Here is a 144,179-nt window from a genome sequence, read left to right as displayed (position 1 = left end):
CACTTGCTGCGCTTATTGGTGTGGAATAAGCAATTGTTAATGTTATAAATACACGGGTAACGATCCAGACGTAAATTAAAAATAATTATGTCTTCGACTAATTTTATTAACTTTCTTAAATTTTTGTTTAAACGCATGTATTAAAAAATGGTATAATTTTCCCGATGCTGTTCCACGTTACAAATTTAAGGCTTTGTTCAATTTTCCATTTGTAATCACGGAATATTTTGTCTACTGAATGGATAAACCAATTACATAACCTAGCTGAACTCATAATTTGGCGAACGAAGTATACTTTCGCAGAAAAACAAGTTATCGTCTCAATCGAGTGCTTTCTTTCTGTCGAGAACCTACAGAATATCTTGAGGCAGTTAAAGCTAGTGAAAATATCTCATAAATCCTGAAACCATTATATGATAATATAGGTTTGTGGCGCAATAATGATAATTAAGGAATGGAGGCTGTACAAAGAATTTAAAATTTATATTTTTGTGAAACCTCAAGGTAAAAAGTTTACGTCTATTATTGCTATTTTTAATTTATGCCCACTTTTTAAGTTTTAGGTTTTTTGAGAGTTTTTTCAACATGGAAAAACTGATAAGCAGCTGCAGCAAACGCAGCAGGTGACTAATGCAGTAGGGAGAATATTACTGAGGTAGTAAGGAGTAAAAAAGCAATATGACGTGGGAGCAAAATATTTTAGAGCAAAAGACAGATTAAAATAAAACGGGATGGATTAATAAAAACATCGCAGAGGATAGGGAAATACTCCTATCATTCTTTGTACGCAGTGGCGATTATATATTTAATTTATCAGCACATGTTTCGTGCCTATTTGTGAAGAAGCAATTAAACTGTAGCTGAAGGTCAAAGTAGATCCAGGTTCGACTATTGAATCGGATTGCCGCCGTCTTGCCTATATATACGCGACCGCAATTATCCACCAGAAGTGCGTTGGGAATGGCTCCCCAAATACTAAGTCCGGCGGCGTGTGAGATTCGTAAATCAAGGTAGTGGGGCCACTTCCTTTCCTTGCATAGCCAACGATTTCCCAGGAAGAAGTGGTGACCAAACAATCACACAGCTCGGAGAATATTGTAGATGTATTGCATGTAGATGTAGATGTAGAAGTTAAGGTTGCTCAGAGGCGTGACACAGGGAATGTTATTTTTTTAATATAAATATATACTAAAATAATACCAATCATATGTCACCAATGAACAATGGGTGAGAAACCAATCATATTTTTCTAGAGTTGATTCACAATAATGTCGAAAATATTGGCAGTAAAACCTCTCTCTATGCAAATCTTTGAGAGTAGCTCTGGGTTATCCGAGGCCATTGTTTTTATACTTATTATCCTTCCCTGGTTACCTTCAATACTGAAATTGCCTATTCCCACCAGTCATTTAAATGTGGCTTTAAATGGCTCCTAAAGTTGAAGTATCATTGCAGACGATGTCATGACGTGTAGAAACGCTAATAAAAAGATAAAGCGGAAACTAAATACATTATGGCATGACAACTGTTTATCTAGTATCGACCGTCCGATTCTTGGATGAAATTGGCGTCGCCACCGATCGGGATTAGACACACCTTTTTATGTACACCCAGTTTCCCTCAATAACGGAGAAAGTCTGCACATTTTCCATTAATTTCCGCGTGTGGTCGACGAAATAAAAATAATAGGGACGCATTAAAAATAACCTCACGACACTTACGATGTTAATTTTATGAACGCAAATGCGTGTCTGTACATTTGGGTGGATATGCGTACACACGAAACCTAATTTCATGCCAAGGACTTTTCCGCGTTTACGAGCACACTTGGGAGGATACGCTCACTACTACATGTATATACAGCACGGAGCCAAAGAGAGCATTATTTATGTCCACACCCATTTCACAATCACACATGCACACGCAAAGCGTAGGGTATGCCTCCCTCGTATGCAAATTAATGCACAATAATCCCGTTTTTATGACTCCCTTGCGACCACTTCGCCACATTAACCCTATGGTCTTGGGCAGAGAAGTTGTCGTAGAGTGCACTCTCTCAAATAAGTAAGTTTCAACCACGAAAGACGTCTCGTGATAATTTCCATTTCGGAGTGAGTACATTCACTGATACCATGCCATTTTTATAACTCCATACGCCTTACGGCCATCAATGAAATTATGTAAATTTTCATCAAGGGCGACTAGCTGAATGAAATGAGATAATTGCAGTCCCTCGCGTCTTGGCCTAAATGAAGACAGAGCGATTGCAATTCTGCTTGCTTTTTCTGTTTTTAATAGGCGACCAAATCGTCCCTAAGTAGTGTTTATCAGGAAATAATTTTCTCAAAACAATGAGCCAAGTGATCAAAATCTCGAGTGGTCACTATGAACTTCCGTCATCAACTTCTCTGTCAAATAACATATTTCTTAAGGAATATTTGTGAAGTAATTTCAAATTGGCGAAAATGATAAAATAAAAACAGGGAGTATATCACTATCGTTAATCGTGAAGGAACTTCCACCATTAGAATAACAAAAACTAGCAACGTGCGCCTTTTCAATAATAATCTAATTCATTGAGTATCAAGTCTACATTGACTGAGGAGGTTACATTTCTTCGGGAGTATTTTTGTCTTTGTGTTGAGTGAGAGTAAAATTCACACACATTACAGAACGGAAATTAAATCAATAAAACATACTGGCGAAATTATTACATTTGGTTTGCTATATTTCTTTCTCGACTAGGAGAAAGCCCCATTGAACCTATTTAATACTGTCTAACCATTCTTCATAAAGGTTAGCGGTTCATTTGCCCGCAACCATAGCTCTATTGGTACATACCCTCATCGCTTTAGTTAGGAGGCATGGAAACGCTGCTCAAATGCAGTAAGAACGTTTATATGGTTTTGTATAATCGATATTTCTCAATAAAAGGCCCACGTTTACTTTGGGTCGCTAAAAAGTGTTTTTGTGTCATGCTACACGCCGCTTACCATGACATACCTGTATATTACTGATAATCATAATTTTTTTATGAAAAAAAGCATTTATCCAACTGCATGCAATGAGTCTAGAATCACAAGACGCCCAAGCTCAGTTAAATCAAGACTTAGAATTTCTAAGTCTTGATTAAAGTACTATCTAAATCTATCTAAAGTACTATCAGTAAACATTTTAACTGGATACCACCCGAGCTTTTTGTATGGATTATTTCCTCTCTACGAATCACAATCCCGTCTGCTTATGCCCTCGCCCGGACAAAGTGTTATTATTAGGTGAAGCGACTGACTGCTAAGACCACTAGCACCATTAGAGATAGGTTGATAAATTGATGGGGATTAGATACTGAGGGAATAGAGCAAGGGTAGAGAGAGCTCAGACGTCGGAATCAGCCTACTCTTAACTACAGGTTATACAGACTGTATAATGAGCCAAGAGGTCCACAGTTGATCGTCCCATCCAGCGGACGGTGTACTCCACTTGAAGTGGTCTTTACATCACCCCGGTGCACCATTCTTATCCCCGGCCAGTAAGGACAAAGAGAAAAAGTATTAAAATCCGAATTTCCACTAACCATCTACGTACTGCCACCCAGCATCGAGCTATTAGCTACAATTTTATGTAATTATCGGTGTCTGCGGTGTACTTATAGAAAAGCATCCGTCCGAAGCATTAAAGAATAGACCGTAATTGACCACATCAAAGAGAAATTTTTTGATACATCGCTAGAAGGAGCAATTGGTGTTTGAACATCTTAACTTTACCCTCAACTTTTAAATGGCTCCTTTTTTTGTATTTGTTATCTTTTGTCATAGGCTGTACCAATCCTGTGTTGTACGTTCATGTATATTTTTGCTGTGAGATATGTGTTCATTAAAATTTTTTCTGCTCTTATCATCAACTTGCTTTCTATATGGAACTCAAGAGGTTTCAGTTTCTCATGTTCCAAGTTGAAGGGACGCCCAATATAAACCATTATATATTCTAATCTGATTAATTGCTTTATGAAAAATATCTCACTGAGTTTTATCAAAGTAAACAGATATTAATTACCTATCTATCCGCGGTGTTAATTTGCGTTTGGTCAAACATACATCCAAATAGTGATTCACAAGTGAGGGTTAAATATATTTTACGCCAGAAGGTCACGCATCGCGCAAGAGAAACCCACGCAAACAAGTTGTTCACAGGTATGAAAAAGCAATCAGGTGAAAAGCCGCAGGAATGGGGAAAAATTTTCACGGAAGGAAATATATAGTTCCTGAGCATAATCAATGTATTGTATCCTTATTTTACCAAAAATTAAAAAAAACTCGAATTAAGTACTGAAAAGAGTAAGTACTATCACATTATTCTTATATAAGAGAATGCGGCGAGGCAGCTGATGACCAATCCGAAAAAGGACTTGACCGATTGTTTTGTGGAAGTGACGCCGGGATAAGGGGGTGAGTTTCCAAGGGGAGTACAACGAAGGGGACTAAGGTCTCATTATTCTAGGTGGGTTATTTTTCTTAAAATATTGCATGGGTGGATACCTTCTGGACAGACCTCGCGTGTGTTTATGCATGCGAATGTATATATATATATATATATATATATATATATATATATATATATATATATATATATATATATATATATATATAACGAGGAAGCTCGCTTGAATACTTAGATGAAGTGTGTCATATCAAATGAGCACATCCATACATATTTAAGAATTATTGCTGAAGAATATTATTTTTCTTCTCACTTAAAATTAAATTATTGTATTAAATATTTGTAGCTTTTATATTCTAAGTGAGAGGTAAATGTATACTGTGTATAGTAATTTCTCTTCAAGGAGTGTACTCAGCGTGCTTTCTGAGCATGAAAAATCGTTTAACAAAAATCAATGGTTGAAAAAGGCAAAGATTTTCTCATACAATGAGCAAGTTAACGTCTACGTTTTACTCGTCAAAGAGTCATAAAAAGTATAAGTTATCGCATTTTACTTTTATAAAATGTAAATTAAAATTTTATAGCTCTAGTAGATACAACATTTTTCCCTGCTGTCGGCGTCGAAGGTGATTTCCCTCTCCGACACGGTTCGCCCAAGCGCTTAATTGACCACGAATGCCCGCGCTCATACGCACACGCACTTGTGATCGCCCCCTCTCGTGAAATACACCGACTTTCGCGCGTCAAAGCTTGCAGATTTTATCCTCCACGAGATCCACTCCACAGATCATATCACTCCTAGCACAGCCATAAACATGCATCCGCTTGCTGGCAGTGAAAAAAGTAAACGGATTTTTCCGGTCTTGTGCATACGTATTCCATCACCCGCGCAATGCAAATCCACTGAATAGTTTTCCCTGCCCTCTTGCAAAATTGAATTATGGAGCAATAGGATACAAATTGTGTCAAATACGGTCTAATAATTTTTAATTGAAATTACATTCGTTAAAAATATGAGTGAATATTTGAAAAAATATATTTCATGCTAATATAAAGTTTTCCTATGTCCGGAGTTCTCTCTTCTCTGGGTTTTTGGAACATCTGCCGAAACCCGTTATTAAAGTGAAACACTACGGGACAATCACATCCTGAAATGGACGAAACAAGCGGCGGAGGTTTTAAATTTTACCTTAAATATTTTTCTAATTAGCCACAATCTTCTTCTTAGTGAAGTTGTCTTAACTCGATGTGATTCTGGCGTGACTTACAACTTAGAACTTAGTGAACGCAGTACGAAATAAATCACAATACCATATCTAAAAAAGTGGAGACATCAGTAGACAAAGTAATCCGGTGACTTTGACGAAGTTATATAAACGTTTAATGAAATTATATAACAGAAAAAGTGGACAGATTACTCTTAACAAGCTATTTTCAATACTTCGAAGATTTTTAGTGATGATTATAATATTATTTTATATCAGTCCCTTATTGCAAAAATACAAACCAACCAATGATAATGTTTAGAATTCATTTAACTATTGGTTTTGAATATCAATTGGGGATTGAAAAAAACATAATATATGAAATATGGTACCAAACTCTAAGAGCTCCTTTGGGGATAATTTAATATTTGATTTAATCTCTGTATGTTTTTCATTTTTGATCTATTTGCTTATTTGTTTTACAAATATCATCAACGTTACGGGTATTTTGAGCCTGTAAGAATTACATTTATCCTTAGGGTGTCAAGAGATGTCGAAATGCGTGTACCTCCCTTTCACAACAAGGTGCTAGTACCTCCCTTTCCTAGTGATTTATTTTTATAACTTTCCATATTAATATATCATTATCGCTAGTATTCTGATTGGTAGTAGGTTTTTAACGCATATCAAAAACTACATATTGAAATGACATTCTAAAGGATTTCCATGCAGAACATTTTACCTACTTTATTTTTCAAAAAAACTATACTAGTTTCCTCAATTCAATTTAACCATTTCCCTCCCTCTTCCTTTGAAACCTAGCATTTTCTCTTCAATCACTGCTTCCATCATCCCACCATCTTACTATGCCTCCAAATCCATATTTTCTGGCATTTTTGAAATTTACCCAGAATTTTCATTTTCTACCAGTTTATACCGTGAGAATTAGTGTGATTGAATTTGGTTACTTTACTCTTTCAATCGCCTTCAAGCGAACAAATATATCCCAATGATGCCCTGGATTTTTTCTGGATCTTTGTCTTCTTCTGCTACTTTTAATGCATGATTTTTATTATTTTTTATGCATCCCGTATTGAATTCTTTGTTCTTTTGCTGCTTCGACATAGCAGTTAACATTGAACAGTTCGAAATACCCGTCAAATTCCTTTTTCGTGAATGCTCCAAGTCAACCCAAACAAACCCTCTCGTTCACTTTTCCCTTAACCCTTGAGTAATAATAATTGAGTAATATTATCCATTCCAAAAGCCTTCTTCGCCATCATTTTCTAGTAAGCTCCTTCCATCTCTCAGTATGGCATTTCTGAACCAAGTTATCCTCGCTCAAGTCGTTTTCCCTATTTTTATGAGACTAAACTGGTCTACCATAAGGCTTAAGGGGCGGGCTTAAGCGTATTACCTCTTCTTTACCTGAATTTCTTTGGGTTCTACGAATACATTTCCTCCCTTTTCTCTTATTTGGTGTCTCATCTTTTTTTGATATATTTCCAGCAAATTTTTTTCTTATTCCATTCTTGGCCATTCTTTCATCTTCGTGTACGTATAGCGCCCAGACTTTTCTCCGTCTCTAAAATGTCTCCATATCATTGCATTGCTCTTTCCGCCGTAGTGCCAAAGCCCTATTCTTTTTACGCCATGTTTTATTATGTAATTTTATATTCATTCTTCCCCATGTTCCATGTTCATGTTTTCCATTTCCTTCCATTCAATTCTATCTTCGTATTCATCTCTCTCGTTATCCATGGCTTTCTAAATATGTTCGCTCGTAAAGTTTGCAGTTATGACTGAGAAGGTCTAGTTATCTCTTTTTAAGATATCCCTACAAGTTCTCACCTACTCCATTTTATCCTCTCCTAAAATGTAATCAACAATTACTGATATTCAGTCATTGTTATTGAAATTAAAGCTCTTATTTCCTTGACCTCTCATTGCAAGTTTTGTTTATATTTAATCATCATTAAATTACTAGTTTCAAGCTTTTACTTAATTTCAAGCTTTTCAGTAACAGTAATATGTCGAAATAAAGGATTACTAGCCTGTTCTCTAGATTGATACTATCCACTAATACACGGCGGATAGACAGCCCAAAAATATTTTGTTGGAATATCTGTTGCGTTTAAGATTTAAATTGGTTGTAGTTCTTCGATTACTGTGGTATCTTGCGAGCTTACCTAGAACAATAAACCTAACGTCGAGTGAAATTCATGCGTTAACAGGGTAATAAGACGATGCCAGTTCCTTTACCTATGGTGCTTATGGTTTCCCTGGAAAATCTGGTACCTGAAAAACCACACTGCTTGGGTGTACCTGAGGGTGCCCAGAGGCATCATCTGGAATCAAATCCGCACTCTCAGGTCAGTAGTACAGCGCTCTACCCACTGGACTGTCTGAAAGGGATTAAACTGTCCAGAAAGGTATTTATGTTTTGTAATAAAATATAAACCTAGTGAGAAGACAAAGTCTTATTTTATACATTTGAAAGACACATTTTTAAACTATCTTTCTACATAGTCATTATTCAAATGGAAGCATTTATCATAACTATGCATAAGTTTTCTATTCCATCTCTGAAAAAACTGCCGCCTTACATTTCAACCACATTTTAACATCAGCATGCAATGCTGCGTCACTGTCAAAGTGCTATTGTTGCAAGCCACGCCATCGTCACTTAAAAGAGGATCCGTAAATCGACGATTTTCACAGATTTTTTCGTTGATTCTTACCATCTGTTCAGCTGTCACAAGGCTAGGCCTACCACTGCGGTTCTCGTCATGAACATTGTTGCGACAGTTTTTAAACAGAATGCACCACTGCCTCAATCCGTCTTCACTCATTATCCCGTCTCCGTACATGTCACAAAGTTGCCTATGAATTTCAATTGGCTTGCGGTTTTTTGCCAGTAAAAACCTAATCATAGATTCCGCTTTATAACTCGTAGGATTTTCTGTTGCAGCGCACATATTAACAGTTCGCTGTGAGCTGAATAGAAGAACCAGTCTGCGCACGACCACAGTAGGATACGTAATAATTGTAGGGACGTCTAGACACGAAGATGGCGGCTCTAGCCCTACCCACCGCCACGCTAGGTCAAAACGTAAGTTACTTTCTGGAAGGCCTTCGTAATTCATTTCCTGCTAACATTTACATAGGGCGCCATTTTTTACTTAAATTGACGGGATATAAATTCCCCAGAAGTTAACATGAAAATTCACTTTCTCCAAATTACGAATATTTGAAGAAACCCTTTACTTTCCTCTGATCGAAAAACCAAATGGTCCCTGAAAACTCTTGATTTATTTTACTTTTTAGGTATATGTACAAATCTTATCTGTTGATTATTAATCTTTTGCAATCAAAATCCAAGTTAATATTGATTATTTTAACGGAATTAAAAAATACTGGCTTAGTTTACGTCCTACGTAACATTACCACGACTCTGGAGGGCGAACCATTAACGGCGGCTTAGAAAAATCCATTGACGGCGGCTTAGTAAAATCTAAACTTTGTCAACCTATATAAGAAGATAGTAGGATGATAGTTTCTAAGTCAAGTATTTTTCGCAAGTGAGGGTAATATTTGCACGTCTTTGAAGTAAAGTGCAAGTAAGTGGTTAGAGCATTTTCTGTGTCATCATTTAATCTTCCCTTATTCAGGGATTTCATAAGTATTCCAATGCCACTATGTTTTACCCTTTAGCTCGTTTCTGAATATTCTGTTTTATTATTTTATCGTATTTAGAATAGTGATTCAAACTTAAATTTAATAACAAGAACCTGTCAACTGAATCGCTAGATATTCAATCGGAAGGTGAAATAATTCTGCGAACTAATTAATAAAATAATCTGTGTGATTATTTGAATAATGTCTTGTTGAAGATATTAATTCGATAACTGGGGAAATAAATGCAAGCATGAAAATCAGTCAGTAGAAATTTTTATGTTAAATTAATATAATTTGGCAATAAAGCAAACCACGGAAACGATCGATTTTTCTCATGATAGGCGTAATATCTGCCAACGCAAAAATGTGTGCAGCCAAAGTCGAGAAAAGGTGAAGTTATTCAATGACAAATGTTTAAAGAAAAAGTAAATTGACAAGAATTTTTGTCCAAAAACGCAATGGTCAGATAAAAATATCTTAGGTAGAAGATAGGTACTGGACTACAGAGCCAAAGAAAGTAGCCGAATAAGGTGATTGGGGAATTCTGAACCCCAGCGACCATGAAAACGACCGCCTATGACCTTGGTCAGCCGAATGGTACTTATATGGTCTATTGCTGTCCGCAACGTATAGAAATCACAACCTGGGTAAGTTTTCATCGATATGTCAGTGACCTGTACACATTATTACCGTTTAATATATGTGAACAAAAGTTCATTGACCCAGCCTCGAGATAAATTTACTCCTATCCCCGTGACTTCACTACGCCCGTCTCGTTTTGAAAAAAAAAATCGTACCTATGTAGTTAATTTTCGCTCAGTGGCGTCAGAAAAAAAATCGTCGGGAATGCATATCATGAAAGTAGGATCTCAGAGAAGACGCCGAATAGCTAAGATTCAGACATTGGTGGTAAATATCTATACAATGCATCAGCATTCATGTGTAGTCACCGAAAGAGAAGGGCGTGAATTTCGCGAGACCAGCAGAAGGAGGCCGCGCGAGCTAGACGAGCAGTTTGTCTGCAGCATGAGAACGCCGGCCTCTCGCAGCGGTGGTGTGAGAGACGACGGCGTTAGATGAGGGGCGGCGAAAGAAGGTGGGAAGGAGGGGAAGAATTCAGCCAACCGTCCCCTCCCCCTACCCACACATCCACCCCCAAGCAATTGCCTTTCGCATCCGCCCTCCCCCCTTCCGACCTCACGCAGCCCCGTTCTTCAATTTTTTTCCGCTGTCTTTTATTTTTATTCGCCGCCGACTTGTGTGACTCACTCCTGCCCCCCCCCCCCCGCTGCCTCCACACCACTGACAATAAAACAGTGAAAACACCCTCACTTCTCTCTCTCTCTCTCTCTCTCTCTCTCTCTCTTTCTCTCTCTCTGAAAAGACGGGCCACCTAAAGCCTGCCTGTCGTAAACGTCATAACGCGAAGGAAAAAGAACAAAAATAATGAAGACGTAAAGCTGAGTGAGGTGTCCAGCGAAATAGGTGGCATTAACCCCACTTTTCACGAGTCGTAGTGATTTTTGCTCTAGGTTCTCATAACGCTGAGATCTCATCACACCATACAGGCATTGCCATATCGACATTTGAACCGCGTCACAACATCCCCTCGATACGCGTCATCCGGGACTGCCCACTGAGTTCTCTAAGTCACTTAAGGAATCGGCAGTTTTGAGATGCATTGAGAAATGATAAAAATTGGGCTATTTTCTTTAAGTGTTGCCTAAACTTCATCGTATCAACACGCTTAACTATTGAAATAAATGGTTAAGCGTTTTGTCACACTGGTATTTACAGGACCTGTATGACCTAGCTGAAATTTCAAGTGAAGACTTTTACGCAAGAGCTGTGTATTTTCACCCGATTTAAAATATATACAAGATGATTTTTTCTTTATTCTTAATGTCAAATGTTGCAATGATTATATACATGGCTCCAAAATAAAGTCTAAGTATTTATGCTCCCTAGATTATTAAAATTGTAGTCTGAGTGTAAGACGAAAATTCCAAAAACAAAAGAAAAATATAGATTTAAGGGACCAATTGCGGTCAATGTCTTGAAAAATATTTGTGGACTGCATAAACACATTCATCATTATGAAATAACCAGAAAAATAGAAGAGAGAAAATTAAATAATTGTAGAAATACTTAGGTGAAATATGGCTGGTGTATATTCATAAGTTTTGGTACCTTATTAAGATTAAGTACATAATTCATATAGTTCTAATTTTTCTGTTCATATTAGCACGTGAGACGCCGTTATCATGGCAATATAACATTCACTGATGAGCAAAATTTAGCATATTGTCTAGCCACCCAAATATGAAGTGCAAGACACGGGTTTAAAAATATTTTTTCCTTATCTCATCCCGCAATGTCTTGGTCTTATAATTAGACCATCCGGAAATATAAATCTAGGGCCATCTGGCTATACGAATTGCAAATGGCTGGACGCTCAAGTTGTAGTCGTTAAATGGTATAACCAAATTTCCTTTAAAATCCGAGCCGTCAAAGTGGTGAGTATTAGTTGTTCTTGGGAAACTAGGAATGGCACAATTACAACATACAATGAAGTGAAAATTGAGCCATTGGCGGTCATTTGAAGAAATACATAAGTCGTGATTAATTCTCACACGGGAATTCGTAAAGCATTAGTTGCATAGTATGCATAACTCGATAGGTCAAAGGCGGAGATAAAAATGACTCCGGCAGTTATTTAAAATGAAAGGATGGGTGACGATAACGTATGCGTGGCTTCGCTGGAATATAATTCAGATACTGACTGACGTCATTTGCGCTAGGCATCTTCGCCGTTTCACGAGGAATTTCGTTCCATGTGAGTGGGTAGCTCCATTATACAAGTAGAATCTCCATTGAAAAGGAAATCATTCACTTTAATCAAATATGATTAAAATATTGCTGGTTTGGTATTCATTCGTAAGACTAAAATAGGTCACCCGTATGCCTTCCCGTTTCCTTGAAAATTAATTAACGCCCGCTTCATGGAAATGATAATTTTTATGAGAAATGTTTTTTTTATAAAACTCATGAGTATGATCATTAAGGAACAGTTGGTGTATCAAAATCATTTTGACTATTTATTCACCATTTTCGTTGATGGTTACATCTTTAACATATATATTAAAAATAAACGCTATTTAATTCACGGACGAACAAATTAAACGATATCAAAAAGGCACGTGAAAAAAAACGAAAATCAACCACAGATAATTAGCTACATAATCTCTGAATCGACAATACTCCAAAACGGAGGAAATAAATGGACTCATTTATTTTTGGCGTATCGATAAGATCATGAACAAGAATTATTTATACTTTTGAATTTCAAGTGCTGTATCAGATTTGGTAAAATCCAAAGGTCATCTAACAGTACTTCATGGTAAATAAGGCATATTTGTGGGGCAAGTGTGGACAAATACTCAAGGAAGGTGTGGTTTTAATGATCACACCTATTTATTTCCGCAATCCATTTTCTCAATCAATATTCGAGAGTGTTTTACCACTCACAACTCATGCGTTCCTTGAGCCGTTCCTTCCTAACAGACACAGGCAGGAATCGAACGGGAGATTAGCTCCCGATTACGGTTTCTGTGCCTCACAAACAACTAGGGAAACGGTGTTAAGTTGCGTTCTGGATCGGTTGCACCGTTATTAGGTGCTACACGTAAGCAAAGTTTATGGATGTAAGCGAATAGCATTAACAAAGGTTTGTATCATGGTAATCTACCGTTTGAGTTTGTTTTGGGTGAAAATAAGACAAATGAATGATCTACCTTTCTAAGCCTTAATAACACGAAAACAATAAAATTTCTTCGATTTCATAAGTCTGCTGCCTTTCTTCATTTCGTCCAAATGCCGCTTCACTTCCTCTCATTGTCTCGTTTGCCAAACAAACTGCACTCTAACACAATATTCAACATTTTTTCGCAATTAAATTCCCTCTATCCGCATTTACTACCTAATTTGAATTTTTCCCAATTTGCCTAATTTCTCCTTTTCTACCCCTAGGACTTCGTTTGTTTTCTTATCCGTTAATTTTGATTGTCCCATTCTGCCCACCCACGTTTCAAAAGCCTCCAATCTACACCTATCAACTTGTCTCAATGGCCAAGTTTCCACACCGTGGAAAACTACGACCCTTTCAAAATTTTTACTTCTCTTTTCTAAATATCCTTACTCAACGACTCCGCCATCAACCCCTTTATGTAATAGATATAACCGTTTCTTTAGCAGGGATAAATATTCCTCATGGATACATTCTGGACGCATTCTTGGAATGAGTGTCACGTTTAAGCAGTCTTCGACTACAGCCGACTGATTCGCATATGCTGTGATCTCCGCTCGACCCCACCTCCCTTACACGCTCCCTCAAACTCCCGTCCCCCAGTCCAGTCCCTCCTCTCCTTTACCCTCGTCTTACCCCTTCCCATCCCTCATACTCCGCCCTCATAGGCCTTCCCTCCCTCACGCACATCTCCTTCAGGGGGCACCGGAAGTCTTGGGGAGAGGGGTGGGGAGGAAGGAGAATGGCGCTGAGCAATAGGGGAGGGGGAGTTAAGAATTTTTCCCACAAAATAATTTCCGTTTCCGGCCGGGAAATTTTTAATTCGCCACCTTTTCTTTATTTTGATAAATTCTCCACGATGCCAAAGGCAGAATAATTCACCGCCCACGTCACGCCGCCCGAATGAAAAATGCATAGAAATCTCTGACCCGTCGTATCTCATTTTTGGGCTTGTTTTTTTTCCCGCGCACGTTTATTGTATTTCAGTCTACGTCATTTCTTTTCACATTTCCAAGTTCATCCTCGATCAATATAATATCTTTTTTTTCAATCCCCCGACTGTTTTCGCGTTCGTGAGATTGCGGCATAAAGATAAAGGAGGGTAGACGCTGAAAAGGAAGCTTTTTATTACTTCACTCTCTTTTATTCCCTTTGTTCTGTGACTGAGGCATCTGTTAAATTAATCTTTCTTCCTCTAAAAATTAGTGTAACATGATAACCATAATACTGAAAATTATTTAAGTACGGTGACTAAAACAAACAATATGTTTAGGCGTTAAAATAACGTTTGGCAAATTTCCCCTATCGTCTTCAGTTCTACTTTCGAGATTGTGGCCTGTGAAATCTTTTTAACAAGTTATCACGGGTTTCTGGTGTTGTATTTAAATAAATTGTATATATAACTTCGTCATATATAACTCCGGCCATGGTAAGAACATATTACTCTACGACCCAGACGAAAGACAATAAAAATGCGAAATATTATTTAAAAGATATGCTTTCATTAATTCTCAAATCATCCTCATTAGTCATTTTATTTTATTTCTTTTACGGACGCTTTATAGAATGAACTCCTAACTCCACTTAAAGACTGGTGTCGTACAGTGCCCTTCCGCAAGCCAAGCCGTGGAATAGGGAGAAATTGCTTTTATTCCCGTCAACTGTGATTTTGCATAATATTCCGAGGCCTGTCGATTTATAATTCGATGAATTGCTAGCTCAGATAAAGGAAAAAAGGAAAACTAAAATCAAAGCCTAGATTGTTCTCTGATAGAGAGACTCGATTCGATTCTGTGGGTTGAACAACAATCGCTCTACCTAACATCATTAGAAGGGCTAACCTTAAATAATATCGTAATAAGCATACACCAGTTAGCGAGAATTGGCAATTAATCTCGTCAAATGAAGTGACAGAATCTTGCAAAAGTATAAGTAAGTAGAGATACACGCAAGGCCTATCGACGATCTTCTTTCAACTGCATTGCAGATCCAGGGAAATCGTCGAAGCAGGTCTCGTTTTACATCCAAAGTTCAACCCGAAGAATGAGTATGAGAGGGTAAGAGTATCCACTTATTTCTTCAACGTCATTGAATCCAAAATTGGAATAACACCGCGAAAAAAATCATAAACTGAATGATAAGGGTCTATTGTGCAGACATCTGTGGGCTTGAAGTGAAATTTGCTTTCCTGAAAATCGAGTCGTAATTCTCGTTTTCGTCTTGGTCGGCGACCTGTCTCGCATCGCTTCTCCCGTGTCGTCGTAAATGTGATTATGAGGCAATACATGAGGTGCACTTTCTTTTGGCCAACCACCTAATTTCAGACCATTGGAAGCTTAGGACTACTTTTTCTATTATTCTATACGCGACGCAATGAGACAATTACTCCAAATAATAAAATAAACGCGGTCTCCTCAAGTTTACTTGTAGACCACGTGGCTCGGAATCACCCCTTGGAGCTCCGTTTCGCTTGTTCGCCTAGTGTAGGCGTTCACCGAATTCGCATCTGAAACATCCAGCACTTTTCATTGGATCTTCTACATTCATGAAGGTCAATACTGGAAAATATCTGTCCATGGAACAGTTTTCAAAACTCTGTCTCTCTCTTAATTATTACGAAGATCCTGTATTAACACTAATGCGATCCTGCAGTGATTTTTAAAAGTTATAACGAAATAACAGCATTTCATTACCTCTTTAACGTTTTGAAATAAACCTAGAATATATCCCCACAATACTGACTGTGCTGTGTTATTAAAAATCGAATAAAAGTCTTCGAGCTTCTCTCCCGTTTATCCGCCATATTGAAAAGGGCGATGTTCAGCGGCATCACCTCGTAGCCCATTTCAAAGAGGCCGAGGTCATAAGGGAATAGTTTGCTCACATTCGAACAAAATCGACAAAGGTGTACGTACCCTGACGTGACCTAAATCTATGCCCATCAGCACTGCCTGACCTTTAATGGCTTTGACATTTGATATCTTACTTGAAGGGAGAGAACGGAACGTCCATCGGTTGAAACGACTAAATCGACATTATGAAGGTAGGCAGCACGTAAAATGGCCCTTTGAAATTTATTCTCTCGTTTTTGTAATACGATTTTATTTCTTTTCATTACTGTTAATTATATTTTATTTTAGATACTGAATAAAAATTTGTATTGTGTAAAAGTTATGCACAACTGTATTTATTCAGAATTTAGAAATGCACGTGAACTTCCTCTGTGTAAAATACCAATATAATTAAATTAAATTTGACAAGCAATTATCCAAGTATCACGAAAAGGTCATAGTTGATCAAATTCGCAAGTAAGGCGGTCCTGTCATATATAATTATTTTGAGGAAAACTGGGGTAACATGCGTTTGGTAGGGTGGCGAAAATAAAAGCTACCAAAGGAAAAATCAAAAATACACTAGCATTTTTACTGTGATTATACGTAGGAGAAGGACGTTCTTTTCCGAAGAAAACGTGGCGACCCCAGTCTTGAAGGGGGATTGGGGAGACGTGTGGAGGATAGACTTGTGGGTGGGTTCGGGAATGTCCGGTCCTGAATAGCCACATGGTGGGTTAATTTCTTGAGAACCCGGATTGACCACCAAGACAAGTCGAAGAAGAGCCAGAGGGAAGTTGAATCAGAGATCGAGATAAAATCCCTCAATCCCACAAGTATCCTACCGAACATCATCGTGCTAAGGCAACGGATTTTAATTACTGGTTTTGAATGCATTGACGCACGGCCGGCTCCTTAGAGCAAGTACTCTGGTAATGCCTAGCTATATAACCTGTAAAAATTATACTGAATGAAATTGAGGAAGAATTTATTAGAATGAATTTGGAAATTGGTCATATTTACCAAGATTTTTGTAGAGTGATTTAAATTGGTATGGAAAATAAAGTACATGATCGATTTATTTAGGAATGCTATGGGAGGAGCTAAAAAATTGTTTTCAATGGCACCACTATTTTCCGATCACTTAGCAAAACCTCACTGCCGTCTGCATTAAGTTAGTGATCATATTGAACAATAATGTTGAAATTCTGGCGATCATTCTATATTCGTATTGGCTGATGCGAACGTGGAATGATCGCAATAGCCTACGCGAATCATTCTATATTGGATGTATATTCGTTGCTTTAATTTCCCATAGTGAATGCGATCCCATCCAATGCGGAATATAAAATTGGAACGGTGGAGCATTTAAGACTGAAAGAATTGCAATCATTGCTGATAAGCTATGCATGAAATTCTGGACAAATTTAGAATCCATTGGGTGCTGCTGCTTTGTACAGGCTCTAGCAACAACGGCTGGCCATCGGGAAGGAGTGAAGGGACTTCATCACTTGAATATTTAACTTCATAAGTGATTTATGGGATTATGTCCTTTGTCTATTCCGGCTTCACGAGGAATATTTGAATCCGGGGCGATGGTTTTGTTCTTAGATACAAGTGTGGCCATCAAATTGAAACAGCGTGAATATTGGTCTTCGATCCCTATCGACAGGAAAAATAAATAGGGTTGTTTTCACCCAGAACTACCTCCAAAAACAATGGTTGTAAGGTTTTATTTCAGAAAATCTAGCTCATTTATAATACATGACACTAAGAAATGTCGCTGATAAATGCAGAGTGAGTAACACTGTTTTTCCAGTGACGAAGCCAAATAAATTAAAGTATTTCCTTTATCGTGACCAAATATTTTTGTTTTCTATTTCGATGACTAAAGATGAATCAGATAAAATTTTCACGATATGTCAGCATCTTTACTAACCTAAAACGCACACATTTTGTTCCCAGCATCCTTGCTCCCTTGCCCGGGATGCTTTATCTGCATTCTGAGGGGGACAAATGTTCAGCGAAATTCATAAATCTGTTACATTCAAACTAAATCAAGAAGATTTCCTAATTCGAGAAAATTGCCTCAGTCATAATTTTAAACGGCACACACACGCTCATGAAACGCTGTTGCCTGGCGGCGGGCTTCCTGGGAACGGAATGTGTTAGCGGAACCGTAAACTCGAAAGCGGCGCTGCAAACAAAGGTGGGGTTCCATGTACAAAATTCGCCTGCAGACGAAAAAAATAAGAACGCAAAAAAAGTCGGCGGGGAGGGCTAAAAAGCTAAGGGTGGGCGGGCGGCGGTTGAGGAGGATTTCGATAAGACTTCCGTTCGTCTGGCCTCCCTTGCGGGATTTCCGAGAACCACCGGCGGCGAAACGGAAATGACGCTCCTCTTTGGGAATGAATCGGGAGGGCATTTGCTCAGAAAACGAACGAAGAGCGCGGCAAAACGACTTCCTTCCCGAATGCCGTCATCTGAAAGTGAGGCTCAGTCGCCTGTTTAGAAACAGGGACGTGAACAACAGAAACTAGACCCGTAAATTGAAATCGGTCCTTGGTGGTTGTCGGTGAACTGAAACGTACAAAATAAACCCTTCCCGTAAGGGGAAGTATGCTGAGAAAGAGTGAGTGAGAACGACACGCAGGTGAAATTAAATTTTCTCGAAGGATAATTGAAGTTTCTCTGTAGGTTGGATGGCACAATACAGTTTCCAGAGCTATTATATGCTCCAAGGCTCTAGTATGAAGTATAATTGTTTTTCAACATCTTGTCTCACTCTATTCCAAAATTTAACATACGTAAAATTTTAGGTAACACCTTTTCATTGTTATATTTTAAGGTAACCTGAAAGAAAACAAAATTCGAAGACCTTGGGGGTCTCTTTGTTTGTTTCTCCATGTATAGATATAATTACTAACGCCGTCCGTCGGATGGGACATTAAACTGCGGACCCCTTGGCGCCTTTCGTAAAGAGTAGGCTAATGCCGACGCCGGGTTTCTCTCCACCCTTCATCCTTTCCTATCCATCCCCTATGGCGCAAATGACCTCAGCTGTCGGTCGCCTCCCCTCAAAACTACTACTACTACGAATACGAGGGCACGTATTGCGTTTGACTCTAACAATTTTAAAATTTGTCAATTTCGAGATAATATTATCATGATACACAATAGCTTGTTTAAAACCACAAACGAATAACAACTGTTTTCTTGAATCCTTGTTCCCTTCCTATAAGGTTCAGAGTGCTAATAATAATTCTGTATAACTTCTGAGAAACATTTTGGAATTAAATTAAAAATTCAGTGGCATTCAAACAAATCCAAGAGCTTTTTATAACTTTTAATGATAGGATTTCACCGGAAATATGTCATGGAACTGCAGTATATACAATCCAACGGAAAGTTTCCGTTGGTTTTCACCAACGACATTCATTATCGCTAACTTAAAAGTCTCTTCTTTTTCTGAACACGGAGTGAGTGGTCTTTCATCATGGTGCTAGATAAAGATAAGATCTGAGAATAGACCCCAGGGATTTACCGAATGTTCCAAAAACAATTAAAAATCCAATGCAATCCTGACTGAAAATTTATTTTCGATGCTGCAGGGGGAGATCTGGTTCAAAAGTTATTTTTTCTAGGATATCGGAAATGTTAATGCGTTCTATCTCATGACTATTCTGTTCCTCAACTATTCTATTTCAAGGACTGAGAATAAATAGGTAGAATATTTATATTCAGTTACTTTAATTATTATCCTTATTATTGAGAGAAATCCACCAACAAAAGTAGGTTTCCGATGGATCCAGTAGTTCAAATATTGCTTTTCAACCCTGATAAATTAAATTTTATAGGGTGTTTCCCTTCATGAAAAAATTAAATGCTGTTCAATTCGGTAAAAAAAATACTTTTCGCTTCAGTCACGATGAGTAATTTTGTGCTACAATTATATGTACATGTTTCAAATAGATTTATCAAAAACCTATTTCTGAATCTTTCTGAAATGTTTGCAAACTTTATCAATTATGTTCGTGGTGGAATACTTCAATTAAAACATGCCATTAATACTCACGTCCGAAATTTAACCTCTAGATTTTCTAATATCAGTTCATACCCCTTAAAGAAATATAGTACATGTATATCCCGCACCAAATGCACTTCCTGATTTTTCGACCGCCTGCAAATTGGTTCAAGCAATAAATAATAGCATTAGAAACAGAAGTTCAACCCTGCTTTGATAACGCTAGTATAAAGTTCTCATAAAACATGTGGAGTAGCTGGCTTTTCATTTGCAACATGACGGGCAGTGATGGTTTATGATTTTTCAGCCAACATTCTCGATCTATTTAAACTTAATTTATTAAAATTATAAAAATTTAATACTCTTTCATGATAGATAATATCAGTGAAATTAGTATCGCTAATATCGTAATTCTATCTGTCTCTAAGGGTATGCAAATCAATGAAGGCAAACTTACCGTAGCATATCACAAAGTAATTGTGACCGAAGAAATAGAATTTGTAAACCAAATTCGGAGCCAAAATTTCACTAACTTGGAAAGGAAAAATAAAATCCATTATTTGGATTTATAAAAGATTTCATCAAATTTATATTGTTTCGGAAAAACGAGGATAATAGTCGAAGAATTCTAAAAAATGGAGGAGTATTTCGTTTATATTTTTGACGAATTTTGAAAATCTGCTTTCGCAACAATCCGTTCCCTCGGATTCATTTATTATCTAAGGAATGTTGAAAATGATCTTCAAAGATCTTAGGGTTTAGCGAATAGCACCCGTCCTATTTCATCTGTAAATTATTTTCGAAAAACTTTTGTGCAGATCGTGGTGTGCGCTCCATTTTAAAATCATGTCACCGAGGCAACCGATCACAATAAAATGATTGGAAATGGTAAAAAGCAACTGAATGCTTTCAGCAATGTGTCTCTATGGACTCTGGTAGGTATAAAGTCTGTACTAATCACCCAGAAACCATTTAAACAGAAGAAATTAAGTATCACCAAGGGAAAAAAATGAAAAAAGAAAGGGGGTTTGGCTGAGAAAATTCTCCAAGAGCCGTACTCAAAAATATGCCTTTACTCCAGCAGGAAGTAAAGAGGAAATACTTCCGATTCTGAATGACCGACTAATTAAATAAGGGGTAATTACACACAGGAGAAGAATTCAACTTGGATGGTCGACTTTTATGAGCAGAATATCCACGCCAATGGAGTATAAGGAATTCTTTATTTCATGCCCACTCATGTTGGAGATCAGTGTCGATCATGGCCGGGTCGGATATTTGAATGGAATAGCCCCCATGCAAATAACCTCGATTATATCGTCAAAATATTCAAATTCGGATTATGAATCTGTACTTTAGATTCTCTTGAGCTGCGGTAACTATTAATAATATAACTCAATATTGATAATTTTTTCATACTCAAAGCACCTGAGATGGTTTTATTACTGATAGTTTTCACGGAGAGAATATTAACGATAAATTTCTAAGCTTCCAAATCAATTCGATTGGAATTCAATTAGATAAAAAACAGATCGTTTAAGAGTCAACTTCTGTGTATATTTGGGGCTTGACTGATTGAATTACTTGTTATACAAATGGAATAGTAACACTATTTTCATTACTGTATATCTTCATTCACCTCTTGATATATAACACTAATTCTTCTATCACAAGTGCTCTCTGGGGAGGATGGAATTTTAATGCGACCTAAAACTGCTTCTGACACGAGCGGAGGTCACGTAAGAGCCCCAAGAAAAGCAGATAGCCAATTAATGTTTGAATCAAATCTAATAATTGTTGTTCCTTGGAAACCGTATTGTTATATATGAATTTAAATTATTCGTCCTTCAGGTTTTCGGCCAAGTATATGCAACCCGGAAAAAATATTTTCCCGATATTTGTATCTCCCGGATGGATAACTCTATTGAGTACATTGTTTTAAGGTAAAATATGGCATGATTGGAACCAGGAATAATAGTCCACGTAAAGAAACTTATCATGTAATATAACTTTAATGTAATAGACTTGTACACTTGGAATTAGAAAAAAATTCTTGTCAAAGAAGGAATAAACTTATCCTGCATATTTTGTCACGCAACGGCTTTCCAAAGACAGCATCAGATTGGAAAAAAACCTCTAGAAAGACAGAAAAACTGTGACTTACAGTCACATTTTCTGACTGACTGACACATAGACTTTGAGAAATACGAAAAAATGTCTATTAGAAGCTAAAAAGGATCGACATTTCAACTACCGTCACTTAAGGGAAATAAAAGCGTGGCGTCTAACAAGTGGAGAAATATTACATTACAAACATATTCTCGTTTTTTTTACTACGCATATTATTGTGATCAATTTTTTAACGACTAATTTGTGCATCTACTTCGTCACTGGCTTGAACTGTTATCATTATTGCATATTAATATATGCAATAATGATAACAGATAACAGAATCGGCCTCGATGAGGAGAATGACAGAAGTTCTCATTTGTTTGAACGTTCAGTATTATACAAGTATTTCTAACAAGGTTACTTGTACTTGTGACTCCTACTTCTTTACCGAATGAATTTTAATGTCCCATCAAGGGTACCAACTACTTTTGTCGATTCCACTTCATATCCGTCGTTCAGCTTGTCTAGCAACCTAAATTGAAAGCGAGAGGTAAAAAAATACCTTTGGAAGTGCTTTAAAAACACAAGGCTAAGCAAAACTATGGGCTTCCAGCCATGCGTAAATCCCATTATCCCTTTGAGGTAGAGAACTTCCGATGCTTTCCAAACGTTCTCCTCTCTATTTCTGTTTCCAGCATTCCATTTGCCCCGCAGGATCTCCTGCATTCACTTGTCCCGCCTTCTTCGAATTTCTCTCAACAGCCGTTCCTCTTCCCCTAATATGGCTAGGCATTCATCGTTTGTTTTCTTGTCCGTCCATTTTATTTTCTCTATTCTTCTCCACATACGCACCTCGAAAACCTTCAATCTGCGCTTACCCTCTTGTCTCAACAACCAAGTTTCCGATCCATGATAAAATTTTCACTATTCTTTTCTTAACATAATAAGTTATCTGACATCAAATTCCACCTGTTGTAAATGATTCTCTACAAAACGTAATTCTTCTTTATATGCGCCCACTACTCCCTGGCCTCCCTCCTCCAAAACACTTTCTAGAGAGCTGAACTGTTCTATTTCATGTCCCCCCTAACTTAAATGTTTACATTAGTCTTTCTACGTCTAGATAATCCCATTAATTCCATTTTATTTTGTTAAATTCTCAATGCACATCTATCACACTGATTCTGCAATGCGCTAAGTAATGATTGCAACCCTTTGGATGTCTGACTAGCTAACGCTTGATCATCTGCGAATTAAACTGATTTTTAGAGTTCCCCACCCACTTTCACTCCATCCTGCTGCCCTTCCTATGCCGCTCTACCATTTCCTTCGCGCACATATTACCAATATCAGTCGATTGTGGACAGCCCTGTCTTACTGCCCTACCTAGCACTTCCGATGCCGTCTCTTCATTCACTATCCTTACCTTTGCAGCGTAAGACATGTGTCTGCTAAGTCGTCTATCCGTCCAATCTACTCATATCTTATGCAAAATGTTCATAAATTGACTTCAATAATGTTAGAGGACAAATTGCACAACTTTTCCGGCTGCTGAAAGTTTGATGCCCAAGTTTCCACGCCAACTTAAGTGAAGAAATCATTTTATGAAACAAAAAAAAACTCAAAAAAGTCCACAAAACATAATGAACGCATGAAGATCTGAAAAATCTGATAAAGAGATAAGACCCTATTTTTTAGAATTCAAGGCTAATGAGTTTCCAATTTATTTACTTTGTTTTGGAATACATAGAATATTCATAGTCGTAGATGGTGGTGTCAGTTTGGACAATAATAATGCTCGTCCACCGAAAGCGATGGGATGGAAAAACAGGGTCCGCACTTTTCACTCACAATGTATCAAGATGGCACAAAATAGAGCAATACACTTTACTAGTCAGAACTTGACCATATGTTAAATTTTAAAGGTAGTTAAAATAGCCGCCGCGCAAATAGTCACCCCAATGAAAGTAAAAATATGATGCATTAGCAGGAAAATGAATTAATTCACTTGGCCGAAATTTTCATGAAGGATGAGAAAAGGAGACGACGCAGGATTATAATTTTTCAAATTAGATTATCCGATTGGATTCAATTATCCTAAAAGAATAACATTATTTATCGGTGAAAATACTGCAGGGGTACAAATATTCCGAGTGAAACCAGAGCGTCCAAGGATTGAAGTACCGACACGACCTAATTCAGCTTAACGGCAATAATTTATTCGTAAGTTACCAAGTGTATATATGTAGGAACTTTGTGTAAACACTCACATACGTATATGGAAATGAGCTTTTCTCTACATTCATTTAGGTTATGACTGCAAGTGTTTGTCATTTTGCAATTCAGGAAACAAATTTTCATTGAACGTTAGTTAATCCCTTCATTTAACGAGAGTATATCACTGAGTTTCGCTCCTCACCCACATATTTTCCTTTCCCTCAGCTTCTCACCTTCGACACCTCGTTAATTCCATAAAGAGACAGAACCCCCTTCGGCTACCCACCATTTAACATAGCAACTGCTTGATTCTCAATGAAATAGATATCTCGAGTAAATGCAGAGAAGCCAAGTAATTTAAATCACAAGCCATTAGTGTAATGGCTTTTTAAAAGTAAGTGATATGTAATTACAATGAAGGTTCAATTATCATATAAATTGTCAAAGAAAAAATACCTACTATACGGCATTTTGAATATCCTATGCACTTAGGCTTTAAATAATCTTCTCTTTTAATGTCTTGCAAGTCAAAATTATCCTGAGGCATTTGGCATTGGTTTAAGATACTTAGGCCGTGTAAAGGGAACATAGCGTTTAGTCTCTCAAGAGAAGATTGGACTGAAAGGTTTAACTTAATACATTCCATTTCATAATTTAGCAAAATTTTAACTCTAGGATGATTTTTTTGCCTGTTTATTTCAAGCAAATACTTGTACTGAACACTTATTAAGCGAATAATTTCGTTATAATGTAGAAACCCTCCAAACTGATGACCTTATTATGAGTATCATAGATATTATGAAATACAAGTTCCTTCATTTAATTGAGGATTTTCATTGATATGCACTGAGGGCAGTCAAAGTTCAAATGGTAGTTAAAATAAAAAATAAAAACGATGCATTCAGATGTGTGAAAATGAAAAAAATAACGGAGCAGTTGCCCCTCGGAAATAGGTAAATAATCACGCACAGATGGAAATGATGTAGTACGATGTCATATTATTCGATTTATAAAATGTGTAAAGTGGATGGTAGAGAGAGAGAGCGTCAAGTGGGTGGATACCGGCGAGTATTCTTGGCGAAATATTTGATCAAAATTCAAAAACTATCTAAATAAATTTTTCAAATTTTATCGGTTCCTAAAAGGTTTTAAAAATAGCTGGTGTAGTTGTCAAAACGGAAACATGAAGTTCATGCTATTCTCATCTTTTAAATCATCCTTCAATGTATGATTTTCTGGGTGTAAAAGGACGAGATAATCATTAGCAGAAGTCCCTTTCAGATACCACTTCGCCGCTTTTAGAAACTATGAGGAAAGAACAGGCACACAGAAAATAAATGCTAAAATGTGATGTCAGCTATTTAAGGTACCTAACTTTCCATGCTAAAGGTAGGTTTTGGACGGCACCTAGCCACTGTTACGTACTCCATACACGCATCGCATAAAATCCGTCTTGTTTGCCCAAATTATTTCAATCAGTTAACTCGATAAGTAAATAATTATTTAGCTTTGACACTCGTTGCATATGGCTGATTGTAAGTTGTTGCAGCGATTCTTGAATGATGAGCTATCTTACGAGAGTGGTTCCTCGTGGATAATTTTGGTGTTCAATGTTTTTATAGAGTTACGAGTACAGTGAGCGATTTCAGCTGCTAAGTAATTGTCTTTTATTCCGCAATTTTCTATGCTTAATTACCTCATTCCGTTGTTTCCCTTTCTTGATAGTTTGCTCTAGCAACCACTTATGTGCATTGACTTTCTTTTCCGGATTTTTTTCTTTTCTAGGTTCATAAATAAATGTTAAAAAACTTCTAAACTGCAGGTAAAGTTATTTCGCGACTTAGCGTCAAAAATGAATTCGCTTCTGACGACGTTTGCTGCTCTATGTGACAAAAAATTCGTCCGCAAAACAGGCTCGACCTTCGGGTCGCGCTCGGCCTGAACGTGAATGACATTATGGTTGCTTAGAAGTCTCGAGGAAAACTGCGAACTCCCTCTGAACTCCATACAGTTGACTGCTTCACGAATTTTTCAATACTTAAGAGTTAAAAAACATATCTCCAAAGGTGACCTCGTTAATTTAATTTCAGTAATAGTACTTTTAGATATTCGTATAAATGTGCCATAGTAAGATAATTAAATAGTAAAAAAATAACTCTATGGTTTCACGGCGAGAATATTTATTCCCGTATAAAGTGAAGGGAGCAACCTGATTTGAATAAAACCAGCATTGATCTGCAAGTGTTAAAATGGTATAGAAAAAATTCTTATGCCCTGATTAACTGTCTATTTTGTGGTGACAACTAGATAAGGTTCTTAAGTCATTCATGGTTCATTTAAAAACCACAATTCCAACGTTTAATTACTGGGACGTCCGAGATGTAGTATGCCAACTGAATTAAATTTATCGAAGCAAAATTCGAAGTCCATGACGACGCACTTAATGAATGAATGAAATATCGCAAATCAATGAATGCACTCAGAAAATAAATTTTATGAGAAAGATAAGGAGAAACTGAATCAAAATTTCAAAGTTTGTATCATTGTGAAAGTGAAAACATCAGCGTTACGCATAATGAGTGGGGACGCGGTAGTCAGGTAGGTACGTAGAGCGTTGGGCTACTGACCGGAGGATTTCCAGGGATCGGCTAACGTACTGAGTTCCCACCATGAGGGTCTGGGTTCGAATCCCAGTAACGACAGATATTTTTTAGTGGTGTCGGATGAGACGTTAAGCAGGCTAATGCCGACGCTGGGTTTCTGTCCACCCTTCATCCTTTCCGGTCCATCCCTAATGGCGCAAATGATCTGAGCTGTCGGTCGCCTCTCATAAAAACTACTCTTATCCGGAGGATTCCCGAGGGCTTCCTTAGCTCTCTTTTGCTTTGCATTATGGCTTTAATCAAACTGAGCTTGCAACTTAATTAGCGTTGCTGACAATGTGATACAAATAAAAGATATAGGAATAATATTTCTCCGACTTTTTGATGTACCTTAACTTCAAAGAACCCATTTAGATAACAAGGTATACAATTCCAATAGGGGAAATTTTTCTTTCGTTGTTTAAGCGGGTTCTTTGTTAAATTGTCAAAGGTATTTGGTCTTCTCTAAGCGAAAAAAGTAGGCGTGAAAATTTCAACGAATATACGTACTTCAGATGAGTATTCTGAGACTTTACGGGCACCATAAGTTTCTTATTTAGGGTGGTTGTTATTTCTAAACTTTGATTAAGATTTACTTCTCTAATATATCTCATTATATATATTTAAGGAAGACCATCGCCCATGATGGCCTTTAGAAAAGGAAATGCATTTTAAACGTGAAAATGCTGTCATGCAAATAGATATCATACTTAAATAAGCTATGCTAAATGCATAATTTAAGATTATTTAATGAATTATATTAGAATATATTTATGCTTTGAGTGTCATCCGTCGGCGACTACGATTAAAATATTTTAGAGAAATTCTCTTCATATAATAAAGTATCTTAGGTTTTGTCACGTGTACAATGATTTCTAGCTACTTCAAATGAGGAAGTTCATGTAAATTTTTTTATTTTTTACATATTAGAATTATTGTTATTCTATTGTAATATATTGACTACTCTCTAATAAATATGTATGATAATGGATGGTATGCATGTTTCTATATTAGAGGTTGAGCGTTGCTGCGTTACACTTTTGCTTTAAAGATGGGTAAGTTATGAAATTTTGATTGAAATAACTTGAAAATCAAAATATGCATTTGTAAAAGGAGAATTATCCAAAAAGAGTTTTTGAAAATACTGATATTTGTTTTTAATGTTAGTGGGATTTGCTTTTCATTAGTAGGATTATCAGCATTATGGCTTCTTTATTTTCCATTCATAATATGTTGAGGCAAAAAAGTATACACAATGAAAAATGTTAGACTAACAAACTATGAAATCCTAGTACAAGCAAAGAATTTGCTCAATTAATTAAAAATAGAAAAAAAGTTCCATCCATTAATCTAGTCCTTGCATTGTTCAATGAATTCATGAGGGAGAGGTTTTGATAACTATGCAATTGTTCGCGCACTGGTTTTTGACATGGAAGGAACAGGGCAGGGTACACTTCTTCCATGATTTTATGTACATGTATGAAGGTATTCGTTTGCCTAAAAATAATACCATTCGGCTTCCATTAAACAAAACGATCAAATAACCATTGAGCTCGAAAATTCCCCAGAAAAAGGAAACCGCGAAAGCTAACATACTTACAGCATTACTCCGTAAGGAATGAATTGTAGGCGCCGATAAGTGGTCTTAATGTGACACGCGATAAACAGAAAAGACACCATAATACTCCAGACTGAATTATTTTTCCCAGACGAATTTTGGCACCATTATCGCAATATAAATACCTTGATAAATGGATGGCTTCATACACGAGAACCGGTCGGTCAAAAATACATTGGCGTCGAATAAAACACCGTTTGTTTATCTTAGTGGTTAACCGTTGCATAAAAAATGCGTAACTGCTTACCGGAGCGGCAGTGCACTACATACGAGCATTAACTTCTAGTGGAGAGACTTGTGCAACGGTATGATGACTATCAAATTAATCCCTTCAGAAGGGATTTGTTACATGTGATGTGATTAATTTGATACTTGTTTAGAATAGCAAAATTGGGTCCGGAGTATGGTTTTAGTTTAAATAATGGCATACTGATGAAAATTTACAAAACATGATTGGTATTTTGCCGTGGTCATAAACAGAGAATGCTACACTTAGTGCTGGTAGTGCGGAGGATGGTAAAACCTGAGCATTTTGTCTTTCATTACTCATATAGGTCGAACAAAATCCTTAGGGCATATTATGATTGGCCTACGGAGACCATGACTGTTGCATCATGATCATGTTACATGGACAATTAGTATGTAGTTGGTATGACGTGTGTAAAAGATAGAAATGGTAAATGAAATAATGATGACACGAATGGATATCCTGTTTTTATGTGAAATAGAGCCCTAAGGGTGAGATGTTGAAAATGATGGATATGGTTTGGTTCTACAGCTAGGGTTTGATGACAGTGTATCGCACATGGCGATCAGGGGGTACATGCTTGGTTCTAAATTAGAGCGCTAAGATGCTTGTGAGGAATGCGAGCTGGTTTATCCGACTTTTTTGTGCATTTCAATGACATTTGATATTTGAAGGGTTTTGATAATAGCTTGTAATGTACCAGTGGGCGGCAAGACTAAACATTAAGTATGTATTCGGTGGGAAAGAGAGAATTTTTAATACATGTTTTTGTTTTTTAATACATGGTTAAATATAAATATATTAATTGGTATGAATAGCAAAGGGCTGATTCTAAGTGCACCTCTCGGTATTCAATCACAGGTTAAGTGAGCTGGTGAAGGACAAGAGAGGTTCTGAATGAGGAGCAAGCCATCTGCTAGTTTTAAAAGTGGATCTGGGGAGCAGGTTGTTTACAAAGCAGATTAGATTGCATAAAGAATTGAGGGTGGATGGCGGAAAGTCGCCAGACAAAGAGATAAGAATGTAGTATGAATGCATGCTTGAGGACACGTTCTACTCGAATCAGGTGGAATGAGAAAAACATGCGGCAATGTGAGTGACCCTTGAAAATTTTTGAAATAAATTATCGTGGAATGCGCTGACAGTTCATGGTGGGGAGAATAAGGCGGAGAATACACTTTTTTTAAGGTAATCCACCGGTTAAGGTAGGTTTTTGAATGAACACTACTACCAAACAAACATTTTATTACTCCCAACAAAACACAAAATCCATCATCCTACTCTATATCAGGTCCCTCTTCATCTCTGAGTACTTTCTTCCGCCCTTCATCCCGTTCAACATCCCTATCCTGTTCCTTCCCTTTCCTCGTTTGCCTAACATTCTCCCCTCTATTACAGTCTTCAACATCCCAATGCCGGCCAATACCCCCTCAACCATTTTTCCTGCCTCCATAGGATTTCTCCCAGCAGACCCCTCTCTTTGCCCACCATACCAAGTACTCCCTCATTTGTTTTCTCCTCTGTCCATTTCACCTTCTCCATTCTTCTCCAAATCCATTATTTCAAAATCCTCCAGTCTACGTCTATCCTCCTGCTTCAATGACCACGCTTCCGCGCCGTACATAGCTACGCTCCATATCAAAGTTTTTACGAGTCTTTTCTTAACATCCTTACTCAACGTCCCCGTCATCAACTCCCTCCTCCTTGTTAAAGCCTCTTTGCCTAGCGCAATTCTTCTCCTTACGTCCCTACTACTTTGACCCTGTTGGTCCAAAACACTACCGAGATACGTAAAGTGTTCTACCTGCTCTAGTTTTTGCCCTCCTATTTTAATGTCAAGCTTAGCCTTTTTCTTTCTAGAAAATCGCATAACCTTTGTTTTATTAATATTGATTCTCATCCCATACCTGTCGCACTGAATTTCCAATTCACTAAGCAATGCTTGCAGCACCTTGGCTGACTGACAGACTAAAGCTTGGTCATCAGCAAACCTAAATGATTTTACGAATTCCCCGCCCACCTTCATTCCTACCTCCAGTTCTTCCCAAGCCTCTTTAATCATTTCCTCTGCATACAGGTTGAACAGCAACGGTGATAATGGGCAACCCTGCCTTACACCTCTTCCTAACACTGCCCAACCGGACTCCCCGTTCCCCACTCGTACCTGAGCAGTCTGAGACATGTACAGGTTACGGATTAGCCTCCTTTCCCTCCAACCTATTCCTATTTTCTGCAGAATACTCATTAGTTTTCCCAATTCACTCTATCAAACGCTTTTTCGAAATCTACGAAACAGGCAAATACCTCCTGATTGTGTTCTATATTCCTCTCGATTAATAATCTCATTACAGCAATGGCATCACGCGTACCTCTCCCCTTCCTAAACCCAAACTGATCATCCCCTAAGTAATCATTTGCCCTACTCTCCATCCTTTTGTTTATGATCCTAAGAACAACTTTAGCTGCGTGGGATATCAAACTAATTGTCCTGTAGTCCTCACATGACGTGGCCTTTACCTTTTTCGGAATAGGAACTAAAACTGATCTCACGAAGTCTTCCGGCCAGATTCCCTCCTCACAAATACTACGGATCAGCCCATATACCCTCTTCCTCCCACATTTTCCTAAGCATTTTAAAAGTTCCGCGGGAATGTTATCCACCCCAACAGCCTTGTTTAGTTTCATCTCCCTTAATGCCCTTTCTATCTCATTGTCTAGTATGCCTGGACCTAAGCTATCTTCCTCTCCGTCATGTTCCTTTTCAATGTCTAACTTTGTTGGTCTAAGCTCTTTACTATACAGTTCTTCTACATATTCCTTCCATCTCTCTTGGATCTTTCCTGTGTCAACTATTACCTTACCTGCCTTATCTCTAACTGCTATCGTTGATCTCCCTCTCTTACTTCCCGATAAAGATTTAACTTTGCTGTACAGCGCACCAATTTCACCCTTCCTCTGCAGACTTTCCATATCCTCGCACTGCGTCTTCTACCATGCTTCCTTTGCTTTATTTGTTGCCCGCCTCAATTTATTGTTCAATTCTTTGTACTTCATTTTGCCTTAATTCTGTATTGACATTCTTCCATTTTCGCCGCTCATCCATCTTTGTAATCATCTCATCCGTGATCCATGGTTTCCTAGTCCTTTTAGCGTTAACGGTTCCAATAGTGTCTTTTGCGGCTTTAGACAACCCTTTCTTGATACATTCCCATTTTTCTTCGATAGTACTTAGCTTTTTACCATCCTCCATGATTTTCTCTACCGCCTGTTTGTATTCTTTCCTTTTCAAACCATTTAATGCTTCTACATTCCATTTTCTAACTCGCCGTCCCTGCCTTATCTTTTTGAAACGGACGCTACATTTCATAACAACTAAATTGTGGTCTGAGTCCGCATCCGCTGCCGGGAAGCTGTGCGAATTTATCACACTGTTCCTAAACCTGTGTCTAACCAGGATATAATCTAGCTGATACCTTTCTGAGTCACCTGGCATTTTCCATATATACCTGCGTCTTTTGTGGTGTCTAAACCAAGTGTTGGTGATGACTAACCCCTGTCTCCTGCAGAACTCAACTGCTTTCTCCCCGCGGTCATCCCTCATGCCTAATCCGTAGTCCCCGACCTCGTCACCATCTCTTCCTTCGCCTACCGTCGCATTCCAATCCCACATCACTATCAAATGTTTCCCTGCTGGAACACACGCGATTATGTCCTCTAACTGATCGTATATCCTATCGACCTATTCTTCCTTATGGTTGCTTGGTGGCATGCATACCTGAATAATAACCAAGTTCGTCGGTTCTGCTTTTATCTCTACTAGTAGTATTCTATCCGTTACCTGCTCTATGTGGACTACGCTTCTTCCTACCTCTTCATTTAATACTATGGCAACCCCTCGTATATATTATTCTATACTTATCGCTCCAGTAATCCCCGCTATCTTTCCATCTCACCTCGCATAGACCTAAAATATCTATATTTCCCCTGCCCATCTCTCGCTTAACATTCTCCAATTTCCCCGTCCTCATCATTGTCCTAACATTCCACGTTCCTATTCTAACTAATTTGGTCTTCTTGTCCTGCGTCTTCTGTCCTGCTGCTGCCGGTTTTCCCTTATACTTAGAATACACTTATGATAGGGATATTAAGACGTGGTGGAATGAAGAAGAGAAAGATTCTATGAGTTCAAATAAAGAGGCATGTGAGAGGATGGTGGGTCGCGGTAGTCCAAGGGAAGATTCTTGGACTTCCCTTGGACTACCGCGACCCACCATCCTCTCACATGCCTCTTTATTTGAACTCATAGAATCTTTCTCTTGGACTACAGCTTTGGACTGCTGACCGGAGGGGCCCGGGTTCGACTCCCTGGCAAGCCCTTCTGGGCACCCTCAGCTCCCGAGCTGTGTAATTTTTCGGGTACCAGAGCTTCCTGAGAAACTATAGCCAGTACAGGGAAGGGAATTGCCCCCCCCCCTTCCCTTATGTGTGAATTTCTCACGCCATCTGTCTTTGTACTTTGTGAACTTACCAACCAAACCGACCTTCGGGTTGATTATTGTTTCATTAGAGGATGATTACAGCTAAACGCGAGGAACTCCGAAGATAACCCATGATGGATACTTTGAGAAAAAGATTGAATACAAATATTTATTTAAAAAGGAGTATACAAACGGCAAAATCAGAAAAAAATGTAGGCTCATCTAGAAGATAATTAGAAACCTGTTTTGGGAATGAGTAAAAAGAAAATGCAGGGATAGCAGAAAAGAATATGTGCAATGACGAACTTATTCTATTTTCAAGATTTAACGGTGATATAGTTTGAGCCAAATTTCCATTTTAAGTTACAGACTGCCGAGGGACTATTTTGAGGATTATGGAAATTGAGGATTATATCTTAGAATGGAAAAGGACTTATGCGGAAAAATATTACCCCTAACAAATCCTCCGGGCCCGATGAAATACCAGCTCGCATATATACATATGGAACTAGCATCGGAAATCGTGTGTTATCTACAAATCCTATTTAAAAAGTCCCTTGTAGATCATTAAGTTCCGAGTGCCTGGAAAAGGTCAAATACAACACCTGCATTTAAAAATGGAGGCAGGGCACACCTGAGCAATTACAGATTCCCCTAACAACTATATCATGCAAGTTGATGTAACATATAATTGTTAGTTCGATAATGAGACACTTTGATCGTCAAGAGTTATTCATGAAAAACCGGCACGGTTTCCAAAAGTGTAAATCCTGTAAGACACAAAGCTTTCACTTCTTTTGTTTATGAAATCTTTGTTTCTAGAGAGAGCAATGTTCCATTCGACGCAATTTTTATAGATTTTAAGAAATCCTTTGACAAAGTAGCTCATAGTAAACTACTCACAAAGCATATGGCATAGATAAAAATATACTGGGCTGGATTAAAGACTTTTTGAATGATCGGGTACAAGGAGCAGTCATACAAGATATCATAGTCATACTTGTAGCTGGAGTTAACTCCAATGCAGTAGAAATCACTTCAAGTATTCCCCAGGAAAGTGCTATCGGACCTCTTTCATTCCTTCTTTACGTTACTGACATTGACTCCGTAGTCAATAGTAAGTTACGTTTATTTGCTGACGATGCAGTGGTTTACCGTGGTATCTGTGATCCTGAGGACACAACAGCTTTATCAGATGATCGTAATGCTATACAAGGCTGGTGCGACACTTGGCAATTAGAATTGAATTAAAAAGTGCTTAATGATCCATTGGAAAAAGAGGTATTCCCTACCGAATGCCTCAGGGCACACTGAAATAGAATGTGTAGACTTGATTAAACACCTGGGCATTACCCTCAATCACGGCCTCTCCTGGGTGAAACATGAGTGGGGAATATGTGGACAAGGTAATGAAAAATTGTGATTTATTAGAAGGGTACTGGGTAAATGCGATGAAAAGGTCCAAGAGAAATGTTATCTTTCGCTGGTTAGGCCTCATTTTAGATAAGCTGCTAGTCATATGGGATCATCATGAAGTTAGATTGTTTGCCACATTGAATCGCGTGCAGCTTAGAGGAGCTAGATTTGCAAAATGTTATGATAAACTTAGTAGCGAATCCAAAATATTAGAGAACCTAGGCTGGGAATCACTCACTAGGTGAAGGTTAACTTACAGATTAAATATCTTGCATTAATTGGAAGGATGTCTATTTAGCAGTGATACAATGTTTTGTTACCCCCATTGTACCACGGTATGCGAGAACATGTAAATAAAATTAGAAAGACTAAGTATAGGACAAATAGATTTAAGATTTCATTTTTTTCACAAACGAGAAGGGATCAGATTAGCATTGTCCGACTGCGGTAGGGTCATAATCGGGTTAAAATTAGTTTGATGTGTATTAACCCCCTGCCACACACTCCAGCGGTGGTTTGGAGGGTACTAAAATTACTATAACTTTGTATAAGTAATTCCCCTTAGTATCCCTACCAAAATTGTCCATTGAAAGAAGTAGCATTAGTTCATGCATTTAGTTTTCATAATGATAATTAATTGAAGGAATTAAAAGCAATTTATTTGGATCTATACCAATATAATTATGATAACCTTCATTAGACAACTTTTATAAAACAATCCTAGCATTTAGGTTCAATTTAAATGCGAAATTCCAGGGAAATTTTTTAGATCATTATCTCAAAGCTGACTAATGCATGATTTTTTTCTTTCTCTGTCCACTAAACACATTTAACTCTTTTTTAAAAATAGAATAAACGTCTTTATAATCATTTCAGTACAATCAATAAATTAACAATATGTTCATCAAGTGTGTGCTTGGAAACTTCAATGAAATGCAAAATAAAAATTAATACTTTATTGATTCAACTGTAAGTTACAAAACTTCATAAAAAGAAATGTTACTACAATGGCAAGACATACCAAATATTTCCTTGGTACTTACTATCATTGTACACTGTCAGTAAAATAAATTCCATTGCATATTTTTCCGAAGGCACTGCCCCTTTGATAAAGCACCATTAATATAATTTCATAAGGCTTTCTTTCATTAGGAAAATGTTAGATTATAAATGAGTAGGTGCAATTCAATGCAGGAGCTTTACATCGAATGATTTTACTGTCCACAAATGAGAATACTTAACAATTAATAAAATATTTTCACTTAGAAAAGTCAAACATACCAATGACTTTCCATGCCAAAACCTGCAACAATAAGTTTAACTGACCAAACTAAGTCTTTTTTAAAGAACACAGCAGTAGAATTCATTTAAGTGCAGCCCAATTCACCGGCAACTACACCATCAACCCATTAGCAGGGCATAGCTTCTGTGGAATGCTCCTTGTTTAGCTGCCTAATGTCTCCACAACAACTTTAATGGATTTTTTTTGGACTCACTAGTTTTTTATGAAACAGTTTGCATTGATGGAAAATTTGAGCCCATGGAATATTAAACACAAGGGGCTCATCCAATAAACAGAGGTTTAGATTAAATTTATCACAATTTTTAAAATAAATTTATTATAATTTTGTAAACCGCAGCTAATTATAAAAGGCTTGCCCCTTATTGAAGATAAAAATGAATAAATATATATATAAAGCAAATTATATAATCAAATTAAGCTTTAACATAATACAATATATCTATCCATCACACAGAACTGCTTCTGGTAGTAGGTACTGGTATATTGGGCTGTTGCTGTATAAATATGCCAGTAAGCATTATCTTTACAAAAGGGAAACAGGAAAATACATGTACAGATGAACATATAGCATACAAATAATGCAGTCAACCATTACACAGTAGCATAAAACACTTGACCAATCACCAAAAATACAATGAATATGGTTAATTTCAAAAAAAAATTCACAAGACAGAATTTTAAGAGTCAAAAAGCCAAACAGAAGGTGATGGTCTTGCACTTACATGTTTTGTTGAAAATATAATCAGATTCTTTGGTATAAGGTAACAAATAGATGATGGTTGCAACAATAAATTGTAACTGCATATCAAGTACAGACGGCAAGTTATTAATTAATGCCAATGCTCAAATTTTTCTAGGCATATATTAACAGATCTTTTCCATTATGTTGTGTGAGATAGAGGTACATTGAAAAAATGGGTATGTATATACCAATAATTCAACAAGAGAATGACAAGTGTAATTGTCAATATGGCTATGGGAGTAATTTAAAATGCAAAAATATTATTCACATCAATAATATTACTTTATGAATATGAACTCATCTGCAATAAGGCAAAATATATCACAAAACTGTCCCTGCATTATTAGCTCCAAAATATTATGTATGTAGTTTTATATCATCGAAAGAATTATTAACATTTCTATTGATAATAATATACAACAATTACTTTATCCCTTAGTAATGCTGGAATGCTAGTGTTATATGAGTTATAATAATAATTATTATTATTTCAAGAGCAATAAACAATCTATTCCATTTTAACTTTCGTAGACCTATTTTACTGGATTCTTATACGTTCTAATAGCAACCATCAACATTATTTCAATCAATGCAGCCTGTGCATTTTGGCAAAAATTGATGTGCTCAACAACAACAATTCACTTACTCACCACCATAATGGCAGTGTGATGACAGCAAGAACATTTAAGCTCAATCAAAACTTATTATACAACCCATCATGCAGGAGCATGCATCCTTGAGCAATACCTACTATAATTAATTATGCTTAAAATACAGCTGTACAGAATTCACCCATTATGCATAATTCATTGATATCCAACAATGCTATCAATAAAAAATTATCCAGATCTGTCCACAGAGTAATTGATTGGGTTACTAACCTCCATAATTTGGTTTCGATGTGCTGTTTACACATTAACCATTAGTCATGCCTATAAATGTTTCAACATAGTAAAAACTACAACTTCCCTGTAAAACTGAACTTCATTTAAACTCATATTTTCATGAAGGATGGAATTATTTCAGGTCAGTCCCATATATTTGGTGGCACATATGTGTAAATATGGGTAAATGGGCTAGGGTTATAAATAATAATGTAGGCAAATAAACTGTTATTATTACAGTACTTTGGTACACATGTGTCAACTAATACGATTGCAATAATCATTGAACATCACCAACAGCACTGCTCAAATGAATGCATGCCTCTGTGACTTACACGTAAGGTGAGGAGCAAAAATCCTAACATTTTATAGCTTAATGTTAAAGCTCAATTAAGTTATCACATACACCATGTCCAACCAAAGTTTCCCAACAAGTCACCAGCATGTTGTCGAAAATTTAATATTATTTCTGTTTTCTATGAGCATTGATCTGTTGTTAAGAAATTAGAAAGACGGCATTGCCATGAATGACAATTAGGATGGCATATTTGCATTATAACTCAATAAATAAATCTACCAGTTTATCACTGCTGCAGTAAAAGAGAATCTTGAAAACCATTGAGGAAAAAGTCTTCAGTATAATAACTTAAATACCTGATAGCAATTCATGTTCAATCACTCCTCAGGCACAAATTTAAGGAATAATGTGTCACCAACAGACTGAGGAAATATATATATATACACAGCTTGTGTAAAAAATGTTACATTCACATATATGTAGCTATTCAAAAATGAAATGATGAGCTCTGGCTGAAAATGCCAGTTGATTGGAATGCAGCAATGATATGGTGAATCACTCTTTAACTGCCCTCAAAACATCATACATCTAACAAATACGCAGTTAAATGCAACTTAGTTAGAGCTGATGTAGGACATAAAACAGATACACTCTTGCATCAAAAATCATATAAATACTGGAGTAGACAAATCATAAGCATTCACTCGTCATCATCAGTCATTCACATTCATTTCTTACTTGAATCATTTTTTATAACAGCTTTTATACATAAGGTAAATTTCCTTTTTCAAATCAATTATATTATTAAAAATATGACAATTGAAAAATCCACATTTAAAAATAGATTTTTACATTTCTGGTAACATAGGTAGATCCATACCTAAGGCAACTTGCTCAGTAAAAATTTTGGCTTCACGAGCCCAACATAGAATTTTGTGGCTAGAAACAACAGCACATTGCACAATCAGGACATATTTATCTCTCTTTCTAGCCAAAGCATTTCCAGTGAAAATTATTGATGGATATGGATCTTGTTTTTAGACCTTAAAAACTGGTATTATGACATCATTAGACGTGATTTCACAATTAGAACAACAACCATACTGGTAACAGCAAAATTTAGTCTTGAAGTTTCAAAATTTACCAACCATTTTTAAACAATACTTCCACAGATCAAGAGGAAAGTTAAACTGTAGATATGTCTTAACATTTGCGTCTCCAGCTTTTTAGTAACAAGTTATTACACATGATTAAGAGATTAATTTTTCCATTAGAAAATATGAACTTCTACAGGACTTTTGAAGATACAATTCATTTAGTACAAATCACATCTAATTATCAGATGTCATATTTAGATGCTATTTTTATCTTGGTAATACCCATTGAACAACTTTTCAAAACATGAATTTGTTAGTAATCCTGGCACTGCTGCAAATAATTTCTTAAAAAAGCATTCTCAACATACAGTTTCTGGACCAAGATATCCGACTGAACCAGCCTTTCAGCCTGAAAAAAAATATTTATTTGCATTAAAATCATATACAATGCTTCCTAATCCATCATTAACTCAATTAATATGGAACAAGAAAGTTAAAAACATTAATTAACTAGTATCCAAAATGCTTATCTTTTCCACAAGCATTTTTATTCAATTATAATTGTGAAGTACTCAGATCTATGGACTGAGAATGGATGAAGAATTATTATCAATTCTTAAGATACTTTGACTCAATTCTGATTTGTTTAAGCAGCAAAAAAATTTACTTCTATATGAAGCAGCATGTAAGGGTTTAGAAAAATAAAGCATTTATTTTATTCCTACAAGTCAAGATACTATTTGAGCTATGAGTATTCTACTTATATAGAAACTTATAATGCAATGCAATAATTTTTTTAGCAAAAATGTACCATTTCATCAGAATTTATTTGAATTGAATTTGGTTTATATAAATATTCCAAACTTCTAGGAAATGAAGCTTGAAGCAGTTGAGTTTATAAGGAGTAGATATCACATAAAACTGCCATTAGTTGTGACTTAATCCTAAATCAATTAGATGTGGTGTTTCAATGAGAATCATAGTTTCATTTCAAAAACTAAAATTTGAAGAGCATCAAATTATAGGAAAGATTTCACTGTTATATACAAACATTGTTACCTTCATTTAAAACAAATATCAAATCAAATGCCACCACAGTCTCTACATCAAGCACTGGAAAAGTACATTATTTTTTTTTAACGAGCAAAAGCTTAATTTCATTAGCTTGCCAAATAATGTCAGATTGGGATTTTTATTAACTAACAGGGTAGATTAAATGTATGAGCATAGCTACTTTTGGTACCCAATGCATTATACAAATGCTGTATCATTTACGCATTATCATTAAGGGAGCAGATTTTTCCTGTAACTTCTTGCATCTTCATTACTAGAGTTAATATATATATGGAAACAAAAGTATTCCCTCCATTGATGACAACTTATACAATACACTGAAACCAAAAGAAAAAGTGAAAATAAATATTATATTCATTGTATTCATGGACCCTGAGTTTTATGCTTGCCTTGATTTGGGTACTTTTTTTTGATACACATGAATTACTATCACATAATAATCATTTCACTCTTTCATTTAAATACTTGAAATTCCAAATTTCCTTGAATTGGCAAAACAAATAAGAATGATGGTATGTGGTATACTTTCCTAGAGAGCAATGCCTACTTTACCATTAAACATGAATTATTGATAAATCACATGCAATTACAAGGGACATAATCAATTATAATGTATAATCACAGGCTGTACAATTAAATACATTCTAATCAATAGATTACTTCACATGGGGAACCAATATTTAATAACAAACAACATTATTCTAACTTTTGGCTCCCGATGTAGCATTGATAATTCCAAATAACTTCTAAAAACCTTTACACCAAAGATAAATGCTTACAGGAAAACATTAAAGTTTTTGAGATTTTTAAACTCAAACACATAAGATGTGGGACAAAACTTTTCCCGAGATTTCATCACATATAATCTCTGAAAACCTGACCACTTTATCCCATGGATTTTTGAAATATATCATGTTATCTTTAAATTATCCTTAAACTCCTCCGTAAACCCTCCACTTCAAGTTATCTCGGAGGATCAATGGTATTATTTTTAGTTAAACATGATAATGATATCTTAACCAGGGAGGTAACTTAAATGGAAGGAATGATAAAAATCCAAATAGGGGAAAACTTAAGCCTAGAGACATGCATAAATGCACCAAATAAAATATTAGCAACATCTTATCAGGAAGCCTTTTATTGATATAAGTAGCATGCAATTTAAAACATAAAAAATATTTGGATGCATTTACAGTCACGCATTAATCTCTCAAAGCCAACACCTGAATATTAAGAACTCCATTTTACGAGAAATTGTAAATGATTATTTAATTAGACATTCCATTTGCTGCAGGCCCAGGCCATATTGCACACTATCTATAACTCAGATAAATCTAATACCAATATAAATCTAATAACAATTAAGCCCAATCGACAGTGAGATTTAAAACAATGACCTGAATTTAAAGCAAGTAAAGTTGTTAGCCACTGGACTATTGTCATAAAAGTAAAAGAATGTATAAATACGTATAATTTTACATGCATATGAGGAAAAATTTTAAATTTCACAGTGATCATTTTTTTGCTTCTACCGCATATGAGCTCCTTAATAATCATTATTCAATTGCCAAATAAATGTATGCATTGATGAATAGTTTCAATATTATATTGGCTACCCCGATAAACATGCATAAATTTTGATAAAAAAGATACCTAATTGATTTTTGGTGATAGTATAATAAAAATACTGTTATTAGAACTTATATTCAATTAAATTTAAATCTTGGTCGAAATAAATTTAACAGTAGGCATTTACACAAAATATCTGCACCTAATATTTGTGGATACATTTTGCAGCACAATCAATATTAAATGTGGGTAATTGTTCGCATTATATGATTTCATTTGATTTATTTTTGCATGACAGCAGTTCTGCACTTTTGGTCTCTTTGAGCTAACATATAATTATAATACAGTCCCTTTTTTGCCAAATGCCAAAAACATGCATAATAAACAGTAATATTATTACTGTCCTAAAATTATTTATTAATATTAATGTCCTAAAGACAGCTGCTAAGTTTAGGTCTGGGTATTACCTGGCTCTGACATAGCATTGTTTGCTTATGAAGCTTCTCTCTTGTGCTACTAAGAATAGCCTCTAAGTTCTCCACTTCTGCTTTAATACCTTGCAACTCATCTGTAAATGAAACATCTTTGTGAATGTGTGAAAACACTTTAGATTTAAAACATCCCAACAGTGATAGAAGAGACCCTATGCCAAGATAATTCTACATAAAAATATGGAATCGTTGTATTAGCAATTAATAAATTAATACTTGTGGCATTTACAACAACCAACTTTCAGGTATAAAACAGGAGAGGAATAATTGAAAAATTATGATTTATATGGTACTGTAATAACTAAATATCCAAAACTTGTAAAAACATACAATTAAAAATTAATGACAGGTAAAAACTTTCTTTAAAAGGCATTTGAATACAGGCATGCTTACAATTAGATAAATTAGTGGTATTATAGATTATCAATGTATTAGTTTCAGGAGGATATAACAGGATAAAGTTAACCACAATTCTGTCTTCAAACATATAAAAAATGGCTTAAGATTAAGCACAATTTTAACTTTAACAGAGACTTACCACTTTCTTCACTCCCAACTTCATTGACTTTCCTCCTTGTACTTGCATTAGGCACAAAAATTCGATTCCTGCTTCCATCATCCACCTGTAAGGATACATAAGAACATTTCACTTATGTTAAACTTATGATCAGGCATCTTCATGACTTAGGAACTTCTTCTGCATGAAAACATTTCTGTTGAAAGCAATACACACTATGACAAGGTGATATTTTACATGATATACAAGAGTAGACATTTTCATATATTCATTTTTCTGATTTCCATGGCAAACAAGATCATTTTCCTGATTTCTATCAACTTTTCCCTTCGAGGCTGCTAGCCGGTATGGTAATTGGAGTTAATTGTAATTGATAGATTTATTGTTATAAATATCTTTTTACTTATAAGGTCTGTTCAAAAAGTTCCCAAACTTCATTTATTACAAAAAAAAAACTTCAATGACAAATTATTCATTGGGATCTCCTTAAAAGTAGTCACCTCCCCAATGTATACACTTATCCCAACAGTGTTTCCACTTTTTGATACGGTCCTGAAACACTTCTTTCAGAATCCTCATAAGCTACTCCATATAAATTTTTTCTATCTTTAGAATATGGGCAAATCTTTTTCCTTTGAGCAGGGCTTTTAGTTTGACGAACAAGAAAAAGTCACATGGGGCCAGGCCTGGTGAGTAGGGAAGCACAGCCATCTTATTTTTGGCTAAAAATTCACGGGTTCTGAGAAACAAATGAGCCCTTGCATTGTCATGTTGAAAAAACCACTCGACGCTCCTCCAAAGTTCAGGTCATTTTTGCCTGATTCTCTCTCTTAGGCATTTCATAAACTCCAGGTAGTACTCCGTGTTGACTGCCTGGTATTAAGGTAGGCAATCATGATGCACAATTCCCTTTGCATAAAAAAAGCCACCATTACCTTGACATTCCAGCGAACTTGTCGAGCTTTTTGGGGTGGGAGGATGTTTCATCAATCCATTGCGAAGACTGCACTTTTGTTTTGCTGTCACATCCATAAACCCATAACTTATCACCTGATATGATCCTGGACAAGAAGGTTTAATCCTCTTCAGCGCAGTCAAACAGTTCCTGACAGACTTGACCTCGATGTTGTTTGAGGTCCACTATCATCAGGTGATGCATGTAATTGGTGGTGACTTGATACATCCTCAATATTTCAGTTGTACCAATCGAGATGTCACACTCTTCCTCAAGTTCCTTGACTGTCAAATGCTGATTTGCATGAACAATATGGTTCACTTTCTCAATGTATAGGGTCATCTGTCGACGGTCTTCAGGAACACTTGTTGTCTTTCATTGATTGCCGCCCTTTTTCGAACTGGGTAACCACTCACAACACACAGTACGTTTCATAGCATCCTCACCATAAGTCTTGGTAATCAACTCAAAAGGTTCCGCTAAGGATTTGCAGAGTTTCATGAAGAATATCACAGAACAACACTGCTCCTTCAAAGAGCTCATTGCATGGATCTGATTTTCTACTGGCTTACACAAACATTTTATATTACTAAATATGACAATATTAATCCATACTAAAAAGACTTGGTACTTTCCCACAGATTTTGTGAAGCCTGAAACAGTAGAATATGTGACAATATTAAGTTATCTAAGCAAACATATGTCTGCGGGAAAATAGAGATGTGGAGAGGTGTACATAGAGAAGTGTCACCCATATGATGTTTCAAATCAAAAAACAGCTCTCAATGTCAGATCAAAAGTACCATTTGAATCAATTTAAAGCTCCTTACTTCACAAAAACAGTACATGAAAAAAATAAAGAATCAAGCAAGGTGTACATCTATATAATTTTTCCTGAAACAACATCAAATAATTTATCTATGCTCAATTTTTTTACACTAAGCATTCTAATGGTTCAGCTTCACTGTTATAAAGGAGATGCAATTCACCAAACACATTGAATCAACCTAAGGGTTAGGCCAGAATTTGATGAACAATACATAAAAGAGAAGAAGACATGGGAAAAAGCAATAGCCAAGATATGAACCATGATAATCTATTGCAGAATGAAAGAGACACCTCTTTTAGCAAAATGAAAAAAAAGGATATCGTGTACTTGAATCTAAACTCACCATGGATGATGGTCTGCTAAGGGGTCCAAGGTAGATCTTTAGTTCATACTTTTTATGATGGGGGACATATCCATTTCAAGATATCACACCAAAAAGTCGTTGACATGCTGCTTTTCATGGGACCGACTCAAAAACCATGCCTGATCTATCATTGATTATCTAACTGAGAAAATATGCATTGTAGCAACCACTGCCAAAACTAGGGTGTCTTGGTGTGAGGAGAGGGGAGAAATTCTTGGTACTTGGGTTTTCAGTACCCAGATTTCTTCTAAAGGACAAATGCTCAGCCAGAGCCAAAAGAGTGGTTTAAAAGAATATACTTACAGTTAACACTAAGTTATCCATGTGCAGATTATTCATTTTGTGGAATATCTGTGCTATTTGCTTCCTAGCCTTCAAAATTTAAAAAAAATTACAATTGTAAAGATAATTCGATGCTTTGAAACTTCGATATACTTTTTGAAAACACAAGTTTAAAATACATGGTCTGCCCTAAAAGATTTTATTTCACAAAATAAAAAGTTGCCAATAGTATTAAATGTTTTAATTTCAGCATTTTTGTACTATCCTTAATTTCCATAATTTTTTCCCTCACATTCATTAGCCCCAAGGATTCTATATTTGCCTTTAAGGTGAGTATGCAACTTTACTATGCAACAAATAAACGCGACATATTTTCTTCAAATTCATTTTTCCGCAGTCTCCTTTTCACAAATTCCAAGAAACTGCGGGAGGCAAATATTAACTTTTAAAGCAGTCCTCCGCTCAAGTGTGCATTTCAATGCAACAATTTCAGTGTGTAAAAATCATTCTAGAGTTTACGCTTTCATTGGTTTTCAGAACTTTTTCCAAATAATGTAAAACGTACCCTATTCTGTTCAACTGAATTCACTGACCATTATTACATTACACTTTTCCAGATTTTTAAGAATTGCCAAATGTTAGAACCAATCAGCAATGCTCTCACATGGATTGTTTTTTTTATTACCATGGCACCTATGAGATATGAACACATCATAGTAAATATACATGTGTACCACTGAAAAACTTTATGTTACACACATGAATGAGAAATGACTGCCTTATGCTTTAAGTATGGTAAAAGTTAATTGACATACCTAAACAAGTACTTGGAATCAGATTTGATACATTTTAATAAATCTAATATGAACATACTTTTTACAAATGTGCTTTTCTCTTCGTGCCTGCCCCTGGTATCACCATAGATACTCTTGAAAGAGTTTTTTTTGATAATGCTGACATGCATTATGGCCTATGATAAACAAAACTGGTCTCACAACTAAAAGTAACAACATTCTCATTGAAAATTCTAGAATAGTTATGCTTCTGACTTTTAAAAATATAAATTTGCACTTTTTGCAAATTTCTGAAGGAATTGCAAATTCACAAATGTTTCCAATCCTGATTATCCCAACAGAGACTATCCCATTAAATAATATAAATCCCCTTCTCTAACTCACCTATGGAGAATATCCTATTGACAATATAAATCCCTTTCTCTAACTCACCTCTCTCCCAAAAATTGAGGTATCAGAAGAACTTTTTCCATGGCACTGGTGGCGGGGAAAATTTGACAAACTGTGGGCTAAACTAAGGCAACTGGGACTCCCTCCCTTAGACACACCCTGGAAGAATTGGAAAGATAGCTGAATATCAATCACATGCTACCAAACAAATACATGAAAAAAAACAACATATTTATTTCCACTTACTTTGATTCTACTTTTTGAAGAACTCTTAATTGGTCCATCTCCTTTATGATACATTCCATTCTGCTGTTTATGCTCAGGTACAGTGACCTGCACAGCTACATCAAGGCTATCTGCAAATCATTAGATCGAGTATATTTGTAAAACATGATACTACCAGTGATAAATATAAATTATTTAGTTTATTAAGATGAACTCATTCAGCATAACTTTTCAGTATGTTTAAGATTTATTTTTGTGTTGTTTCTGTACAAAAATATTATTTTCATAGCCGTAATCAAAAGTAGGTGCATGTGAAATTATGCATTAGACCTTACAGCCTATTATTTTACGACAATAAATTCTACAATTGCCGGCACCGGTGGCAGCGGGGTAACGTCTTTGTCTGCCAACCCAGAGGTCGTGAGTGTATGCAATTATTCAATGGTTATATTAATGTTCAAAGTCCAATATAAAGGTCTAAGTGCTCTTTTTGCACAAATACAAAATTAATAAATTCATGTGTTAGATTTATTTGCATCCAAAAGCTGAGATTTAAGCAATTTTGAGAAAACTGTAGCCAATTTGATCCATTTACATAAAATTACATCATTAATTCTTTGAAAGTAGAATGCAAATTATTACAGGTAATTAAATATTTTTGGGTATTTTCACATGGAATTAATAAAAATGACATTTCTCTGAATCCACAGTCAATGTCTTCTAGGTTCAGGAGGAGACTTATAGCCTGAAAGCACTGCTGTCAGAGCAGCAATGATGATAAACTGCCATTTTGATTATTTTCACATGGACTTCCCAAAACATAATTATCAAGCTAGTAAAAATACATTTATTCACATGAATCCTCATGAGTTCCTAAAGCATGAATATCCCTTGAATTATTTCTATGTAACTTTTCATAAATTCCAAAGAAACTGCAGTAGATGCCGCAACAGTAACTTTTAACGGAGTCATCCGCTAATGTGAATTTCAATGCAACAATTTCAGAGTGTAAAAATTGTAAAAAACCCGGGATCCCCATCAAGGCAAATGATTTTTACACTCTAAAATTGCTGCACTAATTTTTCATCTTAATTAAATAAAGAATTCACTTTGGGCATGTACACATGAACAACCAGGTTAAAATGTAGGTGGGGAGAACAACACAGGTGAAGTTCAACCCTGATTGCTACCCCCCTCCCTGACCCAGTTCCTTTCATAGGGATGTGATTTTCTTCTAGCACAAATTCTTTGGGCATCTTCACTTAGGCACTTAGCACTTCACTTTAGGGCACTTAGCTGATTGCATAAAACCCCTAAGATTTTGGTGGAAATAATGTTTCCTTTATAGCTTGTTTGGTAGAGCAGCATGGATAAGCTGAAAACCCATGATCAAGGAAACTTTTTTCTGATTGGAATCAACACCTTCCTTCCTTCCCCACTACCTTGCCAACCAATTAGCTCTCCTTCCATGTGTAAAGAATGCCAGTAGATTAATAAGTCAATCATGTTTTATTAATAAATAGAGCAATTAAATTCTTTTTGCCCATCATGAAAATCATTCATTTCAATCATGGTTTTATGAAAATATTAGATTTAGATAAAAATATTTGACCAATATCACTCTTAAAAGAGCATTTTATAAATTTCACTGGTATTCATCTCATGTGCATCATTTTAGCTAGGACTCTAATGATCATGATACCAGCTAACATATAAACATCATTCAGTTATTATATGGGGTGCGGCAACATTACTTCCTTTTTTCAAAGGCAAAACACTTTCAAAAAAGGAAGTTATGTGGCTGTAGCCTGTATATGCATTACCTTTTCTAAGAAATTTCTTCTCCCTGAGCACTTGTTGTTCCATTTCCTTTAAACATTGAGATATTCTCTCCTTTTCCTCCAAATGCTTCATCTGTAATGATTCAGCTATTTTCATTCTAGCACGCAATTCTTCACACTCTTCTTCCAAATCTGTGACCTGTAGCGAACGCAAGTAGACGGGAATAAAATGTATATTTTATAACCATACTTGAAGCTATTATTTTCTAAACATTTTTTATCAGATCATCATAGCATGCTGGTAGCATGATATGTCCAGGAAATATTTTTTTTTCCAATGGTGTGACTTAAAAAGATAAATTTGGTTTTCCATATGCGTATAACTTCTATATTTTCAGTGAAGGCTAATGTTTTTGTCAGGTATTTTTCAGCTTAGGAGCATTGACATCAAGGTCTTTATATGTCTATAAAGCATAGAAATGACATGTCATCTCACAACCTGCATTTAATAATGATTCTATAAAATACATAATTATATCCAAAATACTCAGGAGAGCAGTGCAGCAAATTACAGTAGTCATGTGGTGACAACATTTCAATTCTTAAGACTAAGTATGCTATGAACTATGAAGTTGACTTGGAAGCAGTAACTTGGTGAAATTACATCTCAAAGGGCAAAAGTTAAATTTGTAAAAATTTACAGCATTTATTAACAGCAAACAAGGATTTCAACATTTGAACGCCATTAGAAGATGACACCCATACGTTAACAAATATGTTGCAATGCTCAATAAATGTTGATAAATTCTACTACGTTGGAATATCTTCCTTTCAATATCACGAACTCTAATGAAACTAATGGAATAAGAGCACTATTCATTTCCCAATCATGAATCCTATCTCATTAAAGGCATGCTTATAAGTAAAATTTGTGGAAACATCCATTCAGCTGGAAATTGTCTCAATTCTTTGCTACAGAATGCTAAACATACTCATAAGTAATATTCAATTTACATGGGAACACTATGAATGGGGTCACTTAGTGTAGTAGTAGCTTTACTGTACGATTGACAATACTGTATGCCATTACTTTATGAACACTGTGAACGACAACACACAAACCTGTCTTTCCAGACTAGCCCGTTCTTCAATTGTAGCAAGCCGGGTCCCACACTCATTCTTTTCACTCTGACAGAACAGTTCAGCATATTCACTGATTTTTTGCTCCAGGCTGCTCTGCTTTTCATCCATCAACTTCTGGGATTCCTCATAAAAGTTCCTTTCCTCCTCCAACTTTTGCTGCCAATAATCCTCACATTTTTCGTACTCGACATTCATCAGCTCCAGGCTCCTCTCCAACTCCTTACATTGCTCCACCAATGCCCCCTTCTCCTTCATGTGGCTATCTTCTCTGTCCGTCATCTTCTTACGCAACTCTTCCAGCTCCATTTCCAAGGCCGTCACTCTTTCTCCTCCCACCATCCCAAGGGGTTCTGAGTCGGTTGAAGAGACCGAGGCATCACCCTGGCCACCTATTCCTGCAAAGTTCAACATACGTGATCGGAGGGCAGAATTCTCTGCGGAGCAAGCCTCCTTCTCAGAAAGGATTTTAACAATCTCCAACTTGACGAAGTCAAGCTTTGTCTTGAGGTCCTTGCTGGCATTCACTTTGTACTTTTCACTGCTTGGGGATGGTGCTGCGTCAACAGTATTGGCTTCATCGACCTTCTTCAGTTGATAAGGTGAGAAAACAGAGGCTGCAGAATCCAAGACATTTACCAAACTGGAATCCAAGTGCTTGCTGTCCTCGGAAACTCTGCAATATACAGAAATGAGCTTAATTAGCTTCCTCCAATGGAAAAATTTTAATTGAATCTAATTTGATAAAATTATCACATAAAAAACAATTAATCAACATACCGCCCTTCTGACTCAGCAACTCTCGAGATATGTTTCTCGGCTTCTCTTTCAAATTCTTCCAGGGCTTTGGTCAGCTGCTAAAAAAATTAAAAATGTTCAAATTAGTGAAGCAATAGTTCTCAAATAAATGAATATAATTTGGCTTTGGATTAGTCATTTTGAAATTCTTCTCTAAATCCATAAGGATATAAGTGAAAAGAAGGAAGAACATAGATGTGTGAGTGTCAAATCAAAAATTAGTGCTTTCATTTAGATCGCCTGCCATGTTTTTATAGGCCTCCCTTAAGAATGAATTCCAAATTTGAAAAAGGCAAAAATAATTAAACACATGACTATGCCTAAAGGGAACCTGAATCGTATTGCTCACTTAACATGACAGCAATGGAATAGTGAGTGTGATATAAAGTAATGATAGTGAATTGCTTTAAGATCTTTGAATTTTAGTGTCAAGAAAGAAAAAAAAACTAATTACATTACATAATCAGACTAAATAAATCATTGGCCAAAATAATTCAAAAATAGATTCACTAATGTCACTGTTACCACACTTTTAACATAATTTTAAGCAAGGCAAAGTGGGAGGAAGAAGAGATCTCTCATTGCTTGTTTATTGAAAAATCGATAAAATTCAATTATAACCATTTTATTATGGGATTAATTAAGACAGTACTTGAATATCAATGAGCACATAATGAATTTAACATGTAAGCAATAGCATATACACACTTGAGCTGAGATCAGCAAGTAACGAAAAATAAAACACAGGTGCTTGTAAAAGAAAACACAAACATTTATGCAACAAATAAGCAAACTTAAGAAGAAAATATCTCAGGCAACACTTGAATACTTGAAAGCTAAAAATTGGAATTTTGCATTTATAACATACCTAGTTGCCTATTTGTGAGTTATTTCTGGATATTAAAATTATGAGAGATAGAACAGCTACATACAACTGCAACAACTTATTTTGAAGCATATATCATCAGGATGAGAAAAATAAAAGCTTTGCAGTTGAGTGCAACATAAGGAGCCCCAATAATTAATAAAAATACACGTACATATGAATGAAAAAATAACCCCAAAATTCTTTTTGCATAAAATTTAGTAAATTTCTATTCCAAAATCACTTAATTAAGGAAACATGTGTTGGTTAAAACATTGATTAGGAGATAATTTTTCCTATCTACTAGTAGAGAGACAAACAACCAATTAGAGTAAAAATAACTCATTGCTGTGAATAAATTATCCCCACATGCACGAAAATTTATGGTAGATATCGGAGGCAAGCGAGACATGTCAGGAACAAAATGTGCAACTTCAGATCCGTATCCCACAGAGGAAACAAAATTCACAACATTTGGTTATAATCAATCTCCTCATTTGGGGAATTAAGGCAGGGTGTGACTGAAGACAATTATTCCACTTAAGAGATAACAATGTCAATCAACAACATTTACATTAGCTATTTTCCTTAAACAACTTTTCGCTCCAATTAAAATAGAAAACTTATTTTAAAGTGACTTTTTGCAAAAACTTTCGCCGGCCCCGGTAGCGGCAGGGTAACCTCCTCGTCTGCCAACCCAGAGGTCGTTGGTATGATTCCCACCTAGGTGATTTTTCCTCCACCTAGGGCTTGGGTGTATGTGATTGTCAAATTGTTATAGTGTTCAAAGTCCGATGTAAAAGTTGAAGTGCTGTCATCGGACTAATGCAAAATAAATATATATTCTACAAAAATATTAACTGAATTGACAGTGGCTATAATTTCTTTTCAATAATTATTTGAGAAATACCTGTCTCCGTGAAGCCAAGTTTTTTTCCTTGTGAATTTACAGTTTAAAAGCTCTTTCAATGCTACCATCTTAAATCAATAAAAAATTCAAAGACTCCATGCTTCCTTTCATGCCCAAATCACCAGAGCCACAAAATTTTCTGTCGCTTTGCCCCATCCATTCCTCTAAGGACACAGACTGTATCTCAGAGCATTAATTCTCATTGGATGCATAAATACCACAGTTTCAGATGTAAAACGGTAGAAATAGTTTTTTCATCATCGCAAACTCGAAGGTGGTATCATAGAAAAATAATATACCCCTCAGAAAGTTAACCGAGATCTTACTTTTAGAATTATAAGCAATAAACAAAATTAATCATCTCAAGATTATTTAATTCTGGAGAGATACTCAATGTATTTTTATTAAATGCCAAACCATCAAAAACATTATGATTTATAATATCAAGTTCTCACACTGATATTACTAATAATGCCAAAGAAGCAGCGGAGCGATCCAGACAGAGATGCTTGTCATACAGAGGTGCACATTTTGATGTCTATAAAATACTTATATAATTGAGAACAACAAAGAACGATAATAGCATTTCTTTAGTACTAGAAATATATGTAGTATCTTACAGCTTGGTTTTAAATTTTAAAGATATAAAGCTCTATGTGCAGAGAAGTGTGCAAGGAGTAATAACACTGGCCTACTTGCCACTAATTATTGTCCTTTTTTTCATATCCAACGTAAATTCCAAGTCATATGAGTACTCAAGATTCATCAAAACCAGAACACATTTTTGCAGGATTAATGAATCATAAAATGTATTAAAATCACTAACAAGAAAATAGATTAAACTACTTGAATTTGAAACCAAGGCAAACATTTACAAAATTAATTTAGAGTAGTGCAGAATTAAAATACTACCTCGATCAAAAAGTTCCCGGAATAACCACCGTGTGGCGCTCCCATCGTTCCGATTTGAGTTCTGTTTTTTTTGTTAAATTGGTACATCTGTTGTTGATATTCCCTTTAAATCTTAGTGTCATAACTTGACATTTGCAAAAGTTACGTAGCCAAGAGTACATCTATCTCTGTGTGTGTTGGCGATTTTTTACAATTTCAGAAATGGATTTAAATTTGCAACAACGAACTTGTATTAAATTTTGCGTAAAAAACGGATTTAGTGGCGCACGGACGTTGGAAATGTTGGAAAAGTGTTTCGGCAACGATTCTCTAAAAAAAACGGTCGTTTACCAGTGGCACGAGCGGTTCAGAAGTGGTCGTGAGTCAATCGAAGATGATGAACGCAGTGGCAGACCATCGACATCGAAAGTCGGTGAAAAAATTGATAAAGTAAAAGAAAAGTTGGTCAATAACCGCAAATTAACCATCAGAGAAATAGCGGAGGACTTGAACATTGCCTATGGATCCGCCCAAGACATTGTGGTTAATGATTTGGGTTTCCGTCGTGTAGCAGCAAAGTTGGTGCCAAAAGACCTCAATTTCATGCAAAAGAGAGACCGTGTTGACGTCGCAAAAGACATGATTTGCGAGGCTGAATCCGATCCCACATTCATCAAAAGGATCATTACTGGAGACGAGACGTGGGTTTATGAGTACGACACGCAATCCAGACATCAGGCAAGTGAATGGCGTTCACCAAATGAGCCGAGACCAAAAAAACCACGTCGTTTTCAGTCAAAAAAGAAGGCAATGCTGACGGTTTTCATGGATTACAACGGTGTAGTGCATCATGAATTTTTACCAGACAGTAAACAAAGAGTATTATTTGGGCGTTATGAGACGTTTGCGTGAAGCAATTCGCCGAAAGAGACCAGAAATGTGGGCAGAAAACTCGTGGATTTTGCACCATGATAACGCACAGTCGCACAGTGCTATCATTATTCGTAATTTTTTGACGAAAAATGCAACAAATACCATCCAACAGCCACCGAATTCACCTGATTTGGCTCCCTGTGACTTCTTTCTGTTCAATCGAGTTAAAAAACCATTACGGGGAACGCGTTTTAGCAGCCGAGAGGAAGTAATGGAAAAATCGCAGGAAGCACTGATGGACATACCGAAAACCGAATATAAAAAATGTTTCGAGGATTGGATCAAGCGCTGGCATAAGTGTGTTGCAGTCGATGGGGATTACTTTGAAGGGGACAATATAGATTTAGATGAATAAACTTGTATTTTTAATTTTCTGAATAAATTCCGGGAAATTTTTGATCAAGGTAGTATACTAGACAGGAAAATTTGAGGGCAGACAATATAATTCATTAACTGAGATGTATGAGCCTCAATCAATCACAAGCAAGAAAATGAATCACCTTGACCAAACTCTCACACCTCAGGCCAAGTGAAACCACAGATGTAGAGCATCCCAGGCCTGTTGAAAGTTAGGGCAGAAAGAGTCCTGGACTGCATGACCATCATGCTGGCTACCTTTAATTTGAGGCTCAGTGACTGCAACATTTCTGGATTCCATCATGTTTCAATCTTCATGACATGCTTCATGCAACCGTTGCACTAAATTTCTACCTAAGCCAATTACCACGTAAGGTGTGAATTATTTGATGTGGGTATACAATGGGACTGAGCAGTGCAGGGATGCCAAAATGCAACACTGGGCCATAAGCATGAGTTACATGACCTTTAAATGTCATAATTGTCATTTACAATGAGACTGGGAAGTTGGGGTGATATAAATTGTCAAATTGTCATACACAATACTTACACTGTCAAGACCAGTATTTTTAAATGTACTTTTCTTAAAAGACAGAATAAGAGAAGTACTTCGATCCAAAGAATTACCTCGCCTATTACCATCTTTTTGAAAAAAATGAGAATTCTGAATCATTTCACTATAGGGTTTGAAGTTGTTTAGCTGCTTGTCATGTTTTCATTTAAAACAGTATCCCTAAATTGCTAACTTGAAGCCTGTGACCATGAAATACTACTGCAAACTCCTAAATTTGATGCTCCTAGCTTAGCTTAGTTAAACAGCCTCATTTGAAATTCTTTATTATGCAAAAAAATTATAAATAAAATTACTAAGCTTACACTTGTATTTTAAATAATGGCAATAGTTTGCACTTTCCATAAAAACAAAGAATAGATATCGTGTTAGGTTATTAAAATTTGATAATGTGCAAGAAAAGTATGATACTTCCATCCATACTTCATTTTGGGATCTTTTTGCCAAATCTTTCTTTAGATTAAAAGGCCATTATTATTTACCTGGTGACTGGGTCTGAATAACCTTATTTGGCACTTTATCCCATTAATAAATGAATTTAAGCTAAGTGTAATAGATGTGCAAAATTTTTACCCATTTTTGTACATTTTACATTTGAAAAACTACTAGTTTAGTACGCTAGCAGTAGTTAAAGAGTTTAACTAATTTAAGGGCTTCTTTTAACAATTTCAAAATAATTTAAGTAATTTGCTTTGCTTATATGCTTGATATTGAACGAAAAAGGAATTTTACATTACATTATTACCTGATGCTTCAACTACATTTCTAACCTCTCCACTATTCCCCCATCAAACTAACTAGAACAAGAGTTGCTACTCTTTGGCAGCCAGTTAATATTGATTAGTACCTTATAGGAATACTCAGTTATGCCTTCAGATATGAATATATGGCCTTATAGAGCTCGCTGATTGAGCAAAGTCTGACAGCACAACTATTCAGAAGCCTTGATTGGCTGCATAATTAAAAAAAACAAATGCACTGTATAATGTAAGAAATCAGGGTGCTTATCAACTAAAAAAACAAAATCCCTTATGGAAGTAGCCAGTAACATTATTACAAGCATTGTTTACAATTTTTCCAACACAATAAATTTCATAACAGAGTGCAAATGGTAATTTTTTATCAAGAAATTGTTCGTCATATTTCATACAAAAATTAAAGACACTATTTAATGCAGTAAAGAAAATTAAATTTTCATGAACTATTGTATTTCAACTACTGATATGATACAGTACCAAATTTGTTTCCAGTCAAGCAAATATTTGGAAGAGTTGACAGTTGCACAAATAGTACTATAATTAAATGTTTAATTTGGAAAGAGGAAATGGAACTCAAAAACTCTATTAAAAAAAAGACATGAATGAAAATTTAAGACACGTTGCCAAGATTGATGAAAGTACAAGAGGATGCTTTTGTGGAAAATGTAAACCAGATTATCAATGTTGAGCCCATTGGCAAAGAAATGCAAAAGTGCACAGAACTAAGAAAGTAATCAGTTAAATACCATAGTTTCACGTATTGAGTACAAATAGTGTAACCTTTGAAAAACAATTAGCAAACTAAACTATTGAGAGGAAACTGTCCTCCTGACCTTAGGGATAGTCAGTGGAAAGGGAAAGAAGAGAGAACAATAAGGTGAAGCAAGTTTTAATGACAGGCAGAAAAATTATCTGAGTTGAAAGGAAAAGGGAGAGGGGTACTAATGTGTTCATGACCAAACGATAGCATTAGCAAGCACAGCAACATCAACAGCACAAAAAATGATAAAACAACCATGCCAACAATAATAACTAAGTAAAAAAACCCTGCCATTATCATAAGGAAAAATGCCGAGAAAGACAAAAACAAATTAGTCCAAAATTAATACAACAACATTGTAATTTCCATATTTTTATAACAATGGAAACATCATATTACCTTTTCTTATACTGCAGCATTATCACTGGTCAAATGATTATGATAACCCAAATGATTGAGTGTAAATGATTATGCTACAGTGTAGTGAGACGCATTGTGCCTTATTTGTCATGATGTGTGTAGGATTAGAAAACTGCCATTTTAATTATAAATAACATCCATAATTATAGGGGATCCAAAAAGATAGCAGTTATTAGAGAGACTATCACCAGATAGGGGTATTTTTGCCATCAGGAATAGATAGGTAATTTAATATTATTATAATAGGGGCAGGATTTTCATAGAATGGGTAGCAGGATGGAGGGAAAGAAACCCAGCACCAGTATTAGCCTACCTTTACATAAAACAACAAGGGGTCCAGTTTAATGTATCATCTGACAGACAGCATACTCCACTTGACATGCTCTCTACATAGTCAAAAGAGAATCAGTTTTTGACTAAAAATCCTGTCTCCAACAGTATTTGAACCCAGAACCTTAGGGTTGGAAGCCAGTATGCTAGTCAGCAAACCAACCTGAGCCCTCCCAGAAAGGTAGTATGATAACTCATAGTGCACTTGATTGTTTTATTCATTTGTTCATATTTTATGTTGGGAGAGATAGATTGAAAGCTGATAGATTTTACACTTTTAAAATCCATACTAAGCAACGTTAATAACTTTCCCATGCATTTTCAAGAGCTCGGAATTGGCTTAAGTACATCTTTTGTGAATCATTCCCTTTCCCTGTGTCTGCCACTAGTATCGCCACAGGCAGTGCTACCATTTTTTTGCCATTGCTCAAGTGACAAAAAAGATGTAGACAATGATTCACACATTACAAATGAACAGGTCCTACAACTAAAAGGAATACACTATAAAAAATTCCTAAATAGTTTATCATATTCCAGACTTTTTTCAAAAATTTTCCCTGAAAATTATTACAACTTTCCAAAATATTTTCCTGAATTTTGAAATAAATTTCATAATTCCTCAACTGTATTACACCAAAAAGGATGTTAAATACATCCACGCATGGTAAGGGTACTAATTCCATTCCTGTATCCTCTTTTATGAGTTACATACTGCTCTACTTACTATGACGCTGCCAATCAATATACAGTAAAGCCCCTCAGTTGCACTTATCTAGGGACCCCAGGGAATGTAAGAGAGACACCAGAGGGAATACAGGAGAATTTTCACTTTTACATGACTGACTTCTGGAGTCATTGTCTATAGTATCATCATCATAATGAATAACTTCAACTGGAGTTTCATCATTACAATCAACCTAAAATCCTAATTTAAAAAGGCACACAATATAAACATGAACTTACATAGATGAATGCACATTAGATTGCTTCCAAGCCCATGATACGTAGTATAAAGCATCCAGTACATTCTATTTGATTGTCTTTACATTCCTACCACAACCATGCAGAGATATGATTTCTGTACTATCACTCTTAGATAATCCACCTTAAAGTAGTGAATTAGACCTAAATCTGGCTGGAGCTCACGAGTACAATTTGCGGGAAAAAATTGTAACTGTACATAGGGCAGATGGCCTGGGCACTGATCAATAAACAGCAGAATTTTCCAGCTCTGAGACCCTATTTTAGCATTCAGGGCATGAGACTGATCCTTAAACATTTCTCTGCCCATTCATGCTTGAAATTTGCTGTGTGTCTATCTAGTGGGCAACATTTTTACATTTCTGACCTAGGATACACCTAGGACTCTTTGATTTACCAACCATTAGAGGTTGAAACTTCTTACTTCTATTGGCATTTTTGATTAATAAGACAGCAAGTCTGTGTTTGCTCAGCACCACTCCACGATACTGTTGCCCTCTGAAGCGGATTTTTTTCTGGCAGCGAATAAATAATAATATAGCCAAATAACCTAGTCTTGTCTGTATTTAAAACATCATTTGGGCTCTATCTCCCAAGAAGTTGAATCAATTCTGGCACCTTCCACGAAGTTGTAATCTCAGTAACAAAATGCCTACATTCACTAAACAAGGGGGTATATAACAGTTTGCTTATTTTTAAAACTATCCAACCATTGAATCTAAGTGAAATCTTATATTCCTAATCTTGCGGGAATGTGCTATACCTTTTCTCCACTGGTGATGCCATTAATGTGGCTATTTGACAATATATCACTTAAACACCATTCTTTCAGCAATTCTTCGCACTTGGTATTCTTGACATATTTTCTCTTTTTAGACAAATGCACACTCTGGTTTGCATGCTTCAGAATTGAATAGAGATGTTTCACTATTATATTCAGTGAAGAGACCAGCAATCTTAGATGTTTTACAAGATAAATACAAATTCTATGATGTGAATAAACTTGTTCCAAAATTTTTATTTTTCCCTAAATTGAAAACTTTTTTCACCTAATCTTTCCACTGTCAGGCAGGATAAAATTTACATTCCTGATTAATTGAGGAAAGCTTAAAATATGAGAATCTGAGCTACCTCCTTGTTCGACTAGTGCAAACAGTTGTCCCAACTTCAAAATTTTTTTGAGGACAGTCAAATTATTTTTCATTCAATGTAGTTTGGATGCAATTAAACAAGATTCAATACTTTATACTACAAATCTTATTACTCACATAAATATTTCTTTTACTGCTCGAAAATATCTGTATTGTTTTGTGACCCACAATTTCCTTTTTGCTTTATGCTCACTAGGCATCCAAAGATCTAACGAAGCCTTCCCTTACATAGGCTACTTACAGCTTAAACCAAAGTTTATACTGTGACCCACATGGGGCTCCAATCCCTTGGAGAAATATATGAAGGAATTGCATAGACTCTTAGGGCAAAATGAATTTTTACCAGATTGAAACACTAGCAGATTTGGGTCTGAATATGTTCCCTTAAAATACCATAGGGCTTATGTTAGCACCAGGTGAGCTCTATTCATACAAATTAAAACAAACACTAAGTATTTCATTTAGAAATATTCAAGGATTGCATAAATTCTGAGTCAAAAGTCAGAGTAACATTTAATAGGATACCTATCTCCCTTGATAAAAGAGTCATAAATTTAAACCCATTGATATTTTATGTGAATATGGAGTTTAAAACTTCCTGCTGCATTCTCATGAAATTTTTTATCATTCTGTATCCCCAATGGACTCGATGTTAGTGAGATGTAACATTTTTTTCAAACAAAAAATTGTCCTGATTAAACTATGACTTCTAACCTGATCTATGCAATCTTTCAATTACCTTTCCAAAAACAAAAATACATGTTATGATTGAAAAGTTACGGCATGAGCGTGATACATAAAAACTACATAATAAATAGTAAAATCTGCACACATTGAGCAGGAATTACCTTTGACTGCATTGCCACACATTCCTCATCTTCCTTATCACAGCTGTGTGGATTGATGACTAGGTCAGCCTGGAAAGGATAGTAGGGTGAACAAAAGCTACACATATATCTAAAAAAGAAAGAAAATCGTTTGCGACAGTAATAGCCAAATCGACTAGCTACCACAAGGCAAGCAAGCAAGGAAGCAAGCAACAGAATGAAGAAAAGTATCTCAGCTTGAAAAGAGGGAAGGATAGGGTAACCAATGGAGGACTTACCCAATCAGGAGCTCTTGTGAACCCGTAAAATGACAACAGGCTTGGGTGTGGACGCGAGGGCTCTAAGATCGACTATTGTGCAAAACACGTGTGATATACTTCTCAAGGATAATGGTAGGGGAATATTTGCAATACAATTATCTATGGCCGTCTCAATTTGTGTGATAATTTATTTTATTCATAAGTTCCATAATAATTGTTCCAAAATAAAATAATATAAATATTTACAAAATATTTCACTGTACAAATGTAGGCCATGCATACTGATAATTCATTACGAAATAAAAAAAAGAAGATAAAAATTTTACAATGTGCTGAATATATACAACAAAGTCAATCACTCACACACATGCACACGCTGTGAAACTGGATAAATTAAAACTTCTGAAACTCAAGCCAGTGCTAACTTACCTGCAGCTGTTTTGAATCCAGCTGCAGAGAATGTTCTAGCTCAGGGATTCTGGCTTCTTCAATATTTTGAATATTGTCCTTAGAACTACTCCATGATTCTTCACCATCCACTTTTAAACTAACTCCCACAGGATCCTGAAAGAAAAAAAAATATTAGAACAAAAAACATTGCACAATCCTTACTTTCCTTCTCCACAATGGATATTTTTCATTAGTCTCTTTGGTATAATATCACCTGGAATCCAGCATAAAAAGTCATTCTCAATTTAATGTTAAGTTTTAATCTGAGTATAAGGAAAAATATCACTCATGAAAGTCACTGATTTCATTCAGTGCTAAGATACATTAAAATCAAATGCACTTTACATGGCACTAGGTAAACATAAGTAGTACATGCTAATACAATACTCAGTGTTTCAGAACAAATTCTATAAATTTCTAGTGAGAGTATGGGAACCAAGGAAGAACATTTTAATGTAATCCATGGATACTCATACAGCATTAGGGTGCTACAAGTAATCAATTATATTGACAGGTTAGTTAATTTGCAATGAATGAGGTGTAATTGACTACAACGGAAGAGTTTGTGGCCATAAAAGCCCAATTTCCAGAGTAGGTCTTGGGCATCCACTAATTAAATGTAATGCTGTGGTAATGATGTGCCTTGAAATGGTTCAGCTCAGTCTCCCTGTCATTTGTCTGGTAACACTCCAATGAATTTTTCTCTTTCTTGCTTCCTTGCAGCTGAAAACTTTAATATTCTATGCCACATAGAATTAACCATTAAACATAAATTACTGTCCAAAGGTTTGGTATCATTAAGTTCTTAACAGACCCTATTAAATTATGCACTCATAAAGCAGTCTCCAGGTGCCATGAATTTTGACCTTGTCTTCTAAATCTTTAATTATCCTTGCTGAGTTATTTTGTGCATGAGAATATATTTAATATGTACCATTAAATGCGACCATCCATAGGAGAAGGGGTATTTATATTTTCTGAAGCCAAAATTGAGTTAGCATTTTTTTCATATGATTCTTTCATACTGAGGTAACTAACACACTTTTAATTTTGAAAACTTCAGCAGCAACAGGACTGTGACATTGAGAAACAGGAGCAGAAACAGTAGTTTAAGTTAGGTTAAATATTACTAAATGTCGAGATGATCATAAAATTAGTTAACTTACCTTTTTAGTTCCATGTCTACAGGAAATTTCCTGTATATTCCAGTGGTACTAATACACTACCCCTCTTATAAAATGATATAGATACTGAGAATTTTTTTACGAAACGTGAAAATTCCAGAGAGTGTGCAAAAACTTCTTAAGTTTCTAGCCTATACATTATTACAAAAAGTTTACATCATGGCTTCAGATAATTAATAAAGAAAATTGTACATCACCCAATTAAATTCAATGTTTGGATTCATTGGAAATATCAGTCCCCTACTTTCTATATATTAATGAAAAATAAAAACTTGACTATCAGATGTCCCACTGAAACTGAACCTTTAGGCTACCCAGTTGAGTTTTCACCTCCAACAGTGCCTCAGAGGGCATTGATCTTTTAAAAGCTAAGAGCTTAATCAAACTGAAAGGCCTTAGCTCAAGGAGTCTAATACCAAAAAAGAAAGTTCTGATAATGCCTCAAAACAGGGGAAAAACAAAATGCCTAATTTTGATATTACTTTCAATTTTTTTAGTATCGCGAAGATTTTGTTTAAATAACATAAAGGCCCTTATTAAAATTTACAAGTCGCATACTTCTCAATTAAACTTCTTTGAACTATTTATTTAATGCCAATAAACACACTACTATCTTTCATTTAATTTGGAATTAAAACATTACATTTTTTAATATCTGGTAATATTCTTGAAAAATATTTAAGTATATATCACACAAGCACCATGCCAAAACTATGCATAGATGATTAATTATGACCTCAACAAATCAAATAAAAATTTCCCAATTGATTTTACCACTCAGACAGTATATTTCACCATATCCATAGAAACTTCCTCCAACAAGCCTGGTGAAATGCACTATATGATGTGTAGAAAATGACTTCCGATAGTTATAATGTCTTAAATTCCAACAATGATTTTCATTGGATTGAGAATTTATGATTTACTCTTTAATCAATGAAAATTATACATACCCCAGAAATAGTTTTTGCACAATTTTTGCCTTCTTCTTCAAGATCCAACTCACTTCCAATGTCTTCATAAATAACTGATTTCACTGATGAATCTAGACAAAAAAGTGATGACATTTTGAGTTTGAAATTGGTCAAATGCATATTTCAATTAGAATTGAAACATAGCCAACCTTCCCTGGGTACCCCCATTAGGCTTTGATCTGAGTTATCTTGAACAGCCTCCTCCTCCTTGAGCACAGCTTCCACAAACTGAACATCACCGTCTGCGGCCAACTCCGACTCAAGCCAAGAAAAATTACTTCCCTCACTGTAATAGATCATTTTTGCAAAATTATTTTCAAGATGAAGTATTTACATACTGATTATAAATTCAATACTAGTTATCTGATAATTTTACATATAGAAGTCTATTTAAGTCACAAAGAGATTAGGATAGCACGCAATAACTTAGCAAAAATGCAATTTTCAGTTTAAAAAAAACTAAAAACATAAATAACAGTTTTGGTTTTCAAGGTTTCATAATCAACACTTTTTCCCTGACTTTTATGACCCAATATGATGTATCACAAAACCTTATTCTGAAGAAAAAGGAGCACACATGAGGTAAAATAGCTAAAATAGCTCTCAAATGAAAATAGAGAAATTCAGGATTAAAAATAATACTCATTTGCTAGTCTGACATTTTTGAATTATTCACAAAACCCATTTAATCAATTGAAATGAAATTATAGACTTTGTCCTAGCACACACTTAATTTAGCACACCACCCAGGTTTCAACGTTGAACGTCATCATTGGGTCTGATGATGATGTTCAACCTGATGGTGACGTTAAATGTTGAAACTTGGGTACTGTGCTAAATAAAGTGTGTGGAATTACAAAGCCAATAATGTCATATCATTTCAATACGTTAGGTGAATTCCATCAAGTTATGCTGGAGACCAAATTAAATTTAATCTACTTACTTTTTACTGGATGCTGATGCAGACAGTTTTGACATTGCAGCTTCAAGCTCCATTGTAAGCTCATCATTGCGGTCACGCAAGGATCGATTTTCCTCTTGCAGAGCAGCCAGTTTTTCAATGACTGCACCCATCCCCTTCTCTTCCTTGCCAAACTCCCATTTTTTGGTAAACTGATCACCACTGGGCTTTGACTAGAATAACATTTTGGTAGGACACAAGCACCTGATTTACTGGAAATTTAGTCAACCTCTTATATGCAATGAATATTACACTATTTATAAATTTTGCGATTGTCTGTACAATAGCAACCATCACATTTGCCAGGTCTCCTTAAAAAAAGCATAACTTCCATGTAAATGATTGTACTTAAATAAGAATGATGCAATAGGACAAAAGCCTGGATATACTTGCCTTCATGACAGAAAAGGAAATAACACAGTGAGTTTGAGGAACACAGAGGTTTATATGTGGGCCGTTCAGTAAGTCCCTAAGTAGGAAAAACTAGAAAAACAAATTATTTTGGAAGGATTTTGTTTTATTTTTCAAAATATTCTCCTTTTAGCATGATACACATTTCCCAGCATTTCTCTAACTTTTTTAGCCATCCAAAAGGATTTTGGTAGTTCTTCAAAATAAGCATATGTGTTGGTGATGACAATTTGACCTCGTTTGACATGAATTGTTTTCCACCAAATTATTTTTTTTAAGTTTGGAAATTTTAAAAATTCACCGAGGGCCAAATCTGGTGAATTTGGTCAACATGGTAACATTTCCAACTTTAATTCCATAAATTTTGGCATCAAAGATATGCAGGTAAGTACCTGCACATAGTGTTGATGGAAGATATTTTCTTTGTTTTTTGAACGACTTTTTTTTATTTTTCTATTCAATTGGTGCAATAACAATGCATAATATACCATTTATGGTTTGTTCTTTTGGCAAGTAATTGATGCAGATGATTCCATGTGCATCCCAAAAAATAGTGACCATCACCTTGTAATCTGATTGCACCATCTTCGCCTTCTTCAGGGGCAGATTGCCTTTAGAAACCCACTTTTTTGACTAGTCTCTGGTGTGCAGTAATACATCCATGTTTCCTCCACAGTTATGCAACAATACAGAAACTCATCAGGATTGCAACGGAAAAGCTTCCAACCAGCCTCTGAATCAACCAAACGATTCTTCACTTGGAGTATACAGAGCGGCACCCATCTTGCCAATTTTTTCCACCCAACTTTTTGGGCAAAATTAAAAACGCTGCACCTTGTGATATGCATGCGGCCTCGACTAATTTGCAAAATTTGATTTGTCCATCTCTCAAAACCATTGCAATGATTTTGTCAATCATTTCAGAGGAGGTCACTTCCACTGGACGTCCTGAACGATGTTCATCACTTGTGGATGCACGGCTACATTTAAACTTATTTACCCCATTGCAAACAGTCACAAACACAAGAGCAGATGTGCAATGAACCTGATCCAACTAGGCTTAGATCTCTTTTAGTGTAACACCTTTTAAATAAACGTGTTTAATTATTGCATAAAACAATATTTTCCATTTTCCTAAATAAACAAAAGTATTTTGCTTCAATCAACTACGGAAATGAAACCAGGCAATGGAAATAGCTGAAATATTAATAGCTTTCTATTGAGAGATAAGGCTTAGTAAAAGCTAACCTTTTCCAATACAATAAGTTCTATCTCTGGGATTTTCGAAGGACTTATTGAAAGACCCATGTGTAAATATTACACCTATGCATTAGCGATTAAAAAATATTTTAACAAGAATCTATCTAAGCTGAAAAAATATTCCATGTATGATGAAATATAATATGATAATATACAAAAATATTTACCATAAAAATTCAGCAATAAAAAGAAATTCATGCATTAACAAAATTAATTATAAATTAATTAATTATTAACTGTAAATTTCTAAAATTAATCAACATGCAAAAATTAAAAACATTAACTTGGAACAACAACTTGATATCCTCCAGTATTTTTTTTTCCCTTCACTCACTTACATTTTGATCTCGAGATAGTCTCTCAATTTCTTCTCTAAGTTTTAATTTATCTTCCTCACTCTGTGCAACATGCTCAAGTAGGGACTGATTTTCCTTCTCCAAAATTTCATTTTCCTGAAATAATTTTACCAAAAAATATTAAATAAATGTTTAAAATGCCAGATTTTAGATAAATAAAATATAAGAATCTTTCTAATTTATTCTAGTGTGATTTCCCTAAAATTACCAGCTTTTCTCAGATTTTTAGCCAATTCCTAATTTGGGTTAAGACAAGATAAAGAGTTTTTCTCCAGAATACGTGAACATACATCTCAACAACATTTTCCTGATATAAATAGCATTAAATATGGTCACTAACAAGTATTTATGTCACTTGCATTTTTCTGACAATTTGCACAATAAAATAAAATAATTATTTGCATAGGTTTTGCACTTCCCAACCTTTCTTCACAAGTGCTTTACTTTTAGATATTGTTTCAAAGGCAACTCATTCATAAAGAATTGAAAAATGAATTAATTCCGGGCTTAAAAAACTTCTCTCATTGAATCTCAATTTTTAAAAATATTCACTCATCTACCTTTTATTTATGGTGAAGTTAGTAATTAGAGCTTTAAAAATGCACAAGGGACTAAAATTACTTGGTTGAGAGAAAAAAAGAGAAACTATGAATAAATCAAAAGAATGACGCTGAAAAAGATGGGAGGTAAACCATGAAAGAACCTGCTATGAAGCAGAACAACCCAAGACGATAACAATAATAATAATCTTGTATCAAGCTACTTCAGGAAAACTTTCACCCAAATTCCATTACTGAGAACTCAATAATGTTAGGAGATATCTGGAAAAAGGGCTTTGAATAGCAGAGTTGCATTTCTGAAAAATAACCTTAGAAACACTCTTTCTGCAAAACATTTTTTCCTAGTCTGCATTTGATTTAACTTTAGCAGGTCCTGCATCACATAATTTTAATTATACAGCTCAAAAAGGTGAAATTGAATACAGAAGAGATTATGAGAGTAAAAAAGAAACTTTACACTTCCGCAATAAAGCTTTATTCTGGAAGTGTTAAGTTTCTTTTTTACCCTCATAATCACAGAATTCCACAAGGTTAAACCTGAAACTGTTATGTTTACATAACACATTGATATATATACCTTCCTAACTTCAGAAACATTGCAATACACTACTCCCAGCAAGTAAGCAACAGATTACACAGCATGGATAGCATTCCCAGGGATAAGTGCAGCCTTGTGATTCATATAGCACCCTTTTGTCAGGCACAACAGCCATGACTCTATAGAGATATCATATCCATCATACACAACAGATTCTTATGCAATTATAAGCTCTGAGTGAATATCAACATAGAATAGGACCAAAAGGAATCTAGGTAACTGTTTTAGGAAGGCAGGCTTTTAATGTTGATTGAGATGAAGAAATTCCTGAAGAAGTTATTCGTGATGATGTTGACACAATAGACAATGACTTGAGTAATTGAGCATATCTAATTGAAAGATCTTCTTTTCTCACTATTTGCAATTTCCAGCATTTTAACTTTTTCTGGGATCCCTGTAAAAGCGTAGATTATGGGGGTTTTACTGCACAAGGTTTGTATAAATAGTATCTGTAACAATTTTTTCCTGATATGAGCAAGAAATGCTGAATTCAGACCATCGGTTAAGGGTGCGAATGATTGCAGGTCGTAAAGACATTGATAAGATGACAATGCAAACCATTATCACCGATAATTTGGCAATGTAAAAGATCTGCACTAAACCCAAAAGGTCTTGATAGATGACCAAAAGCAGGGACGAGTGTCTGCTTGTAAAGGCCTTCCACAACGCAACAATTCCCCAACCCCCTTTCACTCCAGACTTGGCACCAGCAGACTATTTCCTATTCTCAAAAGGGAAATCTTCCCTTAATGGGCACCACAATGGGACCCTAAGTGCCACGAAAGAAACTTGCACGCGTACCCTCAAAGACCTTCCGGAATTGTCCGGCCAGGAAGCCTTCAAGTCATGGAAAAGTCGCTGGCAAGTGTGTCAACACTAAGGGATGTTCTTTGAAAAATTTTACGGTATTGTAACAATATCTGAAATTTATTCTATTTTTCCACAACTCTTGACGATACTCTTCATACAAACCTTGTCTATTGTTTAAAAAAAAAGCCCATATACCTTCCATGGGGTTGGACACCCCATAAATATAATTCAAGACCAAAATAGTGATTGTGTTTTGATTTCATAAACTAACTTACATTTCTTAAAGATAAACACTCTTCTCGGAGATGGCCTTCCTCTCCCTGGAGTCTTGACATTTTTTTTTCCATTTCAGCATTTTGAGAGGAAAGAGCATCTCTCTCCATGCATGATTGTTCCTGGAGTTCACGTATTACTTCTGCGTGCCTTTGCTCAAGTAACCTAACAAAAATAACAAGCATTTAGTTTATAAGAATAGAATTTTTATCATTTTGTAACAATTCAATATCAAATATTGTCATCAAAAACTCAATTTTTTGCCGTAAGTTGCCAATCCTCTTCCTTCCCCTCCTTTCAGTGGAGGGCAAGCTCTATTCAATTTCATATGCTTTAGTAGTTTAATATCAATGATATGAAATACATAATACTTAAAGGGGTGGAAATGATTCCAAAGAAACTGTGGGAGATGCCACAACAGTAACTTTTAACGGAGTCTTCCTTTAAAAGCCCCAAAAATTTCGAGTGGAAATGATGTTTATCAGGCTAATGTTTTTGGAGTGCAAATCATTTAATTTACCATGCTATGTCTAAACCCTACATTATCTATCAATGCCTTAACAAAGCTCACAACAAAGAAAGCAATATATTGAAAGTCAAACCAAAACTTATAGTACTTACTTCACCTGAAGCTGGCTTGACTTTTCTAGGCGTGCATGATGGTCATCTACCTCTTGAGCTAACAGGCTTGCCCTATGATTGGCTTCGGACAAATCCATTTGGAGTTTGTCCCTCTCATGTTGCATTTGATCCATTGATACTCTGAAAAATATAATGATTTAAAGACTTAAGCCTCTTTACCCTTAAATTTCTGACAAAATTAGATTCAAGAAGTATTGTGCAAGAACACTTGAATACGAATAAAATCATAATCACAACTGTTTCAATAGATATCAATCATTCAGTTCCCAGTCAGGCATTTGCAGTAACTTACTCAAAAATGTCTTTGAAAAGCAATCATACCCACTGGAATTATTCAGTCCGAGCTCTCATTCATGAAATATGCAGTTAAATACACAATTATCGATCAGCACTAGAGGGGAACTAATTCAAGAAAACCATTTTCCTCTAATCAATATGCAAACATCTCAAAACTAAACTAAGAGCATTGGCTGTCAATTGCCAATGCTGACTATCCATCATGTCAAAGCATCATCAAAGTCATGATGCAGTTCAAGATGACCTGTATAATACTTTTGGTTGCATTTAAGATGTTTTGTTAGATTTTCCTTAAAAACTTCATTCCATTTAAATGGAACTTCAAATATCGCATCATATTAAGAGAATTTCTGACCTAACTAATGAATCATGACACTTAAAGTTGATGCCTGGATATGAGTGGCAATAAAACAGTTGAATGTAAATACATAAGTTGCAAAACTGCCAGCTTCATGAAAATTAGTCACATTAAAATTTGGAAGTAGAACAGTTTGCTATAAAAAATTTAAAACCAAAATGGTTCATCACAACATTTAATATCACTAGACTGGTTTTGTACTTAGAACACCTACTTAAGCAATTTTGTTTCAGTGAGGTATAATCCTAATGCAGCACGCAGAATCTGTGAATCAGGACCAGAAACAGCTGGAATATGAACATCCATAGCTGGTTCTCCTCTTGACCCCATTTCATCTTCTTCTGCTTCATCAACAAGCATGGATTTAAGTTCATTCTCTAAAGTAGAGTGCAACATTGAAAATGGAACCTGCTCTTCATTGCCAAATCCAAGGTTTTCAATAAGTTTCTCAGGTTCTGAAACACCCCATGAACTCCACAGTCCTATCACAGACTCAAGGCTCATACACCTGAAAATAAATTGAGCAAATTTTATTTGTACTCTATATATATATATGTGTGCATGCGTGTGTGTGTGGGCCGCGGAAGTCCAGGGGGTAGAGCATTGGACTACTGACCCTAGGGTCCTGGGTTCGATAAATTGCCATGTATACATATAATTACCATTGGGCTTCATGCATAAAAAACATAAACACAATAAACAGAGATCACCCAGTTCTAAGCCCAACGGTATGTGAAATTCACACAACAGGGTAGGGGGGCCAGTGCCTTTCCCTGTGCTGTTTATGGTTTCCCCGGAAGATCTAGTACCTGAAAAAACACATAGGTGGAGTGGAGCTGCAGGTGGCCAGAGAGGCTAGCCTGGGAAATGAACCCAGGCCCTCTGGTCTGCAGTCCAATGCTCTACCCCGGAACTATCATGACCCACTATATAGATAAATACTTACCCAGAATTGCTTATGTCCATAATGCAAGGCAGAGAATCTTTTTCATTACCAATGATGACTGTATTTCTGTCCAATGTTTCAGTTCTCATGGCACTATAACCTGATGTAACTGTGGGATCATCTCTCTTATCAGGTAAATCCTAGGAAAAACAACAATCATATCATCATAAAGTGCAGCTGTATTGACACAAATCAGGCCCAAGGATGGCCAAGTTCCACTTCTTAAGCCTGGTGCATACACAATATATCACAACTGTTAAAAGAAAATCTTAGTGGGCTGATCCATCACAGGGTTCACAGGCACCCGTAAGTGGTGGAATACTCACCTCAAGCCCAAGAGTGCCATTGCTTTCTGATGTCCCTACATCTCCACTTAAAAATAATGATAAAAATTCTTCAAAACTGATCTTGTTTTCCATATCTACATCCAGTTTTTCAAATAATTCTTGCACAATCTGAAATTGGGAAAATATAATAAAGAAATAGAAGCATGGCTATTGTGAAAATGTATTGAAATTCAAATGTAGTCTCTTTGATAATGTTTATTAACTTCACTATTCAACTTTACTAAATTCACACAGGTAAATATTTAATATGTTAAAAGCCCAATTCTACATTATGGTAATCAAGTAGGTAGCAAGAGCTTTGGTTTTACTGAAGCATCCCCACCATGACAAGCTACTATGTAACTTCCCCATCCAGTTGCTCTGCTTGTATCATCCCTGTTTAACTGAATTGTGATCTTTCATCCCCAGCCACACCTCACCCTCACTTCTTTTATGCGTATGGACTATATTTTGAGGGGCAAAAATTATCTTAGCTATTGGTCAGACAAAGATGATGATTTGGCAATGGCAAAAATATGCACTTTTCCTTGCAGGCTTTAGGGATCTTAAATCACAAAGTTTAAAGTCATTCATGTTGATTTTCGTATCAAGTAATTCAAAATCAAATCATTTGAAAGGGCCATTAAAAATAATCAATGAATCAAATAAAGCCAAAATAATAAAAAGCTTAAATATCATTTTTCAATAGCCAGTTAGCCACTTACATACATCCATTTAAAACATGTACACTGGTTCATGGTTTAGTGCTCAAGGATTTTGAGTGTGTACACGTCAGCACTGCATGAATCTTTGGTAAAATAGCCTGTTTAGTTTATTTGTCTGGCATATGATGCATGTTTACTCACTACATCATTAATGAAAATTCAGAATGATAACTTACATAATCAGCTTTTGTCTCCATGCCAATACATTTACACAACCGAGTCAATTGAGTTTTATTCAAAAATCCATCTTGACCAATTCCGAGCTGCTTACACACACTACGTAAATTGTCAGCTTCCTCACTAGCTTCAAATGTCATGTTTATAAAAGTTTCAGGTGATGGCATAGCCTCTGGGTTGAAGGGCAAAGGACTACTATGAGTCACCTTGACCACCTCATCTGTCGAAGGAAAACAATCCACCTCCACCAACTCATCCCTATCTGGACCATCTTCATCTGATGATATTCTTGAAACTCTAGCTTTATTGAAATCTAAAAAGCAAGTTTAATTATTAAAATTTTAATAGTATGGCAAGTGATAAGACCCTTATTGCATAGATAAATTTATTTATACGAACTTACTTTCTTCGGGGGATTCACTGGAGGATATTTCCTTATCAAATATCAACCGACGATCTACACTTTTTCTCCTTTTTTTGAAAACTTTAGGTTTTGATGGTTCTGTGGTCTCAGCAGATGGCCACTGGAAAGGTAAATGATTTGGTGAGAAGATGAAAATTCAAAAAAGGCCTCTTAATTTGCATAATTACATTAAATAAGAATACCAGTAAATTATCTTTCTTCGGTGCTGGGTTTTGTAAAAATACTTCAGAATCAGATTCCTCTGTATTACAGGCCTCATCTGAATCTTGGTCAATGCTCTCAGGCCTTGAACGCCTTCCATATTTTTTCTTCCCAAACACATATTTGGGGGAAACTTCCCTTTCTATAATGCAAAGAGACATACAGAGGCACAAGTTAATGACATGAATTAGCACAATAACAAATATAAACAATTACCATCATTATATAATAAGATTATGATATACAGGGGAGCCTCGGAATACAAACACTTCCAGAATTGAAACAAATTAGACCAAGAATGGGTCTTCTGAAATTATTTTTCATCTAGTCTCAAATAAAGCTTCAGAGTATGTTTTCCTGACATCCAGACAACATATGTAATCGAACTCCCAACCCATCAATCACTTTGTTATATTGTCTGCCTCATTCTTTTTTATTTCTTTTTAAAGTGGAAAATCTGTGCACTCTCAAGAAAAAAGTCATGATGATTAAGTTAAAAGTGATTAGGAGAGCTAATAGCAAATCTTACATTAAAAATAAAATTTTGTTTAGTCTTGGAAGCGGACTCGCAGGAATAATAGTTTTATTTCTGTGACATTCTTGCCCCTGAACACCATGTCTCTCATCCAACCCAAGGACCTGGATAAATCAAATTTTGAGAAACTGTATACAAATTCACTTTTGCTTTGCTGTTAGAATACAACTGATGCTCTGGAGACTTTGGTTAGATGACTTCAACATCCTCACAAATGTTGGACTAATTGCAAAAGCATCATGTTTCTGATCCACTTTGAAAAAATAGTGGCTGACCAGCGGTGCACAGCATTACTTTGAAAGAGATAAAGAGTTGGGTCAGAAGATGAGCCTGTAGTGAAGGATGCTGTTGCACAGGGCAAGCCAATGCATTTGGAGATCAATCTGTCGGTGCTTTTTTATCGTTATTAAAACCAATCTTTAATAATGGAAGCCATGAGGAAGGGAAGACAGGAAAATTCCATTGGATAATGACATTTAATTGGAAGCAACGAAAATTAAGTAAAATCTAGTCAAGGAAATTCGATAAATTCTTAGCTTTTAATTCCAATTTGCACTGTTTTGGTGTCTGCACCAATCATCACACATTTTCTGCATTTGAGAGCTATCAGCTATTCATTAATTTGAGATTGTGTGACACAAGTTGGTCTTAATCACTTCTTCGATATGAATAACCTCTCCATTAAACACTTTCCCACAATAAATATTTTGATTATCTCCGGAACTTCTTTAACAAAACACAACACAATTCTATTCAGGAATGGAAGACTGTTTTCTGATTTAATATATTATTGGTGATGCCACTCTCCCGGTATAAATGGACTTAAAATGTATTGTCACAATTCACTGTCACATTGACTACGAGCAAATAGTAATAACTAAAATAGCGGGTTTCTCTAATAATAGTTGAATACATAAAATTGTTAAATATTTATGTTTCTCACCTGGAGATCTCTCAAATTTCTTCTGCTTCTGTTTTTGTCCTTCCCCCAACAAACTTAGCAATCCCTCACGAAATTCTACGAAAGTGACCCTTCTTTGAGCATTGTTGGCCAAAAGACAATCGATCAATTTTACACCCTGCTCCTCTAATTGTAATTTATCACAGAGCTGGGCTAAACCACCACTATCAAGTCTTCCAGAGCCGTCAATATCGCAACTTTCGAATACATCTAGTAGTTGTTTTTCGTAGGGGTCTCCTCCTCCTTCCATTGCATGGCAAATAACCTAATAGAAATAAAACTTCTGAAATGAAGAGAAGAGATATCATCATTTGACTACAAAATATTTACTGCATTAAGCCTACCGATGCTTCAGGAGAAAAGCATTACCTTCTTCAAAACCCTTTCACTCTTTTCAAATCTCTCGCACAAATACCTATTCACATTAACTTCACCATAACAATATTAAATAATGGTCAATTACTTATGTGACTTTCATTCAATATAATGTTTGAAAAAATAAATCAGTACTATGCACTAAACCGAAAGTCGAAAAGTAATAATATCATTTTCATCATAAATGACTTCGCTTTGAAAGAAAACCGTAATGTTTATTAAACCGCATTTAAGACCTTCAGAGGATTACCAGTCTTCAGGATAAAAATACCGTCATACAGTTATTCCAGGATCTGGTGGTTTATATAATAATAATGGCAGAGCAAATCAAAACAGTAAATCATGACAATAAGAAATATCCTAAGGCCTAAACGAACAAACTTTGTACATCCTTACTAGCTAGGTCAATTCTCACTAACTTACGGTTTCTCTTTTCCCATTTAGGGAACGCAGCTAATTTGACGTAAAAAGGCACATTATTTATTTAAATCTTGAACGTAGTAATGTAACATCTACATGTTTAAACCTAATTCAACACATTCAATAAATATACATCCGCTTCACACAAGCACTTGTCAATGACGAAAAACTAGCAACGCAATACTACCATATTAGATCAATTTTTTTTTAGCGCTAATTTCAAAAGCATAATTGATGTACCTGGAGTACAGGACCATCGTAAGATTTTACCTAGGTTCTAATACTACTTATTGGCTCCAAGCGGAGACAAATTAATTTTTACGGGGCAATTACGGTGCCTATACTCTTATTTTATTGCTGACCGATATGAAAATTGACTCAAAAGCTGACCTGGGACACGATCGAAAACAGTTCATAAGATTAGTTCATCAACAGTTCAAAAAACGTTCATATTCAGCATTAACAGTGAAACATATTTGCCCTGTTAACTCAACTGTATCCGATGGTATCACATCTATTTCATTATGCTGTTCAATTCCTGAATACGAAACCCTCTGACTTTTTGCCTTTCAAACAGGTGCACAGAAATTGTTTTAAAATTTAAATTTCAACTAAATATATATCCATCGACGTTTTATCGCTGTAAATAACTGTGAAGATGGTAGCATAGATAATGGCAAGCATCATGATTTTGAAATCTCTTGTAAAACTCATGATTCCGCCGAATACCATGTGACTTTTGTGAGATTAATAAAAATGCATTGTAGATTTTCACGAAATTAATATATATATTACGGATAAAATATTTAATTTGGCGTATTTGGAATTTTTAACGATTCATCCATATGAACGGTTGGTAATGAAATATGAGCGAATCAATTCAATGAAAACGCGGCCATTGAAACAGACCGATCGGCATTTACATTTTCCAGAGGATGTAAATAAAACGCAGCTTAGGAAGAAGATGAGATCTCACACTTTATTTAGCAACCCTATCTTTGACAGCCAGACTTTTTTTTTACATTGTGAGGTTTGAGCCCAAGCGACCGTTTTGAAGGTATGTCGTTCACAATGAACGAGTCTCCTCCATGAACCGTATGACATCATTTACTGAAGCAATGAAGGTAATCGTTACCGTGACGATCGGACAGCGTAACGAATACATAATCCACTAAATTTGGAGGTGTTGTCGTTGTTGGCTGCGAATGCCTAATGTTTTGGCGTAACAGGTTCAATGGACGAAGGATAATTTCGAACTTTTCACGAGTTTTTCTTGTTGAAATTCTATTCATTTTTATGGAAAAGAGGTAGCTGTGTTAGTGTTGGCTATTAATAATGGAGGGAAGAGAGAAAAGCGAACACCTTCTTGCCTTGAAAGGTATATATTTATGATAGATATCGTCGCGGTATCATGTTTTGCCAAGTTTTATTTCATTTTCTGTATTTTTAGTCATGCGGTTAACGAGACCGACTCTCTTCAGTCCAATAATTGTGACATGTGAATCAAGCGACCTTCCGAAAAGTTTGTTAAATGATGATTTGAAAAATGACATTACTTCTGTACCTGGTGCTGAAACCTTAGCAGTTGGCCAATTTTTGTTATTACCGCAGAGTTTTGGGTATGTTACCTGACCTTGAATTGGATGTTTATTTAACCCAATGTCATTTTACTGTGGTGTTTAAATTGAAACAAAAATTGCATTTTCAGAAGCATATATCTGGGAGAAACATTCTCAAGCTACTTGTGCGTTCATAATGGAAGTACCCAAGTTGTTAATGACGTCACTGTGAAGGTCAGTTGTAATTCTACCGTTGAAATAAAAAAAGTAATGGCAACATCTCATTAATCAATTTCTTATTAACAGTTGTTTATTATTGACCATTTACATTGGCACTGGTTTGAATCCAACATTCCCATCTTTTGTCTCAGTATGCTTAGTACTTCTTTGTTTCTTTCCCTTCCAATCATTTTACCTTCTCTATTCCCACCTTTCAAAAACCTCAATCTAAATCTATCATTGTGCTTCAATGATATGTGCCCACTCATTTTCAAAATCAGACTTCATATCAAAGTTTTCACTTATCTTTTTTTAAGACTAATTCAGCATCCCTTTCATCAACTCCCTGGCCCTTGTGAAAGTTTCTTTACCTGATGAAATTCCTCTTCTTATGTCCTTACTATGGTGACCATCTTGGTCTGCAACTCTTCCAAGTTAGTTAAACTGTTCTACCTGCTCTATATTTGACTTTGAATTAAAGCTTCATTTCTTTCTCTGATTCTTTCCATACAATCCTCCCCATACAAGTATATGTTGAAAAGTATGAGTGATTATCTCTTCCTGGCCCTGCTCTTTCGAACAATCCATTCCCACGTACTACACCTGAGCAGTCTGGCATGTGTACAGATTGAGGATAAGTCACTTAGCCCTCCAATTTACTCCTATTTTCTATAGTGTAAACATTAGGTCTACCAGTATAATATTATGAACACTACACAAGTTACAAAACAAATGGATCTTGGTCGTATTCCATGTTCCTATTTAATATTGGCCCTAATACTACTATGTCATAATGTGTGCCTCTCCCCTTCCTGAACCGCAAATTGATCATCCCCCCCATTTACCCTACTATCCTACCACCATATTTATAATTCTAAGTACCATCTTAGCTGCGTGCAAAATCAAACTTATGTTCTATAGGCCTTGCATATGGCTGCATTACCCCTTTTTGGGATTGGAGCTAACACTGATCTTATGACATCTTCTGGCCAAAGTCCTCCCAAAAATGTAAATGTTATGAATCAACCCATAAAAGCTCTTTACTTACATTTTCATATATCGTTGAGTAGATTTTTGGTGATTTAATCCTCACGGCCTTATTTGATCACAATACACTTAATGCTCTTTCTTACTCACTGTTAAGTTTGCCTGCGCCTAAAGTATCCTCATTTACATCCTATACTCTTTGTATGTTAAAAATTGCTGGCCATAAGTCCTTACCGTATGTAGATCCTCTTATATATTCTTCCATCTCTCTTGAATATTTACTGGTTCAGTTCATAAATATACTGCCTTATATTGAGTAGTGTGTAGAGATTTTCTCTTCTTACTTCCGGATAGAGTAATCACTTTTCTATAAAGAACACTAATTTCACACACCCCCCCCTCCCCAGTAAACTTTCCATATCCTTACATGGTATCCTGCACTTAACTTCTTTCACCCTGTAAGTTTCCTGCCTCACTTTATTAATCAGCTCTTTGTTCTTCCTTTTTCCAAATTCTCTGTTTACATTCTTCTGTTTCCATCAATCTTAATCATCTCATTTCTAATCAATGGTTTCCGTGACCTTTGCCTATTTACTGTTCTTATAGGTTTGTTTGCAGCTCTACACATCCCCTTATTGAGTGTTCCAATATTTCCTCTACTTTATCTGTTTCCATATCATCACTCACTAATTTTTCAACTGTATCCTTGTCTTACATCCTTTTTCCCTGGTTAATTCTTCCAAATTCCATTTCCGAAACCATCTTCCTTGTTTTATTCTTTTGAATCTGATGTCACACTTAGCATCAAATCATTATATAGGTCCATGATAGCTCCCAAGAGATGGTGCAAGTAAATTATACTATTCCTAAATCTGGACCTAATTATAATGTTGTCTAACTGATATCTCTCTGAGTCTCTGGGAATTTTTTATGCATATTTGTTGTGTGGTGTTCCTGCCAAGTGTATATGACTAAACCATTTCTCTGGCAGAAATCTATTGCTTTCTCCCAATGGTTATTCCTTGTTACTAAACTGTAGTCCCTTACCTCAATACCATTTCAAAGCATTTTACTCATTCCAAGAATTTTTTAAACTATTACTAGTGCCGTTTTTCTGTAATGATAAAATGAATAAGAATATACTTGCTCTATATAAAATATTTACAATATCTATTGTGATGTGTAACCATTGAATGATAAATATAAATTACGGCCATGGATGCTTACCAGCATTAAACATATGTTTAGCAGCATTGGTGATATATCATTAACGTTAAATATTAAGCATATCATAAATCTAATTACACGTTAATTGTGAATATAGTTTTCTTTAGCAGTTTCATCAACCTGAATGCATTGAAATTTTTTCTCCAAAACTCAGAAATCTCGTGCAATTTTCAGGCTGATTTACAGACAAGCTCACAGAATATTCAATTATCTGCCCATCAAGCAGAAAATGCATCAGGGAACACAGCAGAACTTCAACCAGAAGATACTGTGGATCAAGTAATTCATCATGAAGTGAAAGAGCTTGGAGATCACATGTAAGGATTTTGCTAAAATTACCTTAACTGATAGGTATTGTTAACTTCAAAAATAATTTTTCAATAGCAGTTTACCAAGATGAAATAAAAACATAGTTATTTCTATATCAGTGGGAATTGTGGAGAACTTGGCATTTAAAAGCAATTACTTAGTTCCAAAAAAATTCATGTATACACTTTACTCACAGCAGGACTTTCCATCTAGTATGATGAGTTTCCATGTTTGGAATAGCATTTTGCTCTATTTCCACATTCATCCTATTCCTTAATCTTGTTGCTTTTTTACAACCCATGAACTCAAAATTTTTACTTTTATAGTACCATTTCAATTTTTTTCAGAAGGATTAACAAGATGGTGAACATCATAAGGGATGTTGTCCGATTGTTTGTCCTAATACTAGGGTAGTCCCAGAAGTACCCGACCCAACAAAGAAAACACAAAAATTTTGGAAAAAAATGTATTTGTTTTTCAACATAATCTCCTTTCAGCTCTATACACTTTTTCCAGCAATGTTCAATGAGTTCGATAACATTTTTATAATAAGAACTATCTTGCTCCTCAAAATAGCCATTAACTGCCAACATCACTTCTTCACGGATGGAAAATCTTTGACCACCGAGCCATTTTTTCAAGTTTGCAGACAGAAAATAATCCGAGGGGGATTAATCTGGTGAATAGGGTGCATGAGGTAGCAATTCAAACTTAATTCATGAATATTGGACATTGCAATAATGGATTTGTAAGCTGGTGCATTGTCTTGATGAAACAACTCTATTTTTAGCCAAATGGGGTCCCTTTTGCTTGATTTCTTCGCTCAAGCATTGCAATAAGTTTGCATAATACTTGCCATTGATAGTTTTTCCTTTATCAAGATAGTCAATGAAAATTATCCCACGCGTATCCCAAAAAAACTGATGTCATGACCTTGCCTGCAGATGAAACGGTCTTCGCCTTCTTTGGAGGTGGTTCTCCCTTTTGAATCCTTTGTTTTTGATTGTTCTTTTGTCTCGGGTGTGAAGTAATGGACCTTAGTTTCATCCATGGTGGACAAACATCACAAAAATTCTGCTTTGTTGCTGTGAAAATTTGCTAAACACTCAATTGAAACATCTTCACGACACTGGTTTTGTTCGAGTGTGAGCAAATGCGACACCCATTTTGCACACAGCTTTCTCATTTCCAAATTTTCAGTTACTATGCGATGCACTTCACTTTTTGTAATGCCTACTATGTCCGCTAGCTCGCTCACTTTCAGTCACTGATCATCCAGTATCACTTTGTGGATTTTCTCAACTGTTTGGGGAGTCATCACCTCGTTTGTTTGACCACTGTGATGTTCGTCTTCACAGCTCGTACGGCCTCATTTAAACTTAGATACCCAATATTTTACTGTTGTAAATGAAGGAGCAAACTCACCCAGAGTAGAATCCAGTTCAGCTTTTATATTGGTTTGGTTGAAGCCTTTCAAATTAAAGTATTGTATCACATAATGATGACCAATTTCCCTACCAAACAAATACTAAACAATGTAACATCTTCAAACTTGAAACATATGCTTTACAGATTGCTTGCTTTCTAATACAGTGATATTTGTTAAACAATTACCGCCATTTCTAGGTCAGGCCAGGTATTTATGGGACCACCCTTGTAGTTACAGATACATTCATCTCAATATTTTTTAACATTTTATCTTCCATTACAATAACATGGGCTTCAGTGAGGGATGCTTAACTTTAAGTAGCTAATCAGATTTCTAGCATTCAGCAGAGAAGTTGCGGATATGACATTTTTTTCTGGAAAATTAGTAGAGCATTAGGAATAAGTACCTAAAATGTAAACGACATCCTGCTGTACAATACTAAAGACACCATACACAGGGGGCTGTGCAAATATCCAGACAAATTAACCTATTTTTCCAAACATTTTTTCATTACAAAAATGAAAATGTTTACAAAATTTTTTGTATTGTCATAAATAACAAATTTATTCAATTTATCCCCCACATGCTTGAATAATGGCCTCCATTCTTGGTCTTAAGTGTGTGCAGGCCTGTTTTAACACACCACAGTCCTTATTGGCGAATGTCGTTTCAATAATGGCTCTCAGTGATGCAACTTTTGGATGTCTGGACGTGTTGGTGACCCTGGTTGAATATGGTGTACAAATTAGTAGTGCTACAAATTTAAATGTGGGCTATTGGTAGGCCAGAATTCTTTGGACCAAAACAACAGCATTGTCCGACAACCAATTTTGCACTGAATGATTCCTATGGATTGGTGCCCTCTCCAGTTGGAATACGTATGGCCTTCCAGATATGACAGTTTCCATTCATGGCTTCACTACATTTGTCAGAGCACGCCAATAAACTTGGTTGATATTTTCCCCTTTGTTAAAAAATTTGGTGGCATGACATCACCATCACTGGACACAGCACCTAGCATGTGAATATTTGCAGGAAATTTCATTGTGGAAGCATCAGGTGGTGGGCAAACCCCTGAGGAAGGTGGTTTGGCCTCCAAATATGTGTGAGTTTCACAAATGTATGAGGGGTCCTGTTAGTCCAGGGGAGAGCATTGGACTACTGACTGGAGGGTCTGGGTTCGATGCCCAGGCAAGCCTCTGTGGCCACCCTCAGCTCCCAATCTTTGTAATTTTTTGGGTACCAGGTCTTCCTGGGAAACAATAGCTGGCACAGGGAAAGGAACTGGCCCCCCTACCATGATGTGTGAATTTCACATGCCATCAGGCTTAGTTCTAGGTGAACTCTGCCATCACCTACCACACTGGCCTTAGGGTTGATTACTGTGTTTATGGTTTATCTTATGTCTCTTAAAAAAATACCTTGAGTATATTCTTCCATGTCTTAAATATATCATAGCTCAAGTATTTCGTTACACCTGATAATGTGTTTTCTTTTAAACATGCTTCAGTGGTAAATATATTTTAGCTGATAGAATGATAATGGTTTTTCAATATCTCATGATGATATTCATACTTAGTTGATTCATTGCACTGTACTCATTTTATCATTTGATTGCTGTATGTTACAATTTATTATTTACACAAATTAGATAAAAATATTTAAGGGTTATTAGTGAGCCAAATGTGTATTTGAATTTGTTCTCCTTATTTCTATTGTTTTCATCAGCTTCTAATAGTGAGTTGGTTTTCCATAAAATAAAAGCATGTAAGAAAAGTATACCTGAATGTTTTTCTATGAATTTTATTTCCATTCCTGTTGATCATTTTTTTAGACTTGTTTGTGAGGTTGCCTACACTGCTGCAGGACTTGGAAGACTGTCGTTTCGCAAGTTTTACAAATTTCAGGTGCTCAAACCACTTGATGTCAAAACAAAATTTTATAACGCTGAGGTAAGTGTTTTCTTTTTTATTGAGCTTCTCTTAATTACCATCATTTTCATAAAAAAATTGCTACTTTCTTGAATAATTGTTTAAAGTGTGAAAACTAGTTATGGTGTATGACTATGCTTCATTTATCAAAAGAATAAATTAATTTATTTTGATATTTGTCTTAGCATAGGTTTTAATTTGATTCAGAATACAAATTAACCTACTCCTGTGCCCAGGTTTTGGTTAATTTTATTAGAATTGTTGTAAAATGCATAGTATGCATTGTTGACGAGGAAATTCAGAACTAGGTAGAGTGTAATTAGAGGCTATGACTATTTAATTATTTTATTGGGTGCTTGTGGTAAATTATTGAATAGAAAAGGGTAGAATTCTTTGAAAGTAAAACAAATATAATTTTCATTACCATATTTCTCTAATTTTAACAACTAAAGGACATAAATTGTTAGATTGAGTGGAGTTTTGAATACTGTTGCAGTAATTATCCTTGCTTATTCCTTAGGTACATGTTCATATTTCATACATACCATTCTAATTTATCAGTTATACATGTTTTTATTTGTAATGCTTCTGTTGTACATTTATTTTGAATTTCATTAAAGTTTCATGGCACTGGTGACAAGTACAAAATCTTAGTGAATACTAGTAAAATTTATTTAGCACTTGGTCTGGGAATTATAGTATCGGTTTTATTTCTGGTTTTTGGTGAAATTGATGCCGACTATGACTTTTCTATAATCATTAGTAATTGTTCAAAGGGAATTTTCCTGAAAATAGAAAAACATTCTCTTTGAGCAATTATCCCAAGTCACCGCACAAATTTGTCTTGGGGCGTTGAAATAAATAAACTGTGGATTCATTTAGAAGCATATATTATGTGCCATTTATATGTGGCATGTATTGTGTGTCATATATATCATGTGGAAGCAGAGCCAAAAGTCACTTTGCTAGTAAAAGTATGGATATCGCATTTTCAATCTTTAGAATGGCAGGCAGTTTAAATTATGTATTGGTTATTGCAATTTGTTTGGTTGTAATGGATTTGTGTAGTTATAATTGTCTCAAATTTATAAGTTTTTGCATGCCAGATTAATGTATGACTGGAATTAAAGGATATCATCTGGGGGTATTCTCTTATTTTTGTTGGAAAATGAATAATTCCAAGGCACTTACTTAATGTGAATAAACTGTGAGGATTAACATATTCCTTTTGCCCGTGTAATAAAAATTGGTAATGATATACTAGCCCCTGTTTTAAAAGTTTTGACTTCAGTTTTATGAGGTATGAATCTCATTTAAATGTTGTATATTTAGTCAAATTTGCATTGATGACTCATTGGTATATCTTGATTTTTGTGAAATTACATTTGATTGAATGACTTGGACCAGTTTTAATTCCAAATGATCATCAATCTAAGTACTTCTGCCATTGCCATTGAACTATCTCGCCTCAGGATGTACTCCTGCGGTCTTTAGACTTTGCCATTAGCATGATTGTGACAACCAGTTCCTTGACTATTCTGTGCATCTAGATTTCCATCTTAGGTACTTAATACTTGGAGTATTATTTAAACATATTTAAAATGAAATATTTTCTGAAGCAGTTTGATTTTAACCTCACACAACATGGATGTGAATTCATTTCCTGGATTTTCCTTGACATTCTAGTCCAATGGGGGTATTGTAAGGTGGGAACTCCAAATGCAGTGTACTTTCTATTAAAGGGTGACTTTTAGAGTCCTGGCCCCTTGCACATTCATTAGTATGCATTAGGCTGATTCCAACTCTATTATTTCCAAACATAATACTTTTGTCTTCAAAATTATTAAAAGAAATACAATGCAACAATGTAAAAGTGTAAAAATCACTCTCCTTGAAGGCAAATACTCTTTTACTCTACTTTCTTTTGCTTTTTACTCTTTGAAATTGTTGCATTGTGATTTGTATCAGTGGATGACTTGGTTAAAAGTTACTGTCATGGTATCTCCAGCAGTTAATTTTAATTTAAAAAAGACAGGGTTTTAGAGTCGGTGCTTATGTCAATCTGTCCTTATGCCACACCTGTACACTAGTTATTCTTCTTATTGATTCATCATCAACAGTCTGGTGCTTTTCATATCAATGGCTATGGGAAAAGTGGGTACCAATTAAAGATATGAAAAATTAATTCCAAATTAGATCATTTTTTTGTGAAAACTGACTATTCATTGAGGTGCTGATGTGCATTCCAATAGTATAGTACTACAGAATTGCTTAGAGAAAATATGAGAAGCTGAATATAAGTATCGATGGCCCAAAATGTTGGTGTTGCAAAAATATTTCAGGAAAAACTATTGGTATATACTTTCTGAAACTAGTCAAGTTTTCTGTTTTTTTTTAACCAATCAGTTCTTATTGAGCAAAATCATTGCTTTTTTGCTTTGGCTCTTAAATAATGTAGTAAATGCTACCTTATTGAAACCCATTCCAAAATTTAATATCTTTGACGTGCTTTAACTGCTTTTTTTAGCCTCCTGATATGGAAGAAGAGTCTTGATGGACTAATTTGTAGCATTTATGAGGAAGGAATTTGGCTGAAAGACTTTGTCTGATCACTCTTAGTTCCTTTTCCAAAAAAGCGAAAGGCAGCAAAATGTGTCGACTACCGAGCGATAAGTCTGATTTTGCACATAGCTTAAGTGGTTCTCAGGTTCATCAACATGCAGATGGAGAGCAGGGAAAATGATTACTTAGGGAATGAGCAGTTTGGATTGAGGAAGGGGAGGGGGATAAGAGATGCCATTGCAGTAATGAGGTAGAGAAGAACACTAGAGACTAATAGAGAAGAACATATGATACAATCAGGATGTATGTCCATTTCTTAGATTTCAGGAAGGCATTTGATAGAGTAAATTGGCTAGAATTAATTAATGTATTGTGTAAAATACGGGTAAAGTAGAGGGATAGGATACCTAACTGCAACCTGTGCATGCTTCATACAGCTCAGGGGTGAGTGGTGGATAAACAGTCTGGATGGGCAGTGTTTGGAAGAGGATTGAAAAGAGTGTCCATTATCATCTGGGCTGTTCAACTTATATGTGAATGAATTGGTTCTATGTGCTAAATGTGGATATAAGAGAGCAAAATAGAACTGTTTATTGATTTTGGAAGTGTTTTGGACCAGATTGGTCTAAGTATTAGAGCCATAAGGAAAGTTTCAAAAGGAGGAGGGAGTTCATGGGAGGAATTTTGAGCTGGGATGTTAAGAAAAAGGTTGTTAAAACTTTGATATGGAGCATGTATGTGGGGATCGGGATGTGGTGGCTAACATACTGGCTTCCCTCCGAGAGTGCCTGGACAGAGCAGATATTTTTTAGTGGTATCCCGATCCCCACTTAAGGTGCTTTGTGGAGGGAACTTTGAGTACACTGTCCGTCAGAGGGGATGTTAAACTGCAGACCCCTTGGCACCTTTTGTTAAGAGTAGGCTAATGTGGATGCCAGGTTTTTCTCTAACCTTCCTACTTTCCCATCAATTCCTGATGGCACAATTGATCTTAGCTGTCGTTCACCTTTCCTAGAAACTACTAACTTGTATGTATGGCGTAGAAACATGGCAATTCAAGTCTGATGATAGGCATAGATTGGAGGCTTTTGAAATGTGAGTATAGAGAAGGATGGGGAAATAAAGTGGATAAAAAAGAGGGAAACAAATGAGGAAGTGCTAAGTATGGTGGTGGAGGGGAGAGGATTGTTGGGAGAAATCAATAAGAGGCACTTAAATCAGTGGGTTACATAATAAATATCATTCCCTCAATTTCAATATTTAATTAATTGCCATCTGATTATTGAATAGTGAGTGTGTTAGATAAGGAAATAATGCATTTTCCATAATGTCTGACTTCTGAAAAAATTTTTTATTCCATATAAATGAAAGTTATTTCATCCAATCAGTCAACAATCAAAATGCTATAGTGAACTTTAAAAATGCCTTTGGAAATTATTTTTTTTTAATTGTGTTAGTCCTTCAGTTGAAGTTTCATCTGGTGCTAAATTATGAAGTGGCAGAATGCACCATTATTGAAAGAAATTAAATAGAAAATGATATTACTCAAGATTTCTTCATCACTCCTTTATTCAATTAATATACTGACTGTTGCAATCTATGATATATAGAGGTGATTAATATTGGAATGCCATCAGAAATAAAATGCCAACTGAATTGAGAATAGCCTGAATGATATTGCTTTTCATTAATTGGTCATGCATTCATTTGATAGTGAAGCTAATGTGAAAAATTTCAGAAAGTCAATACAAAAGCTGTGAGAAAATAAATTGTTTAGATGTTACTCGTTATTATTAGTAAATGATGTTTAGTTAGTTTTTAGTACTTGTTGATTACTGAAGTTTTATGCAAGCATTTGATTGGTATTTTTAATGTTTGAGTGTTGTTGAATGTAGATGTAGATTTAGTTTTTGTTTGTAGCATCAACACAATGTTTGGTAATTAAAATTATTGCAGGGAGAATTCTACAATATATTAAATCACTGCTATCACTGTAATTTTTAAGAATGTGTGTACTCATTAAGTTGTGAGAAAATAACAGTTTAATTTGATTGGAATAATAAAGTAAGCTTTATAAAATTCATAAAGGTAATTGAATGCTTGAAATAGAAAATGGACATTCATTATTAGGTACAGTACAGGTCTTGGTGAGATGCATGTACTTTATTTTTTTATGTGCTGTATTTGATGGCATATAAGATGCTCCTCATTTAAGTGAGGCATACACAAGAAAAAAGTTTAAATGGCCTGCACAAAAGAGCAACGCCCCACTAGCTTCAGTTATAGTTCCCTGTTATTTCGACCTTATTTTGTCATGATGAGTTGTGATGAAATTTTATCAAGTTCGTTCAATACATCACTCCCACCTGATTCAATATCGCAGAAGCAGCACTATATTCACTTCCAATAATTGTGATGAACTTAATGATAACAATCTGACCCACAGTGGAACCTTGCTTAGTAAGCACCTCGCATAGTGAGTAATTTGCATAAAGAACAAAAATGTAATTTTTTAATGCCTTGCTTAACAAGTGACTTGTTGTATAATGAGTAATGAGAAGAGTGGTGTTCCTGGAATGGTTGCACACCTGCTGCTTCAGTTTTTGCTTAGCACTCATTCAGCTAGTATCTTAGTGTTGCTAGTGATTCAGCATTTTTCCAAACTTGTGTTAAGACGTATTATTTGTGATTTTTTGTGCATAGTTTTGAAAATTTCCGTGAAGAAAAAGGTGCGAGAAGACAGCCAAAGGAGAATTAAATTAATCTGGAAATTAAAATGAAAATAATTGAAAATTTAGAACGAAATGTTTAAGGAGCTGATCTAGCACATGCATACCTGCAATCCTCATCAGTTACTTCAAGGAGCAAATGGATTCTGAAGGTCACATGCTACGACAAGTTTTTAATTACGATGAGATGGGTCTCTTCTGGGAAAAGATGCTGAAGCAAACCTTCATATATATTCAGTAGAGGAAAAGGTATTCCCCAGCCACATGCCAATGAAAGACTTTCTTGCACTTTTGTTTTATGCCAATGCAAGATGCAATTATAAAATTAAACCCCTGCTTGTTTACCATTCAGAAATACTGTGAGACTTCAAGAACTATGAAGTTCAGAATAGCAAGGTAAATGTGATTTGGTGATGCGAAACAGTTCTTTCGTACATTGATCGCTCTAATAAGGCAATGGCTATGCTTGCCACAAATTTATTTAATGATAATTCTGTGTTGCATTTTTACAAAATTTTGAAGTTTTGGCAAAAGCAAATGTCTTTAGATAGCCTTCTAGTAAAAAAATATAGGTATGCTTCATTATTTCAATTCTTTTTTGTTGCAAATTCCAGGTTAGTTAATATTGCACACACATAACACACGTGAGGGTAAATCACTATCAGGAAAGAAGGGAAGATCTATGCTAACAGTTTGAGATAAGGAAGGTATGATAATAGTTGACACAAAAGATCCTAGAAAGGTGGAAGAAATATATAGAATCACTATATGGTAAAGAACTTAGGCCAACAAGGCTAGACATAGAAAAGGAACATGCCGTAGAGGAAGTTAGCTTAGGTCCAGGCATACTCAAGGATGAGATAAAAAGAGCATTAAGGGAGATGAAACTAAATAAGGCCGTGGGGGTGGATAACATTCATGCGGAACTACTGAAATGTATGGGAAAATGTGGGAGGAAGAGGCTATAAGGGCTGATTCGTAGTGTGTATGAGGAAGGAATCTGGCCGGAAGACTTTGTGAGATCAGTGTTAGTTCCTATTCCAAGAAAGGTAAAGGCTACATCTTGTGAGGGCTACAGGACAATTTTTGATATCCCAAGCAGCTAAAGTTGTTCTCAGGATCATAAACAAAAGGATAGAGAGTAGGGCAAATGATTACTTAGGGGATGATCAGTTTGGGTTTAGGAAGGGGACAGGTACGCGTGATGCCATTGCAGTAATGAGATTATAAATCGAGAGGAATATAGAATACAACCAGGAGGTATTTGCCTGTTTCGTAGATTTCGAAAAAGCATCTGATAGAGTGAATTGGGAAAAACTAATGAGTATATTGAAGAAAATAGGAATAGATTGGAGGGACAGGAGGCTAATCCACAACCTGTACATGCCTCAGACTACTCAGGTGTGAGTGGGGAACGGGGAGTCCGGATGGGAAGTGTTAGGAAGAGGTGTAAGGCAGGGTTGCCCATTATCACCGTTGCTGTTAAACCTGTATGCAGAGGAAATGATCAAAGAGGCATGGGAAGAACTCGAGGTAGGAATGAAAGTGGGCGGGGAATTCGTAAAATCAGTTAGGTTTGCTGATGACCAAGCTTTAGTTTGTCAGTCAGCCAAGGGGCTGCAAGCATTGCTGAGTGAATTGGAAATTCAGTGACAAAGGTATGGGATGAAAATCAATATTAATAAAACAAAGGTTATGAGATTTTCTAGAAAGAAAAAGGCCTAGCTAAACATTAAAATAGGAGGGCAAAAACTAGAGTGGGTAGAACAGTTTGCGTATCTCGGGAGTATTTTGGACCAACACGGTCAAAGTAGTAGGGACGTAAGGAGAAGAATTGCGCTAGGCAAAGAGGCTTTCACAAGGAGTAGGGAGTCGATGAGATGGATGTTGAGTAAAGATATTAAGAAAAGACTTGTAAAAACTTTGATATGGCACGTAGCTATCTATGGTGCGGAGCTATGTATGACGCGGAAACGTGGTCATTGGAGCAAGAGGATAGACATAGATTGAAGGCTTTTGAAATGTGGGTGTCAAGAAGAATGGAAAAGGTGAAATGGACTGAAAGGAAAACAATGAGGAAGTACTAGGTATGGAGGGCGAGGAGATGGGTTTGTTAGGATAAATCCAAAGGAGGCAGGAAAAAATGGATGAAGGGCGTATTGCTTGGCAGTGGGATGTTGAAGACTGTAATAGAGGGGAGAATGTTAGGCAAAAGAGGAAAGGGCAGGAACAGGATAGAAATGTTAGGTGGGATGAAGGGAGGAAGAAAGTACTCTGAGATGAAGAGGGACCTGATGTAGAGTTGGTTGCTGAATTGTATTTTGTTAGGAGTCACAAAATATTTATCTGGTAGTTTTGTCCATCCAAAATCCTACCATAACCAGTAGATTACCTTTTATAACACTGGTAATTTTTGAACTAGAATTTCAGAAAAAAATGGTGCATCTTACATGCCATGAAATACAGAAATTGTTTTTGATACTGCATCACTGGGTTATGAAAATTCCAGGGGTGATCAATCTCTTGAATGGTTTAACCATCAGAGAAACAGTTGTTTTTTCTTACTGAAGAGTTGGAGATTGGTATGTAAAATGTATATTTTTTTGTGGTGGCCCTTGAACTTTATCATTAACATTGTTAACGAGAAAATAAATTTTTGTATCTATGTATTAAGTATGAGTATTCGAGTATATGGAAGCTTGTGTGATATCTTAAGGATGCAATGGTATGTGATTAGGCTATATGTAATACAATGAAACTGGATGGAATTATAAAAAAGGAGAAAATATTTTTTGTCCAGGACAGTAAAAAACAAAATGTGAATTATTGAGAACTTAGTAAAGATTTTCACTAATTTGTTCACTTTCAATGGAAATTTGTCACATTAATCCCTCTTTTATTTCTATGTGAAGAAATTTAGCTTAAAAGTAAGGCTTGATTCCTCTTGAGTTAGGAATCATCTATTCATGTACCTGTATGTTATTTAATTTGCTCACAGCAATAGTCTGAGCCAAGCCAGCAGCTATTTATGTCAGTATATGGATGTTATCTAGAAAACCATGGTCTATAGATATTATAGTCATTTTATTGCCTCTATTGTGTAGCTTTTAGGCAATTTGCTCAGAAATGCCATACTTAAATGGTATCAGTTGGAGCAAAATAAGATCAAAACTTATTCAATCCCATTCATTCATTTCTACTGAACCAGTTTCACTAATGCCTATGCGAATGCTGCTCCTGCTTAAGTATTGTTACAAAGTCTTACTTCCTTTGTTCAAGTATGTGCTATGTACATATATTACCCAACCTCCAATTTCAGTAATTCAATTTATGAGGATGTCAGCAAATATATGAAAGTCATTAATGTCATACAATGATATTGTTTATCTTTTAACCTACCAAAAGTTTTTGAGGGTAATGTATGTTGCCATTAATTATTAATCAAACCAATTTTTCGATAGACCCTTACCAATATGCACTTCTTGCAATCAGTTGAATGGCACTCCCTAAAGTTTGGGGTTCTCCCTTGTTGTATTGGGACTGCAGTAGGAAGTTCCATAAAAGCTCCATTTTGCTGTATCATTTGCAGTATTGTGATGTTATCTGCTGGTGAAAAATCTGTTTAAATCCTGACAGATTAGTTTCCTCCTGTTTATTGCTTACATCCCTTAAATATTAAATTTTGCTTTGTTTTTAATTTTCTTGTGTAACATATTTTGTTTTCTTATTTCCTATAAAATTTGTTTGTGCTATAAATTTTCACCTTTGCAGCTAACAGATTATTTTTTAGTTTCTGCCTCTCATCTTTGTGTGAGGAGTGGTTTTGCTGGAGTCAAAATAATTTGAATCAAATTGATTGATCAGAGTGGCTACTCAATCGAGAAAATAATGAGAGAATCAGGAATAATGGAACATATGAAAAAAACAGGGAAAAAAAAGAGTAGTTTCTCATTTCATGAAAAACTCAGGAATATGATGCTAAATTTGGGATTTTCTAGGGACAGTGATATTTATTTTAGTTATTTGACCAATTCATGCTTAATATAGTCCATTGCACATACAGGCCCTAACCCAAAACTACAGGAGGGCTGCATTGATTCCATTGGTAGATAAGAAAAGACATGGTTTGTTTTACAAAAATTACTTAATTAGATTTTAAAACATTGAAAGAAAATTTGGAGGAAAGAATTGGTAATCTGGGATTATGTTGGTCGATAAAATCAGGGGAAGTTGGAATTAGGATCTATAGAGCAAGTGGTCACCCTGATTATGGCTATTCTGAGTTATATACTTGAATTGTCATCGTCCCACGTCAAATTCATTTGATATCTCTTTCATATAATTGAATTTGATAATAAATTAATCACTCAAGAAATTGGTTTACTAATTCAAAATTTTAATGGCACTCATTGCGGTGTTAAACCCATGTTCACAAATGACCTGATATGTAATGTCTTAATATGATGGCTCTGTTAATGTATATTGCCATTCTAGCTTTAAGAAATAAACATGAATTCAAGGTAATGTTATCCCCCATCATGTACAGTAAATTATACAGTGTATGAAAGAAGTCCATAGATAATTTCATTTTCTATGAAAAAAAATTATGATGCTAATATTTAGTATTGCATAAGGAAAATTTATCATAGCAGGTTCTGAGATTACATGAGTAAATAAAGTGAAAAATTGTCACAGTGAAAATTCTTGATTACTCTAATTAATGCTAACATTATGATCCCAAATAGATTAATTTTGACTTGTCATTTTTATCAGTAGGACTAGGATCAGTTATAAGTTTCGTTTAAACCCCATCAAGGATACCATTGTTTTATTTTTTTGCGGCACATTTTTAAATATATTCCAGTAATTGGCACCCCAATTACGTTTGTGTTATATTTTCTACTAATTTAGTATTTTGTTTTCATTGCATTGATGATCAAGATGATATTTTTTCATTTTTACAAGGTTGGGAGCCTTGTTTTTTTCATTTATAAATTTAAAGGCTCTTGTCGAGTTAGATGGAATTTGTAAAAAAATTGTGAGATAAAATAAGTGTACTTTTGATGAATTATGTAGATAGGGAGAAATAAAAAAGCTCTAACAATACCGTCATCAAAAAAGGTACATATTTTGGGTAGTCAATCAATTTCTACCGCAAAATATCTTTTTGGCAGCTTCTCTTTGCCTGCATTTTCTTCATTTGAATCTCTTTTGGTCCTCAGTTAATGTCGCATCTCTTAGTTGAGTGATTTAATAGAGTTCAATGCAATATTGACCGTTCTTATTAATTTTGGTAAAGATAAAGGGAAGCACATCTTTGTAGTTGTCACCTAGAAACTGGTTCATAGCTATTTGTGTTACTCCAAAACATTAAGCGAAGAGATTTTTTTTTTACTAGTGACATGATCATCCAATAGTTCCTCCCCTTTACTATAATTGGTATCCACTTGTACACTTCCTTTATACCTTCCCAGCTTCAAGCATCTATTTCTCAAATTTTATATTCATGCTCCAAATGACCAATGCTATTGGAATACAAATGATTGATAAGGCCTCAGTGCTTAAACAAACGGCTCTAAACTTTTTTAATAATTTCAACCTACTTTTAAATCGTCTTAGTTCTAATGATTCCCACCTAACTCTGGAAGCATTTCTGTGAAACTTTGTTTTTGATGAATAGGACCACTCTTCATTGAACCTTCTTAAATATTGGAATGAGTATTTTTTCTGTTGGATCCCATGCATACTTTGATTGGGGTCTCATGGTTGTGGTTGCTACGTTCCATGACCTCATATTTGCTCCTAACAATTCATTTGATGAATATCAATCTTTCATTAGCTTGGCCACAGATTTTGTATATGTGGGGGCCCAATGATAAGCCCTCAGTGATAGTAACACCTAGGTATTTTACCTTATCAACTACTTCTAGATCAACTCCACCAAGTATGTACACAAAATCTGTGACTCTTTTTATGAAATTTACCATTGAACATTTGTTATGATTTAGTTCCAATCCCCACTCCATGCCACTCCATTTCAAAATACTATCGTAATCCTTGCCAGTATTTATCCATGCTATTCCCGAAATATCTTTGGGATGCTTTTTAAAAGTCCAAAAAAAAATCATGTCCACTTACCTACACTATTTCCAAATAAAAGTAAGTCATGTGTGAATAATCCTAATTAAGTCTTGCATGGGTGAGCTTTTCTGAATTCTTGCTGATTATTATTTATTTTTTCCACCTTTTGCTTGATGGTTCAGGAATTGATGCATTAGTTTCTCATCCATGATTCAAAGATTTTCTTAGGCTGATAAAAATTCTGATGAAGTTGCATCTTTGTCTTTCTTTGTCATCTTTGTTATCTAGATCATACTCTTTAGGTATTGCTGAAAATCACTTGGTTATTTTAACGATGCTGTTGAATTTATGTACCCTAAATACATTTATTCAAGCCAAGGGCCACTACCATTTACAAAGCCTTTAGTATACATTTGAGTGACATGAAAGGGCTTTTCTGCCTGTTATACTTGGGGAAACGAGCTTTTGGTAAATAGAAAGTCAAACTTTATTGAGCATTATCTACTCGTAAAAGAATGTTATATGCTTTTTTGGTAGATGTACCTATTGGTGTTTTAGTTAGTTTCTTAAATAAATCTTCAGTCCCTGAAAATCCATGTTAGCTTGCTTTGGATCAGTGTGCTGTGTATCTTGTATAAGTATTGAAAGGTGTGTATCATAGGAATACAGGGCAAAACCCAAAGTTATTGGTGAATTAAATAAGAAGGTATATGGTCGAATGATGACTGTCCTTTACTTCTGATGTGATGTCGAGCAGATCTTGAATTTTTGATTCAGGTGTGATGCCTTTTATTAACATACTCAATTGTAAATGGTCACTTGACCATGCCTATATTTATTCACAATAATGAATATTTATCCAGCAACTTCAAATTGTTGATGTTATATTTTTAAGGCAATTTGTTTCGGACCATGACTTACATTCTTTGCAATCTGAACTAATTTTCAGTTCTATTTTGAGATCTTAGCATGAAAGCTTCCCAGGTTTTTTAAATAAAACTACAACGAAGGAATAAAACGAAACATGATTAAATTCTTTTTGGTATTGATTCAGTGATATGTATTGCATGATCAAACTATCTGACTTATATATGTCGTCAACAATTATAAGTTGTAGATTATCTTCTCTTCATTTTATTTGGCAATAAGACAAAGAAGAATGATCCTGAAAATTACCTCATGCTTCTCTAATTCAGATGAATTATTCCTCCTGTATGCTTTGAAGCAAATGCAATGCTATTTTAATTCTCTGTGCTAAAAGAAGAGCTTGTAAACATGTGTGTTCTGCAGGGAACAAATAAGTTAATGCTTTTCATACCCATAGTCATTTTTTTCTTTAATAAGTGCCATTGCTTTAAGCAAAATAGATTTCCACAGTTCAAGCCTGCCTTTTCAATGATTTTGTAAATATAAATTAAGATATATTGTGTAAATAAGTGCTAGGTTGAAAATTGAGGCACTTTAGTTTCAGTTTAATTATGAAATATATTATTTATATTGCTAAAATTAGAAAACACAGTCGAAATTAGACATTATGTAAACATCTACTTTTTAAAATTGCCATTGTCACTCTCTTTTATTAAGCATTTATTTCCAAATCTACGTGCCTTCAATTGCCAATAAATGCTTATAGATGAGTGAAACTATGAGTGCCTATGTACTACAGCCATATATTTGTTTTAAAAGTTAGGCATTTTGCTAATGTATTGTTTTGCAGCTTTGCTTCCTAGCTGATTTTTTAGCTAATGCTCATCCTATAGTACACTAATGGTAAATTTGATCCTGAAGTGGCATGCAATTATCATGTGGAGGTTTCACCATTTGCACGAAGAATGGAATGGTATGGAATTTACAAGAACAATGGAGGACATGGAAAGGTGCACAATTCGATACTTACTGCAAGTAATTTTGCATACTCTTTGGGTCTTGTCTTCATCCATTATGCTATTTTCACTTTTCTATTTGGTTTGAAGGGTTTTGTGCGCATTGAGTATAGGCTTCATGTCACTGATGGTTTTATGCACTATAGTATTGGTGAGATGATGTATTGCTGTTATACTAGTATTCTCATGGTATGTAAATGTCAGAAAAAATGGAAGATTTGTGGGTACATATGTGTGTATGTGATTAACTGCAGTCCCTTTCAACTGCACTTTGTTTGGAAGTAGAATGGAATTTTCTGAGGATGTGCAGGTTCCAGTTGTTTATTGTTTTATATTGCTTGATAAAAATAAAGAAGTATTGCATGAAACTATCAATCACAAATTTGACCGGGCTAATGTCTGCATTAGATAACTGGATTTTTTAAGATTGAGTTTTTTTAGGGAAATGTAAAAGTTGTACATTTGTATTAATATTTTCATGTTAAATATATATGTTAGTATTTTAAATTCAGAGAGAAATTTTTAGTTGCAGTAAAATGCAAATGTTACCCCAGGTGTTATTTTGATTAGCAAGACATTTTCTATTTGATTTATTTCATAGTCTTACAAATTTAAACTAAATAAATGCTTGAAACTTATTACTGTTGTTTTAAATGTGGTATTTACACAAAAGAATTGCATAGCAGCGTTTCAATGGAGGAGACCATATATATTTTGATTCAAAGTATCCAGTACATTCATGAAACCATAAGGATTACTTTTCTGATCACATTTCTTAGCATAAAAATGAATCACCCCTATTTTTTATTATATATACCAAAAATTTGGGTGATATTCATGATATTCATATTCATGTTTGTCAATAGTAGGAGGAATTAATAGTACCTTGTATTGTGTCACACCTTGCCCATCTGAATATTTAGAATGGTAGAACTTTTATCCGAGTACTTTGTTGATTGCTTTGAAACTTTACCAATATAATTATGAAGTAGATAATCCTCAATCTCCACTCAGTCATCATAAAATGATCTCAATAAATTGCTTTACTGGTAGCCATAATATAAATAAAACTCAACAATTCTTTTATTCTAAAGAAGTCCTTGCATTAGGGATTTTATGTGTAGTTCTGCTGAATTCACGACTTCAAGATTTATAAGATTTAAAAATGTGACTGGCTTGATAGAAAGTTTCAATTTTTGGTGTCACATATCAATCAGTTACACCCCGCTGAATCGTGGACTCTCGTTATAGTTGATATGCGACTACTGTGTTGGTTAGGAGGACATAAAAAGGCATTAAATTCATTATTAATGTCGAGTGTGACATATTTTTTTAGTAAATATATAAATATAGCATAAAAACTTCATTGTTGAAATATGATTGCAAGTAGTTGCATTAGACTGATTTTTGATCTAGGTAATAGTTTTACATTAATGTAACCTATGGAGTTTTCCCACTGCATTAGTCACAAGTCACTGTAGTGTTTTCTGCAAAAGCCATGCACAAGCAGTCACTTAATCTCTTATCAAAATTAATTTTAAAATACTTAACAATGTGAGATTAGGACACTATGGAACTTTTTGATCGATATTAATTGGGTAAAACAACATAAATTGTTGTCATAATGCAAAATAAGCATTTATCTCCCCCTCAATTCAAAGACTGAAGTTTGATTTTTTTAAATTCTCCTTCATTCTGATATTTATGGATCAAAAAGTTCTGTATTAGACACTCCAAAGAGAGAGGAGGGAATTGAGTGACATTGCCGTACTTAAATCAGCATTCATTCCATTTTTTGCTTTGGAAGTATTCTTCTGGTAATATGACTACATCGCAGGTCAAAAATCAACTGCCGTCAACTGAAGCTATTTCTTGTCTTATATTAGTCACTAAACTTAGGACGTGGAGAATAACTAGTGAGTCATCTCAGCATTAGAACTCATAATCCATTTATAGCATTCCTTGCATGTAATTAAAAAATATTATCTTTTAAAATGTCATCACTAAGAACCAGTTTCATCTACTCTAATCAATGATTGATCACAGATCATTACTTGATTAAACATTTGTTAAAACTTCAAAATTTAAAATTAAAACCAATGCATTATTAAATTACCTGATTTATGACCAAGGAATTGCCTATAAAAGCTAGAATCAATCAGTATTTTTTATTATTATGACTCTATTTATATTATGTGAATATTAATATCAGAGAAATGGCCAATCAAGTGATTGAGAGCCAAGGAAGGGCTGATAGAACCCATCCTATAGGTGTCTATCTATTAAATATCTGAAATTATAATCAACTGATTGAAGTATGAGTATTATTGATGGGAATAAAAAATAAATTTACAATCAAAAGAAATATCACTTGATTTGTGCCAAGATAGTCAAAACAGTCAAAGCTGAATTCTAATGTATACAGTAGCTGGAATATACTATCTTATAATTAGAGTTGCTGAGAAATGTGCTAAACTGTTTGTAAAATTTAAGTTAGTGAGTTTAAAATGAAATACTTAACCTTAATGCTGAAAACTCCTGTCTCAGGTGGATTTTTTTCAAGTCTTGACCCTTAAATACTCATAATTAGACATTTAAAATTTTCATAGCCCATTTCAATGTGGAATTCACTTGGAAGAGAAATGGGTTTTCTATAGTGCTTATAATAAGTTGATATATTATTGAAACTTTTGGTTTTGATGTACTTTTTTTACACATTTTGGGTGAGATGCTCTAAGACAATAACAAAATAAGAAGGGTCATTTTTTATTTAAACTTAGTTTGTGTTCTTCTGCATGTCAAGAGTTTTTACTGTGTGCAATTTTTAATGGTTTTTTGAGTGAGTGCCATTATTGGAGATGTGCGATTAAAGATAAGTGGAAACAGGTATGTTAGGTATGCAGTATCCAATTTATCAGGTACCCTTCTTGAATTAAATGTAATTATTCATTAGATTTTACAAAACTTTAAAAAATTATTTTGTTATTTTACTATTTTGTAGGTCAGTAAGGATACATATTATTGCCAATATTCTGCAGTATGTTTCTGCTCTGTAATTTTTCAGTTTAATTGTAATTTTTTTGTTGATAGAAAATTGGATTCCTATTAAGTTCATTGATTCACAAACAAGTACAGTTAAGTTTGAATTTTTTTATCCTTTTACAGATGATATGCCTAATATAACAAGAAGTTAATTTTGTTTTTAGATATGCTTATTTCAATCTCAATCTAGCTGCGTAAGATTGGCACATTTCATTTTCTTAACAAAGGTTGCTGTATTGTCAATCAAATATGGATCTACTATCCAATTGTATTTCTAGAGGAAGTTGCATTAAATACTCTGGCCGACTGTTGATAATGCTGCTGTGGTATGTTCTTTAAAGGACAAAAATTTACAATGAGAGATGCAGTAAAGAAAAAGGGTTGAAGCTACTAATACTACTGTTAACCATGCTAAATCAGTCGTGTTCTTACTGTTGTTCCGTGCTGGTTTTTATGATTTTTTTATTGCCATCCACCTTGTAAATTTTTACCCCCTCTAACTTGTGTCATTTTTCGACAGTCATGAGCTTAAAGAGTCAATTTAGGGGTCACAGCTTCCATTTGTGGAATTGTGATCAGATGGTGAATGGAGTAGTTGGAATTTTACTGACAATCAACAGTTGACATATTTTATTGTTTTTTTGATAAAAAGAATTGTGTATAAATGTATTTGTGCACCCAATATTGATAAAATATCTTTGGTGTATTAATGATCATATTATTATTATTAACACATGATATTATTATACATTTATGATTCATCGGGTAATATCTAAATTATGGATGTAAAATTATACCCGCTATGCTTTCTCATAAAGTACTCATCAACCTGAATGCATCGTCAAAAGAAATCCAATGGATTACAATTGACAGTGCTCAAGTAAGTTGTAAGACCTTTTGTAAATGACCACGTTAGCATGGAAAAATTTTTATGTAGGCAGTTGTTGACATAATGGATTGTGGTTTTTATTAATACTTTGAAAGTTGCTCTTAGAAAAACATGTAGACTAAGCTGGTGGGAGGAAATTAACATGGAATAATATTCTCTGACTTTACAGTTGATGCTGGTGTTTGTTGAGCATTCAGTTGGTGTTGAATTGTTAAATTTTATATCTCACTCTTTTGTCTCTCTTTCTCTCTCTCTCTCTCTCTCTCTCTCTTTCCCCTCTCCCTTTCCCTTGGCCCCCACTTTCTTCTTCACTGCATGAACATTGATGCTGGCGTGCATGCTGCATGGCAGGACTTCATTGTAAGTTTGCCCAAGTTCCCTGTGTGTTTTTGTGTGTGTGTGAAGTCTTGAAAAAGTGGGTTTGTTTGCAGAGCCATATGCCTATAATACATGGGCATTAATATAGGGTAAATGAAGTTTTATATTCAAAATAGGATGTAACAAATGAATAGCTGTGAAAATTGCATGAAAAGGGATATACGATGAAGACTTTAATTGTCTCTGGCTACTACTATTAGCATTAGAATAAAATTGCTTAATATATTATTTTTACATTGAATGTAGCTCAAAAAATATAATCTACTCCAAAAGGTAATTGAAGTTATAGTTAAGCAGAGTATATCTCTGGGCAGGGCTTGAAGAATTTTATGCTGGCTCTCAACTTAGTCATGTTTCTTGCTAATCAGGTATCACTGGAGTATATATTTTCTTGCTTATGAAGTTTATAATTGCCAATGAATGCTAAAGTTTTTCCCATCAACTAAAATTTTTCACATATCAGTGGTGAGTTGATTGATACTTTTTTCAAGCCCTGCCTATGGTGACGGATAACCATGATCATTTAATAGATAGTTTCTTCTGGTGTTTACTTGTGGAAATGACTTCTTAACGATGTAGTTATAGTTTCTATCCATATGATGACCCTCTTAGTTGAGTCAGTTGAAGTTATTTGATCAAAATTTTATATTTCTGAATAACCTTGACATGTATTATGACACTTAACTGAAATTAATTTTTTATCATACTTAATTACCAACCTGGTTCCTCAAATTTTGGGTAATGCTCCTGGAATTCCATTTTAATTTCAGTTCCAATAATGAAAATTGTATTATTTCATTCAGTCATTGACAAAAGTTTTAATACTGCTATAATATTAATGTTTCTGAGTAACCTCAGTTGTGTGTAAATGAACTATACTATCTATGCTGCCAATGCCTATAAATGTTTCAGTTTTAAATTTGATGCATTTAAAGTAGTATATTTTTTCATGATAAGTTAAGGTTAAAATGTGTCTCTTTCAGAACATTGTCAACACTGCTAGACTTTTAAATTAACAATGGTTTTTTTTATTTTACAAATGTATAATCTGTGTAGTATGTAATGGATGTGAATCTGTAAAATAACAATGTACCCAAGGAAGAATTGGGGTAAAAGCTAAAATGGTAAAAATAAAATATATCATTGATGTAACCAGCTCTCTTTATTCTTGTTGAAATTTCAACGAGAATAAAAATACATCATTTCAACGTGATTTTCGGTGTTCATACTGTGTGTATTATCTTTCAAATGCTCAGCAAACTGATTGAGACATTCTTTGATGTGGCTTATAATGCTATTTTATATGTATTCATAGATGAGTACCCTATTGCTCTTATTTTAGCCTTTGTTTTATTCTTATCCTTGAAAAGTCCACAGGACTCCTGCCTTTTGTTCAACTTCAAGCTAAACGAGGAAGAATGATAATGGTTTTCTTAGCATTCTAGTGGGAATAACAGATTTTGGAGATTGCACTGAGCCAAGGTTTGCCATAATTTGACAACACAGTAAGAGAAATATACCTTTAAGAAGATGGTAACTAAGTGCAATTCCTAAAACGTACTATTTATTCAGCATGAAAGATTTTAATTATCACAAGTTCTTCAGTTGTTGGCATGTTTTGACTTAAAAAGAAAGGGCCTTTGGAAGACCTCAAATCAAAACCACATACAACTTGAAAAGGTGTTGAAGGCAATGAAGGAATGAGATAGAAAATGTCTGTAAACTTTAAGTGTATATAATGCAAATGTATTTACATTGTAATTTTCAGCAATTATGCCAAAATACATTTAAATGTATATGCTGGCCATAGTGGAATTCATACATAATGATTTACACAAATATTTTTCTTCTTTTACAAGTAAAACGTTATTATGTACAGCTATAGTATATTTATTTTGTTTTTCCTATATGTGAGATATTGTAATATGTAACATTGGGATTTAGGATATTTCATGCCGTGTTAATCAAGGCTTAGAAGCACAGATGTTTGTAATGGCTCGGCCCATTGAAAACTTAGCCTACAAGGCTACTGCTAATATAATAACTGTGCAAAATTATTTTTAAAATATTAAAATTGCTAAAATATGGATGCGTAAAAAATAGTCGTAAAGAGAAAATTACTGAGGAGAAATTGACCTATGTATGGTGGACTTAGGAATAATCACATAGTCACTTTTTGTGTGCTGCTTTTTCCACAGCACAAAGGATTTCCCTGGTTAAACAATGCTAAATTCCCTTGCTAATACATATGTAGTTAACTCCATTTAGAAACCTAAGTCAAAAAAACATCTGCTGTTCAAAATCATACTACTTCTACATGGTGGGTGTTCATGACAAAATAATACTTCAACCTTGTACTATGTCTGTTTAAATACAGACATTTTGTAATCTCTGAAGGCCATTTGCTGTTCCATTAAAAGTATCTCCAAATAAAAACCATGGGTCCATGGTAACTCTTCTTCAAACACTTAGCACCATCTGCATCCAAAGGTATCCTCTACTATCATCAGATTAAGATGTCTGGGATTCTTCTAGTTGTTAATCTATGTATATCTATAAAACATTTCTCCCAGTGTCAGGCATTATATACTCGCTCTCTAGGGCTGTGTGTTGGTTTCCTTAGATGCTGCATGGTATCCCGTTATATCATGAAGTGCTGGATGGATATCTGACTACCCTGTTGCATGTGGGATTGGCCTTGGGCGAATGGTGACAAAATTCTTCAAGACTCATTTCAAAGAATGTTTAAATGTCGTGGAATCCTGAAAATTAAGACAATGCAAAAACTTAAAATTTGATTTCAGATGGCAATCAATTGGCTAGTGTTATTTTTATTTTAGAGAATTTAATTTCTTTAGAGCTGTTTCCTTATTTTTTTGTGAGTTATATTTTATTCTCTTCCTAAAGAAATGTGCAAAATTATTTTCTTAGAAATTGCATAAGTGAGTAAACTAAAAATTTTATCTCTTAATACTTCAATTCCTGCATGAGTTCTGTGTACCACTTCAATCATCTCCTTCAGGTTACACAAATTGTTCTAACAAGTGTGTGTCGTATTTGTATGTACATAGTATTGAATATTTGTTTCTCTATCTATAGTATTTGATCTCAGTTAATCTTTTACTCAAAGTGAAATGTGGATTTGACTAAGTATGTTCAGACAAGTGGCTCTCTCTACCAGCAAAGAAGTTTTCCTGTACAGAGATAGATAAAAAATGAAAGAAACAGTAAGGGGATGGACATTATTAGTGTAATTTTCAGTTGACTACCAACATAGGGTTGGTTTTTCTTAGGGTAGACTCTGGCACAACACATTCCTGTATTTATAAGACCTAACTAATATGACAGAAAATCTTTTAACTCCATATGACTTATTAAAATTTCTAATTCTTTAGGTCCGCATACTTCCTACCTCCCTTAATTCCACCCAAAATGCTCAATTTATTCTCCTCTCTACCTCAATTTCCCAGCAATCACTCCTCTAGTACTTCTTTCAGTATCCTATTGTCTCTCGAATTTCCTTCATTCACTTATCCTGCCTTCTTTGAATTTCTCCCAACAGCTGTTTCTCTTCCCCAACCATGCCTGGTTGTTAGTTTCTGGCTGTTTCTCTTCCCCTTCATTGTCGGTTTTCCGACCTGCCCATTTGATTATACTCATTCTTTTTCACACCTTCATCTAAAATACCAAATCTTCCATTCCCAGCAAAATTATGATTCATATTAAAGTTTTCAATAGTCTTTCCTTTTAGTCTTTACCCGAGGGGCCTGTCATCAACTCCTCTTTTCATGAATGCTTACAAATATAATGCAATTTTTTTTAAATGTCTACATGTGTCAATGTTATGTCTGCCCACCTTTCCTTAAAACACTTCCTAAAGAGCTGAACTCAGATACCTGTTCTATTTTATATCCCCTAACTTCAATGTTTATTTTAGGCTTCTTAAAACTAGAGAATCTCATTAACTTAATTTTCAAGCTCAATCCTCATTCATTACCTATCAAACTGATTCTGACAGACTGGCTGGCTGATAAACTAATGTGTCATCATCCACAAAAATGACTGATTTGAAGAGTTTTTCCCTCCACTTACTTCTTTCCAGCCCTTGCAATGCCTCTTTTACCATTTCCTCTGAATTAGAGAAGAACATTTGATAATGGACATCCCTGTCTTACTCTCCTTCCTAGCATTGCCCATCCCGACTCTCTGTTATATGCACCTGTAGAGTCTTGAAACGTACAGGTTTCAAATAAGTTGTTTGTCTCTCGAGTCCACTTGCATCCTCTGCAAAATGTTCATTAATTTTCCCCATTTTGTGTTGTCTTTACAATAGAAATATATTCTGGTTTAAAAATTTTAGAGTAATTCTGTATGGATGTTATCTATTTCCACAGCCTTCTCTGATTTTATTGGTTTTGGTAGGTGATAGTAGATTTCAATTAGTACTAAGCCTGACGCGTGTGAAATTCACATATCAGGGTAGGGGGCCAGTTCCTTTTCCTGTGATGGTTTCCCAGGAATAGGCTGTGGTATGTGGTTATATATGTGGGCCACAGCATATGGTTACATATGTAGGCAGTGGTATGTAGTTATGTATGTGGGCTACGGTGTTCGAGGTCCAGTTGTGATAAAGAAATATATTTACATATATATTATTTCCCATAGAAATAGATATAAGGAAAAGGGATAGGAACACTTATAGAAGATGAACACAGGAATGGTGGGGAAGGTGGAATCAAGCTGGTTGCAAGCTTAAAAAAAACTTATCTTGATTGGGATGTGAACCATGGACCTTTGGCTTGTTGGGCTGATGCTCTAGCAATTGAGCTTTCAATGAATTGTAATGTACACAGAAATCTGCGGGGGTTTTATGCAACTGTTTGCTCCTTTTATATGTCTTCCTATCCCTTTTCTTTACTTCTGTTTCCATGTGAGTGAATTGATGTGTTTGACATTTGGTGAGTTTTCGTGTTTGAATGTGTGCACGTGTATATGTTAAATATATATATATATATATATGTGTGTGTGTGTATATATATATATATATATATGTGTGTGTGTGTATATATATATATGTGTGTGTGTATATATATATATATATATATATATATATATATATATATATAATACACAGTAACACACAATATAGAAACACAAAAAAAGAAGAACACTCACACGTTATTTCTTGATATTTCGACGGAAATAATCCGTCTTCATCTGAAGATATAGAAGTAATGACTCTATATATATATACATATTTATATATTATATATATATATATATATATATATATATATATATATATATATATATATATATATATATATATATACATACATACATATATTATATATGTATATTATCAGTTAATAATATGTCAATCCATGTATTGTATTTGTAATCTTTTAAATGACTGTTTTGGATGATTTAGCATGAATACATATAAAATTGACTATGCCTTGTGATTTTTTGTATGATTTACATGGAGTGCAAAATTGCATGTGTGAATGTTTCTCGCGGTCTTATAGAACTCTGTTCAGTCCCGAATTTGTAACAACTTTTTTAAATAAGAATCCAAAAAGTAGTAAATATAAGGTGTGATTTTTGTGATTAAATCAATCCATTAAACCTGACCCACTTAATTATTGCAGCATAATAGGGAAAAGGATCACCGTAGAAATTAAATATATTTTAAAATGTGAAAAAGAATAATATGTGGAAATAAGTAATTGAATTGGAATTTTTCTCCATCTATTGTGATACATCCTTATCTCATTTAATGTGGGTAAAATGGATTGTTGATACATGGATCTTAATTTGATGACATCAAATACATCAACAATTTGGTTTGGGCAAATGAAATCAAGATTTGGCTCTCATTGATACAGACTCTACGAGGAACTGAAAGGACATTTGTTGGGAATGTTTGGACAATTTAGGAAATAAATGTATTAATTTGTTAATCTATTCAATCCATTCAATAATCTCTCTCTGTAATTTAGTCACTAATGTCTGACCTACTCTTGTTATGGTGGACTAATTATTTTCTCAGTGCTGCGAATAAAATTGCATATTTGATACCATTTTTCATGTGTAATTTAGCAATGAGTGACATTCCTTTTGGAGTATCCATTTCAGAGTTTTATATTGTGATTATGTGAATCTGAAATTTCATTGCTGCTTTTCATTAACCATGCAGATTTTCTTTGTACATAATTGGCTAATTATAGCATCATTGTTCTTTTAGATTGTTATCTATTGCTTGCTATATTTTCAGTGTGAGGTCAAATTGATAAGGAATAGAATAACACCTTCACCTTCATCATATTTTAGAACTATACCTTTACAATAGCTAGTTTTAAAGAGAACATTGCATGAATTACACATATATGTTTTCTCTAAGTTTGATTTAATATGATATCATGTGCCTTCAAAATCTAGATAAAATTTACCTTAAGGGCCTAGAATGTCATATGTATTTGGACTGTATTTTCTGTTTTTAACTAAACTTGGTCTTAACTTGATGTCTCAAATCATGTCAACTTTGAAGTATTGATGTCCATGAATGGCTTATGGTAGCCAACTGTGGAATTTGTAAAATTACAAATTTCTGTGTCTTAAATTTTAAACGATTTTCTTAGGGTTTATGCTATATTTACCGATGCATCTGATTCAACATTTTTGTTATGTACTTACTCATTTTGAAAATTAACAGTCTGAAATATTATCCCCCAAAAAAGGGTTCATCAAATAATTGATAGTGATAATTTTATAAAGGAGTCATTTGGTAAGTTTAATTCTTTTGTAATAGTTTTATCATATGTTCATACATCTTTAGTTTATAGTTTGTGTAATTTTTAGTAGTTGCCAGAGTTTAGTGTTTTTCTAGCTGCCCCTTTAATATCTCCTCTATTGCAATCTTTTTCAGAAAGAAATTTTCTGTTGCTTGTGTATTTCTCTCCAAGAAAATTTAATTCCGCTCATGTTTCTTAGCCTTGGGCATGTTATTCTGCAAACACCCTCTTGCTAGCCCCTTATGCTTTTATTAATGTTTAATCATTGCTGAAGATACCAATTATGATACGGTATTGCTTATGACAGGCTCTTATAATGGCTTGTAATTGAAATATTAATATAAATATGTTTCTATTTAAAGTCATCAAAGATATATTTTTAAAAGTTAATGTGTCAAAATAAATCCCTATCACATAGCTTCTCGCAATCTGTTTGTAAATATTATCCAAGGTACATTCTCAGAATTTACCTCATATTAATTGTGGCATTACCAGAAGCTGAGAAATAATATTAAGTAGAAAATCTTTCTTAGCTCTTATTTACATTTGTAAAGTTTGAAACAATAGTTGTAATTTTGAAAATTCTAAAACCAGCAAAAGTGCAGTGATAGCCAACACAAGTGTTTCCCATAATTGTTCTGTCACCATTGGGTAATTCTTTGACACTATGATAATGCTATTCTCAGTTTATTTGTAAAATCTTACTGTAATGAGAGTACTGTACATAAGAACTCTTCTGGCAGTGTCACCCCAGAATTTTCATTGCTCATGAAAATTCTACCTTGGAAAAGTAGATGAAAAAGTATTTACTCATGGAAACTGGAAATTCTTCCAATGTTTATTTGCTGTGAGTGAAAGAGAACTGCATATACACAATGAAGTTTGAAGAAAGAGGGATGCACTGACCCCAAAGTGGGTGCAATGTATAAAAGTCATTTAAAAATACAAGTTATAATAGGATAAATTTAAATAAGAATTTTAGTTACATATTTTATTACTATTTATATATTTAAATTAGTTACTCCTTAAATATTTGCTTGAGAAAATTTAGTTATAATCACATGTGCATCTACTTGTATTTGTACTTTGATTTGAACTTGAGATTCAATGTTATTATTACCCAGTATAATAACCAATTATAATTAGTGTTGTAGTAGATATTTTGGCCAGTCAGTCAGCAGTAAATAGCTTATGGGATAGCAGTAATTGTAATTAGGTAGTTTTGCTGTTGCCAGTAGAAAACTTTTTAAAGTTTTATTGTGGACATGAAAACTCTTTAAACAAATGAGTCTACCAATTTTAGACATCTCTATGCGTAAAGGCTGGTTTAAAATTATCTCTATTAAATATTTAATTTGAAAATTGAAGGAGAATTATCAATATTTTGTGTTCTTTGGTTGGTGATTGCAATTTTAGATACCAAAATGAAGTCAAGTTCTTTGCCATTACTTAATGTGTCATGATTTTTGATATGTTGCAAAGCAAATGACTATCACTCCTAAGGTATAGTGCTTGTTGGTTTTTTCCAGTCTGATGAAGTTTACCTTGAGGCTCAAGTCCACAACATCACCTCTGGGCCCATTTGTCTTGAAAAAGTTTCCTTGGAATCATCACATCTGTTTACTGGTATGTGAAGTATTTTTAGTGTTTTCATTGTTTGAATAAATTTTGATAACCAAACCTCAGCATTCATATATTTAATTTGATCATAAAGGAACACTTAGAAATTGCCCGAGGAAAAACAGAAAATATTAGTATTATGGAAGTTTGTCTCTTGGGTGGATTTGTGTTCACATAGTCAAGAAACCTTCGGTAGAAACTTGGAAACAGGGTAATGATATTACTACTTAGTCTTCATTGTTTGTGTGACGTTAATTTTTTAAAAAATAATTTCATCATTTTCAAAGAAGAGGTTATTACTGACTCCATAAAACTTATTTCAGTTTTATTGGGTTTAAATAAACAATCATTTTCATCTCAGTGGAAGTTTATTTTTCAGTTTATTTGTTCATGTTCCAAGGGTAACATGTCTACATTGGTCTAAATTTTCTCTCTACACAGTGACTGCGCTGAACACAACGACTGATGGAAAATCTGTTTTTGGTTCTGTTGGGAGCTCTGGTGCAGTACCTTCTGGATCTGGAAGGCAATACCTTTATTGTCTGGCACCCACCCCTGAGCTAAGGGCAGATCCTCGACTTCTTGCTGGAGCAACAAATGTAGGGAAGTTGGACATTATTTGGCGTTCCAATCTTGGAGAACGAGGACATCTTCAAACTTGCCCTCTTCAAAGGGTGGTAAGAAAATCTCGCTGACTTGTTATTTCATCTGAGATGCAGCCAAAGTTAATGGCTAGTTTACTTTTTTGAAGGAGTGTATCAGAACACTTATTTTTTTTATATAAATACGGTAGGACTTCACATGGAAAGCATAACTGATTCTTAAATCTGTCTCATAAAGCAGAATACTATTTACCCAAAACAATTTTACTCATTGTGTAAGGTGCTTATTTAGCCAGGTTCTGTTGAGTGTAATAATATCAAAATATTCAATGAAGTTCTTGAAACTATGGTAAATGCTTCTAACCCAAGAGCGGAGAATTTTCCTTAGCTTTGACTTTTCATTTTAAATGATATTGAAGTGTTATATTACTTATTATAAGGTTATAAGCATTTTACATGCTAATTGCATTAGCTGGAGGATTATTGTCAAAAAACAATTCGGAAAAGTGACCTTATTATAGGTAGCTGTCATATACACAAAAAATAGAAGCCTTTTGTTTTTGGAAATAGCTGGCTGGTCAAGAAATAATTTTGAGACAATAGTGTGCATTTGGGATAACCGCTATTTTTGCTTAAAACTAATAGTCTTGCATCTTTCATCCAGTATCACCAGGACCTAAGTGATACTAGATTAGTGATTTCCATACCATGGGTGTGATGGAGAAACTTTCCTTCTTTTTCATTGGAAAATATTTTATTAGTATTGCTGTGGCCAATATTTTTATTAGGAAGTTTATTCATCTACCCTCATTCCAGACAATCCATCTAGTTTCAATCCGAAGCATAAGAAATACCAAATTTCCTGGCATGTATGGTGCCCCTTTTAACTTGAAAATATGTGCCAAAATCAGCCCGAGTCTTATGGGCTGAGGGTATACAGGTGTAAATTCTACCTATTAGATGAAAGCTGATTTGCTGAAAAAATACTAACTATTGAATATTTTTTTCTGCATCAGGCATAGAATATGGTTGCCTTTTTTACAAATTTTATTAATATCACTGTTTTGAACCAGTAGTAATCAATAAGTGTGTCAATATTTCCTTAAAAAAATTTTTAATAAATCTTAAATGTATACAATGTAGCGCGTTTAGATACATCTCTCTTATGGTGTTGCAGTGTAACTGATATGTGTTGTGCTAATATAGTATGAGAGTGTCATGAAGGCATAGAAAATAGTTGTTTTTAAAACATATTTTTATGATATAAAAATAATTGCAGAAGGTAAGCATTGCAGAAAACGTAAAAATCATTATAGCGTCATGGTACGAGGGTAGTTAGAAAGGTCCTTGGAGTCACTACCAGATGTTAGTGCTAGTGCAATGGGTTTCGGACATAGTTATATGCAATCTTTATGGGTAAACATAATGTGTCAGTGCTCTGGGAAGAGATCTGGGGTGCAGATACCTCTCTGGCGACTCTTGATGTAGGATCACAAATGCATCAGAAATGAAATTTCTGCATGATGTTTGACCCATTTTTAGAGCAACCAACAAGATTTTCTGTGTCGGTTTGTGACCACAGATGAAACTTGGGTCCACTACTATACCCGAGAGACAATAGAGTAGTCAGAGCTGTGGAAACATATTGTTTCACCTTCACCAAAGAAAGCAAAGGCAATATAGTTGTTTCGAAAGGCGATGGCTTCAGTTTTATGGGATGCGAAAGGGATTCTGCTGATAGATTATCTTTCCACTGGTCAAACAATTACTGAATAGCACTATGCTAACCTCCTGGACCAACACAGCGAAAGATGCATGCAAAAAGGAAGAAAGTCATCTTTCATCAAGACAATGCACGCCCACACACGTGTTGTTGTCATGGTAAAAATACGTGAGCTAAGATACAAATTGTTGCCACTCCTTACTTAATCACCAGATTTGGCTCCATCAGATTTCTATCTCTTCTCCAAGCTCAAAATTTTGCTGAGTGGATGAAGATTCTCTTCAAACAAAGAACTAACAGCCAAAGTAGACATCTATTTTGGCTGTTAGTTCTTAGGCAGGTCTGGAGGAATCTAATTGTTGAGATGAGAGCAAGACATTGGAACATCGCTGGGCCAAGTCAATTACTGCATAGGGAGACTATTGAAAAATAAAAAAGTTTCACGTAGGTAAGAACATTTCTTATTTCCCTTGTATTATAAGGGAGAAGATCGACTTTCAGTATTTTGTTTTAACTTAAAGTTATGAATTATTTTTTGGCCCACCTCCAAACTGAGAAGATAAAGGAAACAGAAGGTGGATTTAGTGAAGACAGTTATGGGTAAAAAAACTTGACATTCATGTGCTCTTGATTGGCCAAAGCTTGGAGAACATGTTAAGAACTGTATAATAAATCATAAAAAGAATAGGAGTACTGCTTCAACAAAAATGATTTTAATTGAAGTAAGAAAATAAGTATTAGTTATGTCTGTTGCTTATTTGTTTGGGACAACGTCATGATGCTAGAGATTTGTGTAGAGAAATGATCTGTGCATTGAAACCAGAGCTACAATAACACAAAAACTGCCCCATGAATATGAAAGAAAGGTTATTAGTTACCAATGCATGACATCACACTGGCAGGAAAAATGAAGCAGCCATTAATATATAGTGTTTGTGATTGTTTAAAAAGAAAATGAGACTATCTAAATGTCTTTTTTTAAATTTAAAATTAGCCATCTGCTAGATGGAAGTGAAGATGACATTGTGTATGAGGAAAGTAGCATTCATCGTGAAAATAACTGCAGCAATGATTTAGCAGGAGTGATGACAATTTTCTGGGATTTTACTATGAACAAACATTGATATAGCTGCTATTTTTTTAATCCAACAATTCCATTTTCTTCATATTGAGTGTTAACATTGAAATACTTTGATTCTTTTCTGTCTATCAAAGTATCTTTTCACAAAATCTAACCTGAAAAATCACAGTGTATCTTATCTGCTAGGAAATGAGGTAATTTGTATAGATTAACTAGTGTCTAAATGCACTAGCATATATATGTTGTATGTATTGCACACCTTATGAGAAAATAATATTTCTTTGGCCCAAAGTCACATTTATGCAAACTAAATTGATATATTAAAAATTATATAGGCATTAGTCAAAGCATCAATGCAACAATTTCAGAGCGTAAAAATCATTCGCCTTGACTGGGACTCGAACCCAGATCCCTCAATATCCGGTCGAGTGCTTTAGCCACTTAAGCTACCGAGGCTCGGTAGCTTAAGTGGCTAAAGCACTCGACCGGATATTGAGGGATCTGGGTTCGAGTCCCAGTCAAGGCGAATGATTTTTACGCTCTGAAATTGTTGCATTGAAATGCACATTAGCGGATGACTCCGTTAAAAGTTACTGTTGCGGCATCTCCCGCAGTTTCTTTGGAATTTGTCAAAGCATCAATGAAGAAACTCAAGGGATTGCAAATTCATTGCTGTGGGCGAATGTTAAAAATCAATTGGGTTGAACATATTATAAATCAGACGTCTTATGCATAGTGAAGAAAGGTTGGGAAATCCTGATAAATATTAAGTGTAGAAAACTTGAATACCTGGGGCACATGAACTGCAAAAAACACCAATTTGACCTGCTGCAGCTCAATCTTCAGGGTAAAGAATACATGAGAAGAGGCCCAGGTAGATGAATAATGCCATGGCTGCAAAACTAAGGAATGGCTTTCCTTATCTATTGTGCAACTTTTTCAAGTGACAATCAATAAAGTTAGAATTATTATGCCAATAGCCAATATCCAAAATGGATAGGGTCAAGGAGGAGGTATAATATGCAGAATAGAAGCATATCTCAATTAAAATTGGCAGTGAAATCTTCATTAAAAATTAAAACAAGCTCTTGTGTGATGCAACAATTATGCTGTCATACTTGGTTCACGAAATGCCAACTTGTGATTGCCTTAATCATTAAGGCTTTACATCATGTGCTCCTTAAGTTTGAGCTTTTATTTTTTCTATGTTCCCAACCTTTGAAAAAATATCTTTTAAATATATTAGCAGCATTCATTTGTGTATTCCAATTAGGAGTGAACCAAACTGAGACAATAAATACTCATTGAGTGGAAAATTTAATATTAATCAGGATATGATATGGTTGTGAATCAAACATAAGTCTGAACATATGGCTTTACTATAAATAAAAAAGCTATTATGTTCAAAGTATCCTCATGCTATTCATTTGGTATATTTATTTCTTTGATTGCTAATTGGGCCTCCATATTTGCTTGCATTTTTGTCCATGGGGATGAATGACTGAGATGTAATTTTCTTACAGGCACCTAACTATGGAGATATTAGATTACTGGTTCAAGAGCTACCAAATATAGTGTTCTTGGAAGAACCTTTCACAATGGTCTGCAAAGTAGTCAACACTTGGTGAGTGTACTCTAGTGTAAAAACTTGGGAACTTCTTTGGACAACTCATGCCTTAAGTTTCTTCATGCATACAGAAATCATTAGTGTTGAGTCATTCAGTAAAAAGCTACCCCAGGGAAGGGATTTAGTTCTTAAAGGACACAGTAGAATCTTGGAATTCTATGGGAATGACTCATTTAACCTATTGGAAGAATAGGATCGCCATAAAATAGCTATGGTAGTCTGTTACTATGAGGGCACAAAAATTTTCATCTAGCTCATTACAACCCACAGGCTATAAGTAGGACTTTCCATCATAGTAATATTTATTGAAAACCCTAATTTCATATAGTGAAATTAGTTTTATCTCATACTAAATGAGCCATATAGGAGCATGGATAAAGCCTTTCCTGAAACTCACAACCTTAGAATTTTTAGAAAAAGCTGGCCCTGAAACCTGGCAATTTATTCATTTATTTTTAAAAAATTATTCATGTACAGAAGTAGCACCAATTTACTGTGAAAAATATAGCAAAAACATGAAAGAGGACAAAATACACAATAGCATAACAATAAACAACAGGAACCGAACACAAGCAGGGGAAATATTTAATTTGTTGAGTGGTAGGATAAAGCTTGGGTAGTGAAATTGTTACATGATGAATAAAAAGGGTAGACAGTGTGAGGGAGTGAATTTAGTTGGGAGGAGAGGTGAAATAAAGGTGAGTGCTTTGTGAGAGATATCCTCGGAATAGAAAGATGGAGTAGGAAGTGGGTGCAGGTGGATCGAGTTGGTATCCTGAAGTTGAAGAGAGAGATCAGTTCAGGCCAATCAATAGTCTAGTTTAGGGTGTTGTGGAAGAGTTTTAAATTAGCTTTAAGTCAGCCGTTTTGGGGGCTAGAAATGTATAAAGAAGACAGAACAGCTTTTGAGGGCATATTGCGGAAATGTGGGATTCGGTGTTTGACTACTTTGGCAAAGAAGTGAGAGATACGATTTAGATTAGTTTGGGCTGAGGTGCATTAAATTGGGGAGCAATATGGTACTATGGGAACGACAATAGTTGAGAAGTATGAATGGAGTGCTATTGGATCTTTAATTTCTGTGAGGCGCTAAAGAAGACCCATTAGGGATGTTGCTTTATTTTTTAGTCTGAATGTGGTCGGAGTAATTTAGTTTATGGCCGGTTAAAATGCTTAGGTCTTGCATAGTTGTTCCTCTCTTTAAGGGAGTTGAGTTAATGATGTAGTTGAATGCCAGGGGTTTTTTTTTTGAGCAGGAGTCATGATCCTGCACTACAGGTGTTTTATCATGGTTAGTTCCCTAGTTAATATGCCTACCTGCTAACAGCGGGTGCCCTGATTTTTGAGACTGAAATTAATGACTGGATTTTATTACTAATAATATAGTTGTGTGTGCCAAAAATGTACTACACATTTTATTTTTATTGCATATATGATTTTTATGGTATGTAACTATTTAATTAGCTTTTAAGATCATTAATTAACTATTTCTTTTCAGTGATAGGACAATGGAGCTAGTGTTGGGCCTTGAAGTGGCACCAACCTCCCCAACCCCTGTTCCAAATGGGATGCACAGGAGAACCAACTCAGGCAACCTTCAAGTTACACCTGCCTATCCCTTGCCAGGACCTCCTATCCCTCCCCCACCCCCACCCCTGCCTGTGACCTCAAGTCCCTCCTCTGTCTCAATGGGTCTCATGTGGACATCTGTGTCTGGACGAAACCTTGGCCTGCTCCAGCCTGGTTCCTCCATAACACTGTCTCTCTCTTTAGTTCCAACCTCTCCTGGATTGCAGGTAAGTTTATTCTTTGCGTAGTCATAAGTATGTATTTAGATAAACGTAAAAGCTTCACATTTTGTGCACTTCTATGCACAATTATTTTCAATATTCTGTAGACAGTCACTGACACGCTAAGAATTACATGAAGATGAAAATAATCATTATGTTGCCATTCAGTGGTTGTCAGGGAGTCAAGTCTTTAAGAGCAATGTAAAAAATTGCAGCTCAAGTTTCTTCTAGCCATTGAATGCCAGTATAATAAACGTTTTTACCTTGCCTCAATTCTCTGTACACCAGTGGCTGCCTACACACTTGTAGGAATGATAGTACTATAAATCATTTTGTTTTACCAGCTTGGGTGCAGTGATGAAATTTCCTCCGAGGCAAAAGAGTATAATCACTTCATGTATAGTGTTTCACTGTAAATCCAATGGAAATAATAAATTATGTCACCTACCAGCAGTTTAATTAATTATGCCGTACAGGAAGCAAGTGGAATTATATGGATTGAGATAACTGGTTATCAATCGCAAGAGCTGTACGTACTTAATTTTCAAATGGGAAATTGACTAACTTTCAAAAAAAGGAAATTAATATTTCCTTTTTTTGAAAGTTAGTCAATTAATTTTTTCCCAGGTAAGATGCTGTTATGGACTCCTTTTAAAATTTAGTTATTCTTCTCTCCAGCATTACTAGTAAGCACCAAAGTTGTATCAGATTCAGGGAGGTTTTTCTGCCTGCAGGTCTTAATTACCCTGATTAACTGTATTCTTAGCATGGTGCACTGATCTTATTGGAGGCCCAATCTGATCACCTAGACACTTAAAATTAAATTTTACAGAATGGGAAAATTGTATTCTACATAATTTGCTTTAAATTGTGCTCTTATGAAATATGTTGCATGTAAGGATATGACTCTTCTGTTGTACCACCGTGTTCAGGTTACAAGGTTAGGGTAATGAGTAAAAATGAATATTAAAAAATATGGGGAGGGGCAGCAAACTTAGGAACTGCCCCAGGCTTCACAAACTAGTTAAGGCATTGCCCAGTAGTTATTTCTGCATTAGTAATAGCTGTCCCAGTATTTATTGCTGTCACTTTAGCAGTTATTATTTAATTAAAATCTGACCACCAGAAGCATCTGTTTCAGTATAATAAATTACAGTAGGAAATTATATAGGTATTATATTTGAGCAAATTATATCAAACTTCAAATTATTCTGCTAATATGAATTATTGTGTAATTTCCATCACTTACAAGGTATATCTTTGTTATTGTATGTATTGAAATATATTTTTAATTTAATTTCAGAACATCTCAGGGATTCGTTTGGTTGACACATTCTTGAAGAAAACATATGACTATGATGATCTCGCTCAGGTTTTTGTGATACGGAAGCCATTATGAAAAGTTGATGCATATTTTCTACTCTTGTTCATAAACATTCCATGTGATATTTTTAATGACTGCATACAGACAATTGTGCTGTTGAACTTGTGTATCAGATGAATTCAGCTAAATGGAAGAAAATCCCTCATTGTTATTTGTTATTATTTAATGGCCAAGGATGTATTCATATTTGTATATAGGTATGTACATTTAAGTAATGAAACGACTTGTATGTTATAGGGTATTCAAATGCCAATCAAAAGCCAAAATTGTTTGCTTAGCAGGCATGTTTAGTAAATCCATTACTTTTATTTTAATTGTTTCATAATTATTTCATAAATCATTATTTTTTAATGAAAACTTTGTGAGTGTAGAAAGGATCACCACCTTTAAGTTGAATGAGTTAATTTTCATGTACATTTTCAAATAACTTCAAATTTCAGGTCCTCGGGAGGTATGAATATGAAATTTGCAAACCCTAGCATTTTTAAAGTTATACTTTCTGATGGGATGATTGGAATTGTGTTAATAAACTGTATCATGTGCACATTGGTGTAGTACACTCATTCTCTAATTGGCTGTAAGCTTCTTAGAAAGATGCTGAAGGAAAATGGAATCAAGCCTCTAATGCCTGATCCTCTAAATGCTCATGTGACAACAGTTTGTTTTAAAGTTTCAAATGTATTGTCAGTTATCAAAAGATATTTCTCCTTTCTTTGGGAATTTACATGATGTAGGTATATTTTTGACATCTTTGGAATGCTAAACAGTTATTTACCTTTAAAACTCAAATTGCAGAACAATATAGTTTGTTCAATGGTGAGTGGTGTTTAGTTGAGATTCCCACTAGCTCGACCCATCCCTTATGGCTCCTCACCCCTCCTCCTTTCCTAATTGTGTAACTTAAAGACATTTGTGTCTGTGTGGAGGAAATATCCTTCCCCTCATTGCATTCAGCTTTCTTCATTCATTTTCATCAGTTCATTTTTATTTTTGTATATATTGTTTTGTTCATGGTATGCCTTTACTTATTTATGAAAAATTTTGTTAGTTTTTGAGATTTTTATCATGAAATAAGAGTAGTCAAAATAAATTATTTTAAAATATTATGGCAGCTTAAATAAAATGACGATTATCATTTTATGTCACTAGTATGCTTAGATTTTGTTTGAACTTTTCTTGGTCTTTGCATTGTGAGCAAAAATATGATATGTATACATAGTCCTTAAAAATGAAAATAATATGTCTGGTGTTATATTTTCATTTTTATTGGAAAGAGTGTTTGTTAGAAATGCATTCGTCCATCACTGCTAGGAAATATCTGAAAGTGCTACTTTATGTTTTCATAAATACCCATACACATCACTGAACTCAAGATATGTCTGTAGTATCTCATGTATGATTATTGTTTTCTAAGTCATCAATCATAAAGAATGGAAAAAGTCATCAATCTCAGTGTATGGTATATTCTATTAATTGTAGCTTATGAAAAATAATTCCCAGTGGGGAGAGTGGTCCTAGGTTCAAATCCCAGGGCATGCCTTTGGACATGCCCATCTAAAATCCAAGAGTTATGATTTACAGGTTGCAAGAGCTTCATGGAAAAGTGAATGTTGGCACTGGGAAAGGAGCTGATTCCTTTATCTTGGATCCATAAATTTCATAAATAAAGAATAATTCCTGGTTGAGCTCTAGCCTCTCGTATTAAAACCAACCTTATGTTGAACACTTGGATGGGATCATAATTACTTTCTTTCTGCACTGCAATTAGAAGATAAGTACATTATGATCATTATTTTTTATATGCCTCATATAAAAAGTTTTTGAAGAACGATAACGCTGTTACTTATCTATGGACGTATTCAAAGGTTGGCATCTCATGGTTAAGCTTAAAGACAGTGAGTGCATCCACCAGATTTTGGATGTTGGAATGGCCTCTAGATGTAAAGATTAGCTGCAAAATAAGTGAATATACTTCATAAATTAGCAGTCATTGACTTTAAGTAACAGAACTCTGATGGCTTAGAAGAGTCTCCCTGGCTAAGATGTCGTAACAATTATTAATTATTATGGAAAGCCCATGAATGTGCCATCTCTTGGCAGATAGCTGTCAAACAATAGGTCACCAATTACCTGGAGGGAGGAGCAGCAGCTGCCCTATGTACAAATGAAGGGGGAGACCTCAGTGATCAGTGTACGGGCACTCAACTTACCGCAGGCATTGTAAAAATTACTTGAACTGCTGCAGCTCTGTGATATGGAAGGCAATGAGAAATCACCATGTTATCATCCTGAGAAACAGGAGCTCACCAATTTTAACTTTTTCCTTTATTGAACTAAATAACATATGAGGTGGAATCATCTTCAGTAAAATTTCTAGAGTTAAACTTCCTGAGTTTGAATCTCTAAGCGGGGACTACTCAAGAGGGTACATCAGTGAATTATGTTCAGTTAATGTAGCTTTGGGTTAGAACTTGGAATCTCCAGTCATGATGGACATATGTGAGTTTAGAGAATGTAATTGGCAGAGATGCATGGAATGGAGTTAGGCATCTAAAGTATAAGTGAAATGAAATGGCTGGAAGAGACTTTTGGAGGGGTAGTTACAGGGCCATTCACATTGACTACATGAATGGAAATTCTGGAATGGGCATGATAATGTAAAAGAATGTCCAATGAGAGTTGAGAGCTTCCTACAAACCATCATGGGTCATCCACACTCGGAGTCAACATTCAATGCACTGGCTGATATTATTAAAGACGGTTTTAATGTTACCTATGACTCATGCGAAAAGATTGATGAGAATTTCATGTCACATTTAAAATGAGTGTAGACCATTTTGACTCAAAAACCTTCAGAATCACCGTTTGGTCTTCTGGTGTCATTGTTAAATTCCATCTGCCAAATAATGCTTTGGTCATCCCAGTTCAAAACAAGTATAATTCGAATATTACGAGTGAAGTGGTTCATTGTGCAAACTAAATAAATGTAACTTAAAAATAGAGCATTGAAACATTGTGACTCAGGAAAAAAAATCTCTCGGTGATCATAATCATGACATTTTATGCATCACTGAACATTGATAACTCTCAAATGAGGGAACACATCGAAATGTTTTAAATCATAAAGTTGCATCATCCTTTTGTAAAATTAGATACAAAAATGATGTACACATTCTCACTCATTTATTACAGAAATTTCTCCAGTAAAAATAATATCTATAGGAAGAGTTTTTGAAGCTGAGGTCGTAGAATTCAAATGTAATGAGAAAAAACATTTTGTGCTTTGTACTATTAGGTCACACTGAGATAAGACCAACCAGTTAATGATATTCATAAGCCAAATCCTAATGTCTCTGCAACCTTAAGGCCAAAATATAATAATGTGTGGTGATTTTGATGGGAATAGTCTTGTTGCTAATCCTAAGAAATCCCTGTTATTTGAATTAATGACATTATTTACTTTTCACCAACATACAACCTGTAAATCTCAGCTTAGGGTAGATCAGCAATAGGTGGCATATTTACCAGTTATTTTCTTGGTAAGTGTGAATGTACCATCTTAACAATTAGTTTCTTAGATCATCTTGCCCAACTAATATTAATGACCATTGAAGCCAGACCTAAGACTATTATTATAAATGGTATTTCGGGCCACATGGAATTTCTGATTTTCTCTATGCCATGTCTCAAGTTGAGTGGCAACAAGTCTGCAATGAAAAGTCAGTAGATGGCAAATTTAATTTCTTATTGGCCAATTTATTTACCACTTAAATGTTTCATTCTGAACAAGCTATTTACCAAATGTAAAGCATCCAAATCTTGATAGGTTTCCCCTGAATTTATACAAGGAGGGGAATACCTAAAAAATTATAATGTTAAGTTAAATATGAAAAATATCATTCCCTGACAACCCATTATTAATCCTTCTCAAATCTTACAAGAAAAAGATTTTCATGGCAATTAAAGGTTCCAATGATAAATATATAAGCAATGCAATTGATTGACTGATAACCAATTACTAGGTTTAATAATCTTTTAAAATTTATTTTTGCAAGGAAAATATTCAATTGTAGATGGACAACTTTGAAATTACTGATCCTCAATTAATTTAAATGAATCAAGCAATTTTTTCTCTAAAATATCAAACAACAATGCAACCCAGACTTAAATGAGCAATACAATTGTAAATGATGGTGCGATCATGTACTAATTCATTTTTTCTGGATTCTATTAGCAAAAAAGAATGAAAAAGTTATTCTAATTAAAATAGGAAGTAAACTCTCATCACAGTTTGATGAAGTAGGTACTTGGATATCTGATTGCTAGATGTAGTGACATCATACAAAACCTCTGCTTTGCATCATCAATAAATCTCTGAAGGTGCTTATCATGAACTTTCTCATCTTTGTAAAAGCTTATTTATCTAATACAATTTTTCTTTTAATGAACATACTACTTTACCCTACTTCTAAAGTACTTCATAGATGGGTGATATTTCTGCCCATCAATTTTAATGTTTATTTTAGCCTTCCCATTGTGGAGAACCACATTGCATCCATTTTTTGTCATTGATTGTCATCCCAAACCTGCCACTCTGATTGTATAGTACACTGCGAAATGAGGAGAGATGGCCCAATCATGCCTTGCACTTCTATCAATCCTGCAGTGAAAAAAATCCGTCCATGAGGCAAGAATAATTTTTCATGTCCTTAGAGTATAAATTTCCTCTATTACATTTATAGTTCCCCTGCCAAGATACATGCAGTCAGAATTTTGCCCCAAAATGTTACCTCACATTCTGCTAAAAAGTTTTGGGTGATCATGCTCACCTTGGTTGCCTAGTAACACTGTGTTAATAGTCCGTCTTGTTGGGTTGAAGTCTGAGCGGCACCCTTGTTTGCTCTGGATAAAAATGGAATTAGATTTATCTACACAACCATGCATATCAAATAATACTTTTGTTGTACTTGGTGGCCATCCTTAATTTACTTGAGGTTATTTTTGCTCTTTATAAGCGTCATCTCCATGTAATAATCCAAATTATCATTCCCCAATCTTAAATATAAGCCCTATCATTGCTACAAGACTGGCACCTTTTTTTTTAAGAGAACTACTCTTAGGATTGATGAAATTGTTTTTCACTGTACTTACTGTTTAGTTCGCTGCAAGTCTGTATTTAAAAAATACCCAACCTTGAAAGGCAACTTTTAGTGGTATCAAAATGCACTGTAATTGGCCCACAGATTGGTTTACATTGCAGGGTACATATCACCTAATACTACTACAATATGTGAAATTTACTGGTCAGGGTTGAGGTGTTGAGTAAATGAATTGAAGTGAAAAAAACATATTGGAACTTATATTAGATTAATGAATGCTAAAATTATTCTTAAGTAATGGTTTCTTTGTTGTAGCATTATTAGTACCACAAGGTATCTTTGGAGATCGAGGACTTGGGTAAGATTTCCTCTGTTCTCCTCCCCTCCCTCCCCCATAAAAAACCTATTGAAATGGCACGTCATCCTCCCCCACCAAAAAGTATTAGATAATTTTGGGACAGCCCCCTAATTTGAATTTTCACTGATAATATGTTTATTTGAGCACAGGACCACTCACCATTTAGAGAGATGGATTTTTCCTAAAAACCTTATGTGAACATCAATTTTCTTTATTAGTGCACCATCATTAGGAATGATCATTCCATGTAGTTGTCACCTTTCGTAAGGCGACAGTTTAAATGGGCAAAGAAACAATTGGGAAAACTATAAGTGCGACTTGTTTGGTAGAGGCATAGCTGCTGCGTATTTGCCGAAATACATTTCAAATATAACCCATGGTTAGGTAAAAGACGTGCGAAATGTGATCAGCGAAGCTGTTTTCCCATTTTAAGTAAGTCCCATTCCAGACACCGATTCGAAGCGTTAGTACGCACGCACGACGTCTGCAAAGTTGTGTGGAATCCATTGTGTCGCTAAAACGTTTTTCGAGGTCGGCTCATTTAATAGAACACTCCTTTCTAGAGCGCCCCCTCAAATGATCCCTTCCACCGTGTAAATTATGACGCTCGCAGCGAGGAGCTGGCTATTGTATGCACTTCTGGAGGCCACCTCCACTTTCCTGTTGCCCCTTGTCTTAGAATGAATGGAAAGAGGGTTTCCCCCGTCATTATTCTCCGCCGTCTCGTCCTTCTCTCCGCTACGTATTTTTTTCATTAATGTGCGTCTTTTTCGTCCTGTTTCCCACACTCCACCTCTGGGCTCCAGATGGGACTGGCGGGCATGCTGCCCGAAGAGACGAGCGGACCAGTGGGTCCTCATTCGATCCAGCGAGTGTGGAGGGTTCTCATGAATTTTACGTACTATAGTTTAGAAAAACCATGCTAGGTCAGTTCTATTTCAAACGCGAACAGAAACTTCGTAGCGAAGAACGATGCGCGAAAAAATTATTAATTAAAAAAATAATGCCCTCGTTACACCAAATAACGTTGAGAATCTAATGGAGAAATAATGGAGCTGCGATCAATTTTAATTGTGCTTCCTATCACAATCCTATGGGGAAAAAACCCCGAATGTTGGATCAATTAGTATTAGTTTGATATTCCGTGACTCACAATTTAAAGCATTTTTTTGTTAGCCACTTTAGTTTTGTGCGGTTGGGTAGGTTACAAATATACCGCTGTTACGCAATGGTGGTATTTTTAAGAGTTATATTAATGAGGTGGCAGATCTAAAATATGACTATTCTTTGGAATATCTAGAAGCTGGCTAGTTTTCGATATGAATTTCGGTATCTTCTGCTCGTATGCTATTGCTTCATTCAAGAAGAGTCATTTGTTGAGGGGTTTTGAGTGTATGATTCACACGGGGTTTTCCGGCTCCATGATTTTTATGTAGATGCTTAAATGTTGTTCCCCCACTTTTTTCATTTCACTGAAAAATCTTGCTTGGTTCCAATAATAATGAATAGTGCCATATATGAAATCAAAATTATATTATATTTAAGTATAACCAACGGTCGATTTAAGCTTCTTCGTTATTGAACTTTAACCTTCTTGGTTAGATCTCTTGATTGGTGAATCATTTAAAAACCATTTCGGGCAGCCTTACTCATGACGATGAGTAGGGGAGCTATTAGATGGTGAACATGTGGTCTGTAGCCCAAGGGACATCGACTTTGAGCTCTGTTCTTTTTAGTTGTCGTGCGTGGTGTTTCTTTCTTTTTCTTCCAGTCTCTTATGCGTTGTTTAGTTCTATGCTTTAACAGGATGGGCTCCTCTCTTCGGGATCTTTGAGAACTTAAAATTCGCTTTCATAATTGAAACTATTCTTTTCGAGCTTCTCTTGGATACTTTTTGTTAGATTGTTTTACATTACCGAGTAACGGTGAGCTTGTGGAGAAAATAAAGTTCCCCCCCCATTTCTCTGATGTCTGAATTTTACACTCCGTTGTACGTGCAGTAAGGTGAGCTTTACTCTCACTTATCAGAACAACTTTCGGGTTGATAACCCTAAATATTTTGGTTTAGAAGCGGCGCAGTCTTCTAATTGCGCCGACTAAAGCCCGGTGGAAGGTTTTTTTTGGATCTGATTATTGTGGTTTTAATCTATCAGCCTTTCCGACCCCGATTCGCGCTTACTCGAATGCCATTTCCACTTATACCGCGTATATATATATATATATATATATATATATATATATATATATATATATATATATATATATATCTTTATATATTTATATACATATATACATGATCAGGTAAAAGTAAATCCTCGTGAAAGCCCCTTTGCCTAGCGCAATTCTTCTCCTCTACTACTTTGACCGATATCGTGGTAAACCTGAATCAAATATTGATCAGGCAGAACAGAAAATGCCAAAATAGTCTTTTAATCGTCCAGCAACTCTACAGGGAAGCAGGTAATTATATTGTGCGGTATCATATGACACTCAAAAGCCCTTTCATTAATAAAGCTAACAAGTTACAGCTCTTTCTGACAACCCAAATGTCTAACATGGAATGCATGCATTTGAATTAGACCTTCGCAACTAGTGCGTAGCCTGCTGTGGTCTTAGAGACCTCGCGCTATGTGTTCCGGTGTGCGATTCCTGTTCGAGGCCATTAAAGGAATGTTACTTGTTTGGCATTAACGCCTTGCCCTCCAGCTTCGTGGGAGAGTCAACGAGTGTATTATAGATAGCATCACTTCTTCCCCGACCCGGAAGCACTCTTTTGGGTTCTGCTCTGGTGGGAAACGCCCCTCGGCGAAATAAAGCGTGATTAATGCGAGCGTTGGTCTGTAAATATGAAAGGTGTTTTTTGGTCGCGTAGAACTCCTTTGTTATGATCCTATGCTTTCCTAACTGTGTCAGTGAATGATGGAATCATATTACTCTTTCATTTAATTACTGGTCAGACTTCACCCCTACTTCTCACGCACCTCAAAAGCATACGAGTAAAAGAGAAAAACTATCCAGACGCTTTATCTTGGAGATAAATCTCCGGAATGTGCTTCTGTGGTATGATGAATTCTGGAGATATTCTTTGACTTCTCCCTGCAAAAAATTGCCTAGAAATGACTTTTCTTATAATGAGATTACTAAATTTTATAAAAAATAGTGTTGACTAGTAGACTTAGCATTTCAAAATACGAGTTCAATTTGAATTTTTTATGAAGTCAGAATAAACTTGGATCTTCCCATTCCATTGCTGTACGAGCACGTGTAGAATTTAGTATTGTTATTTGCATGCGCTGGAGAGGCTGTATTTTATTACGAGTAACATATCTTCTGCTACTCCAGAATCCTGTACATTCACCTTACCTGGCAAAACTTCCTAAAATGCTTGGTAGGATGCCAGGGAGTCATGAGGAAATCGGTGAGTTTGTTGATTGTGTGGTTTAGAAGATGCCTGCAACTAATCCACTAATACTGTCTATCCGTTTTTCATCGTTGCTCTCACCCCATATGAGTCATTGCAAATTCATTCTCTCGTCTTGATGATCTTCTTATAGGGTAAAAGTATTGCATTTTAATTTTTAGACCATTAATTTCTTATAGCAAAAATCCTTAATATTATAGAGCACTTATAACGGTTTGTTCATTTCATGATGCATATGCGTATTTTTCATTAGTCGAGAGTATTTCTGCACAACTCCTCGAGCTTTCTTCGCGTATCGTTTTTCGTGGTATACCGTTCCTTTCTCAATGTGGTGTGGAGAATTTTTCAAACATACTGAGTGTGTATGTATGCATATATATATACATACATGCATGTATGTATGTATATATAATATATATAACAATACAGTAATCAACCCGAAGGTCGGTTTAGTAGGTGATGGTAGAGATCACCCAATACTAATAGGGCGAGTGTAATTCACACATCAGGGTAGGGGGGCCAGTCCCTTTCCCTGTGCCGGTTATGGTTTCCCAGGAAGACCTGGTACCCGAAAAATCACTTTAGCTTGGGTGGAGCTGCAGGTGCCCAGAGTGCCTTGCCCGGGAATCGAACCCGGGACCCTCCGGTCAGCAGTCCAGCACTCTACCCACTGGACTAACGCGACCCATATAATAAATATATTTAATAAATATATATATATTTTTTTATTTTTATATACACACATAAACACACCCATAAACGCACATGAATGGTTTGTATAAAAAATGCCGGGAAAAGTTTCTGAAAATAAATTTATTTCAGCTATATATAGATGATGTAGAAGCACTTGCGAGAGCAATATAACACTTGAACGGTAGAATGAAACACACAAACATAAATAGGAAAAACGTAAAAGGACACTCACGTTTACGAACGTTTAAGACTTTTAAGTCTAAGTTTAACTCTTAGGCCTTCTTCAGGTAAGACAGCTTCAGTCCAGTAAGCTTCAGTTAATTCTCCACCATGCGATAATTATATATTTATAGTACATGTGTGTATGTATTTCACATGGTTAGATAAAAGGAAAAGGGAAAGAAACACAAAAGACAAACACAGGATTGGTTGGGAAGGTGGAATGGCGTGAATCACAAGCGGAAGAAAGTTTCTTGACCGTGAGCTGAACTATGGACCGTTGAATTACGGGGCCGATTCTTTCCCAATTAAGCTATCGAGGAAACGTAAATAGAATTGGGGCACTTGGTTGCATCAATCCCCCCTCGGATTTCAGGAGCAGTTAAATTTTCTCGATCCAGGTATGGAAGAGCATAAATATTCATTAGATCAAATTATATTATCCAAAAATCTTCGGTAAAATTGTATGTCCCTAATGTTGACCAGCTCGTTTATTATATGATATCATGAAATGTTATCATTTTTTTCTCTCTTGCTTTAATTGTTTCAATTTTCTCAAAAATATTTATATCTAAACTTTTGAATGAAATGGTTTATATATCATTGAAACAATAATAATGCAATCAATTAATTCAGATAGTTTAAAAAATAAGGCGATTGTTTCCTAAGAACTGCGGCCTTGTTTTCAGGGGGTGAAACGGAGGTGGAAATCGTTCAATGCAAAAGTTTTTCTATCGAAATTGCACACTGGACGCCTTTCATTCAAGCCGGCCTTTAAAAAAAGAACCAACGATACAGAGCTTGGTGCAGCTAATTTATGGAACGTTGAATGACTGCCTAAGCAGTTTTCTTCGAATTTGTTTCATCATGTGAGGAAGAAATATCCCCCTGATGCCATTTTTTCCGTCTCCTTTTTAAATGTTTTTTTGGGGATAACCTTGGCAGTGCATAGGCTGGCTTTGTAGAAATCAATTTGTAAAATACGAAGAAAGAATCAAATACTGTGTTTTCACAGAAAAAAAGACCGTTTCTACCGAAATTTTCCTGTAGAAAAGTGAAGTTTTTGATTCTTTCTTCGGGTTTTATTTAAAAAGCTTCTTTGGATCACAAATATTTTTGCACGTAATACTTTTTAACAGGAAGTACAATTTTACTTATTTTTATTACAGCCGTTCAAACTTTCTGTATTTTTCGGTTCGGACGTCTTTCAAATGTTGGCTGAGTTCCTTATGTTTCTGTTTATTGGCGACAAATAATTTCAGTGTCGTACCAGTGCTCAACCACCGTCATACCACCACGCGGAAACGATGGAAGAGTGCTTTTCAACCTTGTCCCTTGACGTATTCTATGCATTTTACCAAATAATCCAGATGTGAAGTTTTTACGCAACGAAAGAAATAACCATATTATTTTGGCATTGCCGGTAAATGCACCACATTCTACGCCGCCTCTTTTGCGCTGTGTGTAACCTTGATATTCATTCAGCATGAAAAAACATCCTGGGCTCTATACTCTCCTGACGCAGCGAACGAGAAATATGCTCACTTGCAGAAAAGTGGAGAATATATAACGGATCGTATATGCTCTAGTTGACAGCGTCAACACACTCTTCAACTGTTAATACATAACTAGCGGGATCAGTGGTTTTTCGAGTGAGGCTGAATACACTTCCCATTTGCTATCTTTAAATTCTCGATCACTATCGTTGTCGACGAATTATTCTAATTCGTGGTTGAGGTTAAATGAAAGCCACGGGATTGCTGTCCAGTGATATAAGTAGAGCGAACGGCATGTGTAAATTCAAGAGTTTGAGAATCCGTCATATTTCTGAGTCTGGTACACGTTCATTAACCGAATGTGTTTCCCGCTATGTTTATTCAGTGATTCGTCTTCACTCGGCTTCCCCATTTGTTGTTAACTTCTTGCCTTCCCTTACATGTCCCTTGCATTTTATCCGGAATTTCCTTTTGTAGTTCTTATTCAAGGATTCTTCCAATTTTATTTACTTTCGTGTATCAAAATTGATCACTTGAACTACGTTTTGTTTCCATCCATCTCTTCTCTAATTATTCTATTATAAGCCTGGTCAGCATTGATCCAAGACGGGTAGGGCAACGCTGCGAGTCGAAAAGGGTTTCTTGACGCCTTTGGAAGCTCGCGGTTTCCGAAATATCCAAACTTTCGTGATAAAAAGCTACTCATTACAAGGTATTGCTATTAAAAAATTAGTATCTTATATGAATTTGCCGCTTATGGAGTTAGATTTTTTTCTTTGGCGATGAACTCCTTAATTTTGAAGAAAAATTTGTTTCATCATTTGTTTAATAGCTATTGAAATATTGATTCAATGGGACTGAAACTTAATAACTTTATTTCCAATACTTTTATTAACCAGTTTAAAATATGAACTGTAAAATCTTGAGTAGTTCTGAAGTTAATTCTCCAAATTTGTACTTGTCGCTCTTTTTCAATTAAACGCGTAAGCTAAGTGTGCATCTAAAGTTGAGTGAAAAAAGTTTACTTTGTACTGCGTAATTTGAAATAAAACGGACATTTTTATGGACCTTCTTTCTTGCGATGACTATTTACTGAGGGATAAGCGTTTTGAGTCGCTAAAATTCTACAATAACACCACATTTTTGCGAAATCTTTCTTGTGCAACAAATGAATACATTTCCCTTCCTCGCAGGCTAGCTGGTGGTGTACTCTGATAGCCTATAAAAATATGTTTTAAAATAAAAAACACTTAGATTAATTTCAAATTGTACTGAGAATTTGTCAAGGGGTTGCTTGAGAATGTGAAATGGGGGAAGTGAGGGAAAGGAAGGGGCTGTTCAAGTTTGAACTCTACTCACTAAGGCCTTTCCATAGTACATGAGAAAGGCGTGAGTATATCAAGTTTTTCGTCGATTTAACATTAAATATGGGATCGAAGCGAAAATCGACAGCTTGCTTTTAATGTCCAATCCAGCTATATACAATCGTGTTAAAAGATCTGTATCTATCTAGCCTATGGCATTGTCGATTGCACTTGATGGCATCACGAAATATTGAGTTTTTCAGGTTACTTTTCTCCCCTAGAGATCTCGCATGTTTAATAATTTCAACAATTCCCAAGCTATAAAAAGATGCAGCTTTAAGGTTGAGTTTTATATTCGAATTTTTTCACATCCTTATCTCTTGCGTCATTGTGGCAGGTTTCGGTATTTGGTGCTCCAGCTACTGTGGTTGTAAAGCACTATCAAGCTTACTTAACGTAATAGGGCTACTACTCCTGAGACCATTATGGCGAAATGCGAGCATCAGTTCATCTTTGGGTGCGTCACCGACCTCACCATCTCGGCGACCTTCCTCGTCCGGTTCGTAAGAGTTGGATGCCGGTAAGACAGGAAAACTCACCGGAAACCAAAACCAATGAGAATTTTGCCTCAAGCGGTACAATGCAGCAGAAATTTCATGTCTATTGTCGGGCCTTCTCTCTATCTAACATAAATGAATGAATATTTGCAAACGTAACTTAATTAGGAACTCCATCATTAACCGTGCTTGAAAATTGAAATATTAAATACAATCTTGTTTTACGCACATTTTGTATGCTTGTTATAAGTATCACAATATAGTCAGATTTGTGAGAATCATTTAAAAATAGATTTTAAGTAACAAAAATTCTGCGACTGCTTCCTACTTAATGAGAATACTTATGCAGTTACTAGTATTTTGAACTCAAAGAGGATAAAAGAGAACAAAAAGGATTTATGATCGAATGAATCTTACTTTTAGAAGCACGCAGGGCTGTCCTGTTGGCCAGCTACATCATTATTATTACATGACCTTCCAACATTTAAAACACGCTCAGTGAATACGTTGTTTTACACTGTTGGTTTTAATCACATTCAACTGAATCTTTAAATTTATAACAGCTTTACATGCACAAGTATGCAAAAAAGTAACCTGCAAATATAAAATAAAGAATGATATGTTCTCTTTGGAATATATTTATTTCGATGTACAACGACTGGGCCTTATGATCGACACCTGTTAATGATGTTCCGGAGTTAAAACGCGTATTGCATTCTATTAATACAAGTCCAGGGTTAGGATGGTTTTAATGAACCCTAGTGCTGCGCACAGTTGTACTCATAATCCCTTACTAACGTGATACAAAAATTTCTAAAACCCCCATACTAATGAACTAATTACTCCTTTTTCACCTTTGCACTCTTCCAACCTCCCTCAATTCTGTCTAAAATGCATATTCTTTCCCTTCCTCTACCTCGCTTTACTCTTCTACACTGTTCGCAGCATTCGATGGCCTCTCAGTATCTCTTTTGCTTCCGCTTGTATTGCCTTCTTCCCGACAGCCATGTTCTTTCCACTACAATGCCTAGATACTTAATAGTTTTTATTTCCCTTTCCGTTCATTTTATTTTCTCCAATCTTCTCCTCACCCATATCTATCTCAAAGGCCTCTGATCGGCCCCTATCCTCCTGCCTCAATGACCATCTCTACGAAACATGCAAAACTACGCTCAATATCAAGGTGTACTCTAATTATTTTCTTCTAACATTTACTTAAGTAGCTTGACATAAACTCCCACCTTTTTGTAAACTCCTTTTAACCTAACGCAGCTATTTTTATGTGGCTACTACTCTTTGCCCTTCCTCCGCTAAAACACTTCCTTGACTTTTCCTATGGTGTTTTACTTAACCTCCCTATTTCTTGAGAATCTCATTTTCTTCGTTTTTCTGTAATTAATCCTCTTCCGATACCTATCCTACTGTTCGGGTTGCTTGCTGTGGCCCGAGTTGCTCATATTATTATAAATAAGTAAATAAATTATAAATAAGAGACAACTACGTTCTTCATTTGGCAACATGTTGTCCCACCAAGCTGTGCTGAACAGGTTGAATACGGTGCGCCCTCTGCACGGGTAGCAAAACCGTATTTCGAGCCTCGTAACGAAATCATTTATGCTTTGGCTACAGATAAGCTATCTTGTGTTTTGGAAGGAGGAAGTTGCAGAGTTCTGATAAGATATCTCGAAATATTTCTGTTTCTAGAAAGGCCTTCCAGGTTTTCTTCGTAAAATATCTCGATTTGTTAAAGCTTAACTGCAGCATAGGACTCCTTGGACTTATTTGCAATGGAAATCCTTGGATTGATTTTCGCCACATCCTTTGCCTCTATGTTGACCTTTTTTAATTTCTATCGATTGACTTGGTTATATAGAAGTTTTACTCGTCATTCTTTTCTTATATAGTTCGTATAATGTCATAATTATTTAGTTATTATTTATAATAACTAAATATAAAAATCTATAAATAATAGTTATTATTTATATATTTATAAGGTGTTCTAAATTTTCAGATTCTTTTCAATGTTTTTATTCCTACCGCGTAATACTTATCCCCATAATTTTCCTTGCATTTATATCCCTAATTTAATTATTGGTACTCTGCCTTTACTTTTTAATTTTTGGAAAAAAGGTTTTTTGATAGAGCTACCATTCTTTTATTTTTTGTTAAGAAATTCTGAATTCATGTTAAATTCGCCCGTCGAGGCTAAAGGTCCTCGTACGTATTAATAGTATCGTTCACATCTTTTCATCCTTTACAGACACTTCATACAGCATTTAATTTATCAATCCTATTCCCCAGAAATTTTTTAACAAATCGCATGCTTGTTTCGTTCTTAATTAATTTTCTATTTTACTATTATTCTTGAGTTATCACATCCGCTTATGATTAACCCCTCCACAGCTGATTTCAGAAACGGGCAGACCACAGCTGCGACACTTCACAGCTGCTATGCCTCGTCACCAGAAATATAATAAACTCTTTTGCCTAACCCCACGATATCATAAACACCTGTTTCATGAAAATAAAGATGACCGTTGCCATTTTTCGGGCTGAGTTCAAAAAATGAATGTTATACTGAAAGCAAATACAGTATATATTTAGTGTACATGTTAATATATGTAGTATTTGATTTCAAATTATCATTATATACTGGATTTACTGGAAATTTTCCGAACAAATGGTTAGATCAAATAATATTATTTAATGAAAGTGTCGTGTTAGTTCAGTAGGTAGAGCGCTGGGCTTATTACCGAATTTACCCTGTTAGATTCCGGGTGACGCGACGCCTCTGGGCACCCTCAGCTTCATCCAAACTGTGATTTTCCGATGAATAGATCTTCATGGGAAACCACAGGGGGCTCACAAGAAACTGGACTGGCTCTACTACCCTAGTGTATGAAAATTGCAAGCCCATGGATTTGGTATTAGCTGGGCTTTGTCATCACCTATCAAATCAACTATCAGATTGAATACTGTGGTTGTTTTTTTATGACAAAATCAACCAGCAAATGGTAGTTTTTGTAAGGTTCATGCTAAAAATACTGTTGTAAGTATAGTGTGAGCTTCCTCTTGTTTGCCTTGTATTATTTCCTGCTTCAATCCTTCCCAAGTTTTAATCTCCTGTAACCCTGGTAAAGAGCTTATTTCCTTCCTTCCTCTATCCCTAACCTCTTAATCAATATTGATAGAAATGAGCTCTTACGGCTAGTAATATATAATAAATGTGAAACTCCAATAGCCGTAAACAGTTTACCTTTCTAAACAAAGTAAAAATGAAATTAGTAGGCTAACGCCACAAGTCAAGAAGGGGTAAAAGGTAAAAAAGGATAAAGAGGTAGGTAAAAGGGGTAAAAGGTAAAAAAGGAGCCTCGTCCATTGGCTTTTGTCTTTTTCACCAACCCCCCCCCCTCCCCCACACATGTAACACTATATATTCTTCGGATTGCCCTTAGCCTTTCTCACTTCGACTTGTGTTGTAGTGACGATTACCCTTCAGTACGCTGAAGAGGGCTACTTTGTGGCCGAAATACGCGTATTCGTATTCACCTTTCTTATCCTCTCCTTTTTTACCTTTTACCCCTTTTACCTACCTCTTTATCCTTTTTTATCTTTTACCCCTTCTTGACTTGTGGCGTTAGCCTACTAATTTCATTTTTACTTTGTTTAGAAAGGTAAACTGTTTACGGCTATTGGAGTTTCACATTTATTATATATAAACTCTTAATCAATATTCTGTTTTCTTCTGTTTCTTCTTTTAAAATCCTACAACCTCTAAATATTTCCTCCACCCACATTTTCTACCTTCTTCGGATTTCACCTGTCAACTTCTCTTTTCCTGCCTTACCTGATTTAATCGTGATTCTTCCTCTCTGCTCAACTTAATTTTTCAATCGTTCTCCATACCTGCATCTCAAAAATCTTTATCTCGACTCATCTTATTGCAGTAAAATTCGTGCAATGCAGCAGCAAGTTTTGGATACACATTCGTACACTCCGTGCTAGTCTTTAATAATCTTTTTCTAACTTAAGACTTCACTTAGCGTGCCCTTCTTTGAATCTTTCTTTCGCCAAAACTGTTTTCTCCTAATTTCCCGCAACTAAGGTCATTTTCCTCCAAAAAGCTACCCAAATACGTTATTTGCTCCATATAAACTCTATTATTAAGCAATTTTTCAAAATTAAACTTGAATATCCAGTCGCTCTCACATATCCGTCTTGCCCTTATTTGGGTGGGAATCTAAATTGCACGGATAAATCCTTTTGGGAAAATGTCTTCGTTGTCGTTACTACGTAATGAAAATGGGTACAAAAATATGATCGAGAAATATCTATTCTAATGAGATTCAGGGGAACCCCAGTTCAACTTCCTTGGGGATCGAGATGGTGCGGGTGCTAACGTACTGGCTTCCCACCCAGAGGGCGCGGGTTGCCCGGCGGTGTTGAATATTTTTCAGAGGTATCTCGATCCCTACTTGAGGTGCTTTGTGGAGGGCACTTTGAGTGAGTACGCCGTCCGTCGGATGGGACGTTAAGCTGCGGACCCCTTGCCGCCTTTCGTAAAGAGTAGGCTAATGCCGACGCCGGGTTTCTCTCCACCCTTCATCCTTTCCTGTCCATCCCCTATGGCGCAAATTACCTCAGCTGTCGGTCGCCTCCCCTCAAAACTACTACTACTACTACTTCAACTTCCTTTCCAAAATACCAAAGAAAGACCTGTGAGATCGATCGATGTGTGGGCGTTGTCCTCACAACATTGCGTGCGGGTCGATCGGTCACATAAAAATCTTACAAGTAATGAAAATCGAACTGAAGTCTTCAGATTGCAAAAGGAGAGAGTCACTTCTCTTTTCTACTTTTGAATTATTTTGACTGTGGACCGACCTGGTCTTATTTTTCGCCTCTCTCTTCGGAAGAACGAAAATGAGACTCCGGTAGATTAACTACCGAACAATTCATCCTCGCCCCGATCTGGAAATATCTTACGTATACGTAACCGCTACTGACATTTGAAATTATGTCGCCATTTAACCTTATGATGATCGACCCGTCACTGCATTATCTGGTACTCGATTCCGCAACCTTTTGGCTTTCCGCCCGAATCCTTATCGTCCGGGATAACCAGGTCGGGCGGAAAAGTGCTGTTAAATTTACTCTTCCGCTTACTTTAATTGATTCATGCTGGTAGGACACTACAAAAGTTGACTCGAGTCTCCTCGAATTGTGTAGCTGAACAAATAAAAGAAGCAAAAAAGTAACTCAAGCATACTATATGTCCATGTGTCTGAATTTTCAAATGACAAAATGTTTTTTATTCTATTAATTTATGTTTACTGTTATTTACTATTCAGTTTTCATTCTTTTTCTCTTTTGACTAGATGATTTTTCTTGCTCCCAAATGTATTCTTTCAATTTATACTACTCGGTCAGTGGATATATTTTGTCTTCGCTAGGGGCCATTTCTTGTATATTCTCGCATTTACGTCCTTCACTAGCAAGTAATTATGTCTCAAAGTGTGCCTCATTTATTTTCGTACAGAACGAGTTAGATGGTGGTGTGAACGAAAAATTTTCGATTTCGCCTCAACTAAAAGATAATTGTCTATATAGCCCTATTTTGTTTTATATTCTTCTTACTCTTCTGATGTCTTCCTCGTTTTATCGGTCCATTTGGTTTTTAGCATCCACCTCCAACTTCGATCTTCCAAGTAGATGTGTTCAATATTTTGAGTTTTATGGTCCACTTTGGCGGAATAAAAATTTTCTTGGGCAACATTTAAAATGCAAGCGCCAATGAAAGCTAATTATCCAAAAGAGATACTTCATGTGAATTCCGCCATCACATCTGTAAAAACGTAAAAAGTACATTTGATTTTTAAGATGTAAAACATGTTTTATCATAATATTCCTTTGCAATGGACAATAAGTAAAAATAGATGTATGAATAATAAGACCTTTTCACAAAAATTATTGTTACTACAAAAAGAATAAAAGGGAAGCATAAAAATAGTGTAATAATGCATTTGAAAAACTCATCGAATCGGTATCTGGTTCGATGGAAGTAGTTCCCATATTGTTCAATGGAAGGGAAGCTTTCAAAGTGATCATAAGATATTTTAGGTAAAATTTAACTCTTGGTTTGTCTGTCTGTTTCATTCGAAAATAGTCGTTCACACAACGTGTAAAAATAAGTACATTATTTACGATAGTTACGTCAATTTAAATTTTTTTGATGCGTCGCATGCATGCCGCTGGTTTGGATACCCCTGCTTTAAAACTATAAAGGACTCTCTTACGTACGTTCTGGTATTTATGGTTCATACATTCAATCTCAAGAGTGGAACACCCACTCACGAATGTTTTCATAAACTGTTCCTTGGCCTGTAATCATATGTGTACAACCAATACTGCTGCTGCTTGAAATCTACTCCTTGAACTTTGTCCACTGCATTTGTTGACCCAGTGACAGAGGCTAGTTCGAAAATTAGAACCGCAAACATCAACCAGTACCGATTGGTGTCTTATATGTGTAAGCATACACTTTCGCCGTTAGTACCGCCGTGGAAAGACCTTCGGTGTTTCTGTTCCACATCGCCGGTGAGGTAGAACGACTCGGCCCACGAGATTGCTCCCATAACGGTACATCAGAATGTTGAGCAGATTTTAACGGGGGAGAGCGTTTTGAATTCCTTGGCACGGGTGACGTGTGTGTGCACGGGGTGTGAGGAAGTGCAGGATGACGTGGATCGCAGAGTTGATTTGGCGACTCTCTTGGTCTTTCCGTCTCCCCGCTCACAGCTTCCTCGGGAAATATCGCTAAAGAGGTGCACAAGGGTGACAATGTTGGTCACTGCACGGAAGCTACCCCAAAGGAGGAAATGCAGTCACCAATCGGTTGTGTCTTTTGTTTGCCCTTATGATTGATAGTTGTTTTTCTCTCAAGAATTTCTTGCTTGAATTCACTGATCTTGCGAGAATGGGCAAATGTTAACATAGCTGCATATCGTTTATCTAAAACTGAAGGCACACGTATTTCTAGACGATCAAACCGGTGTACACCCATTATTTGGCCAAATCTTCGTAAATCCTATTGCCACCATGATTTGACATTCTTTGCGGCATTGAAGCGTATTCTTGTTACAATCTACCTTTATGAAATATTTACAGTGATTAATGATCACACTTGAAATAACGTTTGAAAATTGATGGTAATGAATTAAAATTCAATGAGGCGCCGTCCATAATGTTTTAAAATAATTACCGTAGAAATCGCTTTACTTAATTTTATAAATATTCATTGTAAACATTCATTAGTAGTTTCTCATTCACCATGAGGCGTGTGTAGGGGTTTTATTTATTTATTTCACATTTATCTGAAAACAGCACTTTGGCCTTTACATCGGGTTTAAACAATAACATCACAATAGAAACATTTACATACACCCAAGGTCTAGACGGAGAAACACACACCTTGGCGGAAATCAAACCCGCGACCTCTGGGTTGGCAGGCGAGGACGTTTCCCCGGGCACCGGGGCCGGCAAGATGATTTTGAAGTGAGAAAGCCAACAAAATAAATTGTCAATAAAATTTCATTGTTTAATGCTACGTCTGACGTAACTTTGTGTATATTTATACTGCCTATGATATTAGTAAAAACAAATGAATTTTTACGCAGGATTTAAAATTCAACCGACCATGTTCTCAAAAACACGAGTCAAGCTCAAGGGCAATAGTTCAAGGAATAATACATGTTTTCGAAACTATGGTCTCTCAATCATAACAAACAGTGTGAAATTGCACAGTTGTTTATTCCATTAATGATGTTTAATTATTTTATTTCTTAACTATGGTATTTGCATATCTTTAAACCTACATATTTTGCTATATCTAAATTGTAGTCGCGAATTCAAAATTTAAATGAATAAAAATCGTTTTTTTGCTGATTCAATGATGAAGCTTTTTCCCGCCATCGAATATTTTATTCGCGATCAAATAATTTTTTTAGACCTAGGATAAACAGTTATTTGCATGTAAAAACCAAAACTATAGCACTAGGTAAAGAATTACGAACGAACGGAATATTTAATAAACATCAAAATAGTGGTAAATGAAATGAAAAAAGCAATGAAGTACTTAGTTACAACATGATTGAAGTGACATCAACATATACATTATAGAATAATATTTTGATATATATTTAAAAATAATATACTTCAGCATTTAAAATATCGCGTTGATAAAATGTTTCCGACTGCCCCTCTTTCCATTGCAGACATTTTTATGGCTAATTTAAGTTTGTGTCCTTATGATACCAAATTAGGGCCCCACAAAAATCCAATCTTTATATTTTGAGTTTTATGCAATTCTCTTTCAAGAAGTCAATTTCTCGTGGCTCTTCCATCATAGCTCCAGGATACGCACATCAAATAAAAACACCTCCGGTGGGGCCCAGGCGCACGCACGGGTGAGTCAACAGTGCGTTGAATTCCAAGAAAAAGTCGAAGTCATCGGGATCGCTGGTACGTAAAATGTTTTCGCTGTTGTGAACACTCGGATCATAAATGCATGCATATTAGAATTCACCAGAATTTGAATAACTGGGAGCTTGAAATGGATCCCCTCCTATTCCTCTCAAGGTCACGCTCAGCGTGACACTGAGGGGAAGAGGAGGGGATCCATTTCATCACGCTGTTTTGCCCATTTACGTAGTCTTACTAATTTATATGGGTATATATTCTGGACTTTTTGGAATACCAATCGACTCGGGACATTCCTAACGAGTTAGTCATCATATGCAAAAAGTGATAGAGATTGGATGCTGTGGTCTGTGTACACTTGTCAATTCTAAAAGAGTTTATTTTCATTATATTTTTTTGGAATTCTCTTTCTTAGCAATTCTTAATATTAAAGTTACCATTTTCTTCCTATTATACGTTGAACTCGCCGAGTCACTTGTGAACTTGTTCACCAGCTTGGAGTCGGCAATTCCATGGAATAGATGAAATGTTTATCATGCTACCACTTGTTGTTGGGACTAAGACATAGCACTCAGCCAAATGCCCGCATACTTCAAAGTAATTAGAAAATACTTGTATCTTACGAGGTCACTACCTTTCTTTCTTTGACACGTATGTAAGAAGATAATTTTGAAATATCGCATCTGGGGAAAACGACTTGCTGAAAGGAAAGGGACTACTTCCGCTGTTTTTCAATCTCCATGTCTCCTGAGAAGACATCAGGGAATACTTGTTTACTACTTCATGTCAATTTAGAACTCGCGCTATATACGACTTGGGCAGATACATTTCCTCCCCAGACGAGGTACAAAGTGCAAAGGCCGGAAATCGTGGTTAAATATTGAAATGCCACATGCGTGTGAGTGACGCGGACTTTGTCATGCTACTCGAACATATGAATTCATGTTAATAACAAATATGGAGGATGAACTGTAATCGACTTCCCCTCCTTGATAGTGATATCGATGTTCCAATATTGTGTCTTGCTCGAAAAAAGAGAGTCATAGAAAATTTGTTAGAAATAAAACTTCCTAATTTCATTTAATTTTTACACTCTGTACAAAATATTAAAGGTATGGCTTCGAATTATATACATCAGGGGGAGAACTGTTGAAATATAACCTTGCTAGAAATATGCCGTGCAAATGATTTAAAAATATACTTTCTACCAACGGAGAGCATAAAACAATTGTTCTCTAGGTGTCTCTTTCTACTCCCGTAAATTGAGAAAATGGTAAGCCCTAGGGTATTTCAATAAAGAACGCATTTTATTTATTCCTCTGACCTGAAAAAAGCTGTATTGACAAAAATTTTACTGGAAAATATGTCATGGGGCACCCTTTGGAGTATATTTTAGATGTATAATCCTTTCTATTCTTACGTGCCAAAACTAAGGCTGATGGAATACAGAACATTATTCTCTTGCCAACGAGTGCAATCTATTTTATATTTTCCTGATGAAGTAAATTTAAAGTGTTCATTCCTTTATTGCTAATTTGACGAAAAGCGACCGGTTTTATCCTTGGCATTCAGCCTATTTTTTGCTTCATTCATTGCTACATCCGGTCTTGAGAAACTCATGCACTCCATTTCTCAGCGTTCGTATTTGACAAACCTAATTTGCAGCTACCCTAATAATTGTAATGTGTACCATGAAAATATGCATGAACCGTGATTGACTACGTCTGTAATATAATATTAAATTCTCAACTTCTCCTTCGTTGGAGTGCCTAAAAATGCATGTATCTTGTCGTAAATCATAGTCTCTTCTTCGAGGATTCCAGCGGTTTGGAAAACATGAATAACCTGGAAAAACGAGGGAATTATAGCGTGCTGAAAAACTCAGAAAATTTTCATTTTTGAGTAAAAACTTGGGAAAAATAATAACTAGACTGATGTGCTTAAGCTAGCCAAAATCTTGATAAGACCTCTTGGGTTACCTGCGTACTTTCATGACACTATAATAGTGGTTGGTGGGGCTAAGTCTTGAAGTAATTGGTTATAGCTTTCAGAGTGCATATGCCAGTTTTAAGGAAGCTCTTACAGCAAATAATGCTGCAGTGAAAGTGTCAAAAGAAATAAGAGAAATAAAATAAAGGCTGCTTTGTAAGTGAAAGAACTGCCAGCCAGCAAAAGTAAACATTTCGGAAGCACAGAAAGAGAAATTGAACATTTGAATGCAGAAGCACATTGTTCACAGAGTTTAATATCCTTAAGTTGAGTTCATGTATTGAAATTCCATATCATCAGTCTTACATTTATTCACCGTAAATTGATATCAGGTTCATTACCAGACAGAAATAGCCTGCGCGTACCTACCGAGTTTTTATTTTTAATTTTTAATGTCGTTGCTAAGAAAGAATCATTTCTTAAAATATATACCATCATTTAAATACTGTAACAAGCAATGCCCGTTTCGTTTGAGCTTCGTTTTTATTCCTGAAATATAGGCATGAAACTACCTGGCATTCTACTCCACTACACATCTCATATCAACATGTGCATTATCCTTGAATATTTTACTCAAAAATCGTCCGCAATTGTGCAAAATGTTGCCCTGAAAAAATGGCACCAGTCATCTGGAAAACCTGTGAAACCAGAAAAAATAAAATTAAGACTCTTTCAATACCCTGTTCTTCTTACGGTGTGCATGAGTGGTTCCATCGCGTCCTCCACTAAATGACCTCCATTTCGATTGAAAAGAATTACTTTTGGCGCCATTAAGTGCTACTGAACTAATTAATAGGCTATTCATCAACGGTATTGACCTTCGTTAAGCAGCGTAATAATTAGTTGCGCTCTCCTGTCCTGTCTCACTTATGGGGCGGAACGCACGGACGGTGGTCATCATAACTAGTAGTCTCGTAGGGGACCCAATCAGTTGAAGGCTAGAGATCTCTCTCAGACCTCTCGGAGGAATCGCGCCTTTTCGTTTGATCGCCATTAGGAGTGGCTCGTGAAAGTTCCCGCAGTAATCGCATAATCGTAGAAATGGATGTACCAGTTTAGTCATTGGAAACAGTCAAGAACAGTTGGAGCGTATTTATTCACAAAAACCCGTTAAAATTTATGTTTTCCTGCATCCAATTGATTGGAAAATTTTCAATATTCGCTATTCTGAGGTACTTGATTGGTGAAGCTTCAGATACCCGCACTATTGGTTTATTGAAATGAAATTTCTTTTAAGGAGATGCATGTCAGGACATCCATGTAAATGTATATAAGTGTGACAAAACTGGAATATTGGCACGGTATTTTCGATAAATTTTACGGATTGAAAATTATTTTTAAATTCTCTACATGTTTGTGTTATCCCGTCATGCATAAATAACTACCATTACAGCAACGGAATTTTTGGCATGAACACATTTTATTATCAGAAAGGAGTAAAGTCAGTTGGCATCAAAACATATACAACCATTTTCAGCTAGTTATAATTTTAAGCTTTGGTGCAGTCGAAAATAAATGACACTCCTACAAGTGCAACAAAAATAATAATATCACGCCGAAAATCATTAGTTTACCTGTTTGTTAAATACTTATTTATTTAATTCAGAACTTTTATTCGGCTTCCCTATTAAAATTTTTGATAATTACCTCAATGCCTCATATGTGCCATTCGCCCAGAACCCTATTTAAAAATAAATTACTCTTGTGGAAGTCTTGAAATCAAATTTTGTTTATTACTTAATAACTTATTCGAATGTCATGTCATAGTTATAATCAAAACTACAAATATGTAAATGTTATGATTTTAAGGTATTTACGGAAATGATTATGGTTTTGGGCCTACAATAATATCAGTTACATATCCACCTGTTAACAATGCTGATTTTTCAAATTAGCTATCTTTCTCTCATAAAAATAGTATTTCTTCTAAGTTTTCAAATTACTAAACAACATTATCAGAAGAGAAATAGAGTATACCAGGCAACATAAGGACATACGGTGACACATGTGAGTCAGGCAAGTATTTAAAGTTAAAATAGAATACTTAAGTCTGAAAAATAATGATATTCACGTATAATTCATTCTATTAAATAATTTTGTTTAAACTCTGAATGATTTCAGCATAAAATAATCTCTGTTGTCTCATGTCAAATTCTTTCTATTAGAAATACTCCTGCTCTCGAGACCAACCGATAAAACGAAACTTAGAGGCATATCCCTACCCTCCAACAAGATTCATCATTCACGGTTATGTTACACTATCAGTGGTTAAATATTATGCTTCTTCAATGTGTATTTTACCTTAAGCATATTGTACCAATGTATTCGCGAGATTCGTGGATCTTAAAAGTATCTCAAGATAATATTTTTTTACATCACTGTCATGCGTTTATTACTCTAAATTTGCTTTATTTAATATTCGAGCAACAACCAACGGCCATTTACGGTCCTCACTTTGTGAAATTAGTCGGAATCTGTGGAAAGATTTGGCAAGATATTGTATATCTCGGCGTCTCTTGCTTTACGGTGGACCTGTTATAATATACTATACCGCTCTAGGAGAGATATTCCGCTGAGATCTATGCGAAAGATCCGCTGACCTCAATGATTGAGATCACGCTATCCGTCTGACCCCTTCCTATTAACGACGTATAAAGGAGAGGATCTTGCCATTTGCTTCGTGACCTTCCGTTCGACGTGTCACACACTTTACAATATTTTCTAGCGCACTTTTATGTTCGTATTTACATCGCAGTGTGAATGGTTTTCCAAAGAACGTTATTACCTCTAAATGAGCCATTGGATACAATTTTATTTATTATTTTCTCTAGAAATAAATTTCCATTTGAATAATAAACGCAGTAATGAAACGCAAACGGAAGTAATTTCTTAATTTTCAAATAAATAACAAACTCACTCCTACATTCCCCACTATTAGTGGTTATAAACGTAAAGTAGTATTTATTTCTATGGTTATGAGCGCCATGTAAAAGACTCTCGTCGCTGTTTTTGTTGCAATGATAAATAACAATAGTATCGGGGCAAAATTCATAACTACACGTATCTCAATATTTCATCTTGAATTCAGACCCTTTTGGATAGTGATTCTCATCAGAATCTGAGGAATGAGGGAGAACTTAGGCTTTCCTCATGCCCTTCCTGCGTCGACGGTTTAGTCTATATTGCCTAAATTACTGACCAATTGGGTATCGGTTAGTGATGACTATACGCGACAAAAGCATGTTATTTCTCCACATATTAATTTCTTCCTGAGAAATTTTGGTTTTTACTTCGTTTTATCCAGTACCTAAGAATTGGATCCCAATACGTTTCTGCAGTCGGAGATTACGAAAAAGTTCATATTTCGCAATCTCTAACAAGCTTATGATAACTAATTAATGATAATAGGCTAAGAATATGTCTGAAATAGAAATATTACATATTTTTCAGACGCGGAGAAATGAAGTTACTATTTCAACTTACATTGTATTGTGAAGTCTCTTTTCCTAGATAATACCAAGTCAACTATTCCGTCTCCATTTCAATTCTTACCTCGTATGCATAAGCATACGGTGAATTGCGTGTTAAGATATGGTTTTTGTATACCACAGAATATTTATGTAAGAAAACGATATAGAAGATAGAAGTCCTAATTTATTATACTTTAAGTGATCGAATCTCGAAGAACATTTTTACTTTATGATTAGTCTGTCTCTAGGCCGCTGTTTGTAGATTACGCGCCAATAACTTTGCAGCGTCTTCATGGGAGATCTCTCTTCGAATTCCTTCTCCTCGATGTTTTGAATTGATAAATAAATCCAACTTTGTCTACATAATTGAACCCAATTTTTTAAAATAAGTAAACAGCAAATCAATGATGATGTCACGTGTCTTCCCAGATTTTTCGTTGGTGATGTTTATATATTGTGTGCCCCCTTTATATATATTGCCGCATGGATTCAAAGAAGAAGAGACGGTACATTTTTATTATTCATCGCATGAATTTATTACTGAAGTGGAAATTTTTCAGAACTTAATTGATTTTGTAATTTAAGGCCTCTTCAACTTCAAAAGAGAAGGCGGGAGACTTCTAAGTCCGTAATCTTCATTTGAATTCACGTTTTTGATGGCTTTTGTCCTTATTAATCGATGTAAGGGCCTTCTCTTAGTAACTGAGTGGTGACTGGATTAGTTTTGCCTACTTAAACAATTGAAAAATGATTTTAAAACTTGAACTT

At 35.3% G+C, this 144,179-nt stretch overlaps 2 protein-coding genes across 7 annotated transcripts; one reads left to right on the top strand and one right to left on the bottom strand.

The window, feature by feature from the left end:
* Positions 1-35,651: 35,651 nt before the first annotated feature.
* Nin (blastoderm-specific gene 25D) lies at positions 35,652-74,642 on the bottom strand. Of its 6 annotated transcripts, none has more exons than XM_071598466.1 (24): positions 74,485-74,642; positions 73,669-73,969; positions 72,172-72,332; positions 71,969-72,089; positions 71,565-71,878; positions 70,664-70,792; positions 70,338-70,477; positions 69,606-69,899; positions 68,716-68,856; positions 68,097-68,259; positions 65,836-65,949; positions 63,809-63,999; positions 63,015-63,151; positions 62,845-62,936; positions 60,687-60,821; positions 60,019-60,087; positions 50,226-50,302; positions 49,428-50,121; positions 48,348-48,504; positions 46,546-46,655; positions 46,342-46,458; positions 42,707-42,791; positions 42,145-42,245; positions 35,652-39,443 (listed from the first exon to the last, which is right to left on the bottom strand). In XM_071598466.1, the coding sequence occupies exons 2-24, from the start codon at positions 73,934-73,936 to the stop codon at positions 39,348-39,350; spliced, it is 3,906 nt and encodes a 1,301-aa protein (XP_071454567.1). In that variant the 5' UTR covers positions 73,937-73,969; positions 74,485-74,642; the 3' UTR covers positions 35,652-39,347. The 6 variants fall into 6 exon arrangements, with proteins under 6 accessions (XP_071454567.1, XP_071454568.1, XP_071454572.1 ...); XM_071598467.1 differs by lacking the exon at positions 74,485-74,642 and adding an exon at positions 74,056-74,356; XM_071598471.1 differs by lacking the exon at positions 46,342-46,458.
* A 1,001-nt stretch (positions 74,643-75,643) lies between these two features.
* On the top strand, positions 75,644-117,963 carry LOC139700027 (trafficking protein particle complex subunit 13). Its single transcript, XM_071598465.1, has 10 exons — positions 75,644-75,859; positions 75,932-76,100; positions 76,190-76,274; positions 78,648-78,790; positions 82,046-82,163; positions 108,030-108,126; positions 108,562-108,797; positions 113,050-113,150; positions 114,652-114,949; positions 116,247-117,963. The coding sequence occupies exons 1-10, from the start codon at positions 75,817-75,819 to the stop codon at positions 116,340-116,342; spliced, it is 1,386 nt and encodes a 461-aa protein (XP_071454566.1). The 5' UTR covers positions 75,644-75,816; the 3' UTR covers positions 116,343-117,963.
* The last annotated feature ends 26,216 nt before the right edge of the window (positions 117,964-144,179 follow it).

Source organism: Hetaerina americana, unplaced genomic scaffold, assembly GCF_022747635.1.
Source record: "Hetaerina americana unplaced genomic scaffold, ioHetAmer1.1.p SCAF_10, whole genome shotgun sequence".
NCBI classification, from domain to species: domain Eukaryota; kingdom Metazoa; phylum Arthropoda; class Insecta; order Odonata; family Calopterygidae; genus Hetaerina; species Hetaerina americana.
Note: the sequence above shows the minus strand (reverse complement) of the source record. Positions and strands in the feature narration are given on the sequence as shown.

What these genes read in the sequence shown, in the direction of transcription:
- Nin (XM_071598466.1), bottom strand. Translation starts at nt 73,936, where the DNA reads ATGGAAGGAGGAGGAGACCCCTACGAAAAACAACTACTAGATGTATTC. An exon ending in GTGCAAAAACTATTTCTGGG is followed by an intron (nt 60,822 to 62,844) that starts GTATGTATAATT and finishes TTTTTCTTTCAG; the next exon opens with GATCCTGTGGGAGTTAGTTT. An exon ending in TGGATTCAAAACAGCTGCAG is followed by an intron (nt 60,088 to 60,686) that starts GTAAGTTAGCAC and finishes TATCCTTTCCAG; the next exon opens with GCTGACCTAGTCATCAATCC.
- LOC139700027 (XM_071598465.1), top strand. Translation starts at nt 75,817, where the DNA reads ATGGAGGGAAGAGAGAAAAGCGAACACCTTCTTGCCTTGAAAG. An exon ending in TTATTACCGCAGAGTTTTGG is followed by an intron (nt 76,101 to 76,189) that starts GTATGTTACCTG and finishes TTGCATTTTCAG; the next exon opens with AAGCATATATCTGGGAGAAA. An exon ending in ATCATCACATCTGTTTACTG is followed by an intron (nt 108,127 to 108,561) that starts GTATGTGAAGTA and finishes CTCTCTACACAG; the next exon opens with TGACTGCGCTGAACACAACG.